Source organism: Rhinichthys klamathensis, unplaced genomic scaffold, assembly GCF_029890125.1.
Source record: "Rhinichthys klamathensis goyatoka isolate OS25496 unplaced genomic scaffold, OSU_Roscu_1.1 h1tg000042l_1, whole genome shotgun sequence".
NCBI classification, from domain to species: domain Eukaryota; kingdom Metazoa; phylum Chordata; class Actinopteri; order Cypriniformes; family Leuciscidae; genus Rhinichthys; species Rhinichthys klamathensis.
This window is the reverse complement of record NW_026606589.1, coordinates 4,782,162-4,892,735: the sequence shown is the minus strand read 5'-3', so window position 1 is coordinate 4,892,735 and position 110,574 is coordinate 4,782,162. Positions and strand designations below refer to the sequence as shown.

The 110,574-nt window shown below is 42.7% G+C and overlaps 4 protein-coding genes across 5 annotated transcripts; 1 reads left to right on the top strand and 3 right to left on the bottom strand.

Moving 5' to 3' along the window:
* Positions 1 to 16,854: 16,854 nt before the first annotated feature.
* slc35c1 (solute carrier family 35 member C1) lies at positions 16,855 to 28,563 on the bottom strand. Of its 2 annotated transcripts, XM_056247157.1 has the most exons (3): positions 28,475 to 28,563; positions 27,613 to 28,118; positions 16,855 to 17,480 (listed from the first exon to the last, which is right to left on the bottom strand). In XM_056247157.1, exons 2-3 carry the CDS (start codon positions 28,085 to 28,087, stop codon positions 16,909 to 16,911), a joined length of 1,047 nt encoding a protein of 348 aa, XP_056103132.1. In that variant the 5' UTR covers positions 28,088 to 28,118; positions 28,475 to 28,563; the 3' UTR covers positions 16,855 to 16,908. The 2 variants fall into 2 exon arrangements, with proteins under 2 accessions (XP_056103132.1, XP_056103131.1); XM_056247156.1 differs by lacking the exon at positions 28,475 to 28,563 and having other exon boundaries at positions 27,613 to 28,276.
* Positions 28,564 to 29,578: 1,015 nt separating this feature from the next.
* On the top strand, positions 29,579 to 48,950 carry tollip (toll interacting protein). The gene is made up of 6 exons (XM_056247155.1): positions 29,579 to 29,737; positions 36,550 to 36,699; positions 42,017 to 42,199; positions 45,547 to 45,699; positions 46,021 to 46,111; positions 48,355 to 48,950. Exons 1-6 carry the CDS (start codon positions 29,705 to 29,707, stop codon positions 48,573 to 48,575), a joined length of 831 nt encoding a protein of 276 aa, XP_056103130.1. The 5' UTR covers positions 29,579 to 29,704; the 3' UTR covers positions 48,576 to 48,950.
* Positions 48,951 to 50,869: 1,919 nt separating this feature from the next.
* On the bottom strand, positions 50,870 to 79,156 carry LOC130082243 (mucin-2). Its single transcript, XM_056247011.1, has 40 exons — positions 79,055 to 79,156; positions 78,621 to 78,674; positions 78,271 to 78,532; positions 77,985 to 78,099; positions 77,593 to 77,683; positions 77,363 to 77,472; positions 76,483 to 76,696; positions 76,166 to 76,291; positions 75,658 to 75,775; positions 75,152 to 75,290; positions 74,491 to 74,601; positions 74,248 to 74,317; positions 72,785 to 72,925; positions 72,434 to 72,598; positions 72,237 to 72,331; positions 72,016 to 72,142; positions 71,558 to 71,813; positions 71,117 to 71,166; positions 70,736 to 70,836; positions 70,180 to 70,331; positions 69,959 to 70,097; positions 69,775 to 69,879; positions 69,506 to 69,685; positions 69,148 to 69,384; positions 68,881 to 69,037; positions 68,641 to 68,769; positions 68,000 to 68,147; positions 67,870 to 67,913; positions 67,527 to 67,754; positions 54,219 to 67,199; positions 53,814 to 54,076; positions 53,374 to 53,542; positions 53,017 to 53,121; positions 52,879 to 52,919; positions 52,656 to 52,781; positions 52,431 to 52,526; positions 52,175 to 52,303; positions 52,036 to 52,075; positions 51,631 to 51,751; positions 50,870 to 51,233 (listed from the first exon to the last, which is right to left on the bottom strand). The coding sequence occupies exons 1-40, from the start codon at positions 79,131 to 79,133 to the stop codon at positions 51,032 to 51,034; spliced, it is 18,216 nt and encodes a 6,071-aa protein (XP_056102986.1). The 5' UTR covers positions 79,134 to 79,156; the 3' UTR covers positions 50,870 to 51,031.
* Positions 79,157 to 86,977: 7,821 nt separating this feature from the next.
* Positions 86,978 to 89,594, bottom strand: LOC130082242 (piggyBac transposable element-derived protein 4-like). Its single transcript, XM_056247010.1, has 2 exons — positions 89,449 to 89,594; positions 86,978 to 88,763 (listed from the first exon to the last, which is right to left on the bottom strand). Exons 1-2 carry the CDS (start codon positions 89,592 to 89,594, stop codon positions 86,978 to 86,980), a joined length of 1,932 nt encoding a protein of 643 aa, XP_056102985.1.
* Positions 89,595 to 110,574: the final 20,980 nt, after the last annotated feature.

The window sequence follows — 110,574 nt, the reverse complement described above, 5'->3', positions numbered from 1 at the left end:
GGGCTCTGTGTGTCTGCAGCGGGCTCTTGTGTGTCTGCCAGCGGGCTCTGTGTGTCTGCAGCGGGCTCTGTGTGTCTGCAGCGGGTCGGGCTCGTGTGGGGTGTCTGCAGCGGGCTCTGTGTGTCTGCAGCGGGCTCTGTGTGTCTGCAGCGGGCTCTGTGTGTCTGCAGCGGGCTCTGTGTGTCTGCAGCGGGCTCTGTGTGTCTGCAGCGGGCTCTGTGTGTCTGCAGCGGGCTCTGTGTGTCTGCAGCGGGCTCTGTGTGTCTGCAGCGGGCTCTGTGTGTCTGCAGCGGGCTCTGTGTGTCTGCAGCGGGCTCTGTGTGTCTGCAGCGGGCTCTGTGTGTCTGCAGCGGCTCTGTGTGTCTGCAGCGGGCTCTGTGTGTCTGCAGCGGGCTCTGTGTGTCTGCAGCGGGCTCTGTGTGTCTGCAGCGGGCTCTGTGTGTCTGCAGCGGGCTCTGTGTGTCTGCAGCGGGCTCTGTGTGTCTGCAGCGGGCTCTGTGTGTCTGCAGCGGGCTCTGTGTGTCTGCAGCGGGCTCTGTGTGTCTGCAGCGGGCTCTGTGTGTCTGCAGCGGGCTCTGTGTGTCTGCAGCGGGCTCTGTGTGTCTGCAGCGGGCTCTGTGTGTCTGCAGCGGGCTCTGTGTGTCTGCAGCGGGCTCTGTGTGTCTGCAGCGGGCTCTGTGTGTCTGCAGCGGGCTCTGTGTGTCTGCAGCGGGCTCTGTGTGTCTGCAGCGGGCTCTGTGTGTCTGCAGCGGGCTCTGTGTGTCTGCAGCGGGCTCTGTGTGTCTGCAGCGGGCTCTGTGTGTCTGCAGCGGGCTCTGTGTGTCTGCAGCGGGCTCTGTGTGTCTGCAGCGGGCTCTGTGTGTCTGCAGCGGGCTCTGTGTGTCTGCAGCGGGCTCTGTGTGTCTGCAGCGGGCTCTGTGTGTCTGCAGCGGGCTCTGTGTGTCTGCAGCGGGCTCTGTGTGTCTGCAGCGGGCTCTGTGTGTCTGCAGCGGGCTCTGTGTGTCTGCAGCGGGCTCTGTGTGTCTGCAGCGGGCTCTGTGTGTCTGCAGCGGGCTCTGTGTGTCTGCAGCGGGCTCTGTGTGTCTGCAGCGGGCTCTGTGTGTCTGCAGCGGGCTCTGTGTGTCTGCAGCGGGCTCTGTGTGTCTGCAGCGGGCTCTGTGTGTCTGCAGCGGGCTCTGTGTGTCTGCAGCGGGCTCTGTGTGTCTGCAGCGGGCTCTGTGTGTCTGCAGCGGGCTCTGTGTGTCTGCAGCGGGCTCTGTGTGTCTGCAGCGGGCTCTGTGTGTCTGCAGCGGGCTCTGTGTGTCTGCAGCGGGCTCTGTGTGTCTGCAGCGGGCTCTGTGTGTCTGCAGCGGGCTCTGTGTGTCTGCAGCGGGCTCTGTGTGTCTGCAGCGGGCTCTGTGTGTCTGCAGCGGGCTCTGTGTGTCTGCAGCGGGCTCTGTGTGTCTGCAGCGGGCTCTGTGTGTCTGCAGCGGGCTCTGTGTGTCTGCAGCGGGCTCTGTGTGTCTGCAGCGGGCTCTGTGTGTCTGCAGCGGGCTCTGTGTGTCTGCAGCGGGCTCTGTGTGTCTGCAGCGGGCTCTGTGTGTCTGCAGCGGGCTCTGTGTGTCTGCAGCGGGCTCTGTGTGTCTGCAGCGGGCTCTGTGTGTCTGCAGCGGGCTCTGTGTGTCTGCAGCGGGCTCTGTGTGTCTGCAGCGGGCTCTGTGTGTCTGCAGCGGGCTCTGTGTGTCTGCAGCGGGCTCTGTGTGTCTGCAGCGGGCTCTGTGTGTCTGCAGCGGGCTCTGTGTGTCTGCAGCGGGCTCTGTGTGTCTGCAGCGGGCTCTGTGTGTCTGCAGCGGGCTCTGTGTGTCTGCAGCGGGCTCTGTGTGTCTGCAGCGGGCTCTGTGTGTCTGCAGCGGGCTCTGTGTGTCTGCAGCGGGCTCTGTGTGTCTGCAGCGGGCTCTGTGTGTCTGCAGCGGGCTCTGTGTGTCTGCAGCGGGCTCTGTGTGTCTGCAGCGGGCTCTGTGTGTCTGCAGCGGGCTCTGTGTGTCTGCAGCGGGCTCTGTGTGTCTGCAGCGGGCTCTGTGTGTCTGCAGCGGGCTCTGTGTGTCTGCAGCGGGCTCTGTGTGTCTGCAGCGGGCTCTGTGTGTCTGCAGCGGGCTCTGTGTGTCTGCAGCGGGCTCTGTGTGTCTGCAGCGGGCTCTGTGTGTCTGCAGCGGGCTCTGTGTGTCTGCAGCGGGCTCTGTGTGTCTGCAGCGGGCTCTGTGTGTCTGCAGCGGGCTCTGTGTGTCTGCAGCGGGCTCTGTGTGTCTGCAGCGGGCTCTGTGTGTCTGCAGCGGGCTCTGTGTGTCTGCAGCGGGCTCTGTGTGTCTGCAGCGGGCTCTGTGTGTCTGCAGCGGGCTCTGTGTGTCTGCAGCGGGCTCTGTGTGTCTGCAGCGGGCTCTGTGTGTCTGCAGCGGGCTCTGTGTGTCTGCAGCGGGCTCTGTGTGTCTGCAGCGGGCTCTGTGTGTCTGCAGCGGGCTCTGTGTGTCTGCAGCGGGCTCTGTGTGTCTGCAGCGGGCTCTGTGTGTCTGCAGCGGGCTCTGTGTGTCTGCAGCGGGCTCTGTGTGTCTGCAGCGGGCTCTGTGTGTCTGCAGCGGGCTCTGTGTGTCTGCAGCGGGCTCTGTGTGTCTGCAGCGGGCTCTGTGTGTCTGCAGCGGGCTCTGTGTGTCTGCAGCGGGCTCTGTGTGTCTGCAGCGGGCTCTGTGTGTCTGCAGCGGGCTCTGTGTGTCTGCAGCGGGCTCTGTGTGTCTGCAGCGGGCTCTGTGTGTCTGCAGCGGGCTCTGTGTGTCTGCAGCGGGCTCTGTGTGTCTGCAGCGGGCTCTGTGTGTCTGCAGCGGGCTCTGTGTGTCTGCAGCGGGCTCTGTGTGTCTGCAGCGGGCTCTGTGTGTCTGCAGCGGGCTCTGTGTGTCTGCAGCGGGCTCTGTGTGTCTGCAGCGGGCTCTGTGTGTCTGCAGCGGGCTCTGTGTGTCTGCAGCGGGCTCTGTGTGTCTGCAGCGGGCTCTGTGTGTCTGCAGCGGGCTCTGTGTGTCTGCAGCGGGCTCTGTGTGTCTGCAGCGGGCTCTGTGTGTCTGCAGCGGGCTCTGTGTGTCTGCAGCGGGCTCTGTGTGTCTGCAGCGGGCTCTGTGTGTCTGCAGCGGGCTCTGTGTGTCTGCAGCGGGCTCTGTGTGTCTGCAGCGGGCTCTGTGTGTCTGCAGCGGGCTCTGTGTGTCTGCAGCGGGCTCTGTGTGTCTGCAGCGGGCTCTGTGTGTCTGCAGCGGGCTCTGTGTGTCTGCAGCGGGCTCTGTGTGTCTGCAGCGGGCTCTGTGTGTCTGCAGCGGGCTCTGTGTGTCTGCAGCGGGCTCTGTGTGTCTGCAGCGGGCTCTGTGTGTCTGCAGCGGGCTCTGTGTGTCTGCAGCGGGCTCTGTGTGTCTGCAGCGGGCTCTGTGTGTCTGCAGCGGGCTCTGTGTGTCTGCAGCGGGCTCTGTGTGTCTGCAGCGGGCTCTGTGTGTCTGCAGCGGGCTCTGTGTGTCTGCAGCGGGCTCTGTGTGTCTGCAGCGGGCTCTGTGTGTCTGCAGCGGGCTCTGTGTGTCTGCAGCGGGCTCTGTGTGTCTGCAGCGGGCTCTGTGTGTCTGCAGCGGGCTCTGTGTGTCTGCAGCGGGCTCTGTGTGTCTGCAGCGGGCTCTGTGTGTCTGCAGCGGGCTCTGTGTGTCTGCAGCGGGCTCTGTGTGTCTGCAGCGGGCTCTGTGTGTCTGCAGCGGGCTCTGTGTGTCTGCAGCGGGCTCTGTGTGTCTGCAGCGGGCTCTGTGTGTCTGCAGCGGGCTCTGTGTGTCTGCAGCGGGCTCTGTGTGTCTGCAGCGGGCTCTGTGTGTCTGCAGCGGGCTCTGTGTGTCTGCAGCGGGCTCTGTGTGTCTGCAGCGGGCTCTGTGTGTCTGCAGCGGGCTCTGTGTGTCTGCAGCGGGCTCTGTGTGTCTGCAGCGGGCTCTGTGTGTCTGCAGCGGGCTCTGTGTGTCTGCAGCGGGCTCTGTGTGTCTGCAGCGGGCTCTGTGTGTCTGCAGCGGGCTCTGTGTGTCTGCAGCGGGCTCTGTGTGTCTGCAGCGGGCTCTGTGTGTCTGCAGCGGGCTCTGTGTGTCTGCAGCGGGCTCTGTGTGTCTGCAGCGGGCTCTGTGTGTCTGCAGCGGGCTCTGTGTGTCTGCAGCGGGCTCTGTGTGTCTGCAGCGGGCTCTGTGTGTCTGCAGCGGGCTCTGTGTGTCTGCAGCGGGCTCTGTGTGTCTGCAGCGGGCTCTGTGTGTCTGCAGCGGGCTCTGTGTGTCTGCAGCGGGCTCTGTGTGTCTGCAGCGGGCTCTGTGTGTCTGCAGCGGGCTCTGTGTGTCTGCAGCGGGCTCTGTGTGTCTGCAGCGGGCTCTGTGTGTCTGCAGCGGGCTCTGTGTGTCTGCAGCGGGCTCTGTGTGTCTGCAGCGGGCTCTGTGTGTCTGCAGCGGGCTCTGTGTGTCTGCAGCGGGCTCTGTGTGTCTGCAGCGGGCTCTGTGTGTCTGCAGCGGGCTCTGTGTGTCTGCAGCGGGCTCTGTGTGTCTGCAGCGGGCTCTGTGTGTCTGCAGCGGGCTCTGTGTGTCTGCAGCGGGCTCTGTGTGTCTGCAGCGGGCTCTGTGTGTCTGCAGCGGGCTCTGTGTGTCTGCAGCGGGCTCTGTGTGTCTGCAGCGGGCTCTGTGTGTCTGCAGCGGGCTCTGTGTGTCTGCAGCGGGCTCTGTGTGTCTGCAGCGGGCTCTGTGTGTCTGCAGCGGCTCTGTGTGTCTGCAGCGGGCTCTGTGTGTCTGCAGCGGGCTCTGTGTGTCTGCAGCGGGCTCTGTGTGTCTGCAGCGGGCTCTGTGTGTCTGCAGCGGGCTCTGTGTGTCTGCAGCGGGCTCTGTGTGTCTGCAGCGGGCTCTGTGTGTCTGCAGCGGGCTCTGTGTGTCTGCAGCGGGCTCTGTGTGTCTGCAGCGGGCTCTGTGTGTCTGCAGCGGGCTCTGTGTGTCTGCAGCGGGCTCTGTGTGTCTGCAGCGGGCTCTGTGTGTCTGCAGCGGGCTCTGTGTGTCTGCAGCGGGCTCTGTGTGTCTGCAGCGGGCTCTGTGTGTCTGCAGCGGGCTCTGTGTGTCTGCAGCGGGCTCTGTGTGTCTGCAGCGGGCTCTGTGTGTCTGCAGCGGGCTCTGTGTGTCTGCAGCGGGCTCTGTGTGTCTGCAGCGGGCTCTGTGTGTCTGCAGCGGGCTCTGTGTGTCTGCAGCGGGCTCTGTGTGTCTGCAGCGGGCTCTGTGTGTCTGCAGCGGGCTCTGTGTGTCTGCAGCGGGCTCTGTGTGTCTGCAGCGGGCTCTGTGTGTCTGCAGCGGGCTCTGTGTGTCTGCAGCGGGCTCTGTGTGTCTGCAGCGGGCTCTGTGTGTCTGCAGCGGGCTCTGTGTGTCTGCAGCGGGCTCTGTGTGTCTGCAGCGGGCTCTGTGTGTCTGCAGCGGGCTCTGTGTGTCTGCAGCGGGCTCTGTGTGTCTGCAGCGGGCTCTGTGTGTCTGCAGCGGGCTCTGTGTGTCTGCAGCGGGCTCTGTGTGTCTGCAGCGGGCTCTGTGTGTCTGCAGCGGGCTCTGTGTGTCTGCAGCGGGCTCTGTGTGTCTGCAGCGGGCTCTGTGTGTCTGCAGCGGGCTCTGTGTGTCTGCAGCGGGCTCTGTGTGTCTGCAGCGGGCTCTGTGTGTCTGCAGCGGGCTCTGTGTGTCTGCAGCGGGCTCTGTGTGTCTGCAGCGGGCTCTGTGTGTCTGCAGCGGGCTCTGTGTGTCTGCAGCGGGCTCTGTGTGTCTGCAGCGGGCTCTGTGTGTCTGCAGCGGGCTCTGTGTGTCTGCAGCGGGCTCTGTGTGTCTGCAGCGGGCTCTGTGTGTCTGCAGCGGGCTCTGTGTGTCTGCAGCGGGCTCTGTGTGTCTGCAGCGGGCTCTGTGTGTCTGCAGCGGGCTCTGTGTGTCTGCAGCGGGCTCTGTGTGTCTGCAGCGGGCTCTGTGTGTCTGCAGCGGGCTCTGTGTGTCTGCAGCGGGCTCTGTGTGTCTGCAGCGGGCTCTGTGTGTCTGCAGCGGGCTCTGTGTGTCTGCAGCGGGCTCTGTGTGTCTGCAGCGGGCTCTGTGTGTCTGCAGCGGGCTCTGTGTGTCTGCAGCGGGCTCTGTGTGTCTGCAGCGGGCTCTGTGTGTCTGCAGCGGGCTCTGTGTGTCTGCAGCGGGCTCTGTGTGTCTGCAGCGGGCTCTGTGTGTCTGCAGCGGGCTCTGTGTGTCTGCAGCGGGCTCTGTGTGTCTGCAGCGGGCTCTGTGTGTCTGCAGCGGGCTCTGTGTGTCTGCAGCGGGCTCTGTGTGTCTGCAGCGGGCTCTGTGTGTCTGCAGCGGGCTCTGTGTGTCTGCAGCGGGCTCTGTGTGTCTGCAGCGGGCTCTGTGTGTCTGCAGCGGGCTCTGTGTGTCTGCAGCGGGCTCTGTGTGTCTGCAGCGGGCTCTGTGTGTCTGCAGCGGGCTCTGTGTGTCTGCAGCGGGCTCTGTGTGTCTGCAGCGGGCTCTGTGTGTCTGCAGCGGGCTCTGTGTGTCTGCAGCGGGCTCTGTGTGTCTGCAGCGGGCTCTGTGTGTCTGCAGCGGGCTCTGTGTGTCTGCAGCGGGCTCTGTGTGTCTGCAGCGGGCTCTGTGTGTCTGCAGCGGGCTCTGTGTGTCTGCAGCGGGCTCTGTGTGTCTGCAGCGGGCTCTGTGTGTCTGCAGCGGGCTCTGTGTGTCTGCAGCGGGCTCTGTGTGTCTGCAGCGGGCTCTGTGTGTCTGCAGCGGGCTCTGTGTGTCTGCAGCGGGCTCTGTGTGTCTGCAGCGGGCTCTGTGTGTCTGCAGCGGGCTCTGTGTGTCTGCAGCGGGCTCTGTGTGTCTGCAGCGGGCTCTGTGTGTCTGCAGCGGGCTCTGTGTGTCTGCAGCGGGCTCTGTGTGTCTGCAGCGGGCTCTGTGTGTCTGCAGCGGGCTCTGTGTGTCTGCAGCGGGCTCTGTGTGTCTGCAGCGGGCTCTGTGTGTCTGCAGCGGGCTCTGTGTGTCTGCAGCGGGCTCTGTGTGTCTGCAGCGGGCTCTGTGTGTCTGCAGCGGGCTCTGTGTGTCTGCAGCGGGCTCTGTGTGTCTGCAGCGGGCTCTGTGTGTCTGCAGCGGGCTCTGTGTGTCTGCAGCGGGCTCTGTGTGTCTGCAGCGGGCTCTGTGTGTCTGCAGCGGGCTCTGTGTGTCTGCAGCGGGCTCTGTGTGTCTGCAGCGGGCTCTGTGTGTCTGCAGCGGGCTCTGTGTGTCTGCAGCGGGCTCTGTGTGTCTGCAGCGGGCTCTGTGTGTCTGCAGCGGGCTCTGTGTGTCTGCAGCGGGCTCTGTGTGTCTGCAGCGGGCTCTGTGTGTCTGCAGCGGGCTCTGTGTGTCTGCAGCGGGCTCTGTGTGTCTGCAGCGGGCTCTGTGTGTCTGCAGCGGGCTCTGTGTGTCTGCAGCGGGCTCTGTGTGTCTGCAGCGGGCTCTGTGTGTCTGCAGCGGGCTCTGTGTGTCTGCAGCGGGCTCTGTGTGTCTGCAGCGGGCTCTGTGTGTCTGCAGCGGGCTCTGTGTGTCTGCAGCGGGCTCTGTGTGTCTGCAGCGGGCTCTGTGTGTCTGCAGCGGGCTCTGTGTGTCTGCAGCGGGCTCTGTGTGTCTGCAGCGGGCTCTGTGTGTCTGCAGCGGGCTCTGTGTGTCTGCAGCGGGCTCTGTGTGTCTGCAGCGGGCTCTGTGTGTCTGCAGCGGGCTCTGTGTGTCTGCAGCGGGCTCTGTGTGTCTGCAGCGGGCTCTGTGTGTCTGCAGCGGGCTCTGTGTGTCTGCAGCGGGCTCTGTGTGTCTGCAGCGGGCTCTGTGTGTCTGCAGCGGGGCTCTGTGTGTCTGCAGCGGGCTCTGTGTGTCTGCAGCGGGCTCTGTGTGTCTGCAGCGGGCTCTGTGTGTCTGCAGCGGGCTCTGTGTGTCTGCAGCGGGCTCTGTGTGTCTGCAGCGGCTCTGTGTGTCTGCAGCGGGCTCTGTGTGTCTGCAGCGGGCTCTGTGTGTCTGCAGCGGGCTCTGTGTGTCTGCAGCGGGCTCTGTGTGTCTGCAGCGGGCTCTGTGTGTCTGCAGCGGGCTCTGTGTGTCTGCAGCGGGCTCTGTGTGTCTGCAGCGGGCTCTGTGTGTCTGCAGCGGGCTCTGTGTGTCTGCAGCGGGCTCTGTGTGTCTGCAGCGGGCTCTGTGTGTCTGCAGCGGGCTCTGTGTGTCTGCAGCGGGCTCTGTGTGTCTGCAGCGGGCTCTGTGTGTCTGCAGCGGGCTCTGTGTGTCTGCAGCGGCTCTGTGTGTCTGCAGCGGGCTCTGTGTGTCTGCAGCGGGCTCTGTGTGTCTGCAGCGGGCTCTGTGTGTCTGCAGCGGGCTCTGTGTGTCTGCAGCGGGCTCTGTGTGTCTGCAGCGGGCTCTGTGTGTCTGCAGCGGGCTCTGTGTGTCTGCAGCGGGCTCTGTGTGTCTGCAGCGGGCTCTGTGTGTCTGCAGCGGGCTCTGTGTGTCTGCAGCGGGCTCTGTGTGTCTGCAGCGGGCTCTGTGTGTCTGCAGCGGGCTCTGTGTGTCTGCAGCGGGCTCTGTGTGTCTGCAGCGGGCTCTGTGTGTCTGCAGCGGGCTCTGTGTGTCTGCAGCGGGCTCTGTGTGTCTGCAGCGGGCTCTGTGTGTCTGCAGCGGGCTCTGTGTGTCTGCAGCGGGCTCTGTGTGTCTGCAGCGGGCTCTGTGTGTCTGCAGCGGGCTCTGTGTGTCTGCAGCGGGCTCTGTGTGCTGTCTGCAGCGGGCTCTGTGTGTCTGCAGCGGGCTCTGTGTGTCTGCAGCGGGCTCTGTGTGTCTGCAGCGGGCTCTGTGTGTCTGCAGCGGGCTCTGTGTGTCTGCAGCGGGCTCTGTGTGTCTGCAGCGGGCTCTGTGTGTCTGCAGCGGGCTCTGTGTGTCTGCAGCGGGCTCTGTGTGTCTGCAGCGGGCTCTGTGTGTCTGCAGCGGGCTCTGTGTGTCTGCAGCGGGCTCTGTGTGTCTGCAGCGGGCTCTGTGTGTCTGCAGCGGGCTCTGTGTGTCTGCAGCGGGCTCTGTGTGTCTGCAGCGGGCTCTGTGTGTCTGCAGCGGGCTCTGTGTGTCTGCAGCGGGCTCTGTGTGTCTGCAGCGGGCTCTGTGTGTCTGCAGCGGGCTCTGTGTGTCTGCAGCGGGCTCTGTGTGTCTGCAGCGGGCTCTGTGTGTCTGCAGCGGGCTCTGTGTGTCTGCAGCGGGCTCTGTGTGTCTGCAGCGGGCTCTGTGTGTCTGCAGCGGGCTCTGTGTGTCTGCAGCGGGCTCTGTGTGTCTGCAGCGGGCTCTGTGTGTCTGCAGCGGGCTCTGTGTGTCTGCAGCGGGCTCTGTGTGTCTGCAGCGGGCTCTGTGTGTCTGCAGCGGGCTCTGTGTGTCTGCAGCGGGCTCTGTGTGTCTGCAGCGGGCTCTGTGTGTCTGCAGCGGGCTCTGTGTGTCTGCAGCGGGCTCTGTGTGTCTGCAGCGGGCTCTGTGTGTCTGCAGCGGGCTCTGTGTGTCTGCAGCGGGCTCTGTGTGTCTGCAGCGGGCTCTGTGTGTCTGCAGCGGGCTCTGTGTGTCTGCAGCGGGCTCTGTGTGTCTGCAGCGGGCTCTGTGTGTCTGCAGCGGGCTCTGTGTGTCTGCAGCGGGCTCTGTGTGTCTGCAGCGGGCTCTGTGTGTCTGCAGCGGGCTCTGTGTGTCTGCAGCGGGCTCTGTGTGTCTGCAGCGGGCTCTGTGTGTCTGCAGCGGGCTCTGTGTGTCTGCAGCGGGCTCTGTGTGTCTGCAGCGGGCTCTGTGTGTCTGCAGCGGGCTCTGTGTGTCTGCAGCGGGCTCTGTGTGTCTGCAGCGGGCTCTGTGTGTCTGCAGCGGGCTCTGTGTGTCTGCAGCGGGCTCTGTGTGTCTGCAGCGGGCTCTGTGTGTCTGCAGCGGGCTCTGTGTGTCTGCAGCGGGCTCTGTGTGTCTGCAGCGGGCTCTGTGTGTCTGCAGCGGGCTCTGTGTGTCTGCAGCGGGCTCTGTGTGTCTGCAGCGGGCTCTGTGTGTCTGCAGCGGGCTCTGTGTGTCTGCAGCGGGCTCTGTGTGTCTGCAGCGGGCTCTGTGTGTCTGCAGCGGGCTCTGTGTGTCTGCAGCGGGCTCTGTGTCTGCAGCGGGCTCTGTGTCTGCAGCGGGCTCTGTGTCTGCAGCGGGCTCTGTGTCTGCAGCGGCGCTCTGTGTCTGCAGCGGCGCTCTGTGGTCTGCAGCGGGCTCTGTGTCTGCAGCGGGCTCTGTGTCTGCAGCGGGCGAAGAACGGGAGGCTCCCCTCTTCCTCCTCTTTCTCCTGGGACGGGAAGCAGAGACCACGAGTGGATCAGTGCTCGGTTGGGGAACCATTGTCGGGTCCGAGACAGGCGGCAGAGGAACGGTCCTCTCAGGCTGGGTTGATTCCGTAGAGGACGTCTCTGACGGGGATTCCCATGAGATCCGCCTCCCTCGTTTTCCACGGAGATCAAAAGGGGTGGACGGAGCTCTAGGAGTCATGGAAGAGTCAACCGGGCTTCCAAACATCGCGACCCCTATCCGGAGACCCTCAGGGATAACCGGCAGTCGAGCAGAAGGTGAAGACGATGACTCCTCACGACCACCGCCTCTACTGCGGCCTCCACGGGTCCCACGAAATCTGACCAGACGGGTTCCCTCAAACGAACGTCCTGACATTCTCTTTGCCCGTTCTTCTGTTATCTAGTTATGGTCGGTACATTCTGTCATGTGGATGGAGGAACGAACCCATGCGCAGACAGCAAATAACTCAAAAGGGGTTTAATGATGACAAAACAGAAAACAAAACCCACGATGGGGCAAAACAGGACTGGAGGTAGACTAAGACACGATGACAAACGAAGACTCTGACTTGACAGGAAACAAACTCACAATTCTCAATAAACAGGTTTCAGACAAAATACTCACAGAGAATAACTCACAATGTTTGACAATGTACCGACACAGGACAGCAAACACAAGGGGATTAAATAGGGAGACACTAATGACAAAGACAGGTGAAGCTGACTAGACAAGGACAGGTGAAACTGACTAGACAATAATGACGAGACAAGGATAAGGGGGCGGGGTAACGTAACGAGACAACACAAGCACATGGCTCAAAACACAAGACCATGTGCTTGCACACAAAACATGATTCTGTCATGACCCTGCCTCAAGACTAGAGAAAATCAAGGACACGAGGGCAGAATCATGACAGAATCATAGTTTTTCACTATAAGAGAGACAGTGAAGATGTTTATGATGACAATAAGGTATACACACACACTGCCATGATGCAACAGCAAAGCACACATTAATATATTTTTCAAATCAACCAGCAAGCACACATAAACACTCAAAAACACCCACAGATACACATTTTACAAATTCACAAACTAGCTTTTTTTAGACTTCATCTTATCATACAACAACCCTTTTTTTCTATATTCTTAGCTTGTTACAGGTACAGGATGTGGATTTCTTTCAATGTCTTCAAGAGTAAATCACATAGGCTGTACCTGTTTAAACTTTAGGACATAAATATGGTTAAAATACAGTTTTTTTATTCGCTTTGGTACTATGTTTACAATTAAGGTGCACATTTTAGTACAAAAATCTAAACTGATCACTGGTGCCAGTGCCACGGCTATTCATTTTTTCAAAACCTGATCCCATGCTTTCATTACAGTCAGGTACGATCGCTGTGGTAATATTTATTAGCCACCAGATGGCGCTGTTGTCAATATTTAGAACATGGGTCTCCAACCCTGCTCCTCGAGGGCTACCATCCTGCAGTTTAGCTCTAACCCTAATCAAACAGCTAATGAACCAGCTAATCAAGTAATTACCGTACTTCACAACCGCTGAAAAGTATGTTCTATATAGTATGAGTGTCTGTAGTATAAATGTAAACAAACATATATTATATATTGGTAGGACAATCTGATAGGGTCAGATCATCCTACCTGTTTATTTTATAACTGTTACAAACTAGCTTGTACTAAGCCTCTAGTTTGGACTTTACGTTCCAGTTTAAGTAAGAACTTTTGAACTGCTGGTGCAACCCTACCCTGATGATGAGCTCATGTAGACTAAGCGTCCGCATTCCTCTCACCCAACCCTTCAGGATATTAGCCCAGCTCCTCATGCTCTCTCCTCCATGGTGGAGCTGTGAGCCGAGGGCGGAGACCACAGCTGAGGGTTTTCATGTCGACACAGATCGTTGTAGATGACTGACTAGATTGGCACCAGCGCTGCTGCTGCTTTTGTGTTTCATGTGCATGGTGTTAACTAATGCTCATTTACATGAAACACCTTCAGGTACTGCTCTTGATCACGCCAGCGTTAGTATAACCTCACTTGTATTATGCTCATGACAGCACTGGCAATACAATAATGTTGGCACATCCGCCACCATTAACCACACAGCACGGGCAAGCTTGCCACTTGTTGCAACATTATGCAAAAGTGCTGGCGTTCCTGCCGTTTGCATCATTCGGCCCCAGCACACTGTGATGGTGCCATCCACACTGTGGATGTCACATAATCCTCTGGGATAAACATAGGCGATAGTGCCATCAACCACATTGTTCATTCATCAAGCTCAGGGAATCAAGGTTACATTAGGTAACCAGAGACATTTTCTGTGCTGCGGACACATCCAAAGCGCACGCACAGAGAGCCGCCTCTCAAACTTATGTCAAAAGATCCTTGTAAACACAGTCGGTTTTGTCTTAAGTGAATGTGAACAGTTGAGAAAGAAAACGCATATATCAGTATATTGGATGCGTGCATTAGGTCTTAAATTGACAGCAGCCTAACAAACCTGCTGCCATCTGCATCAATGTCAATCAAAGAACAAAAGAAAAAGAAAACCACTCACTGATCTTGACTGAATAACTTTTGCAACTTTATTAAGGATGAATCTATTTTTTTTTTATAAAAAGAAAATTGTTATTTTATATTTGATTACAGTTTTCAATTTCTGTACCTGAACTTTGTTCAGTTTTATTTATTTGTGCAATTGCTAATTTGTTGTTATTTTATTTGTTGTTATTTTACTACTGACTGTTTACTCATCTTGTTTGAAATTTATATTAGTTTTTTAGGTAGGTATTTTTGTTAAAACCCTAGGGAAAAGTTCCTTGTGCAAGTGTTCTTTAGGCTGCTGACTTTTGTTCATGGTATTCAGCTGCAACAGAATGCTTTGCAAAGAGACAGAATAATTATGTTTGATATCTAAATTACTTATTTTTCTTTTCTTTTTCTCTTCCATTTCTTGGAATCGAAACTTGGAATTGATAAGAACGGTAAGCAGAATCGGAACCGTTAAGATTCAAACAATACCCCAACCTGACTATTTCTAAATTGATTTGCAGAAGGTATTCAGCTTAAATGGTTTGCACATGCTCATATTTTGACTAGTGAAGTTGTCACACTTAAAATATTAACGAAATATGGTTTGTGAAAGATTTCTATATTAAAGATCACTCAACAGTTTCTTTGCATAGACTAAACTGAATGATCTTACTTTTGAAAAAAATGTTTGTATATTTGTCACAATTAGCTATGTAGTCTATATTTTACAAACACATTTTATTTATAATTTTTCCTTAATTGCAATACTATTGGAATATAGTCGCCGACTTTAGTCAGTAACTGAGTTAAGGTGTATGTATTTACACGAAAGATGTTGTATGCATGACATGAGTAAAATGTTTTCATGTCTTTGCCCGAGGCACTTAAAAAAAACGCACATTCCTTATTTATGGAGGTCCTAAAAGCATGCAGCATTATTCTTTTTTATTTCTTGTTTTCTATTCATCTCGACATAAGTTGTTTTCTCATGATCTAGAGTCTAGACATAATAAAAAGTTGAGATCACGAGAAAACAAGAAGAAAATAATAGTAGGCTAATGCATGGCCTCTTAGAGCTTATTGGATGGTTAAAAACACCTATCCGGGTTTGAAAACACACAAATTGGGAAACGCCCTTTTTGTTCCATAGAGAGGGAGGGGAAGTCATTTTGAGGTGTTTATTCCATGTTGTAATTACCGTAACGATTCTGAACTGTGAAAAGCCTTCACGTGCTTGTAGCACTTGTAATGACAACATGTAAACTCGCAATTTTCTGAGAGCTACGACTCTTAACAACTGACCACTGCAGATTTAAGATGTGTTCAAATTGAGCTGCGTCCCAATTCAGAGACTACATCCTTCAAAGGACGTTGACTTCAAAGGACACACCTTCGAAGGCCATTAAGGTCGGACCGAAAATTCTTAAATGGAACTGTCTAGCCTGCTGAGGATTGTTCTTGTCACCTAGCAACTATGACAACTTTAAAAAAATCCTGTCGTCACTGGTGCGCAATAATTTCTGGGGTAGACAAGGCTGCGAAGGATCGTTCTGTTTTATCCTTCATTTCACAGGAGTGACAGCCTTTTGTCGCAATCGGCCTTCGAATGCGCCCTTCGAAGGATGCAGCCTCTGAATTGGGACTTAGCATTGAAGTGGCTTCATACATACCAATCTGTGTATTACATCAAAGTACAGCGAAAGCAATTCGAAAATGTATGGAGCTTTATTTATTTACGGTAAATACGACATGGCATGAACGCAATAAAATATTCCGATTTCCGAGGCACATAAATAGCAGTATTCCATTAAAAAATCAAGAACTGTGAATTTTAACTTCATGGTGACTTTAAAAAACAAGAAATATTTCATTTCATAGCATTACACCATGGTCTGTCTGAATACTCTGATTACCTTGAATGTGTGAGTTGAAACTAAGCAGTTCAGTCAGTTAATCTCCATTTTAAATCAATGCTCTTTATTTTAGGACATTGACACACATAGGGTAATTCTCAAACGGAAGGCTGTATACTAGTGAGCCTGCGTATCACGGCAGCCACGTCATCAAGGCTATCTCAATTTGAAGATTTCTTGCATGGCAGTTTTTGTCGTGCCACTTTAGCTCCAATGAGTTTCTAGTGATCCTGAATATCCTGATTAGCTGGTTCAGGTGTGTTTAATTAAGGGCTGAAGCTAAACTCTTACAGAAAATGGCCCTCGATGAACAGGTTTGGACACCCCTGCAGTACACGTTGTATAACAATTTGATTAGGCGATTAAAGTATTACCTTGTGTGACGAATGTACAGTAGGCCTACCGTAGTAGGGTACAACGGGGCTATGGGGTAAAATGCTCCTTTGATTTAATTTTCCTCTGAACCACTAGATGGCACAAAAATTTGCCGCAGCATTTTCTGAAACATCCGCTTTTTAAGAAGCATGTGGATTTTTGGCTGATCCTTCATGCGATCACGGGCAGCAGCACAAAGTTGATCTGTGCTACATTGACCTAATATTTTATGTTCTAAAGTATAATAATAAAACCAGCAAGTAACAAGTTATAGCCTATATATACTATATATATAACTATGTGGAGACCTCGTTCAAAAAAACATAAATATTCAATATTTGTGTCTTGCCTCATTTATCAGTATTTGTTAACTCATGTGTAAATGGCCAGAAATCCAAACCAGACATTTGTTGTAATTAGACTTTTAGTGTCCTATAACAGGACGATGCAGTGAATAAATAACACCATCCCAAGGAACAGGTTAATCCCCATCTGTTGCTTTGTCTTTTAACCCTAAGCAATCATGTTCCACCTTCACAATCACAATAGAGATGCACCCACCTTAAACAAACAAGTCTGTGCAACAAGTTTAAAGGTTTCAAAAGACTTTCATTCATTTTTGGAACATAAATTAATATATATGAAATCAGATATTTATGTCCCTCTATTGAGAACATTGACTGTTCAACACAAAACTCTGACTGTTCAAAACATTCATAAAGAGATTATAAAAAAAATCCATATGAATTGAGTGTTTTAATCTACGTTTTCTGAAGAGACACGATCCCTATATGATGAAAAGATTTAATTGGGCAATTAAACATTAATCAGCATATATATCACTCAAATATGGAAATGGTAGCTCAACTGTATTAGCTTTACTCTCGAGAAAGAACCTCATTGGTTCTCATATGTCAAGCATGCTTGAGCTTGTTTACCAAATTTGAATGCTCTATGCATAGAAATGTAGCCTATAGATTCCACATTCAACTTCTCCAAACATGTCAACCATCTTGAATTGGTTAACATGAGGCTGTTCATCACTCACAACTAACATATCTATAATTTTCATTGAAAATGTCAGCATTGTGCAGTCTATGGCTGTAAAACCCTGAGCTATAAATTCCAGACGAAATGAGATAATCTTTGAGAGGTGAGAATGTGCTGGTTTTATTATTATTATAGTGTGATGTCTCGAGATCTTCAAGCAGAAGGAACTGGATGAAATATTCTGAATGATCAATCCACAATCTGACTTGATGCAGGCTGAAATTAAACCACACCATTTTTTTCCACCATTGACTGTTTACATTGTCTTTTTGTCATGATAGAAGCATTTGACACTTCAAGAACGCTGGGGCTGCATAATCCACATATTTATACATAAAAAATATAGCCTTATATATAGTATATAGCCTTCATTTAGCAGTATTCTTATTGATTGATGCAATTAATACTAATATATACAATACATTTTTTCGATTTTTTTTTTTTCGATTTGAGAGTACTTAATCTGTCAGGCACAGCAACTATGTTGCTGGAGATATGGTGTTGTTAAAAAAGTTAGATAGAGTATTATTAAAAAGGTTTTAATAATAATAATTTACACTACAAAGGTAATGTTTATACATCAAATATTCAAATGCCCATAAAATATACATAAATATATAGATGTACTAAACAGACAGGACAGTCTCTCCAACAAAGTAATTCCCAAAATATTTTCACACCCCTGGGTCATCTTTAGTTTTCTCTATGTTTGTGATTTGTGTTTCTACAGGCACTTGCACTTTCTTCATCTCAAGTCCTTTGACCCAGGTGTAGGCACAGGATCCACCCAGCACCATCATATTGCTTGTCCACCAGAGTGCACTCTTATTGGACGCCCAGTAGACGACTGCCATCACAGTCTGTGCACAGGATTTGGCTGTGCCGGACACATTGTGCGTCAATGGACTGGTGAATTTGATCTGAAGTCCCGTCACGTATCCAATTGCAAAGCCGAAGACTCCACCTAAAGTCATCATGCCCCAAAAATGTAAATGTGTCAGTCGGCTAAACTCAAACACGCTTTTAAATTCCCCTAAAATGACCATAAGGGGAATAAAGAGTACACTAGCATTGAGGTTGTTGTAGAAGGAGAGCTTCCAGATATTTCCATCCACCACTGGCAACACTTTCTTTGTGTAGATGGCATTGAGAGATACGCAAAGGCTGGCAACTACACCGAAAATGACACCTGTCCAAGAAAGGGAACCTGCCACAGATTCTTGGTCCACACCCAGCCAGAATCCACCTGAAGGCAAAGAACAAAGCACAAACTGTCAGCATTCCTCTTTTGCAGCAGGACCTGACATCGACACCATTGTGTTGATGAACGGGATCCTCACAGTCGCTGGGAAAGTATAAAACAAAAATCAAAGGCATTTTCCTGGTTTTACTTTTTAGTTTTAGACCAGTGAAGAATAACATTCTGTTTATTCTAAGGGTATATATATATATATATATATATATATATATATATATATATATATATATATATATATATATATATATATATATATATATATATATATATATAAAATGATGTATTAAGAAAGGTTAGTTTTTTCCTTTGCTTTTTTTCACGTACAGACAACAACGTTGTCCAAACAATCCCCATTCATAAGGATCCGTGAAAAGAACATTAAAATGTTATGTATACAAGGCCAGTAGGCTAGTTGGCGATGTCACTTTGTAAAGAAACACTATGCACCTTTAGGGCCCTATCATACACCCGGCGCAACACAAGTGTTTTTCGCTAGTTTTCAGTGTGTTCAGGCGCATTGATGTAACTAAGCTATTTTGAGGCAACTGAAATAGACTGCGCCATTGACCAACTGAAACCTGGTCTAAAGTCAATGGCGCAATATTTGTTTTTGTTATTTAAAGAGCGCTTTAGAAATGTGCGCCTATAGGTGGGTCCACAACACGCATACACTCTGCTTATTAAACACACAGGGCAGCACACAAACATGCCACATATTAAAAATAATAGGATTACAATGTAAAAGATTATTATTGTGTACATAAAGATATGGTGGAATCCGGCTTGTCCCGTAGATGGCCTGCTCGCTCGCTTTAACCTCGCGCATGAGCAGATCCGTTTGCGCTCTGGAAACGCGTTCGGTCTTTCCACTATCAAATTCCGTCATGTAAATAGCCAATCCACCAAGGCGCGAGCGCAACTGGCATTTAAAGGGAATGGGAGATGAGACTGATTAGTTTATTGCAGGTAAAGCCCAAAGCACACCCATTACTCATTAAGAGAATAGAGACAACCCTTTTAGGCCATGCGCCTGGCGCCAACGATTTTTCCCGTCGTTAAACTAGCAAAAGTAGATTCGGACACGCCCTAACTGCACTTGCGCCCTGCGCTGTAGAACATGTGCTTAGATTGTTAAAATAGGGCCCATAGACTGTACACGTATTACGCCTGTGCATGATGTTTTCACAAATTTGCTTCCACAGAGACAAAAACTTCCACTTTGAAACCCGATTTCAAAAGCTTGCATTTTCAGGTCACCAAAACGCTGTTGTTGTGTAAATGAACATTTTTAGTTGAAAACGGTGTCATGTAAACGGCCCATAAGTGCACTCTGCAGATAAACCGTTAAAAGCTCAAGCACTTTTAGGTCAGGTGGAATCTGATTGGCTGTCACTGTTTTTATTATTCCTCAGTTAAAAATACTGAGAGTGATAATGATACTGATCCTCTGTTTCGATATTGTCATAGTTGTGGTAGCTATAGACTATCCTATTATCGTAGCATTATAATGTGTATTAAAAGTTTATAGTTATAGTCCACACTAACGAACAAAAATATTCTGTTTATTATAACCGTGCACTGCCATTATGTCATCATCTGCTTTAAAGTGACCCATTATGGATTTTTGAAAATGACGTTTCATGTAGTGTGTAACAGCTCTAAGTGAATGAAAACATCCTGCAAAGTTTTAAATCTGAAAGTGCACTGTATATAAAGTCAATGAAATGAATCGTTTTTCAAACGAGTCATAAGCCGTTTTGTCGTGACGCCAAGACAAACCATTAGCATATTGCCCGCCCACTTATTGCGCGCGCAGACACCAGGGAAAACTTGAACCTCAAACCGGCAGCTGATTCTTGTGTGGATACTGGATAGCATCATGTCGAGAAGACCCTGTGCTCTACAATGTGGAGGTAGGCTAAAGCCAGTATTTTTTTCACTGCCCAAGGACGAGCATGTGAAGAATATTAATCTTTACCACGATATCACAGCAGTATAATCCTACACTTTTGCGGTGTTCCCTTTATTTTACTGACGACTGCTTCTTAAATCCAGTTAAATGCAGGATTCGCAAACCGCTTGCTCTTGAAAGATGTTCAAAATACTTAGTTTTGAGTTTGACGTTGTGTAGGTCTCCTGCTAACTGGCTAACTCATGTTATCACTGTCTTACTGAAATACTTCTGCTAAACAGCTGTGGGCCACTATTACCTAAAACTGTGTCTATTAATGCAGATTATCTGTCGTTCTCACTACTTTAAGGAAAGATTAAGCATGGAGCAAGATTTGTTTTACCAACGTTTATGTTACATCAGTCATTCACGCTAGAGCTCGGCTAATGTATACATTGCAGACATGCACTGTAATTGATACAGTTTGCACGTGTTCACTGCAATATGTGCAATAAATAATGCTGATGGTGAGGAATTACAGTTGCAACATCTCATAATGTACCTCAAACTGAGAAGCGTATCACTGAGAAACGTCCTGCTCGAAATGTCCTTGCGATGGAGGTTCGGGTTTAATGAATAGTTCTTCCAATGTTTCATCTTCGGACTCGCGCTCGCATTGATATGGTACAATCAATGTCATTGTTCGTTAGTCTGTTTAGTTTACGGTGTAGGAAGCCTCAGGACAAGCAGAGCTGATGTCGTTATGGCAATGGGCGTTTTTGTTTTCGACGAGCTGTACGCGGTAAAGTACGATGGCCCAGTAGTGCACAACACAACGACATTAAAAAGCAAACATAAGTTCACAACAAAACGAAATTAAGCCACAACACAACTAAATTAATCCACACAACGGAAAACCTTCCTTGATCTAAGATGGCGGCGCCCATGTCGGCAGCGGCTGCAATGGCTCACGGTAAAAATACAGATGAAAGTTTTAAAAACACCGACCAAGATCTGACTGCTGAACGACGAAGTGAGAGGAGACTGGCGTACGATCGGCATGATCTACTGTTACTGCTCATGGTTGGTAAAGTAGGAACTATCGATCATAACACTGCGGACTCACTCAAGATGCTAGGACTGCTATGCTCTCCCCGAGAGGCCTGCACAACACCGACTCTTCGCTCCAGCGCTACCCGCCATCAGAGGAAGCGGAGGCGGTGTTTGCGGAGGCAGAAGAGGGGTAAGCGCGGAGGAGCTAGTGCTAAGCTCAGAGCTAACCCATGTAGAACGCCTTTACCATCAATCCTGCTGGCTAACGTCCGCTCATTGGAGAACAAATTGGACTATATCAGACTGGACTTAACAACAAAACAGGAGGTGAGCGATTGTTGTGCTCTGATTTTCACTGAGACCTGGTTAAATGACACAGTCACAGAGAACGCCATTAGCATGGAGGGGCTAACTACTTTCCGTGCGGATAGAAGTGAAGCGCTCAGTAGTAAATCTAAAGGCGGTGGGGTGTGCATCTATATCAACAACAGATGGTGCACAAACACAGATGGGATTCATTCTCATTGCTCCCCGGACATTGAGTTTTTAATAGTTAAATGTCGCCCCTTCTATCTTCCAAGGGAGTTCTCTGCCATAATCATCATTGGTATATACATACCTCCCGATGCAGATACTAAAGCAGCCCTAAAAACTCTAGTCTTATTCCATAAACGAGCTGCAAACTACACATCCAGAGGGAGTACTCATAGTTGCTGGGGACTTCAATCAGGCAAACATGAGAAAAGTCCTCCCTCATTTTTACCAACATGTGGACTTTGCTACAAGGGGAACCAACACACTGGACCATGTTTATACAAACATTAAGGGAGCATTCAAAGCATCACCCCGCCCCCACCTTGGCTCATCTGACCACATTTCTGTCATGCTAACTCCATCATACAGGCCCCTGCTTGTTAGAACAAAGCCCTCCTCAAAGCAGGTGAGAGTCTGGCCAGAGGGAGCCATGTCAGCTCTGCAGGACAGCTTTGACTGCACTGACTGGTCTGTCTTCAGAGATGCTGCCCCCAAAAGCCATACTACAGACATCGAGGAGTATGCTGATGTCGTATCAGGATACATACTCAAGTGCATGGATGATGTATGTGTCACAAAAAACATTACAGTCCGGGCGAACCAGAAACCATGGATGAAAACAGAGGTCCGAGCCCTGCTCAAGGCCCGGAACTCTGCCTTCAAATCTGGGGATGTCACTGCTCTCAGGTCTGCAAGAGCCAATCTGAACAAAGCAATCAGATTGGCAAAGAGGGCACATGAACAAAAAATCCAGGGTCACTTCAATGACCACAGAGATACCAGGAAACTGTGGCAGGGAATCCAGGCTGTCACGGACTATAGGACTGCACCCCAGTCCTGTGATGACAACATGGATTTCCTTAACAACCTTAACAATTACTTCGGTAGGTTTGAAGCACAGAATACCACACCAGCAAGGAAAACCACCCCACAGGAAGGAGACCAGGTGCTCAGACTGGATCCAGCAGATGTCCAGCGGGTGCTGAAGAAAATCGACCCACGGAAAGCTGCTGGTCCAGACATGATACCGGGCTGCTTGCTGAGGGAGTGTGCAGTCTAACTGTCTCATGTCCTCACAGACATATTCAACATCTCCCTGAGTCAAGCTGTTGTGCCTTCATGCTATAAAACCTCAGCCATCATTCCTGTTCCAAAAAAACACACTATCAATAGTCTGAATGACTACCGGCCCGTAGCACTCACTTCCATAATAATGAAGTGCTTTGAGAGACTAGTAAAGGACCATATCTCATCTGCCCTCCCCCTCTCACTGGACCCATTTCAGTTTGCCTACCGCCCAAACCGCTCTACTGGGGATGCCATATCCACCACACTACACTTTAGCCTGGAACATCTGGAGAACAAGAACTCTCGTGCGAATGCTGTTTGTTGATTTCAGCTCGGCATTCAATACCATAATCCCCCAGCATCTGGTCAACAAGCTGGGCTCAGACGCACTGGGCATAAGTTCTCCTCTGTGTAACTGGATACTGGATTTTCTCACAGACAGGGCTCAGTTTGTGCGAGTAGGCAACAATACATCTACCATCATCTCACTGAGCACTGGCTCCCCGCAGGGATGTGTTCTTAGCCCTCTTCTCTTCACACTGATGACTCATGACTGTTGCGCAAAGTCCAGCACCAATCACATCATAAAGTATGCAGACGACACGACAGTGGTGGGTCTTATCCAGGACGGAGATGAGAGAGCATATAGGGAGGAGGTGAGACTCTTTGCAGACTGGTGCAGGACAAACAACTTAGTCCTGAACGTCGATAAAACTAAGGAGATGGTGATTGACTTCAGGAGAAATCAGCCTGTGTATGCCCCGATCTACATCAATGGGACTGCTGTGGAGATCGTAAAAAACACAAAGTTCCTGGGGGTTCACATGGCTGACAACCTGTCCTGGAATCTGCACACCTCCTCCCTCATCAAAAAGGCACACCAGCGTTTGCACTTCCTGCGGCGGCTGAAGAGGGCCCACTTTAGTCCATCCATCCTGACCACTTTCTATAGGGGCACCATTGAAAGTGTTCTGACCAGCAACATCTCTCTTTGGTTTGAGAACTGTAAAGCTTCAGAGAGAAAGGCGCTGAGCAGAGTGGTGAGGATAGCTGAGCGGACTATTGGGACTACTCTGTCGACCATTCAGGAGCTGGCCCAGAAAAGATGCCTGTCAAGAGCAAAGGGGATCATCAAGGACCCCACTCATCCTGGCCACAAACTGTTTTCCCACCTCCCCTCTGGTAGGAGGTATCGCAGTCTGAGAACAAGGACTGCAAGGTTCAAAACTAGCTTCTTCCCCACTGCTGTCAGACTATTGAACACAAAAACCTACTAAAACATACCAATCAATGTGAATACTTCCTGTACATAATTATCTGCTCTGACCGCACCTTATGCTCAAATGCATTATTTTAGATATGGATATTTATACCTTCAATTGTATATATCTAGATATTTATATTTACCAGTTTTAAGACGTTGTATATTTATATTTATCATTCTACATGCTCCGCATACCCATACAAGCATTTTTTATTTATTTTTATTATGTAGCTAATATTTTGTTTTTTTTTACGGTGTTTTTGATTGTTTCTGTGCTATTTTTTCAAGCTGTGAACTTTGCACGTAATTTCGTACTACAGTGTACTGTGGTATGACAATAAAGAAATCTTGAATCTTGAATCTTAAAATGAGCCACAACACAACGGAAAATGTACAACACAACGAAATAACAGAAATGCTACCGACCACTAGAGGGCTCTCGGAGCGCGGTAAAGTTTCCATGCCTATAGAGTCACCAGCAGTCTAAAAAAATATATCAACACCATGATTAGTTTTAACAGTATGTACTATTGTATATCGACATTTATTAATTCAAAATCACCTACGTGCATTATAGCTGCATATGTATACTCTAGAATGCTTTGACACTCTTCCACATCGCATGATCCCTAAAGGGAACGTCTGCCAATTCCTCCAAGTTGTTAAAACGTATTTTGTATTAATTAAAATTACTTTTAACATTCAAAAGCAGACATGTTCAAAATCCAAAGCTTGATTGTATTGGTAGTAGACTGACGTACTACAGCTGACTTTTTTCCAATACCTCCCTTCATTTATTTACAGTAAACAATTCTTTTTTAGGAAATTTCTGTAATATAATAAAAGTTGATTTTTCTTTTATCATGTTTCAAAGGTTGTAGTTCCTATTAACCAGACTGACTTACAACAGGTGAAATTGTGCCAATAGCTCCCTGTATGCACAGTACACAATTTGTTTTTTATAAAAACATTAGGACTACTGTAATTCACCTAAAGTTTTTTTTTCATGTCCCAAAGCCTAGTAACCAGCCTGACTTATTACAGCTGAAATTGTGCCAATACCTTCCTGTAATTCTGCAATTCACCAATTTTTTTTAATCAAATTATATTATAATAAATTATACGTTTTAAGTTTTAACCACTTGGTGGAATTGCCAGACGTTCCCTTAGGGACAGGGACGGATTAGACTTGTAAAGGCCCTGGGGCCAGTTATCTACAAAGCCCCCCCACCCCCTATTTTTTAATAAATCGTTTTTTAATAAATTTAATGCGGCTGCCAAATCTCACGCATTGTTTTTGCACGCAATGTAAAATCCCGACGCAAAGAGGCCACTGACACCGATAGACAAGACAAGGCAGGTTACTTTCGATATCAAAGTCTCAGCTTTCAAATTATGTCAAGTTTATTACGAAATTCAAACAATAAATACCGTTTTGGCGCTCTTTAAAGTGACGTGACAGATCGCAGTAGCTCCTCGGTTCAAGCGGCACGTGAACTGATCTAATTAAAGCTCTTCTTTAGTTAATAGTAATTAAATAAACTCGAATGAACTATGTTGTATATGTATACAGTGTACTAAACTTAATGAAATTCTGTTTGGTCACCAAATGTTTTGAGAATCACAATACACTTATTGAGATGGAAGTTTTTTTGTTTGTTTTTTGCAACCCCCAATATTTTAAAATCCTTTCTAATGATTTTAGGCTGCCTGCTGAACATGGGTTTGAGCTATTATATTTCCGAACTCTCAAAGTTCAGATTAATGCATTTAACTTTAAAATTGCCCCCAGATCTAATCAGTGGCGTAGGCAGAAATTGTATTTTGGGTGGGCCAGTGAAAATGTGAGTGGGCCTATAGTTTTTCATAGAAAAAAATGACTTCACTAATAATTAACCTTAGAGAGTAGAAAAATTAATAGACAAACTGCAAAAACAGTTACACCTTTATATTCGGCAAATCATCATGTTCAACCAACAGAGCTTAATAAAGGCTGGACAAACCAGTGTAGACAATAACCTGTCTATTTTATTCAGGCTAGTCAGCAGTGCAAAGACAGTTCACCCGAAAATAAAGTAAGCTAAAATAATAATATCACAGTTAGATCGGCGGGTAAACCCGAGTCAGGCTGATCGGGAGAGAGGGAGCAAGAAGCAGCCGCCACCAGCACCTGACTAGCCTTCTCCTGGGGTAATGAGTCTGAAGAACTGGGCTGTGTGGACTCGGTAGATGAAGGCAGTGGCGTGTCTTCTTCCTCAACTCTTGCTTTTTTCAAATAGCACATTAAAGAAAGTTGTTTAGCCATTATTGTGGCGCCGACGCCGCTGTGAGTTTTCCTGTCGGAACCCCCAGCATCCATAGCAACCAATAACGTTCCGGAGAGAGGCTTTTTACAACTTGCTTCGACAGTTCCATTTTATTCGGAAAACGAGTAATGTGAGTAATGTGGGTGGGCCAGTGCCGCCCTGGCCCAATACTGGCTACGCCCCTGGATCTAATAGATAGAAGAACTGAGGTCCACCCCTCTAAAATGCTGTGGATCGTTTTGACGTCTCTAGGCTAGTGGTGATAGGTATTACAATCTGATTGGACCAATCGTTTCGAGTGCTGGATACCTAAGATTTTGGTTTGACCAGTAAAAAAAGAAAATCTGTAATTTCCAATATACACTCTGCTTAATTGCCTTTTTTATTTGAAGGTGCATCTTTTACAGTTGTTCAAACAACGTGTAACAACTGTTTTTCCAATACCTTTCACACAAAAAAAATAAGCTCAAAGATTGGTTCTAATAAATATATTTTTATATTTTAAATTTATAGGGACAATAGTTCTATAAGAGGTTTTGGGGCCTTCATATTCACATAGGGCCCCACAGTAAGTTCCAGGGAGCCCTCATAGTCCAAGAGCCTTGTAGAGGCCTTGTGTAGGCTATGGGACACATTTATTACAGCATTAATACACATTTGTTTTCATTGTTACTGGGTCTTCTGAACCAAACTGGATTGTGCGGCCTTAAACCCCAGGGCCCCCCCGGGCTTCTGGTAGTCAAGGGCCCCTGGGCACTGGCCCCATAGGCCCGGTCAGTAATCCATCCCTGCTTAGGGATCATGCGCTGTGGTAGCGCGTTAAATCATTCTTTTTGCGATTCTTTTAGCAGCTATAATTCATGTAGGTGATTTTGAAGTATATTTTATGTCGATATACAATGGTTACATACTATTAAAACTAATCGTGATATTGATATATTAAGACTGCCGACTATGTAGAACAATGGCAAGGAAAAGAATCATTGAAAATGTGGTGATGTGCAAATTTATCGCAAGCCGTTTTAGCTAAAATTGTTCCCAGCGTTACTCATCGTAATTGCATTTTTACTACTAAGAATTTAATAAGAGAGCTCTACATTTAAATTCTTACTAGTAGCAATTACAATTAGAGAGCTCTCTAATTCAGTTTTTACTAGTAAGAATGCAATTACAGAGCTCTCTAATTTAATTTTTACTAGTAAAAAAACTAATTAAAGATATGTATAATTGCAAAGCTCTGTAATTGAATTAAAGAGCTCTGCAATTGCATTCTTACTAGTAAAAACTGAATTAGAGAGCGCTCTAATTGGAATTTTTACTAGTAATATTGGAATTGGAGAGCTCTCTAATTGGAATTGTTACTAGTAAGAATTCAATTGTAGAGCTCCATAATTAAAATGAATGGAAGACGTCAATGGAGACATATGACTAGTAAAAATGTATCTGTAGAGCTCTCTAATTGTAATTATGACTAGTAAGAATTGAATTAGAGAGCTCTGTAATTGTAATTCTTACTAGCAATCATTTAGATAGCTCTGTAATTGTTATTTTTACTAGTAATAATTAAATTAGAGAGCTCTCTAATTGAATTCTTACTAGTAACAATGCAATTAGACGAGTAACGCTGGGAACAATTTAAGCTATGGCTTGCCATACAAATGTATATTATGAGGAAATTAAACAGTTTTTTTTACCTTTGATGCATGTAAACCTTAAATGCTCGAGCACTTTAAAAGTCAGGTGGATTCTGATTGGATCTCCATGTTTTTATTTGACGTTATCCTTATAGACTTGGTGTAGACTTATTTTCTTAGAATCAAAATTAATATTATTTTTATTAGAAGTGTGCATCTTTACTTGCCTCGCGATTCGATTAATTATAGATGTTTTAAAACTCACATAGTTCAATGTTTTAATAATTATTTTTATTTACATTGAGGAAACGTGTTTCCATTTGTGTGTAAATTTCTTTGGTAAGAGAGATTGGGAGGGGTTGATACTCACCTAGAATGACTCCACAACACAGCACCGCGTACAAGGACGTTGATTGTTTTAGAACAGTGTAGGACAAAATAACATTAAATACGGTGGAAAGCGAGCGGCCAACCGTATAGAAAGCAACTCCCACATGTTTTAGGCACAGGTTGTTGAATGTGATCATGCTGATGAACACGATCGTCAACGGCAACATCTCTCTGGACACTCTCAAATCAAATTTTAAAGTCGGGAAATCCACGTATCCAGGACAAAAGTTTGCGAGAACGTTCATGAGCAAACATAATCCAACACTAACAACACACTGGAAAAATGTGATGAAGACAGGCGCATCTAGGTCCTTGTTGTCTAACAGGTCGTTGTTCAGGAATACCATGGAAATCGAAACGAACCAGTAAAGGGTCACGACCAAACCGATTTTTGTCGCTCTCATAATAAAGGTCTCTTCTTTGTCCCCCGGACGAGTGTAGTCTGTGAAGGCCATTCTTAATATTCTGGATCGTTTGAGTTGAGACCTGTTCATGTTTCCGGAATAAAGGAAGAAGAACAATGCAAATGAACATTAGTTATTTCATAATAACAGCAACATTTCGCGCCGGCTCCCTGTGAATCTCTGAGCTGGACATGAGAAAAGCGACAGGCGATAGCCAGAGTGGTCTACAACTTCCCTGTTCCGCGTTTCTTAAAGGGATACCCTCACCTAGCTATAAACATACAACTGCACATACTCTCACAATAAAACAAATAGTAGGGGATCGTTTTGAGATGCCTAACCATTTATTATCTAAACAACAATAAAATAACTTCGAATTGTATGTGTGTAACGTTTAAAAATGTAAAACTATGTTAGAATTTGATACCTGAGTCTTACCTTCCTGGACGTCAGACTTGCTCCAAACCATTTGCATTGCACATTAGTACATCAGGAAGTGTTTTTAATTTTGAACTCCTCCTTTCCCTTAAGACATTCTACCGTAGTATGCCTACGTTTGTGATTGTTATCACTACAATGGAATAGATTTAATATCTGTGTAAACACAGACTTCATTCCCATCAAAACGACGAGATGAAAAAAAAACCCACAATTTAAAAGTGCTATATAAAAAATGTTCTACAGTTTCTATCTCAGCTTTAAAGAATAAACCTACATTTGAGTTAACGGCGTCAGACAATTGATATTTATTATTTTAAAATGCACATTTTTGCATTTTGGGGCTATGGGAAATAAAATGTTGGCTACTTACCCCTAATTTCACATATTGCTTTTTGTTATAATGATGAAAAAAATATTATTTCCTCACTTGTATTTGATAATATCCTCAGAAATTTGTTTTTGTTCTTTTATTAACCAAATTAATGATAACGGGTATTGTTTCTATTCTATATATCGACTATTTTAGAGCATAATGGCAAAAGTTATCATAATTCAAAATATGTCTTTGCATATCTGCTTATATTATAGGTTATGAACAACAGTAGCCTAAACACATTTAGAAGCTACTTCCATAATCAAAACAAAAGTGTGTAGCTTCCCTAAACAGATTATTTAGCATTAATGTAATTTTCAGATTAAGTAGACTTCATAGTGCATTTATGTGCAACACCACATTCACCAATTTTGTTAATTGGTATATGTATTGGCCTGGAGCATCTTATAGGGAATAGGAACATCAAAACATATTAATCATGGCTCTGTGAAGGTAGACACAATTTAGGTAGACAGTTATTACAGGGATTTCTGTGTGCAGGTTCAAATGTGGTAGGCCTATGTTTGATTAATGTTTGAATGAATGAGTGTTTGTTTGTGCGCGCACGCGCGCGTGTGTGTGATTTGAATAATGTGGAAAAAGTTATTTTTGTCATGGTGATTGTGTGAGTTTTCGTTGAGAAGTCTCCGATGTAATCATTCTAATTTTAAATAGATGGCAAAATACTTTTATTCTGAAATGTAAAATGGGGCTGGGCCTGAGAGGGTGGTTGTTCATTTCCGGTCGTGAGCTTCGCCAGTGCATATCGTTAGATATCAGTGCATTCTGACGTAATTATTTTTATATTTAGCTTATTTGAAAAATAAGACAACCGTTGTCTATCTTACCTCGAAATGGCAACAACAATTAGCACGCAACGGGGACAGGTAAGAGTTCATTTTGTTTAAATACAGTCTAATAGCAACATGTTAGCTTGCTCATGCTGCATAATAAACATTTTCCCCAATGAAAACAAACATTGAAAGTTGCGCAGTACATAATTACCAATGTAACAATAGGCATGTGTAGATGTTACACGAAGAAGACAGCTCAAGTGGCGTCTAAACATCACAATGTTTGACGCACAAAGTATCGAAAAGTACAAAATGTAGCTATACGTAACGTTATGCCAGTTCTTAATTTTGTGTTGCCGAAAGGTCGAGTTCTTCATAACAAGTAGGTCGTTTGTGTCAAGAAAGATGCGATGACTATACGTCATCAAATATAATTTCATGCCAGACTTTAAAAAATCAAATTGTGTCCGTGTTGTAACTAACGTTAAACAGACTATGTATTATTTAATTTATTTGAACGTTTTTCTTGAACGTTATTTGATTACAAACATACAGTTTGCGCATTACCATGATGGATAATAGTTGTAGACGTAATATTTTTTGCACGGTATTGTTGGCTACATCGGGCTCGTGATTTAGCAAGCAGTTTAGTATGTAAAGGGAAGTTGACGCATGACGTAATAACGGACACTTCTAGTCAACCTCAGTTGTTTAGGTTTGGTGATATCAATATAGTAAAAGACAACAATAGTAAACTGATATAATAGGAGTGTATTTACAAAGAAACTTGTACCATGTTCAGCAGTACTTTGGTCATCTTTTTTGGAAATGAACTGGAAAAGAGCTTGGACAATAACAAATAGCTACTGTATAAGTAAAGTTTTAGAGAGGTAGGCTATTTTTTAAAATGTCACAATCTATCCTGTTAAACAGTTAATTTGAAAGAATAAACATACATTTGAGTTGCATCAGAAGTCAGACTATTGAGATCCTGACTAGCCTGACTCTCTCGGCTTTCTCGCCCCATATAATACACAATGTGCCAGGAATTTGGGCATCCTATTTGACTCCAGTTTAAATTTTGACAAACAGATCACTGATTTTGTCAGTCATGTTTTTACCAGTTAAGCCACTTTCTCAGTTAAGTTATGCTTTTTTATTTTATCCAGGGGTAATTTTGAAACCGCAATGCCTTTGTAACATCTCGGCTTGATTACTGGATTACGCAGGACTTTTTTCTGATTTCTGATTCTCAAAATTTGCGCCTACATGTGCGGTGTTCCTTGTGTAGTTTTTCAGGGAGAATCTAACATTTGTATTACTTTTCTGACCTCAAGAACCATTGGGCTCTGTAATTTCTAAAAGGAGAACACTGATAATAACTTAAATATAATGTTAACATTTTATTTCAAATGTAACACCAAATTAAAATAAATAAATAAATAATTTAAAATGATTTTTTTATTGCAGTTTTCCACAGGATTTGGTGAAACTATGTGGTGATGGTTGTCAGGCCCTCTGGGGGGATGCTCCCCCTGTAGATTTAAAGGAACACGCCAACTTTTTGGGACTTAAGCTTATTCACCGTATCCCCCTGAGTTAGATAAGTCCATACATACCCTTCTCATCTCCGTGCGTACTGTAAATCTGTCTGAAGCACCCACCGCTAGCCTACAAATACTGGAGGTAAACGGCTCCATCTAGCCTACTGCTCCCAAAAGTGACAAAATAATGCCAACATTTTCCTATTTGCATGTTGTGATTTGTATAGTAGGGTAGGGTTCAATCAATTTTGTATATCATGTTTCAAATATGATACAACAAGCTTAGTTTTGAGGAATGCTTATTTCTCAGTCATCATTGTAGGCCTATTGCATTACATTGTGTTTTGCCCCAACAATACACATTTATGATAGAGCTTTCATCTTAAAATTAAGCATTTAAATATCATCTTACCAAGACATATTAGGCCTACTTGGAGATATAGAGTGACAAATGATATTTAGATGCATTTTATGTAAGAAGTCTGCTATACTGTTATAAAGATCTCAATGATTTACATTTTTGGCCATATAACAACTGCACCAAATTGCTATTTTTGCTCAGTTTGGGCATCTGAATAAATTTGAGATGTTTTTTTCTCCTCCTTATTCTCACTAATATCTCACTAAACTTTTTACTTTTATATTTTGTCTAAAGGTAAAAAAAAAAAAAAAAAAAACTGTTCCGTTAAAAAAAATCTGATATTATTTAATTTAATTTATAGGCTAAAGTAGTAGCAGGTGTGTGGGTCTCCTTCACTCGTTCCATCTTGCTCCTCGTCCATTTTGGTGTTGTTTACAGAGTGCGCGAGCCTCTTTTATGTAGCATACGTAGCATACAGACACGAGTAACATCATTTCCATCAATCGGTTCAGTAACATAGCATGCACGGTCGTAAATGTGTGTGTGTGAGAGAGATGCGCGCTTACAGCGGGAGCAGGTTGTGGTTAGGGGTCGACCGATATGTGATTTTCAGGGCCGATACCGATTATTACAGGTCAAATAGAATGATAACCGATATTTTGAACCGATATATATATATATATATATATAAATTATAGCTATGTCTGGTGTAAAACTGTAAATTAATGTCAAAATTAAGAATAACAAAGGGTTTTGACAAATACTTTCTTTAAATGATTTTAAACATATCTTTGAATCTGAGAACTGTTATTAATAATAATAATAATAATAATAACTTGTAAAAAGTGCAGGGAGCACCCAGCAGCATTCTGTAAACATTTTGTAAAACTTAAAGACTCTATTTTAATTTTTAAATAAATTTTAGTAATCAAAAAGCATTTCTAATGAATTAAAATCAAACTTATTCAATTTATTTACAGTTTAACAAAAATTAAATTTTTAGGGCCTTGTGAAAAACCGAACTTTTATTTTGACGGGTTGCCGGTCAGATCTTTGAGTTTCTGTGTGTTTATGATATGTCGATAACTTTTCTCAGTTGAAGCATTAAAAAGCTCATGAAGTGACTAAGCGGCTCTGGAGATAATGTTTATGCAATCATGTCCTCATATAATGATGCGGCTGAGGCTGAAAACAGCGCAAGCGTCACGCGTGCTCCAGTGTGTGTGGTAAGTTAACTGAAATCACGCATCTCTGCGCCATTCATTTAACGTTAGAGACACGCAGGATTCATATTTAAATAGTCTTTTTGCGGTTTGATTTGTACTGACCTGCTTTTTATTAATTCATCAAAAAGTTGACAAATTCCGTGATATTCCGCTTTATACAGTAAATTCCGTTTTTAGGACTGGATTCCGCGACTCCGTCTGTTCTGCATCGCGGAAATCACAGGGCTCTATTATATTGAGGTATTTAGCAACTTCAGTGTAGTAATCTAGCTATTGCTTCTTCAGCAAAGTCTGCTGCTGCCTTAACTTTGAGAGACAACTGAAGCGTGATCAGTGAAGCGGCTCTAGTCAGCGAGTGCTCTCTCGGTGTGAGAGTGCAACACTTTCAGTGCCTCAGCTTTCCGCGCTGATTGGCCGGACTCGTGACTCCCAACAAATCAGATGTGCGGGGACATTAGTCTAGTCTACAGAGTGGTGAGTTCCGACAAAGGTGGCTGCGTCAGAGCCAAATATAGCGCATTTAATTATTTTATCGGCAAATCGGTTTTGAAAATGGCCGATACCGATAACCATAAAAATGCTTAATATTGGCGCCGATAATCGGCCAGGCCGATAATCGGTCGACCCCTAGTTGTGGTGGTTGGTTGTCTGACTGACTGACAGATGTATTGCTGAAGCAACGGCGCAAACACAAGTTCAGATCAATTCAAGTTCAACGCACATAGGCTACTTCGAAGTGGACTTTCCTTTGGCTTTCCTTTGGCTAAATGTGAACTGTGATGACGTCACACGACGCGTCTGGCCCAAATTCTGCGGCATTTTAAGGTTTTCTTGATTTTGCGTAAAATTCTGTGATCGCGGAATCCTGGAGGGACCCAGTACACCTATTTTAATGTCTCCGCACTGGCTCCCTGTCAAGTATAGGATTGATTAAATTAAAAATTTCGCTTTCGCTACTGCTGGACTGAAACTCTGGAATAACCTTCCTCCCTATATTAGGCATGCCCCATCTCTCACTACTTTTAAATCTTATCTCAAAACATATTTATTCTCCCTGCCTTTAACACTCCTTAGTACATTATGCTTGGTTTCCCTTGCATACTGTTTATTTCTTATTTAGTTTTTTACTTCTTTATCCTCTTGTATACTTTTTATTCTTGTAAAGCACTTTGGTCAAAACATGGCTGTGTTTAAATGTACTCAATAAATAAACAATTGATTTAATTTAGATATTGAAAGTTCTTACGAACCAAAATGTATGTAGTTGTGAAAGAACTGTTGTGCATCTCTTTTTCCAGTGTGTACTGAAGAAGGTTTTGGGCAGTTGTCTCTAACTCTAATATATAAATTGATTTGCATGATGTAATTTTATTTCTGTACATGAATAACATTGATTGCACTGCAGTAGCATTAGTATTAGTAGGCTACAACTGTTTATTTTACTTTTAATGATGTTCATGTCAGAAAATGTGAGACTAAAGTCTTTTCTCATTTTCTAAATGAGATGGATCTCATATGAATGCAAAAAAAGAAAAAAAGAGATATGAGGCACTTTTTTATTTATTTATTTTTATTTTACACTGGCACAATTTGTATTTATTTTTTTGTTGTGAGTTGACCCCTTTAACCCCTTCAACCTGAAGTAAAGACCCCCGTGGAAAAAAGAATCATAATCACATTACTAATCAACCACTGAATGGAACAAAACAAAATATTATATAAAATAGTATCATTTTAAAGCTTAATCTCAGCTTTGATCAACTTTAAACGAGTGCTGAGTAGTCCCTCTAAAACGAAGTGTATCGTGCACAGGTGCCTCCTAGCTGTGAAAAAATTAATCATATTTTTCAAAACTACAACCTTGATCAACTCAAAATTGGTGTCATTTGAAAGCTTAGAGTCTGTTTGAGTTGATCAAGGTTGTAGTTTTGAAAAATATGATTAATTTTGTCACAATGAATGTAGCCTATTTGATTAACTCCTAAGTAGTGCTGAGTTATTTGCTGATAAATATAATTTCTTTTTTTCATAATCTAAATAATAATTATTTTGTACTATTTGCTACAATGTATTATTACAATTAAAATGAGCCCAAAATGAACATAATCTATTGCATTGATCACAAGATATTCCTCATGGAGGAACAATTTTAAAAATGCCCATTAGGGGGCGTCAAGGACTGAACAAAAAGGCTATCTTGGTTCCAAATGCTGTAACTTTTGATAACTTTATGCAATCACCACAAAATTTGATCCAGATGCAGCTCACATATAGAGGGACTTCACCAAAATAAGATTTTTCCTCCTACTTTATTTTCTTCCTGAGTTATTCCATGTCAAATAAGAAAAATATGCAAAATCAAAAAATAGCAGTTTCATAGTATGACAATGTCCAAATGTAATCTAAAGTATATTTTCTATCAAACAATACCTACCTTTTGACTCTCCTTCCTATAGTTTTGGAGTCTTTAGTTTTGTGTATGTCACTCAGAAAACTAGGACTAAACAAAAAGGCTACCTTTGTTCCAAATGCTGTAACTTTTGATAACTTTATGCCATCACTTACTGCAACCGCTTACAAACCATTAAACGCTGTTGTTGGTTATTTAAAATATAACTGATGAACACACGCCTCATTTGGACTCCTTTATTTAATAACGCATTGTAAAACTTCACTGTTTTATGGACACTGCCATGTTTGACAATGTAGCTATGGTTACTGGTGTTAATCATAAAAATAATCGTTACATTTAATCAGGGAAAAAATTATCAGTAGATTAATCGATTGAAAAAATCGTTAGTTTCAGCCCTACTTTGACCTTGTGAACTATGCTTCTAATGGTGTCTCTAGGAACATTTAGTGCTTCACTATCTTTTTGTATCCTGTTCCTTGTTTGTGAAGGGCGATGATATCTTCTCTTAACTTTTTGGACTATTCTTTGGCTTAGCCATATTTCTAACATGCAGTCAGACGTGACACTCAACATACCAGCCAGTTCAGATATTACATGTGTTCTAGCTCAAGCAAACCTGGTGCAACTAATGAAGTTCTTGATTTGTTGCATCAGGTGTGCTTGAGACAACACCTGTTTGGCAGATTTGTGCTGTTTTGAGGGATTCTATTCAGGGGGTTGGATTTGTTCATTGCAAACAGCTGAAAGTCTCAAACTTTGTCAATAAACCTGGGTTGAATAATTTGCAATAAGAAACTGAAACTGTAATAAGACATCACCCACTGATAATGATGAACAGTACACTACAAACTAAAACTGGATGGAGTTTCCTTTGGGGACTTATTAAAAGACCCATTCTTATATGTTAAAAGAAGCAGCAAGGTATATTAGTTTTAAATCCCAAGCCAGGCAACTATAAGGATCCCAAAATTCTAGACAAGTTTAGACCAATTACATTATTAAACAACGATTGCAACAACTTTTGATTCAATTGAACACCTGTTTATTCTCCATTGTTTCCATGATTTGAGTTTGGGGATACATTTGGAAACAGTTTCTTTTTATGCAAAATTCAAACAGTTCAATCTCTTTACCAGGAGGCACATCAACCCGATTTTCCATCAAACGTGGGGTTAAACAGGGTTGCCCTATTCTTCACTTCTCTTTATAATGTCTACTGAAATGCTTTGTCTTTAACCATTCAAATGGCTCCATTAGAAGTACTTGGACAACCAAGTCACTGATTTGAGAGGATCACATAAACGAATGACTTGTAATTGGTAATTTTGTAAATATTGTTTATGTTCTTATTCTGTGTTTAGGTCTACATTGGTGAGTTGCCTCAGGATTTTCTGAGGATCACCCCGACTCAACTGCAACAGCAGGTACAGTTAGACGCCCAGGCAGCCCGACAGCTGCAGTATGGAGGATCTTTGGGGACAGCTGGTCGCCTCAGCATCACTGTAGTACAGGTACCTTTATGTGTTATGTTAATATTAGACAGCAGTAAAGTATTTTACAAGAAAAATTTAATTTTGGGAAATGCAGATACTTTGCTACATTGCAAAGCATAATACCTTATGTTTTTACGTTACTACATATTAGAAAAAAACATGCCATTTTTCATTGTTTTAAAGTTAATTTAAGAGTACTTCTCATTTTCCCTGTCGACTAGCTATTTAATTCAGTTCAGTTCACATTTATTTGTATAGCTTTTCACAATATCGTTTCAGCTTTACAGAAAATGCATGTCTACATTACAATTTAAAGTCATCTGTTATCAGGTGAAGTAATGTATTTCAGAAATGTACATATACACAGAGGTGGAAAGAGTAATAAAATATTCTACTCAAGTAAAAGTACTACTACTTCAATTAAATTTTACTTAAGTACAAGTAACAGTACTGGTCTAAAAATCTACTCAAGTAAAAGTAAAAAGTAGCTCATTTAAAATGTACTCAGAGTAAAAGTTACTGAGTAACTTTTTTAACAGCGGGGGTGGGGGACTATCCCGTGTAGGGTTGTAATGGTATGAGATTTTCACAGTATGATAACGTCTCAGAAGATATCACGGTTTACAGTATTAATCAATTATTAAATAAATAAACTGTATTATTAAATTAAGTATTATTATTATTATTATCATCTGTTAAAATGATAACTGATGATAGTTATCATTTTGATTATCATAACTGATGATAGTTATCCCCCCCCCCCCCCCCCCCCCTGAATGTACTGTTTACATGAACGCAGGTGTCGCTCATCGGTAATCACGCCACCGGCCTCGCGCCGTTCTCCCGCGGCCCTCACTCGTCCTGCTCGCCACAGTAAACATGACTCGCGCCGTTCTCCCGCGGCCCTCACTCGTCCTGCTCGCCACAGTAAACATGACTCGCGCCGTTCTCCCGCGGCCCTCACTCGTCCTGCTCGCCACAGTAAACATGACTCGCGCCGTTCTCCCGCGGCCCTCACTCGTCCTGCTCGCCACAGTAAACATGACTCGCGCCGTTCTCCCGCGGCCCTCACTCGTCCTGCTCGCCACAGTAAACATGATGAATGGCGACTGTAGAACGCAAAAGCCGAATCCTGGACATCATGGGCGATCTCGAAAAACCCAGGCAGACTCATCACGGAGACTCACTAGTAGCCTAGGCTTGTTGTTTAACATCTGCGCTCTGTTACCGGTAGGCGTGGCCTCCTAGGGCAGCGAAGCAATTGCATTCTGGGAGTAGTTGTCTTTCATCCACATAAGCCAAAAATACATTTTCTGGCTTTTCTCAGTCTAGAAAGCTCCAAATTCAAAAATAATTTCACATTTCTTCTACATAAATGACCCCTTTTAAATACACATTCATCTTCCCAGAGGTGAAGTGCCCCTTTAATGAAAACAGGATTTTTTTTTTGCTTGAACAAATGCTTTTATTATAACAAACTTGAAACCATTTGTTTGTTTTGTTTATTAAAATTTCAATAAAACATGTCTAATCAATTAAATTTGATAATTGATAATGAATTAGATTAACAACTTATTTTTAACAGTAATAATTTATTAAAATGTTTAAGAAAAATATTGTCCTGAAATGTATTTTATTCAGAAAATTAATGTTTCTTTTTATGATTTAATCCAAATATATTATCAAAAACGGTTGTAATCAAATGTAAATTTAAAATTGTGTCCTTTTATTTTTGGGGGAAGCGCTGCAAAAACAGATTTACTAAATTAAACCATGGACAAAAAATATATTCCTTTAAATAATGTTTAAATAAAATGTATTATTATTGTTGTTATTATTATTATTTAGAGAAATAGGCTACGTTCTATTGTATGCCTATAATAGTAATATATTTCTTTTAATTTCTCCTAGTAAAACCAAACTTTTATTTTGACGGGTTGTAGTGAAGACCAAAAGTGTAAAAAAGTGTTTCGAAGTGTATTTGACAATGGTTTATCTCAAATAAAATTATGAAAATGCTCATTAGGCGTTCTCTCAAAGCAGCTCTGGAAATGTTCATGTATTCATATCCTCAAATTGTTTGTGAGACTCTGAATGTCACGCGTAGCCTACTTGAGTATGTACAAAGCGGCGCAGCTCAGCAGAACAAATAGGGTTATATTTACATGCAGTATTTTTGTGCTAAGCTTAAATATTCACAGACCATGTCGCGATTGGATTTATTGCACAGTTCTACTTTCCATGTATTCATCCATCCATTATTTTGCGTGTTTTACGTGACATCTGCGTTATGTAAATTTCATTTTCATGACTAGATTACGGGGTTCCCTCTGCATCACGTAAATCGAGACATACCTTTATCTGCAGGAGCAGTGCTTTAAGTGGGCCGGTACGCACCGGTACTCAGTACCGCCACTTCCAAATATAGCTCTTGAGCGTACCGCCACCTCTCCGTGCGCCCAGAACGTGCTTTTAGCGTACCGGTACGCTCATTTGCACATCTGTTTTAATCCTTTGGCTGCGCAGCCGCTTTTCAGAGCTCCCTTCACAATGCACACCTCCTAATTCGTCCCACCGAGAGCAGAGACTACATTAACCATACACCCTTGAGTTTTACAAGTGAAAAGCGCATTCGTCGCTTTTGCCGCTGTCATTGTTAGCTGTACCGTCTGGTTAAACCCCGCCAGCTCTGAACCCCGCGAAGGTCCGTGAAGACTGAAGCTCGTGTAATGACGTAGGGCTAGCTTATTGGTCGCACGTCAGAGGCGCCCGCGCCATTGGATGTGCAGTTGCCGCAGTACAGCCTATTAGCGAGCCAGATGCTCAATGTGTTTTACATAAAAGCTTCATTAAATCAGAAAAAGAAGTTTCCCTGCACATTCACTATATAAAATTCACTGGAGGAAAAAGTTCGCGTTGCCGTCGTCAAATTTGGAAGTCGCTCAAAAGGCTCTTTCGCGGTTGTGGCTTCAGTCGACTTCAGTGAGGCGCGGTGGTTTATGGGATGAGTAGTTCCTTCGCTCGGAAATTAAAATATGTACACAGTCTTGTACCTTCGATTTTATTTGGATTTTCTCTTCGTTTTTTCACTCGAAATGATATGTTGTATGCTTATGAGTTCAGCCGTAGCTGGTTATCCTCAGACATGCTCTAAAACTCTTTAGATAACTTACGGTTTTTCCAAAACATCAATGGGAGAAATGAATGGGAAATTTACTTCCGGCACCGAAGCTCTCTCGGGCTGTGGGCGGGACTGTGATGCTCAGACAATAACATTTAATTTTGTAACAGAATAAAAGTTTTTTTTTTTTTTTTTTTTTTACAAATTTAATTTTACTCTGTTTATTTATGTTTTTACTCAACATTTGTGCAGTTTTTGGAGGACTTATGATATCTTTTAAATTTCTATAAATAAATAAATATTTATTTAAATAGGCTTTTTACACACAAAAAAAAGAGCATTTTATGTCAAATTCACTTTATAAAAGACCCAGATTTCTAACTTTCATTCATGGAGATAACATGGATAATTTTACATAGTTTAATGTAAGATTTTTGGCCATTTTTTGGAAAATGCAGTTTTAAAATAAAATAAAAATCACTTTAACCACTAGATGGCTATAGAGCTTCACTATATGCTATTTGCTATTTGACTAATCAAAATATATATTTTAACAAGTTTTTCCAGTTGGATTCATATCCACATTTTGTACATTTTATTTATGTTCAGTAGCTCTTTCTACTGTAAAAAAAAAAAGGGTAAGGGTATTCTAAGGGTATTTTTTCAATACCATTTTGCACATTTTATTTATGTTCAGTAGCTCTTTCTAGCTAAAGCAAATCCACAAACTAATAAAAGGATTTATTATTTTTTATAAGGTCGTCTATTGACTGCTGTTTATATAAAACTCCTTCAATATAGTTGTTACCTCAGGGGAGGAGGGGAGTCAGCAAAAAATAAATAAATAAATAAATAATAATAGAGTACCGCCACCTCTTTTGGGCCACTTAAAGCACTGTGATGGTGTCCTATATCCTCTTTTTGCAGCCACTTTGCGTCCACATTTTTTGCAAATTGGATATCTATCCTCGAGGACAACCACGCTTTTTTCTACAAAGTATTTTCATACTGGCCATAATTCGCTTGGCGCTTCGGTTTCAGCTTCAGCTGGGTCTGCGTCACCTTTTTTGCGCGTTTGTTCTCCCGCCCTTCAATCAATGCAGTAGTTTCCGGAGTGTGTTTTTTTTCTTTTATTATTTTTTACTCCGTAACGGATATGATTTCAAATGTAGCGAAGTACAATACTTCAAAGAAAACATACTTAAGTAAAAGTAAAAGTACAGATTTTAAAAACTACTTAAAGTAGAAGTACACAAAAAAACTACTCAATTACGTAACGCGAGTAAATGTAATTTGTTACTTTCCACCTCTGCATATACAAATCACGCAGTATTAATTTACGGCAGAAACGATGTGCTTATTAAAGTAATTATTACAAGTTGTGAATATAATTACAATATATAGAAATTTAGCATTGGTGCATGTTGATTCAGAGTCATCTGAAATCCTCAAAGGAGTTGGAGTCATCTCTTCACAGGTGTTGGGGCACCTGAAGTGGGCATTGTTTTAGTTTCTGAGGTAAATATATTTCAGAGATATCCCAGAGTGGCCTAAGCTGATCCCAAGCTAGCGTCCCAAGTGTTTCTGATCTGTTGACTGATTATTTCTTGAGCTGTTATTGACTGGAAAATGAATCCGCATCTAAGTTAAGGTGCGGTCACGTTAGCAAAATATTTCGTCCTTGTGCGAAATACCCGATTGCATGGATTTCTATTGAAATTACAGAATTTTGCCTGCGAAAGTTCGTTAGACAACAGTAAATGTGACTGCACCTTTAGGATTAGGGTATGCAACTTTGCCTTTTTGGCCAGTGTCAATAATTTATGTATAATTCTAGAATAATAAATTTTTTTTAAATCGAGAAAATATGTCTATTTTACCACGTGTATTTTTGTTTTATGCTGCAGGTCTTTCTTGTTAAAGTGACTAACCTGTGTAAAGGTATTAATAATAATAGTATAGTAATAATAACAAGTTATTTATATCGCTCATATTTTCTGTGGTTAATACACTGATTAGGCCTAACATGAGCAATACATTTCAGCCTGTTGCTTTGCTTAATACTGAATTTGTACATGAATGGCTCATTGCGACTTTTTTTGTGTTTGTGCATCTGTGACTTTAGGTGTCCAAAAATAATACAGAATATGTTCAAGGAATTTCAAAAGCCTAGAAGTTATGATATTATCTTATATCAGAATCTTATTTCCACAGGCAAAGCTTGCAAAGAACTATGGTATGACACGCATGGACCCTTACTGCAGGATTCGACTTGGGTATGCTGTCTATGAGACTCCTACTGCCCACAATGGAGCAAAGAACCCTCGCTGGAACAAGGTCATCCAGTGCACTGTCCCACCTGGGGTGGACTCCTTCTATCTGGAAATCTTTGATGAGGTCAGACTGAAATAACCTTTGTGTTACATATAAAACCTTTTCATTTTTGTTGACCATCCCATACTTTTGTCTTACCTCATTCTATCTACTTCATTCCTGTCTCTTTCTAATCTGAGCTATAAATAATAGAAAGCTCTCATCTATTTTTGTACATGGATTACTTCCTTGAAATAAAGCAATCTTAACCCTCATCCTTACCTTGCATCATTTTGACCCGAAACTTTATTGTTTAATAAAAAATGTTTATATTATATATATTTTATATAAAACATTTTTTAATTGAGTGCTCATCAGAGAGGTCCAAGACCCTAGGACTTTTGTTGCACTTGAACCACGAATACACACAAAAAAATTTATGGATTCGACTTGGAGGAATTTTGTGGTTAAAATAAAAAAAAGTAACATCCTTCCCTCACGGGTCAATTTGACCCCCTAAGGAATGGATGAAGTGCGAGGAATGCCTCAGTACACATAGAAGAACCTTCAAAATGCTCATAATTCAAACTAAAAAATGCTAAAACTTTACCAAAAAGTTATTTTATAATGTTTACATGTGTATTTGAATGCATACTGAAGAGAAATGACTCAAGGACCCAGCGGAACAGCTTATTTGCTCCATATAGAGTTATAAGGCCATCTAGTGGCAAGAGCCATAAAATGTCATGTTATATTATTATTTTTCCACAAGAGGTCGGTAAAGACACCCAATATAAGATATTTTGATATGAATTAAAAGGGTTATGCATGAATTTGATATATTTTGAATTTAAGTAGAAAGAATGTGAGGAATGTGCTTAAATTGCTAATTATTTATTACTTATTGATCAAATCTAGTAATTTAAAGGTAAATAAAATTAAAAAATTGCATTAAAATTTGCCTTGCCTCTGGCAAGCACCTAGCCTGGGAAAACCCAGACAACTTCCGGCAAATTTAGATTTGCTCTGAAAGTTAGTCTGGCAAAGAGCTCATTCAAGCTCATTTCCAATCCGTCGAAATCGAGGCACCAATCAGAAACGTTGGGGCGGGCTTTACACGATGACGACAGCGCTGGGATTTTGAAGCAGATTTTGTAGCCTACATTACAAAGATGGATGCCGCCGTTAGGGATGGCCCGATACCATTTTTTTTTCAAACCGATACGAGTACGAGTATTTACATTTGTGTACTTGCCGATACCGCGTACCGATACCGATATTTCTACCGCAAAAGTAATAGGCTCCCAGAAAAGAAGACGACTATTTTAGAACACAGGTTAGAAGACTGTTTTTATTTTCTTCTCTGCTTGTTTTAACAAGTCTAAAAATAAATAAAAATGAGTAAAATAATAAATGTATTAACACACAAACCACTGTTAATTTAACATAAAAGCAAGCAGGCTACTGCGTGCATGGTCTGGCATGACTGAATGCGCGCAAAGTGCGCTCCCTTAATAAATCCTAAAAGCTGACAGTTCATCGCGATCTCACACATCTCTGTTATTATCAATGAAGCTGACTGCACAATCAATCTTTCATAATATCCACACTTTGTTTGTTATAATTAGAGGATTTGCCAGCATACAGAATTCAGCACTGAACAAAAAAGTCCGTTTTGAGCGGTGAGGGGAGTCTATCTTAAATGCTTCTGATTGGCCATTGCGTTCAAGAAATCAACACATATGTCTGTGATTGGCTACATCGCTCAACGCTGTAACCATGTTATGAATAGAAACTCTGGCCTGTAAATCGTTTCTATTTTGTTGTAGTTGTTCTTGTTGCTTTTCTGCAAGAGATGAATAAAAATCTTTTAGTTTTTATGTTTTATTCATAGATATTTCTAGTTTGCGGGAGTCCCGCGAATCGTTTTATTCTCCCGTAACCCGCACACACAGAGTGAGTGCATTACCGCCCGCGCGCGCGCTCGGCCATCAGATCTATGATGCGTCTTCAGATGTTTAATTAGATTGCTGGTGTTAAACGATGTACTTTCTTTCCCTCCTCTCGACACCTTAGCTGAACATAACTCACAGTCTGCCTTGCTGTTGTCATCACCCCTTATCTTGAAATGAGCCCAAACCGCCGACATTATACTTTCCTATGCCTCAGTTCACCTCGACAAAGCACTCGCGGCGGCCAGTTTCGTTTTGCAAAATGTACGTGGTATCGGTGCGTGGTATCGGCGAATTTTTATGAGTACGAGTATATGAGGACAGAATCGGCCCGATCCCCGATGCCAGTATCGGTATCGGGCCATCCCTAGCCGCCGTCGAACATCACTCATTCGAATCAGCTATCGCGTCTGTTTTAAGCGATTTGAACGTTTCCTTTTTGTTAAAAACCGAGCAAAGAACAACACTCGGAGATTCTCCGCCGCTCTGCATACGTCATCTCCTTCATCGCTCTGATTGGTTTTAGGTCTATCCGCGACGTCCGTTGGTGACGCCCCTCTGGAAATGATTTGTCTATGACGCTTTGCCAGACCATAACTCAGTTACAACTGAGAATGGTCTGGTTTTAACCAGGCTAGCAAGCACCACTAAATAGAAAAAATATTATCAAAATGAAATAAAATAACCTTTTTGAAAAAAAAAAAAAAAAAAAAAAGTTATGTTATGTTATATGCTATCAAGATATGTTACAAAGTGTGAGGGAAGGATGAAGGTTAATTAGTGTTATCAAAAAAAATTATATTTAATATTTAATTTTGGTAACGAAAACTATGACAAAATATTTGTTGAATACCTTTTTTACACGGCACCGGCATCATTAAACAATAACTGTGACTAAAGCAACATTCAGTATTGTTGACAAGAATTGATTAATATGTAGTTTAAATAAAAACTTGACTAAAATCTTTATTTCTAACAAAAAAGACGATAAAGTAATTTAGACTTTTACAATAGTACAATACAAATATCCTGTTGGAGCAGCAATTTACTTTCCTTTGTTTTATATCAGCACAGTGGGTTTGCCTTTCAAGTAGGCTATTTCAAAACAGTGTTCATTTTTCATTTTTAATCTTAGTTTTAGGTGACTAAGGTCAAATAGGATGTATAAGTAGCTTTTAGAAACGTAATGTTTAGAAAAAACATTACTGCTGTGCATCTTGAGACAAAACAATGTCACTGACCTATTTTAAGATAAGTCAGTGCAAGTTGCTTTTAGTCTGGGACTAGGCTAAAAATACCCTGCAGATACCCTGCTTTAGAAAGCCGTTTGTCTGCTGTCTATTACATCACTCACAAATATCAACAGACAAACAAACACAACTTTTTTTTTAAAAATCATGAAATTTTAATTCTGAAAACCTAAATGTAATTCTGGCAGTAACCTCTCCTAACTGATGGTTGTTGTGTGTTGGTGGACAGAGGGCATTTTCCATGGATGATCGCATCGCATGGACACACGTGACTATCCCAGAGGGCCTGCGTGAGGGCACCGTAGTGGATGAGTGGTACAGTTTGAGCGGAAGACAGGGTGATGACAAAGAGGGCATGATTAATCTTGTCATGTCTTTTGCAGTAAGTCCTAAAAAATACTGAAAATTATGGCATAACCAGGTGTTATTGCAAACTAAAGATAAAAGCTGTTGCTTAATGTTGATGTTAAGTTGTAAACCAATTTGATTGCGATTGCTATATGTTCTCTTGGCTGTAAATGTGTCATTTTGTATTTTTGCTCAAATTACTTGTAACCTGTTCAAATTTCCTGGTCAGGACATGCTCTAAATTTCACACATGCGCTATCAATCGTGAAAAATTGTAAGAACAGTAGCTCTCTCAGGGAAAGAACTTGTCAACTTTTGCTGAATCTTTTTTTCTTTTCTTTTCTTCTTTTCCAAGTCAATACCAGCGGGAATGATGATGCAGCCGCAACCTGTGGTTCTGATGCCTACAGTTTATCAGCAAGGGATTGGATATGTGCCCATAGCAGGTGTGTTTAACAATCTATAATCATAACTAGAGATGCACAAAGCGATCAGGCAATATTCATTTTAAAACTGTAATCGAACATTGGCCGATTGCGCTTAAATTCAGGGTCTGTATGATAGAGCTGCACGATTATTTGTTAAAAGATCACAATCTCGATTTCAATACCCATGTGATCTTATTCCTGAATGACAATGATTCGGCTATGTCTATTAGACCTTTGACAAGTACGATCACACTGGAACATATAAATGTGTTCGCATTGCTGCTGAGCCAGAGAGAGCGGTTGTCATGTTTAGGTATGAAGCAACTTCACAAACAGTCTTTTCAACCTCACAGTAACATTATTTCTATGTTACAAAATATTCAAATTATCACAGAGGTACTGGGATAGAAGTTTATTGTTCGGTTATAAACACTGATGTCCACGGTAGTAATTAAAATAGAGCAAATCACCTTTTGAAAGTAACTTGGCGCATCAAATAACGATTGCATCGATTACATTGTTAAACCACTAGGTGATGACAAGTGAGTCATTCCTTATAACCAATGTTTGTAAAAAAAAAAAAAAAAACAGAATTCATTCAAATTATTAAACATATTTGAATAGACTGCAGCAAAAGTTATTTTGGTTAGTTGTCTATTCAGAATTGTGGGAGAATCGTGATCTCTATTTGCAGTGGCGCAGTTCCCGGGGGGACAGGGAGACACTTTGAAAATTCCCCCCTTTACTTAATTCTATACTTATGCCTTTTCCTTTTGTCGACACAAAGTTAAATGAAAGTTTACAGTCGTCACATTTCTGCTTCCAGAACTTGCTTCCAGACTGAAAGAAGATCAAAGGGTTTAACATTTAAGCGTGAAAAGGCAGCTTAATTTCCTGGATTTTTTCAGATATCCGAAAAGAAGGAAGTGTAACGATGATAATATATTTATGATCTTCTTAAAACTATTTCAGTATTGTTTAATAATTATTTTATTAAATATGCTAATTATTTACAATATATAAATATGGTATGGACTCTCTAATGAGACTAGCTGACTAAACCTACAGTGAGTCGGCACGGAATAGTCGGTTAATATTGTTTCCCTTTAAACTTTTCCAATATCTTATTTACATCGCCTTACACAATTTACTTATTTATACAATGACTAAAATACTGACAATGAGAAGGTTCATTTTAAACAATATCATGGATGGATTATCTCGGCAAAGGAGAAGTGCTCACTAACACAGATTTAGGCAGATTTGTGAACAATATTTGAGAGAAATAGGCTTTTTGTGTACATAGAACAAGTCTTAGATCTTTGAGTTCAGCTTATGAAAAATGGGGGCAAAAACAAAAGTGTTGCGTTTATCATTTTGTTCAGTGTATAAAGCTTACTGTATCATATGATACGTAAATCATAAATGTGCAAAAGTCTCTAAATTATCAGTAAAAAGTTATCAACTTTGCTGAGGAACCTGTTGTACACAATCTTCTACATGCCTTCTGTCGCCTGATTGAGTTTATACTTGTTTATCGGGTAAAAGGCCGTTTTGTATAGTTCACCCCGTCCACCTTGTCTTTTGGCTGTGAAGTCCTGATTTTTATAAAGTAAATGTAAGAATAACTTACATTGTTAGTAATATTTCAAGATAAACACTTACTAGATTGAAGTAAAACTTAGGTTTACCTGATTATCCATCTTTTTTATTATAAATGTGAGATGTTAGAATGCGAGTATCAAATACGATCCATCAGACTTTTGAGGAATATGTGTTTGTTCATCTCTCAATCATCATTGTATTGTATTACATAATATGTTCTGAAATTACAGAGTTTTGATCATAAAACTAAGCATTTAAATATCATCTAATACATATTATTGGCAGATATCGAGTGACAACTGATATTTAAATGCATTTGGAGTAAAAAGTCTGCTGTACTGTGTTTTTTCCTCCTCGAGTACGAGATCCATATTCTCACTACACCATACTATCTGAGCCATAAAAGCCTAATGTTTCAAATATGATGCAAAACATAAAGCATGTGTCATTTTTTTCTAACTATTATTTCATATGTCAGGGATATAGTAATAAAGGAAGCCTATTCTGTTTTAAATAGCAGGACTCCCTTTTTATTAAAAAAAAACCCAACAACATCAAATCATAATCCCCAAAATGGTTTCCTGTGCACATTTAAATACTTCTTTCAATTATAAAAAAATAAAACAAAAAATTATCTTTTTGTCCTAATTTCCTAGGTGTCCCTGGTATGTACAACCAAGGTGTGGTACCAATGGGAATGCCAGCTGTGCCTCCTGTTGCACCACAGAGCCCCATTTGCAGTGAAGAAGACCTTAAAGCCCTTCAGGATATGTTTCCCAACCTGGACAAGGAAGTGATTCGCACTGTTTTGGAGGCCCAACAGGGCAACAAGGATGCTGCCATAAACTCCTTGCTACAGATGGCAGAGGAGCTTTAACTGAAGAACTGCCACTCACAGCTTAAATATTCAACTGTACCAACAATGTAAAACTTTATACCAAAAATACCTTGTAAAAATGCACACTGAAGTCTATCAACCCTTAATAGTAGCAAGTAAATCTAACAACTTGTAATTGTTTTTGCTAAATCAGCATTCAGAATGAATGTTTCTGGAATGTTATAGAGAATGTAGGATAATTTTGCAAAAGAGTATCGTGTCGCATGTCCACTGAGGGCAGTATACCATATCTGTATTGTAGTGATCCCATGTTTTAAAGATGTTTGATATTATGCTTTTATCTGTATGAATTTAGTTACATATATGTACATGAATATAATTTATTTTGAAGATTATTAAAGAGATATCAGAGTATGTCATTTTGATGGGTCTTTTGTATGTGCACAAACCACTTTATGACAATTACCAGAACAGGTCTCTGAGAGCATCTGTTACGCTAAGTGTAAAATGGCAAATATCTGCACAGTATATAAGAAGTACGTTGCCTGTCATTGCACAGCACACAAGACATTTGCAGGACCTTTCAAATTATGATAGTGTTTTTGTGGACACAAAAGGATAAACATTGCATACTATAAATTGTGTATACTATACACTCACCTAAAGGATTATTAGGAACACCATACTAATACTGTGTTTGACCCCCTTTTGCCTTCAGAACTGCCTTAATTCTACGTGGCATTGATTCAACAAGGTGCTGAAAGCATTCTTTAGAAATGTTGGCCCATATTGATAGGATGGCATCTTGCAGTTGATGGAGATTTGTGGGATGCACATCCAGGGCACGAAGCTCCCGTTCCACCACATCCCAAAGATGCTCTATTGGGTTGAGATCTGGTGACTGTGGTGGCCATTTTAGTACAGGGAACTCATTGTCATGTTCAAGAAACTGAAGTTTGAAACTTTGAAATGATTCGAGCTTTGTGACATGGTGCATTATCCTGCTGGAAGTAGCCATCAGAGGATGGGTACATGGTGGCCATAAAGGGATGGACATGGTCAGAAACAATGCTCAGGTAGGCCGTGGCATTTAAATGATGCCCAATTGGCACTAAGGGGCCTAAAGTGTGACAAGAAAACATCCCCCACACCATTACACCACCACCACCAGCCTGCACAGTGGTAACAAGGCATGATGGATCTCATTCTGTTTACGCCAAATTCTGACTCTAACATCTGAATGTCTCAACAGAAATCGAGACTCATCAGACCAGGCAACATTTTTCCAGTCTTCAACTGTCCAATTTTGGTAAGCTCTTGCAAATTGTAGCCTCTTTTTCCTATATTTGTAGTGGAGATGAGTGGTACCCGGTGGGGTCTTCTGCTGTTGTAGCCCATCCGCCTCAAGGTTGTGCGTGTTGTGGCTTCACAAATGCTTTGCTGCATACCTCGGTTGTAACGAGTGGTTATTTCAGTCAATGTTGCTCTTCTATCAGCTTGAATCAGTCGGCCCATTCTCCTCTGACCTCTAGCATCAACAAGGCATTTTCGCCCACAGGACTGCCGCATACTGGATGTTTTTCCCTTTTCACACCATTCTTTGTAAACCCTAGAAATGGTTGTGCGTGAAAATCCCAGTAACTGAGCAGATTGTGAAATACTCAGACCGGCCCGTCTGGCACCAACAACCATGCCACGCTCAAAATAGCTTAAATCACCTTTCTTTCCCATTCTGACATTCAGTTTGGAGTTCAGGAGATTGTCTTGACCAGGACCACACCCCTAAATGCATTGAAGCAACTGCCATGTGATTGGTTGATTAGATAATTGCATTAATGAGAAATTGAACCGGTGTTCCTAATAATCCTTTAGGTGAGTGTATATATTATAAATGTTGGATCTGTGACAAATTGCTGTTCTTTTATTGTAAGTTGCTTTGTATAATGTTTGATGACCTCACATGGGACTACAAATGTAAAATAGCCAGGGGGCTAATTTTGGCATATGTACATTGCTGAAAAACTATGTTCATTCATATGCATTGTCCCTTTTAAATAAATAAATAAATAAATAAATATAAAAGCATTGTACAATGCAAATTAAAAGGCTATACTTGCCATACCACTAACTTAACATGGATTTAACTTCTAATTCAAATATATAAGATCATGAGCAATGGTCATTGGTTGCCCACAAATATAATAATTTTGCATCCAAAATCAATACGATGCGAATCCATAATCTTTCCACCATGCCATTCACAGATTTATTTCTATATGCAGAATTTTGAGACCATTGTAATTTTCCAGAAAAATGAAAATGTGCAAGAAAACTTCAATTTGCATTAGTTTATTAAGAGCTACTAGACAAGAAACAAAAGAGCTGTCATTCTCATGACACCATAGAGTTAATAATCACAAACATTTAAAAAGTGCAGATTCATCCCATAAGATACATTTGAAATGGCTCTATTGGATGTTGTTAGAAAAGCAGGTTCACAATCTCCTCCGACGTCTCTTTAAGGAAGAAGATTGACCAGGGCAATCGCTGGCCTTGCAGCCACAAGAATCAATGTGAATGTATGAGTGGTTGATGTTTGACCCATCTGCGCAAGTCAGAGTCACTTCCTTTTTGGTGGTTGTCATTTCTTGACAGCACGAGCATGAATGCACAAGAGAGTTCGCTTCCACTGAATATCTGTTTTAACATACAATGAAGAGATGGTTTCTGTTGTTAATTACCAGCACAGACAGTATAATTTTGTCTCCATAGTATGGAAGCTTGTTACTGCCATGGATTAAAAAAAATAAAATATAATTGCGCCTTTTTATCTTACAATTCAGACTTTTTTTGCAATTCCGAGTTTGTCTTAATTCTCAGAATTGCAATGTACAAACTCACAAAAATGTCAAATGTCAGATATGAACACCACGGCAAGAAAAGAAAAGTCAGAATTGTGAAATAAAAAGTCACAATTACCTTTTTCAAAATGTTTCTTCTGTGGCAGAAACAAGCTTCCATACTATGTGGAGCAGTGGCATGGCACAAAAAGTACATATATTTAGAAATGAAGGATTCTGATTTTGATACTCACATTGATGAGGTACCACACAAGCCTGCACAAGAAGTAATTTCCACAGGTGTGCTGCTTATACAGCCATTGCTGACCAAGAAGGTGCTGTTCTTCTGGACATTACATTTGCTCTCCAGTGTACCTAAAATAAATGAGAAACACATTAAGCAAGTGTTACAAAATATACTTCTACATCTTGTATGTCCTGGAAAATTTTAAAAAGCACTATTTTCTTCTCTCTCAAAATATTATTTTGCTCCCAAAAACAACCAGATGTATATATGAGTGGCATTAACTGTCAATTTCATAAATCACAAATCATGATTCAAATGGTGCATACATGTTTCTAAGAGTGAGAATTGATTCTCATTACACATGCAATTGTTAAATAATTTCCCATAATAAATTGTCTCAGCTGAGACTCACATGTTTTACAGCAGCCATCTGCGTCTGTTGTCTCTGTTCCCTGTAGAAAATGAAAAAGCATTGATCATTACAAAGACTTAATTTTAACATATAAATACCAATAGTTCAATCAAAATAGTGTCCTGTGAAAGCCACTTACAGGGATACAATCTTCAGCATTAAAGGCAGGACAAGCAGTCTTAATCTCAACTGCCAATGAGTTACCGTCGATTCGTTCACACATGTATGTCACACATTTGTCATTAGTTGGTTGCCATATCTCGTTAACCTGTTCGTGAAGAAATATATAGATTATAGACATATTAAAAGGTTTCTTCATGCAGAAATGAATGCCATTTAATATGATGTGTTTACAATACAGCTGTTAAAATGCTAGAAAGAATGTAAGAACTTACTGAAATCGTAACTGTGACGTTGTCATGCATAACCACACAATTAGTGCTAACACACTCTCCACAGCACTGACCAGGAATAAATTGGTACTCCTGATTCTATAGGAAAAGAGGAGAAATTTATATCTAACAGGGCATTGTGTTCTTTTAAAGCTGTCTTTGTTTATTATTCACATGTATAACCCAACTGAGCTAGTCTTCATTACAGGCATAAATAGACCTCTATACCTCCGGACAGTTATAGTTGCAATCAGCTATCACACACTCAGGAGAAATAAGTTTTGTTTCAGGGTCTACATTCCAACCACAGTGACAAAGTGTACAAGGATCATCACTTGGTATAGGTGAGCCAGGCTAGAGAGGAAAATAGTGAGAGGGAATAAGTGTGCACGTAAGTTGTTTAGATATTTTATAAGCTATTTATTTATACACAAAAAAAATCTAATTTTACCTGATACACTGTGGTATTATGGACACAAACTTCCGTGGGTGCTGTAAAGAATAAGAAATGAATTGAGTGCAAACCTGTGCATTGCATAATACCAAAACAGTAAATTATCATTCATTGAGAACTATTTTTTATACTGACAGCAAACAAACTCTGGACAGCAGTTATCTGGAGTTACACTGAAGGATGGTATAAAGCCCAGTGGACATTGTAGTGTGGGAATAGGGCACAGATTTATATCGCAACCTGTAGAAAATATATAAAACATTTTTGTTTAGGATTTCATTTTAGATGTACAGACATTTCTACAATAAATGTTTAGACCACAAATGTGCTGCTTAACTTTTACAAGTCAAAGAGGCTCATCAGTTGAAAACCAGTTTAACATTAAATATATACAAAATATATAGATGAAATATATAAAACTAAAAATATATAAAACGCAAAGTACTTAAATTAATTGTTATATGTAATATTTGTTGTGTTCAGATCACTTACTGCATTCATAGATCTCACAGCAGTCAATTGTTTTGTTGACAAGCACTTGTCCAGGCTTATCACAAGTAACAGGTGGTGAAACAGGACAAGTAACAGGCTGGCAAAGGACCCTCAGTGTTTCACTCTCACACTGACACATTTGACATCCACTCTGCCAAGTATCATTGGGCTGCAAAACCAATAAAACTGGTCAGGTTCAGCCCGTTTGCGTTAGCTTGCTGACATGTTATTATTAAATATGATTGATTAATTAATTACTAATCCAAAAGTACTTATCCAATGCAATGTAAGTTGCTTTGGATAAAAAAGCGTGTCAAATGTAAACATGCTAATTTAATTTTGATTTTCTTGTTTTTCTGCTGAAATGGAGGGTCAATCATGGGCCTACTGATGATACAACCTATGAAACAAAGGACCAAGTTATTTAAAGTAGGATGTACCTGTCTTGGTGGATCAAGAGCATCACACTTAGGCCCAAAGGTTGTAGTTGTTACTTCTGTGTTTGTATTAGTTGTGGATATTAATGTGACAGGTTGTTTTGTGCCTATTGTTGATGTGCTAGAATATGTGGTTGTTTCAGGAGAAATGGATGGTGATGGAGAGGTTCCACAAGATGTTGAAATCTTCACGATATCACAAGTTGCATTACAGTGTGCAGTAAAGCACCAACCAAAGCCATCAGTAACATTATAAATGATATCACCTGTAAAAGACAGAAGTTACACAATTTTATACTGTCTCTCAAATATTCAATAATAATAATAAAAAAATATATATATATATACAACATACTGTATATAAATACTATATATATATATATATATATATACGAGAAGTATTTGTACCTGATTGAAAATGTGTCCCATTCACAAGACAACAAACAATAGAAGAGGTTGAGAATAGAGAGGATTCTGAAGTCACAGGAAGGGTAAAATATGGTGGTGTTTGTGTAATGGGAGCAATTGAGGTCTCCATAGATGTGGATGAGTAAAAAACGTTTGTAGTGGTAATTGCTGAACTGGTTGATTTGGTTGTTTCGAATGAGGTTTCCTCTTCTAAAGTGGATGTTGCTGTAGTTGTTGGTTGGCCAGTTGATATCACCTTCGGAGGCCTGGTGGTTGACAAAGGTGTCTGAGATGTGGTCAATTCGTTTTCAGTTACAGTCTCAGTTGTTGTTACTTCTCCAGTTGTTTGAGTAGCTGTAGAGGATTTTGAAGTTGTGTAGACACTGCTTGGAGATGATGTTTCTGTAGGTGGCTGGACAGTGGTGCTTCCCTCCTCGACAAGGACAGTGGTGGATGGGATGGCTGGTGTAGTGGTTGAAAGAGTTGTTTCAGCTTTGACTGGTTTTGTTGTTGAAGAAAGACCCTGAGTGCTAACCTCATTTCCAGTGGACGATTCAACAATCACTGTTGTTGACACAAGTGTAGTGACTGGCACAGCAGTTGTCTTTGTTAGCGTTGTTGATTGCATGGATGTAACGACTGGTAGTGAAGTTTGTGTCACTGGGAGAGATGTGCTTGTGGATGTCGACGTTTCAGATGATGTGGCTGTTAACTCTTCTAAAGTGGTCGTGGCTGTAGTTGTTGGTAGGCTTGACTGACCAGTTGTTACCACCTTTGGCGGCCTGGTGCTGGACAAAGGTGTCTGAGATGTAGTCAATTCGTTCTCAGTTACAGTCTCAGTTGTTGTTACTTCTCCAGTTGTTTGAGTAGCTGTAGAGGATTTTGAAGTTGTGTAGACACTGCTTGGAGATGATGTTTCTGTAGGTGGCTGGACAGTGGTGCTTCCCTCCTCGACAAGGACAGTGGTGGATGGGATGGCTGGTGTAGTGGTTGAAAGAGTTGTTTCAGCTTTGACTGGTTTTGTTGTTGAAGAAAGACCCTGAGTGCTAACCTCATTTCCAGTGGACGATTCAACAATCACTGTTGTTGACACAAGTGTAGTGACTGGCACAGCAGTTGTCTTTGTTAGCGTTGTTGATTGCATGGATGTAACGACTGGTAGTGAAGTTTGTGTCACTGGGAGAGATGTGCTTGTGGATGTCGACGTTTCAGATGATGTGGCTGTTAACTCTTCTAAAGTGGTCGTGGCTGTAGTTGTTGGTAGGCTTGACTGACCAGTTGTTACCACCTTTGGCGGCCTGGTGGTGGACAAAGGTGTCTGAGATGTGGTCAATTCGTTCTCAGTTACAGTCTCAGTTGTTGTTACTTCTCCAGTTGTTTGAGTAGCTGTAGATGATTTTGAAGTTGTGTGAACACCGCTTGGAGATGATGCCTCTGTAGGTTGCTGGACAGTGGTGCTTCCCTCCTTGACAAGGACAGTGGTGGATGGGATGGCTGGTGTGGTGGTTGAAAGAGTTGTTTCAGCTTTGATTGGTTTTGTTGTTGAAGAAAGACCCTGAGTGCTAACCTCATACCCAGTGGACGATTCAACACTCACTGTTGTTGACACAAGTGTACTGACTGGCACATTAGTAGTCTTTGTTAGCGTTGATGGTTGAGTGGATGTAACGACTGGTAGTGAAGTTTGTGTCACTGGGAGAGATGTGCTTGTGGATGTCGACGTTTCAGATGATGTAGCTGTTAACTCTTCTAAAGTGGTCGTGGCTGTAGTTGTTGGTAGGCTTGACTGACCAGTTGTTACCACCTTTGGCGGCCTGGTGCTGGACAAAGGTGTCTGAGATGTGGTCAATTCGTTCTCAGTTACAGTCTCAGTTGTTGTTACTTCTCCAGTTGTTTGAGTAGCTGTAGATGATTTTGAAGTTGTGTAGTCACTGATTGGAGATGATGTTTCTGTGGGTGGCTGGACAGTGGTGCTTCCCTCCTCGACAAGGACAGTGGTGGTTGGGATGGCTGGTGTGGTGGTTGAAAGAGTTGTTTCAGCTTTGACTGGTTTTGTTGTTGAAGAAAGACCCTGAGTGCTAACCTCATTCCCAGTGGACGATTCAACACTCAGTGTTGTTGACAAAAGTGCAGTGACTGGCACAGCAGTTGTCTTTGTTAGCGTTGTTGGTTGTGTGGATGTAACGACTGGTAGTGAAGTTTGTGTCACTGGGAGAGATGTGCTGGTGGATGTCGACGTTTCAGATGATGTAGCTGTTAACTCTTCTAAAGTGGTCGTGGCTGTAGTTGTTGGTAGGCTTGTTTGACCAGTTGTTACCACCTTTGGCGGCCTGGTGGTGGACAAAGGTGTCTGAGATGTGGTCAATTCATTCTCAGTTACCGTCTCAGTTGTTGTTATTTCTCCAGTTGTTTGAGTAGCTGTAGATGATTTTGAAGTTGTGTAGACACTGCTTTGAGATGATGTCTCTGTAGGTGGCTGGACAGTGGTGCTTCCCTCCTCGACAAGGACAGTCGTGGATGGGATGGCTGGTGTGGTTGTTGAAAGAGTTGTTTCAGCTTTTACTGGTTTTGTTGTTGAAGAAAGACCCTGAGTGCTAACCTCATACCCAGTGGATGATTCAACACTCACTGTTGTTGACATAAGTGTACTGACTGGCACAGCAGTTGTCTTTGTTAGAGTTGTTGGTTGAGTGGATGTAACGACTGGTAGTGAAGTTTGTGTCACTGGGAGAGATGTGCTTGTGGATGTCGACGTTTCAGATGATGTAGCTGTTAACTCTTCTAAAGTGGTCGTGGCTGTAGTTGTTGGTAGGCTTGATTGACCAGTGGTTACCACCTTTGGTGGCCTGGTGCTGGACAAAGGTGTCTGAGATGTGGTCAATTCGTTCTCAGTTACAGTCTCAGTTGTTGTTACTTCTCCAGTTGTTTGAGGAGCTGTAGATGATTTTGAAGTTGTGTAGACACTGCTTGGAGATGATGTTTCTGTAGGTGGCTGGACAGTGGTGCTTCCCTCCTCGACAAGGACAGTGGTGGATGGGATGGCTGGTGTGGTGGTTGAAAGAGTTGTTTCAGCTTTCAATGGTTTTGTTGTTGAAGAAAGACCCTGAGTGCTAACCTCATACCCAGTGGAGGATTCAACACTCACTGTTGTTGACACAAGTGTAGTGACTGGCACAGCAGTTGTCTTTGTTAGCGTTGTTGGTTGAGTGGATGTAATGACTGGTAGTGAAGTTTGTGTCACTAGGAGAGATGTACTTGTGGATGTCGACGTTTCAGATGATGTAGCTGTTAACTCTTCTAAAGTGGTCGTGGCTGTAGTTGTTGGTAGGCTTGATTGACCAGTTGTTACCACCTTTGGTGGCCTGGTGGTGGACAAAGGTGTCTGAGATGTGGTCAATTCATTCTCAGTTACCGTCTCAGTTGTTGTTATTTCTCCAGTTGTTTGAGTAGCTGTAGATGATTTTGAAGTTGTGTAGACACTGCTTGGAGATGATGTCTCTGTAGGTGGCTGGACAGTGGTGCTTCCCTCCTCGACAAGGACAGTCGTGGATGGGATGGCTGGTGTGGTGGTTGAAAGAGTTGTTTCAGCTTTCACTGGTTTTGTTGTTGAAGAAAGACCCTGAGTGCTAACCTCATACCCAGTGGAGGATTCAACACTCACTGTTGTTGACACAAGTGTACTGACTGGCACAGCAGTTGTCTTTGTTAGCGTTGTTGGTTGACTGGATGTAACGACTGGTAGCGAAGTTTGTGTCACTGGGAGAGATGTACTTGTGGATGTCGACGTTTCAGATGATGTAGCTGTTAACTCTTCTAAAGTGGTCGTGGCTGTAGTTGTTGGTAGGCTTGATTGACCAGTTGTTACCACCTTTGGCGGCCTGGTGCTGGACAAAGGTGTCTGAGATGTGGTCAATTCGTTCTCAGTTACAGTTTCAGTTGTTGTTACTTCTCCAGTTGTTTGAGTAGCTGTAGATGATTTTGAAGTTGTGTAGACACTGCTTGGAGATGATGTCTCTGTAGGTGGCTGGACAGTGGTGCTTCCCTCCTCGACAAGGACAGTCGTGGATGGGATGGCTGGTGTGGTGGTTGAAAGAGTTGTTTCAGCTTTCACTGGTTTTGTTGTTGAAGAAAGACCCTGAGTGCTAACCTCATACCCAGTGGACGATTCAACACTCACTGTTGTTGACACAAGTGTACTGACTGGCACAGCAGTTGTCTTTGTTAGCGTTGTTGGCTGCGTGGATGTAACGACTGGTAGTGAAGTTTGTGTCACTGGGAGAGATGTGCTAGTGGATGTCGACGTTTCAGATGATGTAGCTGTGAACTCTTCTAAAGTGGTTGTGGCTGTAGTTGTTGGTAGACTTGTTTGACCAGTTGTTACCACCTTTGGCGGCCTGGTGGTGGACAAAGGTTTCTGAGATGTGGTCAATTCGTTCTCAGTTACAGTCTCAGTTGTTGTTACTTCTCCAGTTGTTTGAGTAGCTGTAGATGATTTTGAAGTTGTGTAGACACTGCTTGGAGATGATGTTTCTGTAGGTGGCTGGACAGTGGTGCTTCCCTCCTCGACAAGGAGAGTGGTGGATGGGATGGCTGGTGTGGTGGTTGAAAGAGTTGTTTCAGCTTTCACTGGTTTTGTTGTTGAAGAAAGACCCTGAGTGCTAACCTCATACCCAGTGGACGATTCAACACTCACTGTTGTTGACACAAGTGTACTGACTGGCACAGCAGTTGTCTTTGTTAGCGTTGTTGGTTGCGTGGATGTAACGACTGATAGTGAAGTTTGTGTCACTGGGAGAGATGTGCTTGTGGATGTCAACGTTTCAGATGATGTAGCTGTTAACTCTTCTAAAGTGGTCGTGGCTGTAGTTGTTGGTAGGGTTGACTGACCAGTTGTTACCACCTTTGGCGGCCTGGTGCTGGACAAAGGTGTCTGAGATGTGGTCAATTCATTCTCAGTTACAGTCTCAGTTGTTGTTACTTCTCCAGTTGTTTGAGTAGCTGTAGAGGATTTTGAAGTTGTGTAGACACTGCTTGGAGATGAGGTCTCTGTAGGTGGCAGGACAGTGGTGCTTCCCTCCTCAACAAGGACAGTGGTGGATAGGATGGCTGGCGTGGTGGTTGAAAGAGTTGTTTCAGCTTTGACTGGTTTTGTTGTTGAAGAAAGACCCTGAGTGCTAACCTCATTCCCAGTGGACGATTCAACCCTCACTGTTGTTGACACAAGTGCAGTGACTGGCACATTAGTAGTCTTTGTTAGCGTTGTTGGTTGCGTGGATGTAACGACTGGTAGTGAAGTTTGTGTCACTGGGAGAGATGTGCTGGTGGATTTCGACGTTTCAGATGATGTGGCTGTTAACTCTTCTAAAGTGGTCGTGGCTGTAGTTGTTGGTAGGCTTGACTGACCAGTTGTTACCACCTTTGGCGGCCTGGTGGTGGACAAAGGTTTCTGAGATGTGGTCAATTCGTTCTCAGTTACAGTCTCAGTTGTTGTTATTTCTCCAGTTGTTTGAGTAGCTGTAGATGATTTTGAAGTTGTGTAGACACTGCTTGGAGATGATGTCTCTGTAGGTGGCTGGACAGTGGTGCTTCCCTCCTCGACAAGGACAGTCGTGGATGGGATGGCTAGTGTGGTTGTTGAAAGAGTTGTTTCAGCTTTGACTGGTTTTGTTGTTGAAGAAAGACCCTGAGTGCTAACCTCATACCCAGTGGATGATTCAACACTCACTGTTGTTGACACAAGTGTACTGACTGGCACAGCAAATGTCTTTGTTAGCGTTGTTGGTTGAGTGGATGTAACGACTGGTAGTGAAGTTTGTGTCACTGGGAGAGATGTGCTAGTGGATGTCAACGTTTCAGATGATGTAGCTGTTAACTCTTCTAAAGTGGTTGTGGCTGTAGTTGTTGGTAGGCTTGATTGACCAGTGGTTACCACCTTTGGTGGCCTGGTGCTGGACAAAGGTGTCTGAGATGTGGTCAATTCGTTCTCAGTTACAGTTTCAGTTGTTGTTACTTCTCCAGTTGTTTGAGTAGCTGTAGATGATTTTGAAGTTGTGTAGACACTGCTTGGAGATGATGTTTCTGTAGGTGGCTGGACAGTGGTGCTTCCCTCCTCGACAAGGACAGTGGTGGATGGGATGGCTGGTGTGGTGGTTGAATGAGTTGTTTCAGCTTTCACTGGTTTTGTTGTTGAAGAAAGACCCTGAGTGCTAACCTCATACCCAGTGGAGGATTCAACACTCACTGTTGTTGACACAAGTGTAGTGACTGGCACAGCAGTTGTCTTTGTTAGCGTTGTTGGTTGAGTGGATGTAACGACTGGTAGTGAAGTTTGTGTCACTAGGAGAGATGTACTTGTGGATGTCGACGTTTCAGATGATGTAGCTGTTAACTCTTCTAAAGTGGTCGTGGCTGTAGTTGTTGGTAGGCTTAATTGACCAGTTGTTACCACCTTTGGTGGCCTGGTGGTGGACAAAGGTGTCTGAGGTGTGGTCAATTCATTCTCAGTTACCGTCTCAGTTGTTGTTATTTCTCCAGTTGTTTGAGTAGCTGTAGATGATTTTGAAGTTGTGTAGACACTGCTTGGAGATGATGTTTCTGTAGGTGGCTGGACAGTCGTGCTTCCCTCCTCGACAAGGACAGTGGTGGATGGGATGGCTGGTGTAGTGGTTGAAAGAGTTGTTTCAGCTTTCACTGCTTTTGTTGTTGAAGAAAGACCCTGAGTGCTAACCTCATACCCAGTGGACGATTCAACACTCACTGTTGTTGACACAAGTGTACTGACTGGCACAGCAGTTGTCTTTGTTAGCGTTGTTGGCTGCGTGGATGTAACGACTGGTAGTGAAGTTTGTGTCACTGGGAGAGATGTGCTAGTGGATGTCGACGTTTCAGATGATGTAGCTGTGAACTCTTCTAAAGTGGTTGTGGCTGTAGTTGTTGGTAGACTTGTTTGACCAGTTGTTACCACCTTTGGCGGCCTGGTGGTGGACAAAGGTTTCTGAGATGTGGTCAATTCGTTCTCAGTTACAGTCTCAGTTGTTGTTACTTCTCCAGTTGTTTGAGTAGCTGTAGATGATTTTGAAGTTGTGTAGACACTGCTTGGAGATGATGTTTCTGTAGGTGGCTGGACAGTGGTGCTTCCCTCCTCAACAAGGAGAGTGGTGGATGGGATGGCTGGTGTGGTGGTTGAAAGAGTTGTTTCAGCTTTCACTGGTTTTGTTGTTGAAGAAAGACCCTGAGTGCTAACCTCATACCCAGTGGACGATTCAACACTCACTGTTGTTGACACAAGTGTACTGACTGGCACAGCAGTTGTCTTTGTTAGCGTTGTTGGTTGCGTGGATGTAACGACTGATAGTGAAGTTTGTGTCACTGGGAGAGATGTGCTTGTGGATGTCAACGTTTCAGATGATGTAGCTGTTAACTCTTCTAAAGTGGTCGTGGCTGTAGTTGTTGGTAGGGTTGACTGACCAGTTGTTACCACCTTTGGCGGCCTGGTGCTGGACAAAGGTGTCTGAGATGTGGTCAATTCATTCTCAGTTACAGTCTCAGTTGTTGTTACTTCTCCAGTTGTTTGAGTAGCTGTAGAGGATTTTGAAGTTGTGTAGACACTGCTTGGAGATGAGGTCTCTGTAGGTGGCAGGACAGTGGTGCTTTCCTCCTCAACAATGACAGTGGTGGATAGGATGGCTGGCGTGGTGGTTGAAAGAGTTGTTTCAGCTTTGACTGGTTTTGTTGTTGAAGAAAGACCCTGAGTGCTAACCTCATTCCCAGTGGACGATTCAACACTCACTGTTGTTGACACAAGTGCAGTGACTGGCACATTAGTAGTCTTTGTTAGCGTTGTTGGTTGCGTGGATGTAACGACTGGTAGTGAAGTTTGTGTCACTGGGAGAGATGTGCTGGTGGATTTCGACGTTTCAGATGATGTGGCTGTTAACTCTTCTAAAGTGGTCGTGGCTGTAGTTGTTGGTAGGCTTGACTGACCAGTTGTTACCACCTTTGGCGGCCTGGTGGTGGACAAAGGTTTCTGAGATGTGGTCAATTCGTTCTCAGTTACAGTCTCAGTTGTTGTTATTTCTCCAGTTGTTTGAGTAGCTGTAGATGATTTTGAAGTTGTGTAGACACTGCTTGGAGATGATGTCTCTGTAGGTGGCTGGACAGTGGTGCTTCCCTCCTCGACAAGGACAGTCGTGGATGGGATGGCTAGTGTGGTTGTTGAAAGAGTTGTTTCAGCTTTGACTGGTTTTGTTGTTGAAGAAAGACCCTGAGTGCTAACCTCATACCCAGTGGATGATTCAACACTCACTGTTGTTGACACAAGTGTACTGACTGGCACAGCAAATGTCTTTGTTAGCGTTGTTGGTTGAGTGGATGTAACGACTGGTAGTGAAGTTTGTGTCACTGGGAGAGATGTGCTAGTGGATGTCGACGTTTCAGATGATGTAGCTGTTAACTCTTCTAAAGTGGTTGTGGCTGTAGTTGTTGGTAGGCTTGATTGACCAGTGGTTACCACCTTTGGTGGCCTGGTGCTGGACAAAGGTGTCTGAGATGTGGTCAATTCGTTCTCAGTTACAGTTTCAGTTGTTGTTACTTCTCCAGTTGTTTGAGTAGCTGTAGATGATTTTGAAGTTGTGTAGACACTGCTTGGAGATGATGTTTCTGTAGGTGGCTGGACAGTGGTGCTTCCCTCCTCGACAAGGACAGTGGTGGATGGGATGGCTGGTGTGGTGGTTGAATGAGTTGTTTCAGCTTTCACTGGTTTTGTTGTTGAAGAAAGACCCTGAGTGCTAACCTCATACCCAGTGGAGGATTCAACACTCACTGTTGTTGACACAAGTGTAGTGACTGGCACAGCAGTTGTCTTTGTTAGCGTTGTTGGTTGAGTGGATGTAACGACTGGTAGTGAAGTTTGTGTCACTAGGAGAGATGTACTTGTGGATGTCGACGTTTCAGATGATGTAGCTGTTAACTCTTCTAAAGTGGTCGTGGCTGTAGTTGTTGGTAGGCTTGATTGACCAGTTGTTACCACCTTTGGTGGCCTGGTGGTGGACAAAGGTGTCTGAGGTGTGGTCAATTCATTCTCAGTTACCGTCTCAGTTGTTGTTATTTCTCCAGTTGTTTGAGTAGCTGTAGATGATTTTGAAGTTGTGTAGACACTGCTTGGAGATGATGTCTCTGTAGGTGGCTGGACAGTGGTGCTTCCCTCCTCGACAAGGACAGTCGTGGATGGGATGGCTGGTGTGGTGGTTGAAAGAGTTGTTTCAGCTTTCACTGGTTTTGTTGTTGAAGAAAGACCCTGAGTGCTAACCTCATACCCAGTGGAGGATTCAACACTCACTGTTGTTGACACAAGTGTACTGACTGGCACAGCAGTTGTCTTTGTTAGCGTTGTTGGTTGACTGGATGTAACGACTGGTAGTGAAGTTTGTGTCACTGGGATAGATGTACTTGTGGATGTCAACGTTTCAGATGATGTAGCTGTTAACTCTTCTAAAGTGGTCGTGGCTGTAGTTGTTGGTAGACTTGTTTGAACAGTTGTTACCACCTTTGGCGGCCTGGTGGTGGACAAAGGTGTCTGAGATGTGGTCAATTCGTTCTCAGTTACAGTCTCAGTTGTTGTTACTTCTCCAGTTGTTTGAGTAGCTGTAGATGATTTTGAAGTTGTGTAGACACTGCTTGGAGATGATGTTTCTGTAGGTGGCTGGACAGTGGTGCTTCCCTCCACGACAAGGAGAGTGGTGGATAGGATGGCTGGTGTGGTGGTTGAAAGAGTTGTTTCAGCTTTCACTGGTTTTGTTGTTGAAGAAAGACCCTGAGTGCTAACCTCATACCCAGTGGACGATTCAACACTCACTGTTGTTGACACAAGTGTACTGACTGGCACAGCAGTTGTCTTTGTTAGCGTTGTTGGCTGCGTGGATGTAACGACTGGTAGTGAAGTTTGTGTCACTGGGAGAGATGTGCTTGTGGATGATGACGTTTCAGATGATGTAGCTGTTAACTCTTCTAAAGTGGTCGTGGCTGTAGTTGTTGGTAGGCTTGATTGACCAGTTGTTACCACCTTTGGCGGCCTGGTGCTGGACAAAGGTGTCTGAGATGTGGTCAATTCGTTCTCAGTTACAGTCTCAGTTGTTGTTACTTCTCCAGTTGTTTGAGTAGCTGTAGATGATTTTGAAGTTGTGTAGACACTGCTTGGAGATGATGTCTCTGTAGGTGGCTGGACAGTGGTGCTTCCCTCCTCGACAAGGAGAGTGGTGGATGGGATGGCTGGTGTAGTGGTTGAAAGAGTTGTTTCAGCTTTGACTGGTTTTGTTGTTGAAGAAAGACCCTGAGTGCTAACCTCATACCCAGTGGATGATTCAACACTCACTGTTGTTGACACAAGTGTAGTGATTGGCACAGCAGTTGTCTTTGTTAGCGTTGTTGGCTGCGTGGATGTAACGACTGGTAGTGAAGTTTGTGTCACTGGGAGAGATGTGCTTGTGGATGTCGATGTTTCAGATGATGTAGCTGTTAACTCTTCTAAAGTGGTCGTGGCTGTAGTTGTTGGTAGGCTTGATTGACCAGTTGTTACCACCTTTGGCGGCCTGGTGCTGGACAAAGGTGTCTGAGATGTGGTCAATTCGTTCTCAGTTACAGTCTCAGTTGTTGTTACTTCTCCAGTTGTTTGAGTAGCTGTAGATGATTTTGAAGTTGTGTAGACACTGCTTGGAGATGATGTATCTGTAGGTGGCTGGACAGTGGTGCTTCCCTCCTCGACAAGGAGAGTGGTGGATGGGATGGCTGGTGTGGTGGTTGAAAGAGTTGTTTCAGCTTTCACTGGTTTTGTTGTTGAAGAAAGACCCTGAGTGCTAACCTCATACCCAGTGGACGATTCAATACTCACTGTTGTTGACACAAGTGTACTGACTGGCACAGCAGTTGTCTTTGTTAGCGTTGTTGGTTGCGTGGATGTAACGACTGATAGTGAAGTTTGTGTCACTGAGAGAGATGTGCTTGTGGATGTCGACGTTTCAGATGATGTAGCTGTTAACTCTTCTAAAGTGGTCGTGGCTGTAGTTGTTGGTAGGCTTGACTGACCAGTTGTTACCACCTTTGGCGGCCTGGTGGTGGACAAAGGTGTCTGAGATGTGGTCAATTCGTTCTCAGTTACAGTCTCAGTTGTTGTTACTTCTCCAGTTGTTTGAGTAGCTGTAGATGATTTTGAAGTTGTGTAGACACTGCTTGGAGATGATGTTTCTGTAGATGGCTGGACAGTGGTGCTTCCCTCCTCGACAAGGAGAGTGGTGGATGGGATGGCTGGTGTGGTGGTTGAAAGAGTTGTTTCAGCTTTCACTGGTTTTGTAGTTGAAGAAAGACCCTGAGTGCTAACCTCATACCCAGTGGACGATTCAACACTCACTGTTGTTGACACAAGTGTACTGACTGGCACAGCAGTTGTCTTTGTTAGCGTTGTTGGCTGCGTGGATGTAACGGCTGGTACTGAAGTTTGTGTCACTGGGAGAGATGTGCTTGTGGATGATGATGTTTCAGATGATGTAGCTGTTAACTCTTCTAAAGTGGTCGTGGCTGTAGTTGTTGGTAGGCTTGATTGACCAGTTGTTACCACCTTTGGCGGCCTGGTGCTGGACAAAGGTGTCTGAGATGTGGTCAATTCGTTCTCAGTTACAGGCTCAGTTGTTGTTACTTCTCCAGTTGTTTGAGTAGCTGTAGATGATTTTGAAGTTGTGTAGACACTGCTTGGAGATGATGTCTCTGTAGGTGGCTGGACAGTGGTGCTTCCCTCCTCGACAAGGAGAGTGGTGGATGGGATGGCTGGTGTAGTGGTTGAAAGAGTTGTTTCAGCTTTGACTGGTTTTGTTGTTGAGGAAAGACCCTGAGTGCTAACCTCATACCCAGTGGATGATTCAACACTCACTGTTGTTGACACAAGTGTAGTGATTGGCACAGCAGTTGTCTTTGTTAGCGTTGTTGGCTGCGTAGATGTAACGACTGGTAGTGAAGTTTGTGTCACTGGGAGAGATGTGCTTGTGGATGTCGATGTTTCAGATGATGTAGCTGTTAACTCTTCTAAAGTGGTCGTGGCTGTAGTTGTTGGTAGGCTTGATTGACCAGTTGTTACCACCTTTGGCGGCCTGGTGGTGGACAAAGACGTCTGAGATGTGGTCAATTCGTTCTCAGTTACAGTCTCAGTTGTTGTTACTTCTCCAGTTGTTTGAGTAACTGTAGATGATTTTGAAGTTGTGTAGACACTGCTTGGAGATGATGTCTCTGTAGGTGGCTGGACAGTGGTGCTTCCCTCCTCAACAAGGACAGTAGTGGATGAGATGGCTGGTGTGGTGGTTGAAAGTGTTGTTTCAGCCTTGAATGGTTTTGTTGTTGAAGAAAGACCCGTAGTGCTAACCTCATACCCAGTGGACGATTCAATACTCACTGTTGTAGACACAAGTGCCGTGACTGGCACAGCAGTTGCCTTTGTTAGCGTTGTTGGTTGCATGGATGTAACAACTGGTAGTGTGGTTTGTGTAATTGTGAGGGATGTGCTTGTAGATGGTGATGTTTTAGATAACGTGGTAAATTCATACTCAGTGGTTTGATCTCCAGTCGTCTGAAGTGTGGACACAGATTGTGATTCTGTGGAAAGTGTTGTCCACACTTTACCAGTGACTGTTGGAAGTGTTTTTGTAATGGGTGCAATTGAGGTTTTTGATGTTACTGTACTTTGTGTCTCTATGGAACTTTCAGTGTCCGTTGTTCTCTTTGCTGTTGTTGATAAGGACAGTGTTGATGTTTGATCTGATGATGTTGAAGGCTTTGAAGTTACATATACCAGTTGTTCAGTTGAATGTTTAATTTCTGCAGTAGAAGCAGTTAAAATAACTTCAGTTGTTGGTCCGCTTGTCAATTGTTCTGGCTTGTTGGATGTAGATAAAACCTCAAGAGTTGTGGTTGTTTCTTTTTCAGTTTCCGGTGAAGTGTATTCTGTGGTCATCAAGTAAATAAGTTATTAAATGTAAGATGAATGTAAAATAAGCATTCAATAAGAAAAATCTTAAAGTAAATAAGAATAATAGCAAATTAATAATTTTGTGTACATGTTCAGTGTTTGAATAATATAAAAATATTTTTCAGTTCCATTGTCTGGAGAAGTTGTGATCATTTGTAATTGAATGAAAATAATCAATGTTTACTACTACAAGTCCTCCCAGTATAACTAATCCTCAATAAGCTTTGATTTCCAATGAATGAACCCTAAATATTCGAGCAATATATGAGGAAAAACTGTCTACTACAGAAATAACAAGGTACCTGGAGTGCTGAAGACAAAAACTGTTGTCGGGGTTGGTGTTAATTTCTGTGTTGTGTTCAGGGGGGATGTGACTGTTGGGACAGCAGTCGTTTCACAAGGTATCAAAGTCCTCTCAATAGTTCCATTGACTGAACATCTGCCTGTGATACATCCTCCCAGTCCATCCGTTGTGTGATAAATTACATCTCCAAAGTAGTACTCTACATTGTTGTATTGGCATGTACATGCTGTAAATGAAGAAAAAGTATGAAAAAAAAGAATATAATGAAAAGTAGATTCTGCTTTCAACTAAACTAAACTAATCTTCAAACTAAACTATAACTGAAATGGCAAAAATCTTACCATTTACATCAAAGTCACAGATAACACCAAATGATGAACAATAACTGCATGAAAAAAAAGCACAAATAGGATATTTAAAAACTATTAGTGACCTGTATGAAACTTGAATACGAGTAGAAAATACACATACCATGACTGACAGTTTTCTGTGGTTGGCACCTGCTGGCCAATTTGATAATGTAACATTTCAACAAAGCAGCCACAATCTTCCTGTGTCACACACTTCATGTTATCCTCATCAAAAACAGGCTGCTCCGGAGGGCATTTAGGATAGCATCCTAAAAAAGGTTCAAAGGGAAAAATATAAATCAGATAAAAAATAAAATAAAAAAAAACATCCATCCTGATGAGGCAATGTGAAGTTAAAATTAAGAATAGATTTCAGTGAATCAATCGTTGTGACAAATGTTTTGAAGACAAATATAAACTATAATATAAACTAACTACTGTATTCTATAAACTTGTCCAGTTTAGGGGACATAGCCTAATATGATGTTTTATGATTCTGATATTTGAATGATACATTTGCATGAATACTTGACAAAAAGCTGAAGCAAAATCCCCCCGAAATTATCTCTAGGGTTTCTATCTACAGTAGTAAATGTACACTGATTATTATGCATTATTTAAAAATATGTATTTAATAGAATAGAAAATAAGTGTGATGTGACAAAATTATTTCAATGTGTCTTCCAAATACAAGTATTTATAGTTGTTTTCTCAATAACATGCAAATGATATAACTGATTGTAATATAACTGAAGTTCTCACCTTCAAGCGCTGGTATCTGACTAGAGCAGTTTCCAGAAGGGTTTCTGCATGTCTGCATACAAGGAGCTCCACAAGGTTTGTAATGCCACTCACATTCACCCGGGGGGTTGTAATAATCACAGAACAATGCTGCAACGAAAAGGCAAACCTTAAACTTGTTTTAGGCTTTTGTGGTATACAGTTTTTAGTCATTCCTTTACAGCATGTCTGATGACAATGCGATAGTTATCAGTGACTCACGGCATATTTTAGGTGTTCTCCAGGCAACACAGGCTCCAGCCTCGTTACAGGCTTGTGCATAGGCTGTTACAGCAGTGCAAAAACATTCATAATCTCCACCACTATCACAGGCACATGCGTCTCTCACACAAGCATCATAAAAAGGAGAGGGGTCCACCTTTAAAGCAATATTCATGACAATGTGGCTGGTAAATGCGATCGATTTTTCAGACATAATATACTTAACATATGGATATTCAAGTTCCCTAAATAGCTTGTTGTAAGTACCTGTGAATGACATGTTGAGAAGACATTGCTAGTAATGATGCTGCACTGCCTCTGTGCCCAGGCCTCTCTATACGGATTATGGACACATGGTTCTTGGATGAGAGTTGCATCTGGACAACTAGAGAGCTTCCAGCTGTTTACAAAATCCAGGGCTTCGACAGCAATTGCTTGACTGCGTGTCGTGAAGTCATTGTTTGCGTTCCCATCGTAGTTTCCACATAGACCACACACACGCCCCTGTCAATATGAATAGAACACTGTTATTATAAATATGAATACGATATTTATATAAATATATATAATATTTAATAAATAGACTTGACAAAGATTGAGGTGATAGTCCTGCCACATTACTCACATTAAACTCTGGAGTCAGTTTGATGTGTATTGTTGTTTTTCTGTCCCAAATGAGCATCAGACCATTACTGGCCTCAATCACCAAGTAAAGCCCCATAGTGCGCATCTGGTAGGGAATCTCCTCTCCTGCATCTCTGTGAACAACTTGGTAGGATCCATCTGTCAATCTAAGCTCATTGCTCTGAAATATAAAAGACAAATGCAATGTTCATTCTGTACTAATTTAAGGTTTGATATGCCTGCTTTGGTAAATGCCAAGAGGTAACTCACTCCAAGAAAAAGCTTGATAGCCTTGGAACAAGTGGTGCCAGTGGATCCGCAGGGGATATTTTCAGTAATGACTCTAAAAGTGCCACTGGTGCCATTGCAGAAGTCCTAGGCATAACATGAACATTTAGATTTAGATTAAGTTATAAAGATCTTCAGGCCTCATAAGAAAGTGTAAGGTTAATACCTGAACAAGGCTGTATTCACAGTTTCCACTAAAGACGTATCTTTTCTCATCAAAGGTTCTATAATGACCATCTCCATAGATGCTGCATGTCCCACTGCACTGGTTTGTGGTACAAATCCATCGTCTATTCTTACAAGCACTACAAAAAGTAATGTAAGTGCATTATAAACAAGAGTATCTAAAATATAACAAATAATTAAAAATCTCACAGTTGTATTTACCATGTATTGCAATCAGTCTTAATGCTTTCCCCAGGTTGGTAGGCAACTCCATTATGGATGCAAGGACAGAGGTCTTCAGCAATGCAGCCACCTTTCCCATCTGACACCAGTCCAGATGGGCACACACAGCCAGACACACACTCTGTGCTGATCTGCAGTAATGCATATGCAATATTTCACAACAAATTATTACTGCAGAAAGGAATAATTCACCCTTACATTACAATTTATTGGTTATTTACTTACCCCAATGCCATTCTAAACCCATATGCTGTTATTTTCTCAGTGGAACACAAAGGGAGAGAGTTTATAGTGTCTTCACACCGCTCTTTTCTATACAGTCTTATTTTCCATTCTGCATATTAGAGCTGGTACTTTTGTGGTGTAATTATGGTGTTTTATCATCCCTCTACTATAGCAGAAGTACAGTGCACTATGACCATGTCATGTCACTTAAATTTCTTGTTTTGTGTTACACAGAAACAGAAAAACTAGCATACTGGTTTAGAATAACATAAGCATGACCTACACCTTTACAAGCATTCATGTAACTCACACAGGCCATGTCTAATGTTTTGCAGCTCTTCTGACACTCGGATCCCTTGGAACCAGGGCTAGCGCTGGAGCAGTTGAAAAACATCATTGGCTCTTTGCATTCTTAAAGTAAAGATTCAAAGAATTGATTAAGACAATGTAGCTGATGTCAAATAAAATCACTGAGAAAATAAATCTCAGAAAGTTCTAAAAACTATTCACAGTAACTTAGAAACATATTTTAACAGTTTAAATATAGCTTCTCTCTCTCTCTCTCTCTCTCTCTCTCTCTCTCTCTCTCTCTCTCTCTCTCTCTCTCTCTCTCTCTCTCTCTCTCTCTCTCTCTCTCTCTCTCTCTCTCACACACACACACACACACACACACACACACACAGATACACACCTTCCCCATTTGATCCACCAGAGCAGCTCAGTTTCCCTTGTTCGCAAATACTGAAATTTAAATATTAAGTTAAATATTATTAAATCACATTTGGGGCAGTAATCTACAACAGGGTTTTTCAAACTGAAGTCCGTGGACCCCCAGCATCCCCTTGGTTAAGATTATTATAAAATTTAAGAGAAAAAGAAGACTTGGAAAAAGATTGTGAAATGCTCCATAAAAATTTAGTTTGGCCTGAATACAATGATGATACTAAAATCAATTCTTTATTTTTCTCACAATGTTAACCTAATATTATTAAAAATGTGTATATACAGGTGGTTAGATTTTCATAAGAGTGCCTGAGGGTTTTTGGGGGTCCTTGACATAAGAAACTTTGAAAAACCCTGTTTACAAAATATACCCTGTTCAACAGAAATGTAACCAACTCCATGTCCATACCATGATCCTCCATCTTTGGAGATGGAGATCCCAGCAGGAATAATTTTGCCTGAATCAAAGCATGAGCAGCTGGCAGATGCAACACAGTCACCATTCTCGTTCATGTATGTTCCTTCTGCACAGCCACAGCCATCTACTGGCACAAAGTCAACGGCGCAGGTGCTGTCTGATTGGCTGAGGGATCGGCAAGTGCGGTCACAGCTGGTCATTTGATAGGAGTAGACCGTGGTGGCGAGGCAAGTTAGGGTGTACTTTTCTGAGAAGAAGAGAGGACATTTAGTTGAGTTGAACTACAATCCACTTAATCAACAAAACTTTTATTTGAGCTCCCATCTCACATATTGTTTTTAATCAGCATGACTTTTTAAGTAAAATCCCAAAACAGCTTGTCAAGCTATCAAATATCAATATCAAAATATCAAATATTCTCAAGCCTTTCTGAGAAGAAAGCAACTCACTGCAGGCAGCATCTCTCCAGCCATCAAGAGCAATCCCTCTTGCAGCACATGCATGTACGTATGAAGACAATGCAGCACACATACAGTCCTCACTCTTCTCACAGTTGCAGCTGTCATATATACAATTCTAACAAGTATGGAAAAGTTAGATTCAGCTTGAAAATAAATATTAAAAATATATCTTATTATATCTTATTATATATCTTATAAATTTCACTTACTGCTTTGTAGACTTCAGGGCTGATTTCGGAGTGGCAGGGGGCAAACACTGATGAAGGATCTGACAGCAGGGAGCACCAGTACTGTGCATATTTCTCTGTGTTTTTTTAGAAAAAATATCAGTTCTTGATGACATTCCAGAGTTACAAATGCAAAGTGTCGTGGAAATCACATGACAACAGTAAAGGTAAATTCATACCATTTTCAGTGCTAAGACTGCAAGGATTCTCAAAGTTTCTTTGAACATCAAGGCAACTTGCTCTTGTTTTCCAGGTGTTGGCAAAGTCCAAAGCTGTTCCTTCCCTGAGTCCGCCAATGGTTGTAAAGTCATCAGCCTCAATGTTGTTGAAATTGCCACAAAGACCTATGGATTGATTAATTAAATAAATTAATCTAGGATATAAAATCAAATTAACTGAAGACATGTAAAATATTGACACAGAAAAAAAAAAAATACAGAAAGCCTTCACATAAAGTAAAATATTCTGCTTTTGTCCAGAGGATTGTACCACGAGAGGGTTAACGCTAAGAGGTCTGCAAAAATAAATACCACATGTTTCTCCTTGGTACGCTGAATTGACTGTGATGTAAAGTTGCATTAACGGTTCAAGCTGGATCTCCAGACGAAGCCCAATCAAATGGGCCTGAATGATGATGAAGAATGAGGAGGGCTTGAAAATGCTCACATCAGCTGAAAATCAAATAAAAATAAAAATTTAGAATTACAGACATTGGTGTGTGTTTAATATAAGGCAAGATGTAGTAATCAAGTAGTTCTTTATATAACCATAGTACACATAACCATATATATTTTTTCTCTTGATCAGTCTTTCAAAACAAATATTCAATGCGCGCCAACATCATTTGAAATCAGATCACTGTAAGGATCACTGTTTATTAGTAACACTATGTCACTTTTTATATATAAAAAAAAAAAATATCAATGTTGTTATTGACAGTGTATAGTCGGTTTCAGATAGCCTAGCCGTTGTTTATTGGTTTATCCCATAGACAGTATAAGAAGTGGGCAGAGCCATCTCATTGGAACTCAGTTGAGACAGTTGAAGGCCATTTTTAGCGATTTTTGAGCACTTCCGTTCCTGACGCGCAGACTCAAACCGACTCAAACTAAGCTTGATGACGTGAGCAACCTGTCTGACAGACGTTACTCTTCTAGTAGCTGTGCGTGAAAATTGCCAACGTTAATCTTGCAGAGACGGGGAACTTGAGCAAAGAGTTCTTTGGCGTGAGTGAGCAGGAGTAAGTATTCCGTTGCTTTTATGGACTCATTATCTATGGGCTTCTCCCTTGACGGGACGTCCCCCTGATTGCCTGCGAGCTTCTCCTCCTGTCTGTACGGTAATTTCTGTATAGCGCGACAGAGAGTCGAGTGGTTATGACGCAATCGTTAGCCTATTTTTACAAAAACTGTTTCTACGGGGCCATAATGTAAAATAGAAGGTAATGGAGCCCTCTATACATTGTCGTGTTTCTTTAGAAATAAATAATGGACAAATGGAGTCTTTAAACGCCTCAGATGTAAAGTTATTCGCTGTCAAAGTGACGCCAAAATGAATGGGAGTCAATGGAAATGCTAACGCAAGTGAAGTTTTGCTGCAAGATGGCGGCACCCGGCCGGCTTCAACTTCCGGTCGATGGATTACCCCCTTGGTTTATCCGCTCTGATAAGATGTCAAATCCACGTGGTTTACCGGTGCCTCGAACCACATTCATGCACGCAAAGAAGCAGAGCCGAAGCACAATCAAACCAATCTTCTTCCGCAAGACACACGTTTTATTTTATTTTTTAACCGCTGGAGGGCCAAAAGTTACATATAGCTTTACTATCATTTAGCTATGTGATAGCTCTATTATGATAACACAAATTTATTCAGTATACCAACTGAATGTTTAAATAGGCTAAATTATATTTGTGTGCTTATTATTAATTAGTGAATTTATTTATTTATTTACCCCCCTACATTTTCTGTTGATTTGCCTACCCTAGCCTACCTGTAAAAAGTGGCAGCTGGGCAATTATTCTGTTGACCTCAATATTTCCACTGGAATCCACTTTAAACACCTGCGTACACAAATAGTTTCTGTTCAGAAATGCTTCAGAAAGACATGCAGATTATATATATAGTGTATATATAGTGAAACGAAACATTAGATGTGGTTTCATACATTTTTGATAAAAGCCTGTTCTGGTAAACATTATCTGTTTTTTCATCCCCAATCATTTTTAGTACTTACAGTATTTCCATTTGACAATGCCAAAGTTATTGCCTTCAAACAGGTTTCAGTTTCAGTCACACCACATTTTACCAGGTCTCCTTGAATTGTGAATTCTGTTCCTGTGCATTGCTTTCAAAAAGAAAGAAAAATGGACCAGTTAATTAATATAACCTAAAAAAATAACCTAATATATCTTAAAAACGTCAATAGAACTGTGAACATAGAGTTAATAATAAAATCAGAATCATTTTTAAGATAGGGTTTTGTTTGTGTGGGCTCACATTTTGTTTATCTTTTATACAGCCATAATCTATTTCTCTATGTCTGTACTGTTAACATAGATCTAGACTGTGGGTTAATTTGGTGAAAACAAAAAAAATATCCAATTATTTTCTTAAACTACAGACATGCAAATGTAATCCCTGTTTCCACCACACAACAATTTGCACCATTTGGATCTTATCATGTCAATCATGCAATCATGCAATTATTCCTAATATCTGCCTCATAACAGATTTTAATGGCTTTCCTAAAGCTCTTCAGTTATTAAGCAGAAACTCATAATTATCATTTTTTAGTTGAAGAAAAAAATACATTTTATTAATAAAATGAATTATTAAAAATAAAATAACTATCATCTGGACATTTATTATCTGAAAAGTTGCCTTCAAACACATACTTTGGATAGGACGTAAGTGCAGTCTCCATGAAAGGTGTAGGCTTTTCCATCATAAGTGGTAATATGGGATCCACCTTCTACTGAACATGCACGTGGACAATCCTTTTGGTTACAATTCCACTGTCCCTGTTCACAGGTACTAAATGGGAAATAATAATGTCAATGTAAACCTATACCTTTTAAAACACCCAGGCCTGGTTTCACAGGAAGTTAGTTCAATTTGGACATTTAAACGTGCCTTTAAAAAATTATTGCTGGTGTGCATCCTGAGACAAAACAATGCCACTGACATATTTTAAGATATGTCAGTGCAAGTTGCTTTCAGTTAAAACAGCTCAAAATTGCATTTCAGACTGGGAGTATCTTTAGCCTATAGTCTGTGAAACCGGGTCAATATAGTACATAATAGGCTATAATATTAAAACATTAAATCTTCAACTGCTTTTTTTTTTTTTTATCAATGGTTTTAGAAAATTGAGTGTGAATTTCAAACAACGGAGGCTTACCACTCTCTGCAGTTGCTTGTGTAATTCTCCCCAGAGGCAAATATTTTACCTCCAAGGATGCAGGAGCATTCACTGTGTGGAATACAGCCAGTCTTGTGTATGTCATCGAAAATAGTGCCTTAAAGCGAGAGAAAGAGGGAAATGGGTTATGGCTTAGACAGGGCTCACTTTCACTGAGAAAGAATGGACATGTTCAGAACACCAGTAAAAAAAAAAATACTAATTGTAAAACTAGCTGAGGTTAGGTGGATTTAGACAACCATTTACACTTTTCTAATCATGTCCAAGATTGTGTGTGTGTGTGTTCATATAGCAAGTGCCACAAAAGTCACCAAGTTTAGCAAGTTTAACAAGTATAGCAAGTTTAATCCCACCAGAGGATTACACAAAATAATATCAGATTATCAGACAAAAAGACATTAGATTAGGAAGGTATCAGTGAAATGAATGTAGTCAGTTACTTTAGAAGATAGTGTCAATAAGGAAAATCATAATAAAAACACTATACCAGGAGGGCAGAAGCATCCATCAATGCAGTGGCGCTCACACACTTGTCCTCTTTCAGGGTTGGTACAGGTGTCAGTACAGGGATTCCCACACTCTTGGTATACCATGCTTTCTGGGCACGGATGTGCTGCAATATAGAAACAGAGAGCATCGGTTATCAAAAAGAATACAAAACTACAAGAGGAGACTCTAGATCAGCAGGATTGCGAGGGTGATTAAGCCTCAGATCTTCTTTTGAAAACTCGCACAATGGTAAGACAAACATTGACAAAGAACTAAAAGAATGAGCCATGCACGGCATAAACATGGCATACTTACGACAAAAATATTCTGTTCTCCATTCTTCAGGCCTTCCACCTGCATGCACACACTGTCTAGAATATTCAGCGATAGTTTTGCATAGGCAGAAGGATCCAGAGGAGCCATTGCAATGGCATAAGTCTTTCATGCAAACTTGGACAAATGAATCGATGGAAACCAGACCTCTGCAATCACTGAACACTGAACTGGAGAAGATATCACGACAAAAATTCTGTGGAGAACGAGACAAAAAATAATCATTAACAATAATGATGACTACCGATAATAATAATTCCAAATACTCCCCTGCTTGTGATATAAATTCATTCACATTCAAAAATTTATTGATTTACTAAAGACAAAATATATATCTACAGTACCTGTGACTTGAACCCTGATTAAATATAATATGAGATTTAAAATGCTGAAAATGTTCGATAAGATGTGTTCCTCATTTCTCAAGTCATTTTAAATAAATGCATCTGCATTTCTTTTTTCAGAAGCATTAATTATATGCAAGTAAAAAATGGTGGGTGAAGTTTAGGACCAGAAGGACACTGGACAAGAAGAGAGCATAAACCAAAACCTTGAGCTATGCACTTTCTGGGCTGTAATAATACGTGTGGGGTCGTATAAAAGTCACAGCTAAATGACTATTTTATACATAATATGTTCTTGTTTTTTTAACACCACTACTACAAGAAAACGTGTTAAACCTGAATTCACCCCAGTCCCAATTTCAGTGGACACCCAAAACTGGCATTTTAACTGAAACTGGCCATTTTTTAACCCAAAAATTGAATTATTACCACCTCAGTTTTAAGGGGAGTTAATTGCTTGTCATTTCTGTGTGGACAAAGGAAAAGTCTAATGGAGTGTGAGCAATTCCATTTCTTACCTCATCTCCACAGTTTTCATCTAGAGATATTTTGTCTTCCTTACAGATTTCTGTTGGACCATCCATCTTCCAGAGGTTCCCATAATCAGAAACAGAAAGCTGGTTTGTTCCTAAAACAAGACATGCAATGATTCTTTATTGTCTCTGGACAATCATGTAAAACTGGCAAGAAAATTATATATTTTCCAATGGACATCATTGCAAAAATGAATAAATAAATGAACAAATACCATCACTGATGAATTCATTGTAATTCTGGATTCCATTGAAGTCACCACACAGTCCACATGTTTGGTTTTGATATTTTTCATCTAACTTGACCTGAAAATAGATTATATTGCACCTGTATTAGTTCCCTCCTCCTGTTGTTGGTTAAAGGGATAGTTCACCCAAAAATGACAATTCTGTCATAATTTTGCCCCATACTATGGAAGTAAATAGGGCCCATCAACTGTTTGGCCCATATTCTTCAAAACATCTACTTTTGTGTTCAGCAGAAGAAAGAAATGCATACAGGTTTGGAACAACTTGAGGGAGAGTAAATGATGACAGAATTTTCATTTTGGGGTGAACTAACCCTTTAATTAAGTAGGCTATTGGAGGCAGCTGGTTTGTTGCTTACCATGAAAGAATCATCTTCATTCCACATGGCTACTAGCCCCAAAACAGCCTTGACTGCAATATAAGATGTCATCTTCTCGATGAAAACTTCAGAGTTGGTAAATGGAAGTGTCACTCTACAGATAAAGTGGTAACATTAGACACTGTATTTTTTTCCAACTCCCCAAACCACCACCACCAAAAAAAGTGAAGATTGACAGCAATGTGAGATGAAGTCAGAAGTCAACACAGTTGAAGTCAGATTATATGATCTGAAAAATCAAACAAACTTAATCAGAATCACTCACATTTGCCCATTTACGCTGAGAGAGCCTTTAGTAAGCTCTATTGTTGTCCCCTGTAGTTTCATCATGATTTTGCTGATTGTTGGATCGTTGTTCACCACCTGATGCCTCAATTGGATGTTAAAGTCTTCATAGGTGGTCGAACAGTGCGATGTAAAAATGTAGTTGCAGGAAGATGAAAGCTGGAAGTAGTCCCCATCATAGGTCTTGAAATGGTAGTTACCCCAAGCACTACAAACCAGCTCATTGTGTTGTGAAGTCAGTCCTGGTAAAAAAAAAATACAAATAATTAGTTTTTTAATTAGTTGATTATGAAAAAAACCTTTGATTTTCAATGATTTGGAGATTTTTACCTGAAGCAAATTCTATTGTAGCACTTGGTTGCATGTTCATTGTTGTGAGAAATGCTGGAGGAGTTTGAGAAATATTCATGTTAAAACTCAGGTAAGAATCATTTCTTTGAATGCTTTACAAAACGCCCAAATCTTACATTTTTCAGTTCCACTAAACATAATTTAATTACAACAAATTGTCTTTATAATATCTCATAAATATTTGATAGTTATCTTCTCTTTTTAGTTATTCAAATCATTTCTGCCTTTGATGATGATATTTCAGAAAGTTGATTCATAAATCTGAACAAATTCTTTCAAAATATTAGCATGACATTACATGTAACTGTAATTATATAATTATTGTATTACTACAATTCTACTAGAAAAAATGATAATTTTACAATCAAAGTAAAATCCAGTATTGAGAAACACTTGTTATAAATTTGTCTTACTGGTTTGTGTTTCCGCAAGTCCAATAGACAGTGTCACCCATATCAGCACTCCTATAGATGTTCTTTTTAACATCTCCATGGTGTTGGTGGAGCGTCAAGCTCTCCACAAGATCAATAAGAAAGAAACAGTCCTATGCTCAGAGTTTTATACTTGTCCTTCAGAAGGGACGTAAGATTGAACTAAAGGTGGGGCCAAATGTTTATCTTCCATGACAGCATAATGTAACATTTAGCTGATAGATTTCCATACCTGATTTTAGAATCCGTGACTAAAACAGGTAATTCAAATACCACATAAGAGAATACTAATAAGAAGAATGATCTCACAGAAATTTGAAGCCACATCCATTAATATTCAATCAAAGATGTTTATGTTGATTTTTAAGTATTCTTCTTTCAACCATGCACCCTTTTTCTAATGCCATATTTATTCTATCTTTATAGTTATACTTCCTTACTGTTTTTTATTTTTATTTTGCCTGGTTATAAGAATTGTAATTACATTTAGTCTTAGTCTTAGACAAAAACACTCAGTCTTGTTTAGTAATTATGACTATATTTAGAAATTATATTTCAGCCAAACCATCTATATAAAACATCACCATGAAAGAACAATTTGATCATTTGGTTTGATCATTTTAGTTTAGGTATTGATCTGTTTCCAGGACTTTTTATTTGCATTTTGATCTCCATCTGTTTACAAAAATGCTGAAAACATGTTATAACAGAATAATAGAAATATTTGAAATAGCTGCATGTAAATGTTTGTGATTTTGGTGTGCCCTTTTTTTATAATGCAACAATCTTTAGAAGAGAAATGATTGTAACAATGCATGGGGTGGGGTACCTTTTTGAACTAATGATGTATAAATATTGAGTCTTTAGTACATTTAATCCTCAACTTTGTGAACACTCCTTAACAAAACTTTAGGCCCTGTACTTTTGTGTAGTGGAAGGAAATGTTTTTGCATAATAGCAATTATTGCTTGTGACCAATAGTGTGAGTCATGAGATTTTTCCAGGATCTACATCCTGATCAAAGGCAATTTTAATCTAAACCCCAAAATTTAAATAATCATATAATAAAATTATTAAATAAATAATTCTCTCTCATAAAAAAAATAAGAATTAAAAAATGATTAATTATAGCCTCTGTCATAAATAATCATATTTAGGATTTGCTATCTTCCAAAGCAGAAACGTTCGACTTTTTTGTTATTATCAATTTACTGTTAATAGTATTACTATTATTTTTAATTAAGACTAAGGCGATCCACTCTCCAAAACCTTCCAAACCACCCTAACCTCTGGTTTATGTCTCATGAGGTTGTGTGCGTAGCCACCAAGCCTATGAAAAATGTTTGTTGAAACTGGGAGCTCTGACATGTTTTCTCACAGTCTTCGTCATATTCTGCTATAAGGTGCATTATCTCACAAGCACAAAGTAAACATATGGAGCTTAATATGGTCTTTGGGGTAAACTTGATTCAGTATTCTGAAATAAGCTCAATGGCTCAACAACGTAATTCAAGCACACATTGTGATGATTGATGTTCTGCTATGGCATAGTATATCCTAGTAAAGATTAAACTTAGGTAAGTTAAAGCCTTTATGTAAAGGTCATTTTCGCAATAATTGAATAAATACACTTGAGGGAGAGAAGAAGGAAAAAATATCTATCTTAAATGAAAGCTATGATGTATGCTTTGGCTTTTTCAGATTTAGAAATGGTTAAGTATAATCAATATTAACAACAAATTTATTATTTATTATTTATTTATTATTTATTATATTATTATTTGGAGCAAAGAATTGTGATTTATGTTACAAGAGCCATAGAACAGATATCTGGATATTGTTAGTTCTTGTGACAAATAGCTTGTGATGTTCCTTATTTGTAAGTCATTTCAGATGATAGTGTATGCTAAATGAATAAATATAAACGTTTCTCGTTGATCTGTCACGTTATGTTGCAAAACTGATCATATATGATGACGATATATGTAATATGCGTGTGCACTGGATAAACAAAAAATTAAATGTTAATGCTGTAAGTGTATATTCCTCAGTAAGAGTAAATAATAAAAGAAAAATACATTATATTTTATATATTAAATACAATTTATGTACAAAATACATTTATTTGACCCCAATTAAAAAAAAAAAAGTAAATTATCAAATGTAAATTACATTTGTACTTGTAATAGCAAAACTTCATTTTCAGGATTTATTACTCTAAGAAAACCTTACATAATATCACAGACCGGATCATAGAGACGGGCATCCTGGAGAGTAGAACTCAGCAAAGCACTTTATAACCCTTGCAAACGAGGGGAGTAACTCTATTCGATCCTGGATACACAGTGCTTCAGAGCCCTGTGGAGGCTGGGCACTCTAAAAGGGACCCTAATAAGGGGAGCGCCTCCTGCTCTAGGGCTGATCTAACAGGGAGGCCTCGTGAGAGTCCTTCAACCTTCCAACCAGATTTAGGGAGCAAAGTATTCAACAGAGCTATCCTCAGATAGATTCTGGAACACTATGCTCAACCTGACAAGTATTGACCAAGCTCTGGGCTAGACTCAGGGATGCTCCATGGGACCTGCAATATCTTTGCAATGCTAAGCATCCAGCTCGTTGTGGAGCCGCCTAACTAATTAATAGCAAGGATATTAGCAGAGCTAGCCTCAGAAGCCAGGTGCTCTCAAAGTTTACATCTCTGCGGGCTTAGTCATACTTATTTGACATTGCCAACAGGCAGTGTACTCAGCAGAAGTGCTATCGACCCTTTAACCCTCTGGGGACCAAGTGTCACGGAATGGGTAAGACAACAAGGTGTGAGGACTCAAGTGCAGGAGAACATAAAAGTTTAATTATAAAATAAACAAACACAAACCAAAACCTACAAGGGGGAAAAACACAATGAATAACAATAAAACAACAACCTGAACAGAGGATCACGGGGAACGGGAGACATTAGACAACGATCCAACAAGGACTGCAAACAAGAGGAGACTTAAGAAGGGAACAAATCAAGAGGGAACAGGTAGGAGAACTCAAACAATAATCAGGTAACGAGGGGGAGGGATCAGACAATGACAAGAGCACATGGCTCAACATAACAAAACACCCATGTGCATCACAAGACAGGACAGACATGTGACATAACCCCCTCCCTACGGAGCGGCTACCAGACGCTCCATCAGACCAGGGCGGGACAGGAGGGACAGGCCGGGGGGGGGGACGGGAGGGACAGACCAGGGCGAAACACAGAGTCCATTGGGCGGCCAGGGCGAAACACAGAGTCCATCGGGCGGCCAGGGCGAAACACAGAGTCCATCGGGCGGCCAGGGCGGTGAAGACCCCTCGGGCGGCCAGGGCGGTGAAGACCCCTCGGGCGGCCAAGGCGGTGATGCCCTCTCAGGACCAGACACCTGTTGTGGCAAAATCAATTATTAAACAAAAAGCATCACGTTAAGAGACAGGATTCCAAATTGTATAAAAAGAAAGTATTTTATTCTTGCTAGAATAGTTCCCAGTCAACCAAACAGACCAGCTGCAGGCAGAGTGAGACAAGGAGCAGATTCTGGCTAGCAGCTTTATGCGGTTCTCTTCAATGCAATCTCTTGTCAATTGTTATTTAGATAAGAGGGACAAAAGGACTGGCCACCCCTTAGATCCCCTAACCCCAGGGGTTTTCTCACCTCTGCCTTCACAGCTGTGTAAAACATGACAATAGAAAAACAACGCTTTCTGTTCTCTTAATTCAGGAATACAGATAAAGAGAATAAAATCAAATGAAAATATAAACATTTTCCATAACAATTCCCACTTTTTTTATCATTCTCTTTGATTACTTAATAAACATAATTTCAAGTCATTGTGTCACAGTTATATTCATCCAATTGAACAGACATCCCAGCCCCCCATCAGTCTCTGTACTGATCTGGAAACACATCACAATGCATGACAGACATTACAACATTGAAATTGGCAGTACAGTTTGCTATTTAATACCATATTCAATCAAATCTATCCAGAAAAAAAAGGTTTATATTTTATCCATTCTTCTAACCAATGTAGTTGTTCAAAATTAACCTTGACTTTTTACTTATAATCACTTTGATTAATAGATTTTCTACTTTTCCTGTAAACATTTGAACCAATCAAATCATTAAATCTATATCAATATCAATTTGATTCAATCAAATAAAATCATCATATTCATCCAAATCATCACTACATGAAACCCATAAATGTGCTCTTGTACTCTTCATGTCTGATTTTTGTACCTGATCACTCTGCTTGAATTTTGGAAAGTAACACAAATTTTAAAAGTAAAACATTTGTAGCAAATAGGTAAGTAGGAATAAAAAGAAAAGAAAAGAAATAAAACAAATAATATCATTCCTCATTGGTCAGAGGTTTGGTATGGTCAGATTAAAATTTGTAAACATTTCTTAAATTGATGTACTTCAAAATATGGTCAAGGGAGATCTTACAAGCTCTTACACTGTTTCTGTAAACATTTAAATACATTTCATTACAACAAAAACAACAAATGCTGGTTAAAAACCCCATTTCATGAATTAATGTCCAAAAACATTGTTGAAAGTAAAAATGGACAAAATACAAATAAACAGAAATCAAATAAACTTTCAGAAATGTTTCAAAAGCATCAATGAAAATACAAATATTTGTACTTGGGTGAAAATGAGACATACATTTTAAAATTTAACTTGGTGAGACAAATGAAAAACTTAAATGATAAAGTAAAACCAAAGAAAAACAAAACAAACAATTACTGTATGAAATTCACAGTTATAATTAAGTCTAGATGTAAAGACCTAATTAAAAATTGTATACATTAACTTTTGTGAGACAGAATCAGATAGATGCAGATTTGACTTTGTGTGAAGATCAAATGATGTCATCTATGTGGCTGTATTTAGCTGTGGCTAGCTATGTGTAAATTCATCATGTCCCAAAACAAAGATGAGGGAGTTTTTTTTACAATTGTGATGCAAATTTGGTCCTGTTTGTTCTAAGAGGGAGCCAGCATGAGAATGTGAGTATGGGATGTGATCTGGCTCAAAATCTTCCCACACCAATGTTTTGTTAAGGAGCATGACAAAAGTGCTAAGTTCCTGTTGTGAGGAAAACATTTTCATGGTTAATGCAATTGTGAAGCACATTGTAGTCACATGGTAATTCTATGTTCCTCTATCTGGTCTTACTCTAGCTATATTGAAAATAGCAGAGTTTTCCACCAAGGAAACAACCAAACCCAACAGCCTGTATCAAAATCTGCATGCTCTGTAGAGAAAAAAACAAAAACAAATTTTGAGTTTAAGTACACATAGTTTCCAAACCCAACAGCCTGTATCAAAATCTGCATGTTCTGTAGAGAAAACAAAAACAAATTTTGAGTTTAAGTACACAGTTTCTTTTCGCCCTGGCGCTTCCCGTCGAAACAGTCCTGCAATATTGTTATGGAGAAGAATACAGCAATTTACAGCAATTTTTCAATTGTTACCATCCCCCTTTTGATGCATGAATTAACTCTTGCATCAATTTAACACAATGGTGCGCTCTTATCAGAGCATTTGAAGGCCAACAGCCCTCAGTCTTACAGTGTATCCAAGGTCATCAATTGTTTCTGTCAGGTCAGGTCGTGCTGTACAGACTTGTCAATGTCAGTCATTATTTTCCCTTTGTTTACAATAATCATAAATGTTAAGGGCTCTCTTGATAATTCGATATCTGAGCCAATGTGTCACTTTGTTCTTGCCATAAAACCTATAACCTTTTGTTTATCCCAACCCATGACTGATGTTCTTTTAACTTCACAATTTCAACTTTCATCAGTACTTAAACTGATCCAGAAAGTAATTCAAATCTAACTGTGCATCATAAATGACCAAAATTTGTGACTAGCAGACAAAACTTGATTATCAATTTGACTCAAAATTATCAACCTCTCTTGAATTTGTTATTCGCCTTAACTCATCAGTGACGATAGAACGTACTCGGTTACTAACGTAACCTCGGTTCTCTCTAGAGAGGGAACGAGTACTGCGTAATAGCTTACGCTATAGGGAAAACCTCTTTTCCACGAGATATTGAAGCCAAAAATTATCCTTAATTTTTTATTAATGTAAAACGCTTTGCAGCAGCAAGCAAACATAGGCGAGACAGCTCGCGCGCCTATTGGCTGCTCTTGCAGGAAATACAGCAGCCTATCGAGAGAGACTCTGCGTGACGTAATGACCAATGGGGGCAATTCGTGCCCATATCGTCACGTCCCGCCAGAAAGGGCGTGGTCTCGCCCTATAAATAAGCTCGGTAGGCTGGTACAAGCTGGTTTTCATCGCCGAAGCGAACCAGAGCGTATTCCAAGCACGGCAAGATACGCAGTACTCGTTCCCTCTCTAGAGAGATCCGAGGTTACTTTAGTAACCGAGTACGTTCTCTTACGAGAGTATCTCTCGTACTGCGTAATAGCTTACGCTATGGGGATCCAACACCAAAGTCCCAGGGGCCGAAACCCAGGGCTCATATAGTGCATAATCACCATAAACTCACATAGAGTGGAGGAAGAGAGGCTGGAAGCATCATTCCTTATAAAATAGCACCCAGAGGGGCTAATCATATGACAATTAATCGCGCAGCCAGGGTGAAAGCTTTCAGCCTGATCTGGGTGGCCATACGTGTGTCAACACTCATGGGGCTACAGTAAACTCAGTATCTGGGCCGCACAGCGGGGCAGATAGCACTGAATTCTAGACCGCCAAAAGCTTAGCTTGTAAGGGGGGTACCTCCAGGTTATAGTATTTTATAAATGTAGACGCCGAGGCCCAGCCCGCGGCCGTACAGATATCTTGCAAGGTAACCCCGCTAGACCATGCCCACGAAGAGGCCACGCCTCTCGTGGAGTGCGCTCTGACACCCAAGGGGCACTGCAGGCCCTTTGCAGTGTAAGCGAGCGTAATGGCATCCACTATCCATCTGGATAGGCTCTGTTTTGAGGCGGCAAGTCCCTTGGAACGGCCGCCAAACAAAACGAAAAGCTGCTCAGTCTGTCTGAAACCAGACGAGCGCGACACATAAGCTCTTAACCCTCTGAGGTCTAAGGGCATTTTTTCACTTTTTCCTTCGATTTTACAAATCTTATTAAATTCACCTTTTAAAGGTAATTACATAACATAATCCCACATGTTTTATATCAAAATGTGCAGAGAAAACCCAGCTCTCTTACTGGTGAGTTCACCACTTGTCCTGGAGAATTGTCTAAAGAGAGAGAGAGGGATAACCTGTCTCTAAAAGGTGAAAAATTTAAGTCCGATTTTTGAAATTCTTCAAATCTCTTGTGAAAACATACCATTACTCATGTGGACGAATTATTTTGGTCCTTGAAATGGGTTTCCCAAAGTCTTAGGGTCACAAAAGGAGTGTAATATATGAATAAAATAGTAGATAATGAATAATCATTGTCTAAAGTGACATTTTTGAAAAATCGTTTTTTAGTACAAGTTTTGTCTGTGACTCTACCTTCACCAAATGTTAGAGGGACTGAGATAAAATAGGACTAAAATAACTTCCTACTACATATCAAGCTTTATGGGATGTGTGCAAATGAAAAAGTAGCATTACAACAGGTCTTTCTTTCAAGCAAAATGTTTACTTTGTGAAAAAAACTCACTACTAACAATATTCACAAAATGTACACATTTTCATGTTTTACATGTCAAAAAAAAAATTCAAACCAAAGATGAACTATATATTAGAAATATATATATATATATATATATATATATATATATATATATATATATATATATATATATATATATATATATATATATATATAAACTTACCACTATTTACAATATTTACACAATGTGCATGTTTTCATGTTTCAGTTTTTCAGCTGTCATGCCATGCTGCAAAACAGTTTCTGTCCAGCTGCATGCAAAGCGCAACACCACACTCCCTGCATTTCCAAGGTGTGTCCTTTCTCTGGCCTTGGCTTTGGCAATGCTCACACCTGCTGCGACCTGTGGTGGCTTTTGTGGAAGAATCTGCTGCATGAACGGCAATTGGCACAGGAATATGACCTGCAGGTACCGGGACCGGAGCAGTGTGAAGAGGCTTACCACAGAGTTCAGCAGTCAGCTCCTCCATGAAAGCTCTGTGTGTCATGGGTGTTGTTTGCTGGGCCAGACAGAGTTCCTTGTGGAGGATGTAGCTGTTGGTGGTGGCAATGTCCAGAAAATGGTAAAACAGGTGTCTGTACCAGCGCATTGTTTTGTGTTGTGCAGAGTAATATTGAATGAGCTGGTCTGAATGATCAACTCCCCCCATGTGTTCATTGTACGCCAAAACTGGTGTGGGACAGGGGATTGATGTCTTTGTCCAAGAGCCATCTTGTTGTTTCACCCTCCTCTGAACAGTGTTACCAGAGTGTGCTGTGTGAAGTGTGGAGCAGACTGATACTTCTCTCGTGTCCATCCATTTCACATAGATGAGGGGCCCGTCCCGGATCCATCTTATGGAGCCTCTTTCTGATTTTTTTGTGAGGGCGTTATTTGTTGTCCGAGGGCAGTCCTTGCGGTTCTCCCTGTAGGTCCCACAGGCAGCAAATTTTTGCTCATGGAGAGCCCTGAAGAGTTTGGGGCTTGAATAAAAATTATCCATGTAAATGTGGTAGCCTGTGCCAAGGTAACCTGGTTGTACCAGGGACATCACAACATCATAGGAAAGGCCATGTCCAGAGGGGATGTCACTTTTGCCGGTGTAAACGGAAAAGTCCACTGTATAGCCATTCCGTGAGTCTGCCAAGACAAACAACTTGAATCCCCACTTTATCGGTTTTGCCTTCATGTACTGCGTCATCCCAGTTTTGGCCTTTGATGCAACCATTCTTTCATCCACAGCCACATCTCTGTGAGGATGATAAAATGACTTGCAGGCATTTTTGATGGTGTTCATCAGGGGTTTCAGTCTGAAAAGTTTGTCATGGTCAGCTGTGCCCTTTTTTTTGTCGTTCTGGACATCCTCTTCAGGGTCGCTAAGGTGAAGGTTCCAAGAAAGTGCTCTGTATCTGTCCCGTGGCATGATCTGCACTGGAAGTGGCAAAGAGAAGAAGTGATTCTGTCTCCAGTAATCTGCAATGCTGTCGAGTTTCACCATGGCCATGTACAGAAGCAGTCCAATGTACTTGTAAAACTCCCCTATGTTCACATCTAACCATTTATATTTCTTTCCCTGTGCCATTTGTTTAGCAGCCTGCTTGTTTGTGTTTTGGCACAGTGTTTGTATGATTTGTACAGGGAAGAAAAGTTTGAAGAGGTCGAGTGGTGTATATGTGGAAGTGGAGCTGAGCTGTGGCCCTGGTGTTCGAGCTGGTTGAAACCTGGAGACAGGGGGAGCGATGTCTGGGTCTTTTTCCGTCTTCCAAGACAGTGGAGCTGGCTGCTGTGTAGGTGGGGGTGCTGGTTGATGCTGGGCGTTACGGGACCTCTTGGCTGGCCGGGTTGGTGATGATGGTTGCTGTGTAGGTGGGGGTGCTGGTTGATGCTGGGGGGTACGGAACCTCTTGGCTGGCCGGGCTGGTGAGAATGACTGCGGTGTAGGGGCTGGTGGTGACCTGGTGGCAGGCACAGGTGAGGCTGCCTGTGTTACACTGGGCCCTGGTAGCTGTGAATCCTCTCTGAAAAAACACAAAAACATAAAGTTTACATCTCTCTCTCTCTCTCTCTCTCTCTCTCTCACACACACACACACACACACACACACACACACACACACACACACACACACACACACAAACCAATCTCCACCTAACAAGAATGTGGAAGATGTGTGAGGATTTGACTTATTTTAACGTTATTCCAATTTATCACATGTGCTAGCTATCCTGTCCACCCCAAATCACAGCAAATAACACCTGAATGAGATGTGGGAATACTGTCTCTTCCATTTCAAAACTCCACAGAGATTTATAATTTTACATTCAGTATAAATATAGGCCTACTAAACATAAATAAAATTATATGAAAGATCAAGCCACATCTATACAAGTATAAACAATATGATAAAAAAGGTCAATGGCCAAACCATATCGATTCATCACTACAAGAGATAGGCCTAATGTTATTCAAATTGTGAATTGAGGTGAATAAATATTACATTAGTTATCATAAGGAGACCAGCAAGAACAGCCTACAACGTTACTATTTGTAAGTGTACCCCGGTTTTACACAAGAAAATAACTTTTACATAAAGTAAACACTTTGCTAAAGGCACAGTCAATTTGTCAAAGCAGCACAGCGCAGCTTATTTTAGCCAAGATGGTCACCATGCGAACGAGGTTTTTATAAAATAAATACGCTTACCCGTCCTCAACTGGATCTCTTCTGTGATCATAATCCTCATCTTCATCAGAAGAAAATCCATCAGGCTCGGAAACTCGCCTTTCATCCTCGTCGCTGCTATCCAAAATCGCCGCAAGTGCGTCTTTCAATGTCAATGTCTTCGCCATTTTCACTCCTCGTCTTCTTCTTACTTTTCCTCTTCTTTATATATATTTTTGCCATGTTTTTTTCGCGGACTTTTTCTTTCGCGGACTTTTTTACTCTTTCTCTCTCCATGTCAGCTGGTATTTTCCTCACTGTGAGGAGATGGGAGGGTACTTAGGGATTTCAACCGCATCTATTGGTTGGTTTCACACAAAATGCAGACAGGCAAGCTAGCCCACCAATCACGCACGGTGAATGACCATCTTGTCTTCCCTCTTGCTCTCTGTGTGAGTCACATATGATCTCGCGAGAATAAGGACGTTGAAGCTGAGAATCTGTCGATTACGGCAAAATCAGAACCATTTATGTGTGCTGCACAATCGCGGAGATATTAATAGAAACATTGAGTAAACATTGAGTTGACGCGCCCGCGCGTCATCCGACCTCAGGGGGTTAATGCCCTGACGGGGCAAAGGAGACTCGCGTCTTTCTCCTCATTGAGAACCGGAAGGGCAGACAGGGAAATCACCTGGGCCCTGAACGGTGTGTTGAGGGATTTCGGCACGTACCCGTGCCTAGGTTTGAGTATGACCTTGAGTCATTAGGCCCAAACTCCATACATGACGCGCTTACCGAAAGCGCTTGTAAGTCCCCTACGCGCTTCACTGAAGCGAGAGCCATGAGAAACACCGTTTTGAAAGACAGATGTTTCATGTCTGACAAATGGATTGGCTCGAATGGGGCACCTTTCATGGCTTCCAACACCGTGGAAAGGTCCCACATCGGGACTGAAGGGGGCCTGGGAGGGTTCAATCTCCGAGCTCCCCTGAGGAAACGCACGACTAAGTCGTTCTTCCCCAGTGGCTGGCCAGACGCCGGTTTTGCAAACGTTGCTATGGCCGCCATGTATACTTTGAGCGTGGATGGGGTTCTGCCCTTATCCAGCAGCTCTTGAAGGAAGGAAAGCACTTCCGTAACCCCGCAGTCTACGGGTGAAAAGCCCTGAGCTTGACACCAAGGAGAGAACACAGACCATTTCGAGGAATAGAGCCGTCGAGTAGACAGAGCTCTAGCCTGCGTGATCGTGTTTAACACTCCCTCCGGGAGGTTAGCGGGTACCCGTTGATGGCCCATGCGTGCAGGGACCACAGATCCGGGCGAGGATGCCAAATCGAGCCCCCTGCCTGAGAGAGGAGGTCTCTCCTCAGTGGTACAGGCCACGGGGCAGTGCTGGCCAGCTGCATCAGCCTGGGAACCAGGTCTGGTTTGTCCAGAGCGGGGCCACAAGCAGCACTGGGCATCCGTTTTCCCTGATTCGTTCCAACACTTGAGGCAGGTGCGAGACGGGGGAAAAGCATATAGGGGAACGCAGGGCCAGACATGGGCCAGCGCATCCCTGCTCTTCAAGCAGAAGTTCGGACACTGAGCGTTTTTCGTGGGACGCGAACAGGTCCACCTGCGCTCTGCCGAACGTTTCCCACAGCAGTTGGATCATCTGCGGGTGCAGTGACCATTCCCCTGTTGGGACATTGTTTCTGGACAGTCTGTTTGGTCCCACATTCAGGTGACCAGGCACATGCGCTGCTCTCAGCGAGAGCAGGTTGTGCTGAGCCCAGACCAGAAGGCGTTCCGTCAACCTGTAAAGGTTTCGGGACCTGACGCCGCCCTGCCGATTTATGTGTGCCACCACTGACATGTTGTCCGACCGGACCAGGACGTGGTGATCTTTTATCTGGGGACAGAAGCACCGTAGCGCTTTGTCGACTGCTATCATTTCCAAGCAGTTTATGTGAAGGAGCTTTTCCCGTTCTGACCATAGGCCAGCAAACGGTCTGCCCTTGAGCAGCGCTCCCCATCCCGAGGTGGAGGCGTCCGTAGACACCACCTGCACACTCGAGGCGGTCCCCAGACTCACACCTGACTGATACCAGTCGGTTACTTTCCAAGGTTTCAGAGCTGAAACGCACTTTAGATCGACCCTGAGGCAAAACAGATCAGCGGTCCGTGCCCAGGGCGGAACTCGCGCTTTCAGCCACATCTGCAGTGGGCGCATGCGAAGCAGGCCCAGCTGGAGTACAGAGGCTACTGAGGCCATCAGGCCCAGTATTTTCTGATACCTTTTGAGCGGGACTATAGAGCCGTGGCGGAAGGAGTTTGCGACGCGCTGAATGTCTAGTCTGCGCTCCGGTGACAGGCGTGCTGTCATGGATAGCGAGTCCAGCACTGTTCCCAGAAAAGAAATTTTCTGACTGGGAGACAGCGAGCTTTTCGCCCAATTGACTGTGAGGCCCAGATTCTCGAGGTGTTCGAGTAATGTGGCCTTGTGTTCTATGAGCTCTGAGTGTGATCGAGCTAGAATCAGCCAATCGTCCAAGTAGTTCCAAACTCGCATGCCCCGAAGTCTCAGGGGTGCGAGAGCCGCGTCCATGCACTTCGTGAATGTACGGGGTGCTAGGAACAGGCCGAACGGCAGGACTGTGTATTCATATGCCTGGTCCTCGAAGGCGAATCTCAAGAATCGCCTGTGATGGGACGCTATTTGTATTCGGAAATAGGCGTCTTTCAGATCTATTGACATAAACCAGTCCTCTTGGCGAACTCGCGCGAGGATTTTCCTGGTTGTCAGTATTTTGAACTGGCGCTTTCACAAGTGCTCTGTTCAGCTGTCGCAGATCTAAAATGGGTCTGAGACCTCCATCTTTTTTCGGTACCAGAAAATATCTGCTGTATAGGCCCCCTTCGCTCTGAGCCTGAGATAAAGGTTCTATAGCACCTTTGCTCAGTAGTTTCGCTATCTCGGCTCGAAGTAGATGTGCTACTTCTGTTTTCACCATGGATTTGACGCGGGGGCGTCGAGCGAACTGTAGCGAATAGCCTCTTTTTATAGTGTTCAGCACCCGTTCTGTTACCCCAGGAAGCTGTGCCCACACTTTCGCGTGAATAGCTAGGGGTAGAATGAGATCTGGGCTCTGGCCGTGACATAGTGACGGCAAGGGAGCTCCGGCGTGCTGTAACGCAGACACTGTGTTTACAGTGTTCAGCACCCATTCTGATACCCCAGGAAGCTGTGCCCACACTTTCGCGTGAATAGCTAGGGGTAGAATGAGATCTGGGCTCTGGCCGTGACATAGTGACGGCAAGGGAGCTCCGGCGTGCTGTAGCGCAGACACTGTGTTTACAGTTTGTGAGGCGGGGGGCGCGCCGATCACGGCGGGCAGCCTGGCCGCGCTCAAATCCCTTATAGCAGTTTGCTGAGGGGGGCGGGGCGAGCCCCGTGGGGCTCAACATGTCTGTGAGTGAATGTGGGCGCGGGACAGCGGGCACATTTACTGCACTGAAAACACCGTCGGCCTGAGCTGACTGAATGTGTGTTGGTTTCGTTTTTACAGAACCCGTGGGACATGTGGTGTGTAGTGTCTGTGGGCACTGAGACGTGGGCACATTCACTACGTTTAGTGCACAATCGACATGAGGCGATTTTGTTTGTGCGAGCCCTGCATTTTTGCGGGCTGTGTTTGTGTGTAGAAATGAGCACTGGGTTGTGGGCATTTTTATTACACTCATAATACCATCGGCTGTGGCCGGAACACCAGAAAATACACTGCTTATGTGATTAATCTGGGTCGCCGTGGAAACAGTATTTGTGTGCAGGCAAGCGGGCCGTGGCACTGGCTTGCTTACTGCAAAATACACTGGAACAGTCGCATTTTCTGGAACTGAACGAGCGGAAAAATTTCGGTGGAAGTCTGGCCGCGGCGAAACTGAAACACCGTCGACTTCCTAGGAGGCTATGAAGACTTGTGTTGGTTTCGTTTTACAGAAACCGTGGTAGTGTTTGTGGGCACTGGGTTGTGGGCACATTCACTACATTTAATGCACAATTGACATGCGTCGATTTCATTTGTGCGAGCCCTGTACCGTGGCGGGCTGTGTTTGTGTGTAGAAATGAACCCTGGGCTGTGGGCATTTTATTACACTCATAACACCATCGGCTGTGGCCGGAAAACCAGAAAATACAATGCTTATATGATTTTTCTGGGTCGCCATGGAAACGGCATTTATGTGCAGGCAAGCGGGCCGTGGAACCGGCTTGTTTACTGCAAAATACACTGGAACAGTCGCATTTTCTGGAACTGAACGAGCGAAAAGTTTCGGTGGAAGTCTGGCCACAGCGAGACTAAATTTCTATCTGCTGCGAGAGCCGGGATCGAACACGGGTCTCTCGCGCGAAGGCTTCGGGTTCCGCCACTGTGCCACAGGGGAGAACTACATTAGCTAACTACATAAGAAAGCTAGCCGCGGTTTTAGGGCTCGCGGCCTTGATGCTGGCCCGTTTCCCTTACGACTCGCGGACAGAAGGGGGAGGTCCACAGAGCTCGCCCAGTCCTCACTGTCCAACGCCAGGATAGAGCAGCAGGTCTCCTCTACAGATGCAGCTATCTCGTCGTCATTAATGGCGGAAGCGACGGCGCGCGGCGGCCGTTATCCATCAGTGAGCGACTCGAGTGAAGCTGGTGAAGCTGGCGGGCGAACCGGCGAGCTTTCACGGGCTGGAGAAGGCTCGGGGACCCGCTGAGTACGGCGCTTTTTTACGGCGCGGCACTGCAGCGGGTGGAAGTGCAGTCTCGCTGAAGGATGCCAGGCGAGTCCTCAGAGTCACCATAGGCAATCGCTCGCAGTGAGGGCAGCCGCCGTCGGCAAGCGCGAGAGCTGCATGATCCTCTCACAGGCAGGAAACGCATCACATGGCGGTCCCAGTCGCTGAGTGTGGCTCGGCACGAGCCACAGGAGGATGGCATCTTTAAAAAGACGCGGCTCTTTTAGATGATAGACGTGTGAGTCGCGGGGCGAGCACACACACACATACACACAGAGCAGAGTAAAGGATATATAGTACGCCGGAAAGCGCAGCAGGTACGGCGGCTGAAGGCGGCAAGGAGAAGGCCAGCGACTCCAGACTCGAGGGCTCGTCCCGCTGAAAGGCTTGCGTCGAACGGCGCGGCTTCTCACTCCGGATCCAGCGATGCGAGAGGCTTCGCTGAAGAGATGAAAATCAGCTTGTACCAGCCTACCGAGCTTATTTATAGGGCGAGACCACGCCCTTTCTGGCGGGACGTGACGATATGGGCGCGAATTGCCCCCATTGGTCATTACGTCATGCAGAGTCTCTCTCGATATGCTGCTGCATTTGCCGCAAGAGCAGCCAATAGGCGCGCGAGCTGTCTCGCCTATGTTTGCTTGCTACTGCAAAGCGTTTTACATTAATAAAAAATTAAGGATAATTTTTGGCTTCAATATCTCGTGGAAAAGAGGTTTTCCCCATAGCGTAAGCTATTACGCAGTACGAGAGATACTCTCGTAAGAGAACACTATTTTCTAGCGATTAAATGACATACACTATTCAGACAGAGCAGCTCCTCTAAACTCGCACTTACCAAGATATAAAGTGCAATCACCATCAAATACATACATCTAGGAACTGTTCGTATTTTCTTATTCATATCTTTTCTTTAAAAAGATTTACAGTTTAAATTATATTTTAAACCCTGCATATTCCTATAGCTTTTATCTAATTATTTTCTATGGCCTCTGAACTAGTTTCAAAACATGTTTGTTCATTATTCATTTGATTTTAGAAAAGTCAGCTGTGTTGGTTTTGATTCATTATCATTAGATTGCTTCAGCTTCCTTGTCTGAATGAAAACAGAAAGACAGAATACCATCCCTTCCTCCCCTCAAGCAGTCTCTCTCACCTTAAACGAATAATCTTTTCAATCAGCCTCCTAAGACTGTAATTTAGATAAGAGTTTAAATTCCTTACACTTAAACTTTGACCATTGTTATTCAGACTTTTTGAGTTCATCTTCATCTTAAGCCACCACCATGCTTTTGGATACCCTGGCATCTATGCATTTTCCTTGCCCTTAAGGCAACTAACACCATATACTTGCATTCACCTGTGGTCTGTATGTTAATGACGTTGAGACACCCCATTGTCTGATAAGGTTCCCGTTGTCTCACATCCGGCACCCATTCTACAATTGTCTACTATTTGCTCAGGATGTGTTGAATCCCAATGGTGAAGAAACAGAATAACTTCACTTCTTTTATTTCTATGATAATTAAGCCATTTTGGAGGATGAGTTCATTCTAAAGTATATTTGGGAGTGGACTCTGGGTCGAGGCAGACTAAAATTAGTCCCCTGTACTGATGCTCTTGGCCCAAAGTAGCATCACATCCACTCTCTTCGCACAGATAACACCTCTGCAGCCTGGTGGGGCAGGTGCCCCAGTGGTGATGAAAGCCCTGGCTTGGGTTGTCCTCCTATGGCCCTCGGAAGATCGTACCCGTCGTCGGGCTGACACCCACCACACTGGTTACAGCTCCATCCAATTGGGCAGAATTATCAAAGAGGCTCTTCTAAAATTTGACAATATGATATACAAACTTTTCTTGGGTGTGGGTGAGAAGACATTCAAGAGCCATCACAGTCATTAGGAGTATCCTAAAGCAATAACAACAGTGTTTAATCACTTAAATCCATTAACCATCTTAAAAGCAGTAACCTAGCTGCTTAGATTATACTCAGTGAATTTAGATCAAAAACTGTACATTCAGTGTACATTTTCTGTATAAGCCATCGGTCCTGAATGGTGGAGACTTAAAATGAGACAACGTTGTTACTTGGTCCTAAAATAAAACTAATCAAAAATGTCACTTCTATCGTATAAGGTCTGTATTATTATTTTAAAGACTTCTTTAAAGTCATTCAGTTTTACTTCTAAAACATTTACAAATAAAAAAATTGCCCTCTGCATGGTAATGATTTATTTTGACATCTCTGTGTCTATGATTTTCAACGGAAACACTGTGCTTTACTATCAATAGCTTATCAATGACACAGGCTCAGGTAACAGCTTTTAGCTGACACTGAAAGAGAGAGAGAGAGTGTTGAGGCATTCAGGGCTGGCACCTTTTGCACTTATAAACTTCTAGCCTCAGCCATCTTTTAACTCTAGCCCAGCTTAACGCATCTTTTCCATAAATTACATGTATTTTCAATACAAGCACAATTTCTAGTTTTCTTTTGCCCATGCAGGGAATTTAGACATTACAAATTTCAACTCAGATTGAGTCTCTGTCATACTGGCACACACCAGATTCAGATATGCAAATTGTTTCAGCCAAATCACAGCTTATCTTCTAAAATCAATACAAATCAAATCACTAAATCAACACTAACAAGCTTTTGTTTAATCAAATGTCTTTTTACACATTTTACATTTAGCAACTGTTAATCCTGTAACACTGCTTCTGCTTAGCCTATTTTATCTTTATAAAAATAATAATGTTTCAAATTTCATCTGACTTTTAGCTGTCAGGTTCTCAATTACCATAGTTTAATATCTGACGTTCATGTTTTCTTTTCTAAGAGTTTTATCAATCTGCAATTAGCAATACTTTTAAACGTATTTTGCAACTCATTTCTTCAATTTAACATTTTCCACTAGAAACCAGATCTATCAGGTTTTAGAAATGCAATTTAACAGTGGGGGTTAGAGGCACCCTTTAACCCCCCTTTCTGGTCGTTTTACTGTGTGCTTGCAAACGACTTCAACCCCCCAAGCAGTGTGTCCCAATCAGGCACAAACAGAGCCACTGATAAACAGTTCTCTCTATTCTTCTTACAGTCCACCAATGGTGGATTCACTTACAATAGCCAAATCATAATCTTCATCATTATCATTGGCAGCATATTAATTTTCATAAGTTGCATCGAAATGCTCAAAATATTCTAAGTTGTTTTCACAAAGTTTCTGTTTAACACTAGTTGCTTTTCTCGGAAAATTATCCCTGACCCATAATTTCCTTTATAAAACAGACAATATCTTTTTCCCTTCAATGACTTAATATCAACCTTATTGATTTCCAGAATCTTTAGACATAACTGTCTCTATCATCAACACTAATTACAGACCCTTTAGGTTCAAGAAAAACACAATGGTTCTTCAAACTAAAACTAAACATCACCTGCAAATCTCTTTAAAGTGAGAGTTTCAGAGCAGAGCTGCTTACAGCATTTGCTCTCTTCTGTCTTACATCATGACTGTTCAGTTACTATTCATACAGTATAAAGAAATTTAGCATGTCATCAATTTTATTAATACTGTTTTGAAAGCTTATTATTCTAACAAATGGTAAGTCTGCCGATTCAACTTAACATTATCATTCATTATTCCTCAGCTCCACTTATACTGTTTCCCAGAAACCCCAAGATCCTATTACTCATATCTCATTCTCTAAATAACACAGACAGCTATCATCTCTTGATAGCATCTGTTAAGCTATCAATTAAACTTAAACTTATTATTATTATTATATAGCCGCTTGCACCTTCAACTTTTGTTATAAAAATATGCCAATCTATTCTTCAATACCCTTGTTTTCATAACATTAATACAATAAAACACATTCACATCATTGTTCACAATAGCAGTTACAGTTCTCAAAACTTACACATCAAAATCACAGTTTGATTTAAATGTTCCAACACCTTTGCTCTGTGCATGTCTGTATCAATTTCAACCCAGTCTGTAGCCTGCAAACAGTCATTCACATCTGTCTCCTGCCATTAACATTGCAATTGTTTTTTAGTTTTTTATTCAAACACACACTAGACCAAGTTTCTTCAGTCTAAATCACGCTCATTTATGACATTTTACTTACAATGCATTCTATCAGGCATCATAAACTCTGTTCTAACTGGTGTTATTTAATCTATAGCCAATTTCAAAATCATCTTTGCCCATCAGTTAACAATCTTTTATCTGCCTTTCCTAAGCCTACTGTGGCTCAAGTTTAGCCTTTGTGCATTTTTCAATCATTCATCAGAAAAAACACTGCTCAGAGTTCCATCATTCACAACATTGCTCAAAACACACACTCAAAGAAAACTGGTGTGTAAAACTGTACGGTGATCCTATACTGGCTGAACGCCATCTCTCCTGGATGTGGCAAAATCTCTTGACCTGTTCGTAGGTCTCAATTTCCCACCTTTGCGAGAGCTCAATTCTCGGTCAAAACTTCTTGACTCAGCCTCAGTTTAGAAAATCTCTTAACCTGTCTAGGGTCTCAATTTCTTGATCGAGGACCTCTTGCCTCAGTTTATGCCTTAAATCTCTTGATCTCGCACCACAGAAAACAGTTTCAGCCCGTATAGTTCGCTCATTCTTATCTCAAAACACACAAGGATTTACAGCAGAGTCTTTCTTAGATAGCATAGTTTAAATCAGTATAGGATAGTGTAAATCAGTATAGCATAAATCAGTATAGGCCTACGTGTCTGTGTGTGTGTGTCGTGCTTGCGTGTTAGTAAAACGATTTTACTTCCCTTCCGTGTGGAAAAAAACTCGCATTTTCCGCTCCGAACCAGACCCTCTCCTGCTCTCCGTTCCCATCCGACTTATGGTACAGTCCCTGAACGTATGGTTGTTCGTAGCACACACAAAGCACCGCCATTTCTTTCCCTTCTTTTGTTTAGTTTTAGGCTTGTTTGTTTTTGTTGCTTCTGCCGCTGCTCGCGCTTGTGCGTCTCGTGCTGCTTTTTTGTATTGGTCTTCGGATCGGAGAGCAGTTGAGTCGAGATCGTGGCTCACCTTCATAGCTCTCAGTACAAAGACAATCTCGGTTTCATTTTCGAAAACTGATGTGTAAAAATTACCTAGGTTTTTTTAGATGAACTCATTTTGACTGAATCTCCTCTTTTGGATTTTCCTTCGATGCGCGTCTAATGATCTGTAAACGTCTTTACAAGACCCGGTTCTTTCACCTCAAACCGATAAAGGTTAGCAAATCTGCTTCAGTAAATACGGTTTACTATTTTTCCTGTGCACCAAATCAATCAAGCGTGCTTCTTTCGTTCACTTTTACAAGAATTAATTCAAGCGCGTTTCTTCCGTACGCTGTTTTACATAGATTAACTCAAGCGCGGTTCCTCCGCCCACTTTTACTAGAATGATTAGTTTACAATCAGGATTTTGCCTAAACCCGTACTTCAGTCGTGTCACTTCCCGTACACGAGCAATGGCACGTCGCATTCCACATCCGTCCATCTACATGAGCTCAATTTTTTGGTAGAGATCGGTCTGATTTTGTCAGATCAGTCTCTCCCTCGAAACCTCCTCTGCTCGTACCAACTCGAGACAAACTCAGTCAATATGGTTCACGTTCACTCTCATACCAAATGAAAAATATTTTACCCCAAAAGAAAACATTTTAGTCGTCTCTTACCCGAGTTGCTACTGCCACTGGATTCTTTTAGATCTTCAGTCGAGTCCTTCTGGCCCTGAAAGCCGTTTTAGCTCTTCTCTCTCAATTTTCGAGGTAAGACCAGAGCCTGTTGCTTTGGGATGATCAGTCGTCAAAATCGTCATCAGGGCCAGAAAGGAAACGCCGTGAGATCTCCACTTTCTGACACCAAATTGTTGTGGCAAAATCAAATCAAAATCACTGGCTCTGTCTCCGGCTCTGGAACAGGCACTGGCTCTGCCTCCGGCTCTGGAACAGGCACTGGCTCTGCCTCCGGCTCATGAACAGCAGACACTGGCTCCGGCTCAGGAACAGCAGACACTGGCTCCGGCTCAGGAACAGCAGACACTGGCTCAGGAACAGCAGAAACTGGCTCTGCCTTCGGCCCCGGCGCATCCACCGGCATGTCCAGGATCCGAGCCAGACGCTCCAGATAGTCCAGCATAGCCTTGGCGGCCACACAAATGGGCATCTCTTCTTTTTTTTGGGCATCAGTTTCTGACTGGGCAGACGTGACGTGAACAGTCTCTGGCTGGGCAGACGGAACGTGAACAGTCTCTGGCTGGGCAGACGTGACGTGAACAGTCTCTGACTGGGCAGACGTGACGTGAACAGTCTCTGGCTGGGCAGACGTGACGTGAACAGTCTCTGGCTGGGCAGACGTGACGTGAACAGTCTCTGGCTGGGCAGACGTGACGTGAACCGTCTCTGACTGGGCAGACGTGACGTGAACAGTCTCTGGCTGGGCAGACGTGACGTGAACAGTCTCTGGCTGGGCAGATGTGACGTGAACAGTCTCTGGCTGGGCAGACGCGACATGAACAGTCTCTGGCTGGGCAGACGAAACATGAACCGTCTCTGGCTTGGCCCCTCTTCTCCGCTGAGTCCTCATGTTGGTCGGATCGTCATGTCACGGAATGGGTAAGACAACAAGGTGTGAGGACTCAAGTGCAGGAGAACATAAAGTTTAATTATAAAATAAACAAACACAGACCAAAACCCACAAGGGGGAAAAACACAATGAATAACAATAAAACAACAACAACCTGAACAGAGGATCACGGGGAACGGGAGACATTAGACAACGATCCGACAAGGACTGCAAACAAGAGGAGACTTAGGGGGCTTTCACACTGGCAGTTTAGTTCGGAACGGGGCACGGTTCGCATGAAAAATCGCTAATGTGAACGCTGTCATGGGACCCGGGTGCGCACTGGGGTACCGAACCCGAGACTACCTGGAGCACTTGTTCAGGAAGTAAAGTGACCTGCGCATGCGTTTTAACTTATTGTGATGTATTCAGTTAAATAAAACACTTGTAAGGGATGATAGTGTTGACGATTTACCTTGGGTACGAGCGAGAGTGAGCCTGCAGTGTATTCGTGCATTGCGCGTGAAATCTAGGGCACCAAATTTGGAAATCCACTGTCTCCTCCAAAGAGTCCGTTTGCAAGCAGCAGAAGGCCACCTTGTGTGACACACGCACAGTAAACCTGTATTGTTCACTCAACTGCGCATAATAGCAGCGAATTAATAAAAAAACGCGTTCTGTTTTCCATTAGTGATGTTACGTCTGACACCGACGCTCCGAAGCTTGCTTCAAACTCGAACGGTCCTTGCAATGAACCACTGCTACGGAGCTTGTATCATTACGTCATTAGTCACGTGAAAATGACGTCTGAAGCAAACACACTGCTTCACTCCTGTAGTGAACCACCTGACTGCTTTGACAGCCCAATCCAGTGTTGACAGGTTTGAAACCTGGCGGCTGTATTTCTTATAAAAGTGAAGCCAAACCATGGCAACACCGTGGGTTGTAGTAGTCGGTGTTTGGATTGGTGTTATTGTTGAGGAGAGTGGATTGAGTTTATTGTTGAGGAGAGTGGATTGAGTTTATTGTTGAGGAGAGTGGATTGAGTTTATTGTTGAGGAGAGTGGATTGAGTTTATTGTTGAGGAGAGTGGCAAAGAAATAATTACACACACACACACACACACACACACACACACACACACACACACACACACACACACACACATCATGCTTAATGTTTTATTATCAAGGTGAACACATGAAATTCATCAGTGTCTGTAAACTTCACCTACATAAATGAGTTTCACAGCACTACACTGTTTCAGCTTTGATCGCCTCGGTAAACACGTCATAAATGGGGCGTTAACATAAACCTACTGGCATTTTATGGTTGTCAGCTTTGTTGCATTACATTTACTTCACCAGGAGATGGTGCTGCAATTTCTATCTGAATGAAGCTTCGAGTAATGAACCATTTTCGACACAATTGTATCGGAAAGCAATAATGCTTCGAAACGCTTCATTTGGCCATCACTATTTTCCATCATGCGCCGTGCACGTTTGCGATGACGTAATATGCACGCAAACGCACCAGGGTTCGATAGAATCAAGTTGAGTGTGAAACCAGACCAACACTGCGGGGGGCGCCGGGAACAAACGCGCTCGGGCTCGTACCGCAGCAAACGAGCCCAGTGTAAAAGCCCCCTTAAGAAGGGAACAAATCAAGCGGGAACAGGTGGGAGAACTCAAACAATAATCAGGTAACGAGGGGGAGGGATCAGACAATGACAAGAGCACATGGCTCAACATAACAAAACACCCATGTGCATCACAAGACAGGACAGACATGTGACACCAAGGTGTTTTTGGGGTCCCTGAGATGTTTTGACATGCCCTGACATTTGTGACCTGATCCAGCAAAATGAGTCACAGTGACCCAAATTTAAAAATTGAGATTTTGGTATTAATGGAAAGAGGACACCATACGCTTTCAATTGATATCCTAGTCAAAGTCATACCTTGAATGGTTGTAAAGATATACACATTTGAATTATGGTCGTCTGCCCTCTTTTTCCAATTGAAAACCTGAGAAAATCGCTTTTAAAGTTTTTTGCCCGTTTTTTGTTGATATCTTTCAAAATCCATTACATTTAAAGGGATATGAACTATTTATTTTACAGCTTAATTTGACCAAAGACATTAATATATAAATGCTATTAAACCAGGCTGAAGCTCAAATTATTTTAAAGTTTTTATTTGAATAAATAATTTAACAGTAGGCCTACCTTTTACAAATCAGAAAGATTGAACAGAGGTGCTACATTTTTGCTTGAGAGAGAGGGTGTGTGTGTCTGTGTGTGTGTGCGTGTGTGTGTGTGTGTGTGTGTGTGTGTGTGTGTGTGTGTGTGTGTGAGAGAGAGAGAGAGAGAGAGAGAGAGAGAGAGAAAGTGAGAGGCAGAGAGACAAGGAAACAGAGATCAAATAATGCTAGTCTATGCAATCATATCTTAGTGTAGGCTAGTTGACAATAACAGCGTAACAAATTCATAACGGAGATCCCAACAGTTAAATATTGGGTTAATCAAACACATTGTAATGGATTCTCCTTGCAGATAAATAGCTACACTCATTCACATTTGTCAATCACGTTATGTCAATCACGCGTGCACACTACGAAACTTTCATCCGTTATATAAAAACAATCGTAAGTTTTTCGCATCCGTAGCAAACAGTTTGAATGGTGTTTTGACAATTCGGAGCCACCGAATCAATACGAAAAAACGCATACGAAAAAAACGCGGACTCAGTGTGCAATGGCCAGGGGGCTTGATGACGCTTTGGCAACTTTGCTCGCTTTTGACAGCGACATTTAAAAAATATGAGCGAGATTTGAACTAATTTGCGGGCATCAGGGAGACGCTATCAATATGCATACACGTAGATAACACAAATGATGCGTTAGGGACTGCGTTTACAGATTTATTAAACTCCTTTGGGGTCAAGCAGAACGCCAGTGGTCCCGCACATCGTCTAAATCATACACTAGATTTAATTATATCATATGGAACCGATCCAACCGATATAGATATTATACCGCAAAGTGACGATCTCACTGATCATCACATGGTAACTTGTATAATACGTACTGCTGAAATTTGTCATGTTCCGCCGCGTTATCGACCAGGCAGAACAATCCTTCCTATCACTATAGATAGATTCTCAAATAGCTTACCTGATCTATCTCAGCTGCTCAGTGAACCCAAACAAACAGATGAACTAGAGGAAATGACCAGCAGTTTGAGCACCATTTTCTCTAGTACATTAGATATTGTTGCACCAATTAGATTGAAAAAGGTTAGAGAGAAAACTAAAGCACCATGGTACAATAGTACTACACATGCTATCAAGAGAGAAACTCGTAACTTAGAGCGTAAATGGAAACAAACTAATTTAGAGGTCTTTAGAATCGCGTGGAAAGACAGTGTGTCACGTTATAAAAAGGCTCTAAAAGCAGCCAGGGCTGAGCATCTCCGCAAACTAATAGAAAATAACCAAAATAATCCAAGGTTTTTATTTAACACCGTGGCTAGACTAACAAATAAACAGACATCACCAGAGCAAAATATTCTGTTACAGTATAGTTGTAATGATTTTATGAATGATTTTACTTCAATGAGAAAATAGAAAGCATCCGAAATACAATTGTAAATGTACAATCCTCTATGGTGTCTTGTGATTCAGCCTCAATTATCGTCCCTCAAGAACAACTACACCGCTTTACAACTGTAGGACAGGAAGAGCTAAATAAACTTATCTGTCAGGGTCTTGCTCTGGCAGCTTTGTCTGTGTTGTCTTTGTTTCATGTCTTTATGTTTTTGTTGTGCTTGAACATATGGTTGTGTTTGTGTTGGCCATGTGCTCCTCTGTTCTTGCCTCCTTGTTTCTCTGTACCACGCCCTCTTGTCTAGTTGAGTCCTCGTTTGTCTGAGTGTTGTCACCTGTTCCTCATGTTCTCTGCTCCCTTGTTTCAGTCCTTGTTTACGTGAGTGTGTTCACCTGTTCCTTGTCTAAGTGTTCTCACCTGTTACTCTTGTTAACTCCCTTTATGTGTGTGCTCTTTCCCTCATGTGTTGCCAGTTCGTTGAATGTTGTGCTACTGTTTAAATCTGTGCTACTTAGCTAGTTTCTTGTTACCTAAGTCTATTGTGGTTTATTTGTAGAAGTTTGTTAGTGCTTTAGTTCTGCCATTGGTCCTGTCTGTCTTGTCGTCTGAGTCTCTAGTTCCAGTCCTGCTAGCAGAGCGTCCCTGGCTGCTTGCACTCTGTGCTTTGGTGCAAGCCTGGTGCTTAGCCTGAGATCCCTGAGTGCCTTGCTGTTGTCCTTGGAGGTTCCTGTCTGGCTATTGCTAGTACTCTCAGGTCTCTTTCTGCTCTGCAAACACTACTCTCCAGCCTACAGTCTTCTTGTGCTAGCTACAGCTGCTGCTCTGCAAGTTTTGCTGCAACGGCTGTCTTTGTGTCTCATCCCTGCCTTTTGGCTGGACTGTTCACCTCTCCCACCACATCTTGTCTACTGTTTGTCAATAAACCTGTTAACACTCGTTCTGCATTTGAGTCCTCCTTCATAGACCCGTGACAGAACGAACTGGCCAATTCAGGACTCAGCAGAATGAGCATCAAGATCCTGCCACCTGCTAACATCCAGGAGAGAATGTCTCGTCATCGTGGTCTCACTGCTCTTCGCCAGGATGGCTTTGAGGTGGGGGGTTTTGCCCAATTCTTTTGGACCATGTCTGTGGGGCTAGATTATAATGATGCTGCTCTCGGACATTTTTAACTCCTGCCTGGATGACCCCTTGCCTGCATGGGAGATGGATTCTCTCCGTATTCTGGATTTCTGGGGTTTCTCTAGGTACCTTGGTAATCACAGTAAGTGGGGAATGCTGCCAAGTCCACCGGAATCTGCTTTCAACAACCACCCTGCCCTTCCTCGCCTGTCTCGTCACATTTATGATCCTCCTCTGGCTTCCACTAAGAGACTAAGATTCAGACGGAATAGGACAGTTCAGTCCACCACTGCTACCCCAGAGTCAGTCAAACCTATCACCATCTCTCAGACATCCAGGTCAGTCCCAGTCACTTTAAGAACTGAGTCAATATCTGTTGTTCAAGACAGTCAAATCAACCGCTGTCTTCCCTCAGACCATTACGTCAGTTCCAGCCATCTCTGAGTCTGCCGACTTAACCTCTGTTTTCCCAGTAACAACCCAGAGTGTTCCTGTTACCTCAGAGTCTGCTAGGTCTGTTTCAGTCACTGCTGAGTCGACGGTCACTGCTATTCTGCCTGGTTTGGCTGAGTTAGCTGTAGAATCTACAGAGGCTGTCCAGCACACAGTATCAGCCCGTCGAAGGAGGAAGAAGAGAAAGGCCTGTGCAGAACAGTCTACAATTCTCCATTCTCAAGCTCCAGGTCCAGTCGTTCCTGAGGTATCAATTCCAGTAGAACCATTTTCTAAGTCATTGACTAGTAATGTCATTCCCTCAGAGACAATTTCTCCCAGTCCTGTCATGTTCACAGAGGTCATTCCCAAGCTGCCTGTTGTCATTGCCGCAGAGGCCTTCTCTGAATGTCTTGTCAAGTCCCTAGACATTTCTGCCAAGCCTGTCAAGACTGCAGAATGCGAGCCCGCTGCTGTGAAGGCGGTCCCCGAGCCCGCTGCTGTGAAGGCGGTCCCCGAGCCCGCTGCTGTGAAGGCGGTCCCCGAGCCCGCTGCTGTGAAGGCGGTCCCCGAGCCCGCTGCTGTGAAGGCGGTCCCCGAGCCCGCTGCTGTGAAGGCGGTCCCCGAGCCCGCTGCTGTGAGCGTTGCTCCAGAGAGCGCAGTCCCAGAGCACGCTAATGAGTCAGTCTCCGAGCAAGCCAGCGCTGCCCAGGAGGGCGCTCACGAGTCAGTCCCAGAGCACGTCAGTGCAGCCCAGGAGGGCGCTCCTGAGTCAGTCCCAGAGCACGTCAGTGCAGCCCAGGAGGGCGCTCCTGAGTCAGTCCCAGAGCACGTCAGTGCAGCCCAGGAGGGCGCTCCTGAGTCAGTCCCTGTACCTGATTCCAAGACCTTCACCAATCCTGCTAGTCATGTCTTTGCCCCCAAGTCTGTCAAGCCCAGTTGGAAGTCCAGACCAGTTAGGCCAGTTCCTGTGTCCAAGAGTACCTCCTATCAAGTTCCCATTCCTCCCGTCTCACCCTCTGCGTTTCCTGGTTATGGTTCCCCTAAGCCGGCACCTCCTTTGTCAGCCTTGAACTTTTTACCCGGTTCTGTTCCCACCCGCCCCATCCCTCCCTCTGTGTTTCCTGATCAGTTTGGGACTTCTATGTTTATGCCCCACCCGCCTCCCCAGTTGTTGCCTCCTTGGACTTCTATGCCTGTTTTGGACGCCTGGAGGCGTCCATTAGATGGGGGGTACTGTCAGGGTCTTGCTCTGGCAGCTTTGTCTGTGTTGTCTTTGTTTCATGTCTTTATGTTTTTGTTGTGCTTGAACATATGGTTGTGTTTGTGTTGGCCATGTGCTCCTCTGTTCTTGCCTCCTTGTTTCTCTGTACCACGCCCTCTTGTCTAGTTGAGTCCTCGTTTGTCTGAGTGTTGTCACCTGTTCCTCATGTTCTCTGCTCCCTTGTTTCAGTCCTCGTTTACGTGAGTGTGTTCACCTGTTCCTTGTCTAAGTGTTCTCACCTGTTACTCTTGTTAACTCCCTTTATGTGTGTGCTCTTTCCCTCATGTGTTGCCAGTTTGTTGAATGTTGTGCTACTGTTTAAATCTGTGCTACTTAGCTAGTTTCTTGTTACCTAAGTCTGTTTTATATTTGTGTTTTATTTGTAGAAGTTTGTTAGTGCTTTAGTTCTGCCATTGGTCCTGTCTGTCTTGTCTTCTGAGTCTCTAGTTCCAGTCCTGCTAGCAGAGCGTCCCTGGCTGCTTGCACTCTGTGCTTTGGTGCAAGCCTGGTGCTTAGCCTGAGATCCCTGAGTGCCTTGCTGTTGTCCTTGGAGGTTCCTGTCTGGCTATTGCTAGTACTCTCAGGTCTCTTTCTGCTCTGCAAACACTACTCTCCAGCCTACAGTCTTCTTGTGCTAGCTACAGCTGCTGCTCTGCAAGTTTTGCTGCAACGGCTGTCTTTGTGTCTCATCCCTGCCTTTTGTCTGGACTGTTCACCTCTCCCACCACATCTTGTCTACTGTTTGTCAATAAACCTGTTAACACTCGTTCTGCATTTGAGTCCTCCTTCATAGACCCGTGACATTATCATTGCATCTAAACCAACAACATGTTTATTGGATCCAATACCCACTAAACTACTGAAAGAAGTGTTACCTGTAGTGGAAGAGCCTCTTCTCAATATTATTAACTCGTCTTTATTCTTAGGTCATGTTCCAAAAATATTCAAGCTGGCAGTAATAAAACCTCTTATTAAGAAACCGCAATTAGATCAAAATAACTTAGCAAATTACAGACCCATTTCAAATCTTCCATTTATGTCTAAAATACTAGAAAAAATTGTGTCCGCTCAATTGTGTTCTTTCTTGCAAGAAAATGAGATATATGAAATTTCAGTCAGGATTCAGACCGCATCATAGCACAGAAACTGCGCTAGTTAAAATTACAAATGATTTATTTTTAGCTTCTGACCAAGGCTGTATCTCAATACTAGTTCTACTCGATCTTAGCGCTGCGTTCGACACTATAGATCATAAAATACTCTTGGATCGACTACAAAACTACACTGGTGTTCAGGGACAGGCATTAAGCTGGTTCAGATCGTACTTATCGGACCGTTACCATTTTGTCTGTTTAAATGGGGAAAAATCGAAGATAACGTCAGTAGACTATGGAGTGCCGCAAGGATCGGTGTTAGGCCCTCTGCTATTCTCAATATATATGCTGCCACTTGGTAATATTATAAGAAAACATGGAATTAATTTCCACTGCTATGCTGATGACACTCAATTATATATTTCATCACGACCAGATGAATACACTAACTTATCTAAATTGACAGAATGTCTTAAAGATATAAAATGCTGGATGACGTGTAATTTCCTGCTATTAAATCCAGATAAAACTGAGGTATTACTTATTGGTCCAAAAAACTACCCACAAAATCTCTTACAATACAACTTTAATTTAGAAGGATGTCCTGTTACCTTATCGACTACAGTAAAAGACCTGGGTGTTATACTAGACCGCAACTTGTCTTTCGAAAATCATATTTCATATGTTACAAGAACTGCCTTTTTCCACCTTAGAAACATTGCTAAATTACGTAACATGCTATCTGTTTCTGATGCAGAAAAGTTAGTTCATGCATTCATGACCTCGAGACTAGATTACTGTAATGCTTTATTAGCTGGTTGTCCTGCATCTTCAATAAACAAGCTACAGTTAGTGCAAAATGCAGCCGCTAGAGTTCTTACTAGGTCAAGAAAATATGATCATATAACACCGATTCTATCATCTCTGCACTGGTTACCTATTAAGTTCTGTATCATTTACAAAGTACTACTACTGACCTATAAAGCCCTAAATGGTTTAGCTCCTGTGTATTTAATGGACCTTCTATCGCCCTACAATCCATCGCGTTCTTTAAGATCCCTAAATTCGAGGCTTCTGGTCATTCCTAGGATATCTAAGTCCACTAAAGGAGGGAGGGCGTTCTCACATTTAGCTCCTAAACTCTGGAATAGCCTTCCTGATACTGTTCGTGGCTCAGACTCGCTCTCCCAGTTCAAAACTAGATTAAAGACGCATCTCTTCAGCCAAGCATTCACATAATGCTTACCTTTTATACCACTGTTGAATCAGATCGAATGCATTAATATTATGAACAGCAGCTACGCTAATTATTTCCCATCTGCTTTTCTGCTGTTATCTCGGGACGCTAGTCCCGAGGTAAATAGCGTTCGTCAGCTCCAGTTTGTATCCAGCCTCTCACGGAGACTTCAGATGCCCCAACACCTGCGATGAGACGACTCGACGCCTGTGAAGAGACGACTCGACGCCTGTGAAGAGACGATTCGACGCCTGTGAAGAGACGACTCGACGCCTGTGAAGAGACGACTCGACGCCTGTGAAGAGACGACTCGACGCCGGCGATATGTTATGCCCTAAATTAATACATGATGATTAACTAACTATATTCTTCTATGTACATTTCTGAAATGCACTTTCTGTAAAGCTGCTTTGAAACAATATGTATTGTGAAAAGCGCTATACAAATAAATTTGAATTGAATTGAATTGAATTGGATTCCACGTAAGGACATCCTCGATCCCATGTTAACCACTGAGTTCCATGCACAACATCCGGACAGACCTGCTCCAAGACCTCAAGGAAGACCCCCACGACGTCGGGGTATTGGATCCGCTGGCGCGGATTCTGGAGGGGGAGGGGGAGGGGGGGGGGGGGGGGGGGGGGGTAATGTCAGGAATCAATCAAGCTCAGCTCAATCCACCACTCAGCGTTCACTCTCACCGGAATACTAATCACCTGCACCTGTTAACAATCATCAGTCAGCTCTATAAATACACTCATCTCATGATCAGTCTTTGTCAAGTCTCCAACAGGAACAGACCATTACCCTTGTCACTCTCAAGTCTCTGATGCATCCAGTACCCGCAAAGTAACGTATACTTACCTGTGAAATACTAACCTCTGTATCCTTGTTCTGATGTCTCCAGAATCCTTGCCTGAATCCAAGTGTCCTGAGATCCAGTATTCCTTTGAGTATCCTGAATTCCTCCTGAGTCTCACCTACTAGTGATCGCATCTGAAAAGAGAAAAGACAAGTATTACCGAACTGAGTTTGTGTGACAGAAACTAACCTGAAGAGGATCTGCTC

Excerpts from the sequence above, each read along its gene's own strand:
- LOC130082242 (XM_056247010.1), bottom strand. The coding sequence starts at position 89,594 with ATGGCGAAGACATTGACATTGAAAGACGCACTTGCGGCGATTTTGGAT. Across the intron at positions 88,764-89,448 it reads AGAGATCCAGTTGAGGACGG|AGAGGATTCACAGCTACCAG; the intron begins GTAAGCGTATTT and ends GTGTTTTTTCAG.
- LOC130082243 (XM_056247011.1), bottom strand. The coding sequence starts at position 79,133 with ATGGAGATGTTAAAAAGAACATCTATAGGAGTGCTGATATGGGTGACA. Across the intron at positions 78,100-78,270 it reads CTCAGCGTAAATGGGCAAAT|AGTGACACTTCCATTTACCA; the intron begins GTGAGTGATTCT and ends CTTTATCTGTAG. Across the intron at positions 51,234-51,630 it reads TTGTGTGGTACCTCATCAAT|ATATTCAGTGGAAGCGAACT; the intron begins GTGAGTATCAAA and ends ATGTTAAAACAG.
- slc35c1 (XM_056247156.1), bottom strand. The coding sequence starts at position 28,126 with ATGAACAGGTCTCAACTCAAACGATCCAGAATATTAAGAATGGCCTTC. Across the intron at positions 17,481-27,612 it reads GTGTTGTGGAGTCATTCTAG|GTGGATTCTGGCTGGGTGTG; the intron begins GTGAGTATCAAC and ends CTTTGCCTTCAG.
- tollip (XM_056247155.1), top strand. The coding sequence starts at position 29,705 with ATGGCAACAACAATTAGCACGCAACGGGGACAG. Across the intron at positions 36,700-42,016 it reads TCAGCATCACTGTAGTACAG|GCAAAGCTTGCAAAGAACTA; the intron begins GTACCTTTATGT and ends TTATTTCCACAG. Across the intron at positions 42,200-45,546 it reads ATCTGGAAATCTTTGATGAG|AGGGCATTTTCCATGGATGA; the intron begins GTCAGACTGAAA and ends GTTGGTGGACAG.